This window comes from Lytechinus variegatus, chromosome 2 (genome assembly GCF_018143015.1).
Source record: "Lytechinus variegatus isolate NC3 chromosome 2, Lvar_3.0, whole genome shotgun sequence".
Taxonomy (NCBI): Eukaryota; Metazoa; Echinodermata; class Echinoidea; order Temnopleuroida; family Toxopneustidae; genus Lytechinus; species Lytechinus variegatus.
The window spans coordinates 63,046,083-63,190,261 of record NC_054741.1 but is presented as its reverse complement, the minus strand read 5'-3'; the positions used below and the strand labels follow the sequence as shown (position 1 = coordinate 63,190,261).

At 35.7% G+C, this 144,179-nt stretch overlaps 9 protein-coding genes across 9 annotated transcripts; 6 read left to right on the top strand and 3 right to left on the bottom strand.

Annotated features, from left to right (window-relative positions):
- The first annotated feature begins 23,035 nt into the window (after nt 1-23,035).
- On the top strand, nt 23,036-27,747 carry LOC121409565 (collagen alpha-1(IX) chain-like). The gene is made up of 4 exons (XM_041601476.1): nt 23,036-23,104; nt 23,579-23,645; nt 24,472-24,765; nt 26,152-27,747. The coding sequence occupies exons 1-4, from the start codon at nt 23,093-23,095 to the stop codon at nt 26,475-26,477; spliced, it is 699 nt and encodes a 232-aa protein (XP_041457410.1). The 5' UTR covers nt 23,036-23,092; the 3' UTR covers nt 26,478-27,747.
- Nucleotides 27,748-31,884: 4,137 nt separating this feature from the next.
- On the top strand, nt 31,885-44,613 carry LOC121409564 (retinoschisin-like). The gene is made up of 5 exons (XM_041601475.1): nt 31,885-31,947; nt 37,427-37,599; nt 38,166-38,321; nt 42,284-42,428; nt 43,450-44,613. Exons 2-5 carry the CDS (start codon nt 37,474-37,476, stop codon nt 43,671-43,673), a joined length of 651 nt encoding a protein of 216 aa, XP_041457409.1. The 5' UTR covers nt 31,885-31,947; nt 37,427-37,473; the 3' UTR covers nt 43,674-44,613.
- A 3,075-nt stretch (nt 44,614-47,688) lies between these two features.
- Nucleotides 47,689-51,023, top strand: LOC121409563. The gene is made up of 4 exons (XM_041601474.1): nt 47,689-47,767; nt 48,383-48,449; nt 49,271-49,564; nt 49,925-51,023. Exons 1-4 carry the CDS (start codon nt 47,756-47,758, stop codon nt 50,002-50,004), a joined length of 453 nt encoding a protein of 150 aa, XP_041457408.1. The 5' UTR covers nt 47,689-47,755; the 3' UTR covers nt 50,005-51,023.
- A 3,703-nt stretch (nt 51,024-54,726) lies between these two features.
- Nucleotides 54,727-55,986, top strand: LOC121409561. The gene is made up of 2 exons (XM_041601473.1): nt 54,727-55,023; nt 55,292-55,986. Exons 1-2 carry the CDS (start codon nt 54,747-54,749, stop codon nt 55,390-55,392), a joined length of 378 nt encoding a protein of 125 aa, XP_041457407.1. The 5' UTR covers nt 54,727-54,746; the 3' UTR covers nt 55,393-55,986.
- Nucleotides 55,987-58,726: 2,740 nt separating this feature from the next.
- On the bottom strand, nt 58,727-62,695 carry LOC121409560. Its single transcript, XM_041601472.1, has 5 exons — nt 62,613-62,695; nt 61,800-61,896; nt 61,688-61,696; nt 60,531-60,803; nt 58,727-59,519 (listed from the first exon to the last, which is right to left on the bottom strand). The coding sequence occupies exons 1-5, from the start codon at nt 62,661-62,663 to the stop codon at nt 59,431-59,433; spliced, it is 519 nt and encodes a 172-aa protein (XP_041457406.1). The 5' UTR covers nt 62,664-62,695; the 3' UTR covers nt 58,727-59,430.
- A 1,642-nt stretch (nt 62,696-64,337) lies between these two features.
- LOC121409559 lies at nt 64,338-68,539 on the top strand. Its single transcript, XM_041601471.1, has 4 exons — nt 64,338-64,417; nt 65,060-65,162; nt 66,471-66,767; nt 67,599-68,539. Exons 1-4 carry the CDS (start codon nt 64,406-64,408, stop codon nt 67,691-67,693), a joined length of 507 nt encoding a protein of 168 aa, XP_041457405.1. The 5' UTR covers nt 64,338-64,405; the 3' UTR covers nt 67,694-68,539.
- Nucleotides 68,540-73,615: 5,076 nt separating this feature from the next.
- On the top strand, nt 73,616-78,885 carry LOC121406910. The gene is made up of 4 exons (XM_041597784.1): nt 73,616-73,649; nt 75,299-75,349; nt 76,226-76,507; nt 78,678-78,885. The coding sequence occupies exons 1-4, from the start codon at nt 73,616-73,618 to the stop codon at nt 78,761-78,763; spliced, it is 453 nt and encodes a 150-aa protein (XP_041453718.1). The 3' UTR covers nt 78,764-78,885.
- Nucleotides 78,886-85,862: 6,977 nt separating this feature from the next.
- On the bottom strand, nt 85,863-106,322 carry LOC121408594 (solute carrier family 43 member 3-like). The gene is made up of 11 exons (XM_041600112.1): nt 106,066-106,322; nt 103,515-103,718; nt 102,007-102,214; nt 99,783-99,906; nt 96,285-96,377; nt 95,203-95,527; nt 93,957-94,400; nt 93,295-93,414; nt 92,698-92,887; nt 91,875-91,998; nt 85,863-86,188 (listed from the first exon to the last, which is right to left on the bottom strand). Exons 2-11 carry the CDS (start codon nt 103,693-103,695, stop codon nt 86,090-86,092), a joined length of 1,908 nt encoding a protein of 635 aa, XP_041456046.1. The 5' UTR covers nt 103,696-103,718; nt 106,066-106,322; the 3' UTR covers nt 85,863-86,089.
- Nucleotides 106,323-113,103: 6,781 nt separating this feature from the next.
- Nucleotides 113,104-124,403, bottom strand: LOC121406909. The gene is made up of 4 exons (XM_041597783.1): nt 124,204-124,403; nt 118,987-119,135; nt 117,742-118,068; nt 113,104-114,592 (listed from the first exon to the last, which is right to left on the bottom strand). Exons 1-4 carry the CDS (start codon nt 124,247-124,249, stop codon nt 114,341-114,343), a joined length of 774 nt encoding a protein of 257 aa, XP_041453717.1. The 5' UTR covers nt 124,250-124,403; the 3' UTR covers nt 113,104-114,340.
- Nucleotides 124,404-144,179: the final 19,776 nt, after the last annotated feature.

The window sequence follows — 144,179 nt, the reverse complement described above, 5'->3', positions numbered from 1 at the left end:
TTTACGGTAACTCTTGCCTGCGTAAGGCTTTACTTAATAGGTAAGGATATATTACATATATAGGAGGATGTGTCTAGACCTTAGCCTAGGACTTTATTTGTCCAGGGCTCTGTAACACAAAGATTAGCGATTAATCGCTAATTTGAAAGATTAATTCTGATTGGTTCCTATCAGTCTAGTGAGCAAAATGCGCATGCAACGATGATCTTGATAGGCCATTTCATTTAGCGATTAATCGCTAGCCTTTGTGTTACAAGGCCCTGGTTTCGACCATTACTGCATTAAATTGATGAAGTTTATAATAGACTTCATACACAATAATATCACTTATATGGCATACATTTTTCTTCCCGTTCTTTGTTTTTAATCCTCCGCAGACCGGTCTTGTTTTTAAGTCTGTTTTTTTTTTCTTGTCCCTTTTCTTCATTTTCAAATTTAGCTTTTGGCTCATTCCATTTAACCTTCGTTTCCGCTTTTTTTTGCCTCTTTCTTTTTCTTTCATGTTCAATTTGTCATTTATTTGACTTTTTTACCAAACATGGTCAGCCTAGTAGTATTTCACGATGATTTATTTTTTCTCATGAGTTTTTCTTTCCTTTTCCCAAATTTCATTTTGTTTTCCCTGTTTTATGTTCTTCTTTCCCTTTTCTCCCCTTCCTCTATTCCCCTTTTCTTTCACTTTCCCTCCCTTTTTTCTTCCGTTTCTTTTCTTTTCCCTTTTCTCTTCCTCCTTTTTTTTCTCCCAGTGAAATCCGCCGGGGGGGGGGGCAACCTGCTCCCATCTGCCCGGTTACGAGACTGGAGAAATTGCCTTGCTAACTACAAACAAATTAGGATGTGTGTGTGTGTGAGGGTGTGAATGTGTCAACAGTAACATTTTTAATGGTGTGTAATGCAATAACACAAGAAGGTTCATGGATTGCTGTTGGTTCTTTATCTTCATGCATTTTCATTCTGAAATCGACTGGACTATTTTTTTAGTTCATATAATCGTTTCATAATTGTATCATTTTCTTCATTACATTACTTACGATTTTATGTAAGTCATTTTTTTCTTTTTTTTCTGTTTTCAGCCAATTCTCTTATCTGATGTTGATACTGAATGTACAGTAGGACATAAAAAAGAGCTGAACCTCACAGGGGCCACGGAAACGGGGGGGGGGGGGGGCTTCAGCAAAAAACGTAAAAATGACCATATAATTGTGATTTTTAGCATGGTCAGCCCCTGTTACACCCACAAATGTAATAATCGCCCACAAATGTAATAACGCCCACAAATGTAATAACACTTTACCCACAAATGTAATAACGCCCACAAATGTAATAACACTTTACCCACAAATGTAATAATTTTTGATCGCCCACAAATGTAATAACACTTTACCCACAAATGTAATAACGCCCACAAATGTAATAACACTTTACCCACAAATGTAATAATGCACTTTACCCACAAATGTAATAATGACTTTACCTACAAATGTAATAAATTTGAAGTGATTTTTGGCGAATTCGTTCTAAACTAATATCCTATAGTAATGCGTTCATATAGCACAAAAGTTCAAAGTCTTTTTTCCAGACCCGGTTAATGAAATATTACAGTACAAGTCCAAGTCTTTTTCCAGACCCGGTTTTTCAAAATTATAATATACATCCAAAGTCTTTTTACCAGACCCGGTTGTTTCAAAATTATAATATACGTCCAAAGTCTTTTTTCCAGACCCGGTTAATTCAAAAATTATAATGCAAGTCCAAAGTCTTTTTTTTTCAGACCCGGTCGTTTCAAAAGTTATAATATACGTCGGTGAGGGGTAAAGACAACACTCTAAGCCCAAGCATTTTAAGTGGGTTTAATTTTGAAGATTGGTCTCAGCTGTCATTTTTTTTTCAATATTTCTTTATCTTTTAAATAACCGGGTCCAGACGAAAGACTAAGCATAATACTCGTGTTATTCCACAAGAATAAGAATATGAGTCTTTTGTTTTTAGGATTGTTTAAATCATTTTTAAATCACTGGGTCTGGAATAAAGACAACGCTCTAAACGTGTGCTTTTCTACATGCATGGTCTTAATTTGGAAGATTGTTGGTTCTTAGATTCGTTGTTTGGGGTTGAGTTTATTGATTTTTTATTCCTAAAATAACTGTGTCTGGAGGAAAGTCGATCTTCGACAATCGGTCTTCATGTTGTTCCACAGTAATTAGATTATTGGGTATTCGTTTTAGAATATTTGTAAAAACTACTTTATGTTTCAAATAGTAACCAAGTCTGCAGAAAGGATGTCTGCTTTACCCACGCGTTATTACAATGTTTTGTAGGGGTAGTAGTATTATTTAAAAAAAGACATATTTTTACTGGGTGAAAAGGCTTTGGAAATTTGGTCTTAGATTCGAACTTTTTTCAGTTACTTTTTTTTTAAATAGCCGGGTCTGGAGGAAAGAGTACGTTTAAAAACTCGTGTTATTCCAAGAGAATAAAAATATAAGGTCTTATGTTAGAAGATTTTTTTTCGTAACTGTTTAGGTCTGGAATAAAGACAACACTCTAAACCTCTTTTAAAACAGGTTCTTAGGTTGAAGGTTTGTTTGGTCTTAAACTTTGATTTTTTTAATTCTTACTATTAGCGTTTTTTTAAAGAAAAAAATGGTCGGGCTGAAAGATTACGCTATATATCCAGCATTGATAAGATTATGGGGTCTTTATACTGTTTTTAAACTGCTATTCATAATGTTTAAATATCAGGTAACTGGGTCTGGAGAAAAGACTACGCTTGATTCTCAATTTACTCTTAGTGCATATATTCACAATATCCACCGTATAAGTTGAAACAACAACAAAGACATTAATTCCACCAGTTTTAATTAACTGGGTCTGGAGAAAAGACTAAGCTCGATTCCCATTTTTTTCCACAGGAATATCATTATCGTATCTTAGTTTGGACTTATATTATAAATTTTGAAATAACTGGGTCAGGAAAAAGACTTTGGACTTATTAAAATTCTTGAAACAACCGGGTCTGGAAAAAAGACTATGGATTTATATTATAATTTTTTAAACAACCGGGTCTGGAAAAAAGACTTTGGATTTATATTATAATTTTTTAAACAACCGGGTCTGGAAAAAAAGACTTTGGACTTTTATTATATTTTTTAAACAACCGGGTCTGGAAAAAAGACTTTGGATCTATATTATAATTTTTGAAACAACCGGGTCTGGAAGAAAGACTTTGGACTTGTACTTTGATGTTTTATTAACCCGGTCTGGAAAAAAAGACTTTGGACTTACATAACATTTTTTTTAAACAACCGGGTCTGGAAAAAAAGACTTTGGACTTTTATTATATTTTTTAAACAACCGGGTCTGGAAAAAAGACTTTGGATCTATATTATAATTTTTGAAACATCTGGGACTGGAAGAAAAACTTTGGACTTGTACTTTGATGTTTTATTAACCCGGTCTGAAAAAAGACTCCACTTTTGTGCTATATGAACGCATTACTAAAGGATTTTAGTTTAGAACGGATTCGCCACAAATCCCTTCAAATTTATTACATTTGTGGGTAAAGTCATTATTACATTTGTGGGCGATCAAAAATTATTACATTTGTGGGTAAAGTGTTATTACATTTGTGGGCGTTATTACATTTGTGGGTAAAGTGTTATTACATTTGTGGGCGTTATTACATTTGTGGGCGTTATTACATTTGTGGGTGCAACAGCCCCCCCCCCCCCACACTTTTGGCTCAGCCCCCACTTTGAAAACCGTTCCGCGGCCCCTGCAGGCTCATCTACAACAAACATGTACCATACAATTTTGGTTTTGATCACCAATATGTTCGGGGCATTTAACAGAGAGAGAAAAAACCCCACTGGTGCCAATAATAACTATTAATGATAGCGAGTATACACCTGAAAAATTTGTAATCGTGGTAATATGATGATTCAAACTGCCACGGTATTCACAAGTTATCTGTAAATAATTTTTATTAACCCTAATGTTGCAGATTTATCACATTACTTCAACATTCTCAGGCAAAGTATTGTTGGAATTGAATTCTTTGTCTACCATATGAGGCTAACTAAAATTATTAGTTTTGTTTTTGTTGAATTTACATTGTCAGGATGTTCCACAATTAAAGTAAAATCCATGTCATTTTTACCTAACTTTACACAGAGATAATGTAACACCTGGATGTTCTAAACTTCAAACTTCACCCAAATGGATGTTTCTAAAAATTGCGCATTTAAAAAAATGGCCTTTTTCGACTTCACGCAATAAATACAATCAGTTTAAACCTCTATTACTCAGTCAAAATCTATGAAAATTTCATCAAATTTTGAAACATAGTTAATAATTGTATGCTCAAGATGTAGAATCTATTAATATTGGTATTTGTTTGCTCTTTGAAATCTAAACAGCACTGTCAGTTCTTTAAAATTAGATGAAAGATACCAAAACCCAGTCTGTGAGACTGAGATTTCAATAACAAACTTGAGAAATACAATAAATGCTGCACTTTATTCAAAACCATGTCATTTTCACCAAACTTTGAATTTATAGAGGAAATCATATACCTAAGAGGTGCACATTAAAAGATAGGGATTCATGTGCTTGTTTTCAAACTGTCAGCGCTTTTATCAGAGCAAAATTTAAAACTATAAAAATAGGCCAAATGCTTTGTATCTGTGTGAGTAAAAATTTGAAACCACTCTACCATTTATTCAAACTTGTGGTAATATTCATTATTCTTTCCAGCACTACAAAGTAAAGTTTTCTGAATTTGTAGAAGTATTTTTAGGAATTGGTCTATGGAGTAATTCCAGTTTATATTATTTATTAGCTGTATAAAATAAAACATTGGATTTGTTAGTTAGAGTGCATAGAAAATAAATCGGCTCATACCTGCAGCTGATTAATCACCTGTCCATCCATTGTGACATCAGTGCGCAGAGTGTAAAATATGCGCAAATCAAGATGCGCACAAACATAACTGGGGAACGTCCTTATAAATTGTATTTTCGTAGCTCAGAAAATTAGATATGTTCCTACTGTTTTCTAATGCAAGGCAATATGTTTTATCAAAAAAAATTAAATGTTTGACTTCCTACTTCTTCAAGGTAATGTTAAATTTCTGCTTTATTCCCATTCATTTTTGTTTGCATTGAAGCAATCAACACATGACTTTGGAGGTGTGAAGGTTATTTTCTATTATATTCTGGTTTTCTCTTATGTTCCGTTTCTCCTTTTCCATTCGTAATCTCTTTCTCATTTTCCCATTCCCTTCCTTTTCCTAGTCCTCTTTTAACTATCATATTTTATAAAAATTCTAATTCATACTCATTCATTGAATTATTAAGTTATGATACAATGAATACGTATTCATTCATTTTTCATAAAACATTTGAGCAAGTAGCATAAGTATCCTCGTATTTGATAGTGGAGATGAGTACACGATGGGAAACATGGCATGGATAAAACGAAATTGAAAAAAAGTAAAACATCAAATTCATCTTAATCTACTACCCCCAGCTCCTCTACAGCTGATGTAGAACATTTCCTAATTGGTTTCATGTTGTTAATAAACTTTCCAGCTGATCTAGCTCAATCTCAGTGGTGGTGGGGGGGGGGTGTCGGGATTTGGGGGCATCTCCCAGGCTCCCCACCACTCAAAATGTCAGTTGAAGGGATGCTCCGTGTTGAAAATATTTACATGAATAAAAATAATTCACAGAGTACAGTGCTGAAAATTTCAACAAAATCAGATAACAAATAACTAAGTTATAGAATTTTAAAGTTTAGCAATATTTTGTAAAAAAAAGTTATATGCACACCATCATGAATATTCATTAGGTGGGCTGATGATGTCACGTCCCCACTTTCCTTTTTCTTATGTTATTACATAATAATAATAGTGTATATTAAGTAGAGCGCACACACCGTCAGAAGACGCTCATGGCGTCTTCTGACATGATATATGTGTATATCTCCTTTATTATGAAATGAGTTGCAGAAATGAATATAAGATGCCTTAAATCAGTCGTCAATCCAACTTTTTCTCAGTTCTTGGTAGAAAAAATTAAATAAACCTAATTTCATATAATAACATATAATAGAACAAGGGGGATATTAAATCATCGATTTTATTAATTCAATATTCATGAACACATGCCTGAAACTGTTTCACCGGAATGCTAATCTTTAATATGCCATTCGTTGTTATTCCTTGTCAGATTTTTATCAAATTTTCAGTGTTTTGTTTGCTTGATTTTTCTTTATCAATAAATCATATTATTTTCAGCCTGGAGCATGTCATTCATGTAACTCTGAATCATGCCAAACATTTTCCTGTTGGTTCCATGTGGTTACCTTTCCAGCTAATCTAGCTCAACATGGGGGGGGGGGCATCTGCCGGGGGTGCATCACCACTTAAAGTATCAGTTATAGTGTCATTCATGTACAAGTGAACTATGCCAAACAGTTTCCAGTTGGTTTCAAGTGGTGACCTTTCCAGCTGATCTAGCTAAATTTGGGAGGGGGCGGGGTTTTAGGGGCGTCTGCCGGGGGCGCCCCACCACTTAAAGTGTCAGTTAAGTGTCATTCATGTACAAGTGAACTATGCCGAACATTTTCCTGTTGGTTTCAATTGGTTACCTTTCCAGCTGATCTAGCCCATTTTGGGGCCCCCAATTGGGGGCGTCTGCCGGGGGTGCCCCACCACTTAAAGTGTCAGTTAAAAGTCATTCATGTACAAGTGAACTGTTCCGAACATTTTCCTGTTGGTTTCAGGTGGTTACCTTGCCAGCTGATCTAGCTAAATTTGGGAGGGGCGGGGTTTTGGGGGCGTCTGCCGGGGGCACCCCACCACTTAAAGTGTCAGTTAAGTGTCATTCATGTACAAGTGAACTATGCCGAACATTTCCCTGTTGGTTTCAAGTGGTTACCTTTCCAGCTGATCTAGCTCAATTTGGGGCCCCCAATTGGGGGCGTCTGCCGGGGGTGCCCCACCACTTAAAGTGTCAGTTAAGTGTCATTCATGTACAAGTGAACTATGCCGAATATTTTCCTGTTGGTTTCAGGTGGTTACCTTTCCAGCTGAGCTAGCTCATTTTTTGGCCCTCTTTTAAGGGCCCCCACGGCAACACCCACCACTTAGGACACGGCAGACGCCCCATTCATTGCATTGTGTGATACAGGAAATCATGTCATTATCATGAAAATTGTCTACCTTTTCAGCTATGCTGACCCCTCGTGGCTCCTGCTCTACTCCCTCTCCCACACCCTTACCTTCACTAGTCTGCAGGCACAGACCCAGATTGAAACTTTGAAGAGGGAAAGGGGGACAAAACTCTCAACAATCATTACACATATTTCTATAGATCAAAGCCAATTAAAACCTCCTATAATTTTGAATAATGTTAAGAACCGACAGTATTAGCCTTGCATTATATGCAATATAAACAATGTACAGACGTACACTGAAACAGCTTATTTCCACCATAGATAAGCTTAATGTGGCGCTAATTAAGCCTTGATCTAAGTCAATGACCGAATTATGGAAAGCAAATGACGTCAGAAAATCTGTTTTCGCTGTTTATTTCTTAATGTGTTTATAAGGATCTTTTCTCATGCTTCATCTAGTCCAATCCAATAATCACCTAATATCCTTTCGGTTAAAATGCGCAGCACATACGCTTTTCCATGTTTGGACTACTAAAAATTGCGATTCAGTAATCAAACCCAGACAATTTTAAAGGAGAAAATAAAAACAGAAGTTAAAGATAGAAGAGTTGTATGGGATTATTTGAAAATGAAAATAATGTCTTTCACAAGAACTTTTTCGAAAAAACTGGCCAAGGAAAAAAAGAATAAAAAAGAATCTCTCGAAAAGGAATTGGAATGTTTAGAAAGTAGTTGCGTAAATTCAGTAGATGAAGAATTAATTAAAAAGATAGAAAAGAAAAGGAAAGAACTTGCAGACAGTTACGATTACATTAATGAAGGTATTAAAATTCGGTCTCGTGCGACATGGTACGAAAGTGGAGAAAGGGATACAAGGTACTTTAGTCAACTATTACAATCTAACAAAAAGAAAAGTACTATAACAAAATTAGTTAAATTACTGAAAATGAGAAGGAAGTTTTAAATGAAATTAAATCATTTTATACCCACCTTTATGCAAGGGAACACACGGAAGATTTTAGGGATTTATTTAAAAATGTACCAACGTTATCATCTGAAGATTCTGAAAGCTGTGAAGGGGATATACTAGAAGAGGAGTGTATTTCGGTACTGAAAGAAATGAAGCAAAATAAATCCCCTGGTAACGATGGGTTAACAGTTGAATTTTATTGTACATTTTGGGCTGAAATAAAGGATGTATTGATTGGGGCATTCAATGAAGCTTTTGTTCTTGGAGAACTTTCGGCATCACAAAAACAAGCAATTATTATTTTATTAGCTAAAGAAGGGAAAGACCCACATTACGTAAAGAATTATAGACCCATTTCGTTATTGAATACAGATTATAAGATCATATCCAAAGTTTTAGCAAAACGAATTAAAGAGGTTTTGGAGAGCGTGGTGTTAGCAGATCAAATAGGATTTATTAAAAACAGGAATATAGGAGAAGCTATTAGATTAATTGATGATATGCTTTTTCATACGTTATATAATAATATCCCTGGGTATATGATAGCAATTGATTTAGAAAAAGCCTTTGATTCGATATCCCACAAATTTTTACATCAAACATTAGGTTCATTCGGTCTTGGCCAGCAATTTCGCAAATGGGTCAAAATATTATATACAAATAGCCAAAGCTATTTTCATGTTGAAAGAGGGGTAAGGCAGGGAGATCCGCTTTCACCATATCTTTTCATTTTATGTATTGAAGTATTAGCGCATAATATAAGATATAATAATGATGTTAAAGGAATTTCCTTTGGAAAGGAAGAAGTAAAACAGGTTATGTATGCAGATGATATGTCTATATTTGTCCGAGATCTAGATTCAGTAAGAAAAGTAATAGAAATTTTAGAAAAATTCAGAAAAGTGTCAGGACTCAAAGTTAATAACGATAAGACGAAGGTTCTATTATTAGGTTCCTCCCAAGGAAAATCATATGATTTATCTTTTGGCCAAAAGGTGGATTTTATAAAGATTCTCGGTGTATTTTTTTCTTTAGATGTAGAAGTAAAAGAAAGATTGAATTATAAAGAAATATTAAGTAAAATAAAGAAGTTGTTAAACTGGTGGAAGCAAAGAGATTTAACTTTGATGGGCAAAATACAACTATTAAAGCAGTTTATCTTTTCAAAATTCATATATGTGGCATCTCTTACACCAATTCCAGAATGGGTTTATGTTGAGCTTGATCAGTTGACTTTTACTTTTTTGTGGGGTGGCAGAAATAAGATTAACAAAAAAACGATGTACTTAGATTACCATCAAGGTGGCTTAAAAATGATGAATTTTCAATGGTTAATAAAGGCACAGAGAGTTATGTGGATTAAAAGACTAAAAGAAAATAATACAATGAAATGGAAACAATATTTCAATTATGCCACAAAACATCTGGGAGGAAATTTTATATTTTCATGTGATTACTTGCTTGGATTGTTGGAGATAGCATTGCCGCAATTTTATATAGATTTGTTAGAAGTATGGATAGAGACGAAGGATTTTCGTTTAAAATCTGAAACATTTAAAGGAAATGAGATATTTTTTAACAATAAATTTGTACGAATTGAAGGGAAATGCATATTTAACCAAAAAATATATGAAAAAAATATTTACAGATTGAAACATATTATGGATTATGATGGAAACTTAAGGCCATTTTCGTACTTCCAAAGACAGGGTTTAAACATAAATGATTTTCATCTGATAGAGTCAATTTATAAAACTTTTCCAGTCAGCTGGAAACGAAATATGAAAATAGATAGCAAAGAGGCTTCTCTTAGGGAAGAAATATCATTTATATCTGGAAAAAGAATTTTGTCAATGGAGGAGTTAGTATCTAAAAACGTTTATGCAAATTTTATGAAATGCAATTTCTCAATACCTGATGTTTTCGAAAGGTTAAAAAACAAATATAGTTTCTCTTATGAAAAGATTGAACACATTTTTATGAGACCAAGACAATGTACTCTGAACAGTAGATTAAGAGAATTTCAGTTTAAAATGTTACACGGCATTGCTTACACAAATCATCACTTGTTCCGTTTTAAAATCTCACAAAATAACCTTTGTTGTTATTGTAAAAAAGAGGAGGAAACATATCGCCATCTTTTTTTGGAATGTGAATATGCTTGTCTGGTTTGGGATAATTGTAAGGAGATGTTTGGTTTTATTTCTACGGGTAATTTAAGCTGGGAGGAAATTCTTGTAGGGGTAGAATTAAAGGACGAAGGAAAAGAACGCTTAATCAATCACTTTTTAATCTTTGTTAAATTTTTAATCTTCAAAGGGAGGGAAAAGGGTGCACATATAACCATGGATGAAATTAAAAGGAAATTTAAAGAAGAAGAATGGGAAGAAAGAAGGCTGGCGCTAGGTAGAGGCAAGATGTCTCTTCATTTAAGGAAATGGGAAAATCTTAATTAAAAGAATAAATAGGGAGAGTGAGGCAAAGGTATACAAACGAGAGACAAAGCCACAAAACAAAATAAATAAAAACACAGAAAAAACCAATACGGAGAATTGCAGTCCCTTCCATGTAGAGTATAGGCATAAAGGGGAGAATGCTCCTAACCTGGGGACGGAGGGGAGGGGGGGTGGGGTGGAACAACATTTTTATCTTTTTTTCTCTCTGATCATGTCATATATTTTGTTAATATTTCATTTTGTAATTGCTGAAACGCATTATTATATTAATTTCTAGTATTTTTGAAGTTTGATGTATAATTTGTATAATTATATTGTAATGGATTTATTGTATAATTTATAATTATGTTTCAAATAGTTTGTACAAATTGTTTATAGAATCTGATTATGTATGTTGATTTGAGAGAATATAATAAAACATCCTTTAAAAAAAAAACATAATTGTATAATCGATTATAAGTTTGCAAAGAATCGTTTTGTTTTGAAAATAATACACATGTTCAATCATGGACATGGTTCAATTAAAATAAGAAAACACTGCATACAATATGTTTCAATTTTTTGTTACTTATTCATATTAGTTATATTTAAATTCAATTTCAGTTTTTCTACATCATAACACCTCACATGAATTTCAATTAAAATACACTAGATTAAAAAGAAAATTACAAAATATATATCTCCTCATTCATTCCAAGAATGTTTGTTGCATCTTAAATAGAAAATCTTTTTGATGGATCTGCTACTTTCTGCTGCTGGGGCGGCGAAATTATTTCAAAACTCAAAGGCAGTAGTTAGCAGGCAGATCTACAATTCACAAATCAATGTTGAGGGAGAGTGAAACCTTAGGAACAAGTAGGCCTGTGTCAAAACAGAAAAATCAAAGAATAGGAACAAAGAAAGTTTGAGAAAAATCAGACGAACAATGAGAAAGTTATGAGCATTTGAATATTACAATCACTTATGCCCACGGAGATCCTCCCTTTGGCAATGCGACAAGGATGTGTGATGTCACATGTGAACAACTTTACCTTTGATGACTATAAAATACCCCCAAAATGTCTCTTTTTGCTTTTTCTTCTGGTGATACAAACTCTTTATCCATGATGTATTCTTTAAAATGTGTATTACACGCCCTCCTATATAAAGAACACATGATCCACTGATAGATGTGATAAAAGAGGTAGTTTAAGTGAAATATACTAGTATACTAAAGTAATGGGGAGACTTGTTCACAAGTGACATCAAACATCTTTGTCGCATTACCAATTTGAGGATCTCCATAGCATTAGTGATCGCAATATTCAAATGGTCACAACTTTCTCATTACTTGTGTGACTTTTCTTAAATTTGTGTTGATCCATTTCTTTGTTTTTTCTGTTTTCACACAAGCTATCTTGTTCCAAAGGTTTCATTCTCCTCTGTTTCTTCAATCACCCCGCGGGATGTAGTATCACAACATTGGTGCACTTCTGCATAATTCTCACGTAAATTACATGTAGCTGTAGCGCGCTGGGCGTTGTGGCGTGCGCCTGTAATCCAAGCTACGTGGGGGGGGGGGGGGTTACAAATTGATGCAGAAGTTCGAGGTTCGAACCCTGGTCACGTCTTTCGGATGGTGACGTTAAAGGTCGGTCCCAGACGTAAATAATCATATTTGATTGATACACGTCTGAATAAAACTCAAATACACACACACGCGCGTCGTCTGCTTAATAATTTGAAAAGCGCAATTAATACGCAATGCAATTTCGTTACATAAACAGTTTAAACCAACTAGTTGTTAGAGTGACAGGATTAAACAGCGTGCTATTTTTATTACTGTGTAATATATTCCACTTTCCTAATTACCTTGTCATAACAGAAGATCGGTGTTAGATCAATGATTTATGCCTAGCAAGATCGTTCTTTTCGACGTCATTTCGCCGTCGACAAGGCATTTTTACGAAAAACGTACGAATTCTAGGGCATAAAATTACCGAAAATCATTTCGTTTCTCAAGAAGGTCTAAATATGTTCTTGGGAATTAAGCGGCGTTCGTACGGAATTCGTAAGAAGGCGGTAAGAACCTATGGCGCGTCTACGAAATAAAAATTCTACGAACTTCCGAATTCGCCAAGATTCGTACATACGCATCATTCATAAGAACAGTAGCTGTGACCACAGCTTACTTTTCCCCCTTTTTTTTACACGTGCAAACTTTGGTATTGATAATGCATGAAGCATTTCCATTATTTTATTTGATGCAAGGTAAAATAGCAATGTTTATTTAAAAAATAATAATAATACACAGTTCATGTATAGCGCATATATCAATTATGAATAATGTCTTTATGCGCTTCCAAAGGACTTGGATATTACTACCCCAGCTGTATAGCTTGGCAGCCGTAATTACTAAGATTACAGCGCACACGCATTACAAGGAATAAATTCCTGTCAGGTACCCATTCACCTCAACTGGGTTGAGTGCAGCACAATGTGGAAAAAATTCTTGCCGAAGAAAATCACGCCATGGCTGGGATTCGAACCCATGACTCTGTTTCAAACTCCATAGACTAATTCACTCAGCCACAACGCTGCACAAAATGCCATGGTCAAGGGTCGTCCCGGGATTCGAACCCCGGACTTTCCTGGCGTAGTCCGGCGCATAAAACCACCCGTAGCCGGTAATACACGGATTACTTTCAGTGTTCGAACCAGTGCTTCCACTTTTCAAAACGGAACTTCCTGAAATCTATTCTGAAAGTTCTTGGAATTTTACAAAATATCCTGGAATTTTCTGAACGGATCTTCAGTCTTCCATAAGTTATAATTATCTTCTATACACACACAAAAAATGAAATATAGGGCCAAGTGCCGTAATTTAGCCAAACATTTTGAGGGGGCAAAACATGACGTAACGGGCAAAGTTTATAAATAGTTCCGAGCGAGCAAAAATTTTGACATTTTAATCAAAAAGATCCAATTTTATAATATATTTTGACATACATTCAGATAATGTAATTTCATTCTCGAAAATGATATACTTCCTGGAAAACTTCCTGGTATTTCTCACTTCCCGGAAAACTTCCTTGAATTTCTCACTTCCTGGAATGATCCTGGGAAATAGCAAAATTTCCTGGATTCCAGGAAGAGTGGAAGTAATAATTCGAACTACCTTTCAAAAATTTGTTAGATCTGCTACTAAACTCAATGCTTATGAGCTTTGAAATTTTTTCGCCACTCCAGCACAAGTAAAGTTACAGATCGTGTAAAAAGTGCATATGTTTTCAGCTCCCCACCTTGGAATGAAACGTTATATATTGAATTTAAAAACATATGATTAACAGGTAGAGATTAATATCAAACATTATAGTATTATAAGCATTATAAAATACTTATTTATTTATTTAAACATAATATTCTTAGGTTATTATTCAAACTTTTAATATTTTTTTTTGTTTTTGATAGAATTAGAAATAATCTGGTCTGATTTTTCTCCTCTAAGTGATACAATAATTCTCGATCCCTTTCCTTTCAGTTATCTTTGGAATCGATTATGGATATTTTCGTTAACATTTCAAGTTTTATTTTTAGATTAGTGTCTGTTCCTACTACGAGTGACGTTATAGTGAGTGATTGTATTACCGACCGGCTTTTTTTAACCGAACGCGAGATAGAAAGGTGATATAAATTTGTAAAAAAAAACATTTTCAAACTCTTTGTATTTTCAAAATAATAAAATAAGCTCAAAATAGCTTATTAATGATTTTGTTGTTTTCTCAACTTTTCCGATAGAAAACAAACGAACAAGTGACCAAAATATTTCACATGCCAAGAGGGGTCCGAAAGGAAAAACGATTTCGGCAAAATTTTTACATATTTATATTTTGTAGGTAATTGTGTATTTATGGTTACAGTTTGGTGAATTTTATGAGAATACTTTGTTTGATATGATTGAATTCATGAAAAGTGCTCGGTCCACTGCCATACTATTTTTGAGAAAAAATATAATGTTTCCTCTATCAATTCTAGACTTAAATCTGCTAACGTTGTCTGTTCCGTTTAAGATCTAATGGTGTGGGGGGGCCTTTTCGTCGAATAAGGCTTCGAACAAAGGTGCCAACTTGCTACCAGTCAGACTGCAGGTTCCAAGGAAGTGGCTTCTTTCATCCAAGTGATATTCATGACGTGAGATGTTTTGCATATTTAATGAGCTTGATGCAGACCAAAACACCTCTTTTCATTCGGTCATTGCTGCTCTAATTGTGTATCGAATTTCATGAATTTGGTTCCATTGTAAAGAAAAAGAATCAGATCAAGATCACACTTTTCATTTGCCAAGTACATAAAACAGTATGAAAACAAGAATACTGCACTCTGATTGGTCAATGAGACCACACAATGGCAAAATCCAACGGTCCCAGTGCCTTGGTTCGCGGGAATGTCACACTTCCCATGTGGTAATCTCCTCAAATACCCCGCGCCTGTTGTTCTGTGAACCTTATCCAGCCAATCAGAACTCTGGATTTCATGCAAGTACAAAATTTCAGAAATCTCGTCTTGTACCTCGGTGGGAAAAGTGTGATCTTGACCCGATTAAAAGGTGCCGCATATCAAGAGTGGCATTGTGAGAAAGTACAGAAGTTCAGCTTTAAGGTGATAAAGATATCATTGAGGCTCAAAACAAAAAAGTTTTGCACAATTTGCAAAAGAAAACAGAAAGAAAATTCAGTTTTGAGGCACATTTTCAGGCCAGAAATTTACTTATTTAACAAAATATTGTAAACAAAATAAATGACCAATATAAAAGAGTAACTTTTACTCTATCTGATGGTGCAATAATATTTAATTTAACTTGAGGTTAAAACAAGATAATTCTTAGAGAAAGAAAATCTCACGAATCACGAGATTTTGCAAGGAGGAGGATTCCGCCACGAGATTATTTGGATGAATCTGGCCTTTTTGCTCATTAGCATAGGGACCTGCGGTGTGACTGCTACCGTGGTAGTTAACACTTTACCGTTTACTTTTGTTAATATTCTAAGTTAAACTTTTCTGTTATGTATAAGCGTTTTTAGTGTAGTGTTTTACTGAATGCATGGTATGTATATTACATGTACTGAGTATATGTAAATATTATATATATGTTGATATTTTGATGAATAAAATTATTGAAAGAAAAAAAATATATAATGGAGACTTTTTTGAGATCTAACGTTCGACTTCATATACTCCAGTTTCCTAATTCCCTTTTAATATTGGACAATCTATTTAGGAAAAAATACATTTTGAAATCAATAATAAGAGCGACGTTGTCTCAGTCGGTAACGCGTCTGCCTGTCGAACCAAAGATCGTGGATTCGAGTCCACCCCGGGCGGTTGACTGAAACCAGTGCGATGTGTGTAAACGTCTCTCCCCTGTTTCATAGATGCAGGCAATGTTACAAAACACTCCGTCCCTCGGACAGGACGTTAAATGGAGGCCCCGTGTAGAAGAGAGTCACCACCTTTAAGAACCCACAGCACTATTCGATTAAGAGTAGGGGGAAACCCCGGTGTAGTGGTCCACCTGCATTCCCTCCAATCAGTTATATCGGGAGGAGAGACACGCGGGTCAGTTCTGTGTGCGCGCCATCCAGATTGACTGGCTCCTCCAATGCGCCTTTGAATTTATTTGACAGATATATGGCGCTACGCAAATCATCATCATCATTTGCGCCTAGCAAGATCATTCACATGATTTAATTCGGTGTTTGACAATTTAGGGGGAAAGAATGAATTCAGTGATTTGCGCCTGTAAAGATCGTTCTTTTAGATACATTCCATAATAATATGAAAACAAAAAGTTTTTTTTTATTTCCCCTCAATACGTGGAATTGTTCCAATTCTAACATGTCATGTATTCTGTAAATGTTCACATCAGCTAATTAATTTGCTTATCACCGTGATACGAGGACAATAATTATATAATGCATGCAATGCAACCCAGATTCAGGACAAACAGATTAAGAGACAGTGCAATCCCATATCTTGTTAATCTATTGAATAATCTATAATCATTTTACACACCCAACTTAATGTTTCCACTATGTCCACTGGATGTTCCCGAATTTGTCTATTGCAACGTACATTTGATAGTCATATTTTGTCTATTGACACTTGCACGCATTGTGGTTCCCGCATAGTTTGCGCATGGGCACGCACTCATGCGGGCCAATGCGCGAGCTATGCGTGCCAGCTTGCGGATAGGTGCGTGAAATGCGTGCCAAAATTTTCAACATGTTGAAAATTGTGGCACGCATTACAAATTCGTGAACTGTTCGTGAACTATGCGCAACCTAGTCGTGCCACTGCGTACCACTTCGTGGCATCGAAATAGAAATTTCGTGGCGCAAAGAATAGTAGGCACACCCCCGGGTAGTGGCACGCAGTTCACGACAGGGTCGCGCATACTTTGCGCATAGGTCAAGCATACTTCACGCATAGTTCACGAATGATATGCGTAAAATTGTGAGTGCAGACCACGTGATCAGTATGAGTCGCCCTGATCAACGAACGTAGAGGGTGTTAACACAAGAACGTTGAATATTTAAATTTGCGCTAGATACGTCACAGAATAAGGTGTCGAGAATATTTGATGAAAGCACGTCGGGACAGTGCGTGAACACTGCGTGAACTATACGCGAACACTGGGTGAACTATGCGCGAACTATGCGCAAACAATGTCCAAACATGTCGTGAACTTGTCGGGACATTGCGTGAACTGATATAGCCAAGTCGTGCCATAAAGTGTCCCGCATTGGCACGCATCAATGCGGGGCAATGCGGGCACCACAACAACCGGGCATTAATACAAACACTTATTTTAAAGAACTCTGTTCTCTACATGTTTTTTAATTAAACTACTCTGGCACCTCTTTTTTAATCCAAATACCCCTTTATGGAAAAAACATCATTTCATTATGACAAATCATACCTACCTGGATAATTTCATACTTCAAGATGTTATTTTTCGTCATCGTTGAAATGTTCTGAATTACGTTAGTTGCACTGGCTTAAAAACACGTATCCCAATATAATTTGTTTCTTCCTCAGTTTTCCATTTGTTGCATTATAATTGCTATTACCGATGTTTTTTCCATGTTTTTTAAATACCCAACCTTTTTAACTTTGTTCTTGTCTCCCTGTCTTCCTTTTTTTCATTCCGTCTTTCATTCCGACATGTTTTCACATGTACTTTATTCTTTCTCTGTGGCTTTCTTCTCATATGCTGAGTATTTCAGTTATTTCATATATGTATAATTATTTTGTAGAACAATTTTGATATTTGCCTATTTTGTTCCGATTTGTATATTTTTAAAATGTCTGTATAATAAACCATATGTAAACTGAATGTAATTCAGCCTTTGCCTGCTATTTTCAGTGAATATTGAAATAAATAAACCATTCAATCAATCAATGAAATATTTTACTTAAAATGAGAGAAAAATTGAAAATTGTCGTTTTACCTCGGATTTTTGACGAAATTTCCAGTGTTGTTTGAATCTCCTCAATTTATTCCATTCCATTTTTTCTTGGATGGAAGGTCCATCCATACCCAGTTCGTTACGGTCCTGTCTTACAAACAGTTTGATTCAATCAATTACAAGTATGGAAAGCCAGCAATGTCAACATCATACACGTTTGTTCAAAATATTATACAGGTACGATGTACGCTGCGTGTTCATACATTCATGGTTAAAATGCTTCATACACCGTTCATACTAACAACAAATACCCCGCTTTAAATTGATGAGCAGAGCGCTGTCATTTTTGCTTACTTTCCAAAAATATCACGATCTTTTGTTTGTTCAAAATATTATATAAATACGATGTATTTTCATACAATCATGGTTTCCTTAGAATTTCCGTGCTCCACGCATGGACATGGAATTAAAACAGCAAATTTGTTGTTTTAATTCAGGCCTGCAGTACACAATGCATGAGTAGGCTGCACATTCAGACCCTTAACCCTATCTAGGCCGTGGGGGGGCTCGGAGCCCCCCCCCCCCCCCACAAGGAATCACGCGATATTTTCGCCGTGCGAAATTTTTGACCGCGCCGCTCGCTGACTTTTTACTTTCAAGTCTTGTGCAACTTTTGAGACCAATTTTGCGTCACCCGGGTACGTGGTTCCGAAATTACGCAACATTATGTAAGTGCATGTCAGACCGAAAATTGCTCAAAAACGTGATTTCGTGTACAAAGTCAATGCAAATTGTGTTTTCAACCAAAATTCATAAATGTATGATTAATTTTAGTTTTGCTTGTCTAAATGTATTCATTTTATGTTTTTTATGATCACAGAAGAGTCCCCAACAAATTTCATTGAAAAAACACTGAAAAACAAAAGGTAAAAAAACCAAAGCCAATACATAAGAAATTGCAAAAAACAATATAATACATAAGAAAATGATTTGATATCACAATTTTTTCATGTACACTTGCGAGGACACCACAAAGAGTTTCTATACCAAAAATTAGTACGTTTGGAGCTCTATTTAGGGAGTTAGAGGAAAAGGTATGATTTCGCGTACTAATTACGCATACATTAGCATAATCACTTAATAACGATTCGCACGAAATAAATTACTATACAATCTTGTAGATTATGTCCTAGGCAACCCGCGTTCCAATTTTCGGCGCGATTGCGCGATCGACGGCCGAGATCTTGGGGGGGGGGCCTAGATAGGGTTAACTCGAGTGAAGGGTTTGCAAAGCAGACTAACTTCAAAACTTTTCTAGATGATAGATCTGACATTCATTTTTTTATCTTTCCTCACAGTTTTCTTTTTATTGAAACACATCTACTTCTGATCTGTGAGACTCTGTTCACACTAACGGTGCTTTGATGTCGCTTAAAAACACAGAAAAAATAATAATGATGAAATATAATTATGTTACATTAAAAAGAAGACACCGTTCACTTAAACGCGATTTAAATCGTCGAACAAAGCGTCGTCATTTCTGTTCCTTCATCCAAAATATATCTTGATCTCCTAAGTTTGCTAAAAATATTATATAAATACGATGTATTTTCATTCATGGTTTTCTTAGAAATTTAGTGCGCTTTCCATTTGTTTACAACGGACCTTGTGCAAATATTATGCTGAAAATGTTATGACATTGATGGATTTCCATTATACTTGAGATTGATAGGATCAGTAACTCTTTTGAGTTTTAAGTCCAAGGTTACTGTTCATGTTTAATAAATTCAAGTCTCTGCAAAGTGACGCCGTTCCATCCTGTTCAGCTTGTTGTTGTTTTGTAGCGTAGTTGTAATCATAATAGATCTACCTCAGACTCTCTGCCTTTGGGATTTGAAAATATTTCGCCACCCCGGCAGAGTGAAGAGGAGATCTGACAAAAAGAAAGATATTTGGACTGTATTAATGATTATTTTGTCAAGCTTGCTGATTATTTGATAATATAATGGATTTTCTTTTAATTCTGGCAATTGAATTGTTCAACAACCAGGACCTGAAACTGGTCTGCCACCTTCAGTTGTCCCTCGCAGTTTGTAGTGCTTCTCAAAATATTAGAAAAGTTAAAAGGAATGCATCTACCGATAACATTGATCTACGTTCATTTCTGATGAATTCAATAGGGCTACTCGTTATTCTATGAAATATATTTATTTCATTTTAATAAGTCATTTAAAAAAAAGTACTGGAATAAACCAGAATATATACATGTATATATATATATATATATATATATATATATATATATATATATATATATATATATATATATATATATATATATCTCCCTCCCTACCTTTCTCACTCATTTTATTCTATTATTTTTGATTTTTAAGAAATCGTGTTTATTCAGGAAAATGTGGCACGGGGAATACGATACTACCCGTGGGAGAACCGAGTACATGCTTCATGCTTGTTAATTGAACTTGTTCGTGTGTCTTTTGTGCTTTGGGCCTCGAATGATCTTTGCTAGACCTAAAATGAATTTCAAGGAATGAATTAATACGGTTGAAATACAATTTACCTATTCTCGCTCGGATCGGAGACCCGCCCTTTCCCTTTCCAGCTTGATAATGAACTCCGGGTAAAGTTTGGATAGGTTTCTTTAACCATTTTAAGAAGATAGTAAATGCCAACCTATAATCTCGCCTGATATCGGACACGTTGCTTTGAATTTCGAACACTAATTCCTCCTGGCATACATATTAATTGATACGAAATCCTTTTTGACACGAAATGTTATTTGTGTCATGTCTCGAATGTTAATCTTTACATCTCGAATGATTGGGAAGGGCAATGTTTGTCCAGCTATTACGACCGAAGAATGATACACTGGACAGGATATCGGTTACATGCCTATATACAAATCTATCTTATTCAATCATATAATTACATGCAGGGGCGGATCCAGGAATTTCCAAAGGGGGGGGGGCACATTTTCCCGTGGGAAGTTTGACAAGCAAGCAAGCAAAAAAAAAGGTTTTCACCCAAAATTGAAAGTCATTTCGTCTACGAAAAAACTGACAAGCAAAAAGTAAATAAATAAACCAACCACAATGATGTAAAACTAAAAATAATTTTAGCCAGTTTTCCAATATTACGAAACACTTAAGCTGTATATTTCAGAACTTGGCAATATGTATACATAAACATGCATTTCAATTGAAATTAATTTAAAATCTTCTCAATATCATCCATGACGTGACATATGATACAGAACCAGTTTGCCCATCTTATTAAATTTCACTTTGTCATCCATCCATTCTTTTATTCCTTCCGACGTGATAAGAAACAACAATTCATCTTCTATTGAGTTAAAGACTTCTAATCATGAGATAGTGCTATGATAAAAGGCGATATGTGATTTTACTCTGCGATATGAAGCTATAATTTTCATGACACACACTTTTAACTTTTCCCGCGCAAAACTATGAATTGAATAAAATGTTATCTGTAATCAAATATGTCGGAGTCGGAAGTTGTTATCAGATTTAGTGTGCCAATTGATGCAAATTCGTTTTGTAATGGGCTTTTCTCGGGCAGAGTGGCACATTCAGAGGAAATGGCGTTCCCAGTGTGTAAATCTTTCTATTCTCATTTCTTTTATAAACATTATTTTCGTTTTGATAACCAGTAAAGAAAAATATTGATGACAAAAGAATAGTTTTCTCTTCGTTGAATCATTGCCATACATTTTTCTTCATTATAGATAAATAGTGTATTAAGTTGGACCTGCAGTTATCATTGATTTTTACAAAAGCTGCACAAGCCTTCATGAACTAATGTCATTTAAAGCATAATTATGGATTTTGTGGTTTGGTTTGGCGAAAAAAAAACGAACCTAGAACTTCATGTATAAGTAGATAAGATAAGTATAAGTAAATTGAATAAATATCATTAATATTGATCTTTATCCGAACCTACATAAATTGTTATACTAGATGATGATGATTATCAACAAATAATAATAATAAAGATGATCATTATTATTATGATGATTATGATAATAATAATAATAACAATAACAATAATGATGATAATAATAATCATAATAATGGTAATAATTATAACATTAATACTAATGAATTATGATCTCAGTGTTTAAACTTTCATGTATGCAAGTGCTCTATGAGCAGACCTGGTAAATCATCAATGTTTTATACTATCTAACATTTCTCCAATCTTTGCTAGCTATAAGGCAGGATGTCATTTTAATATATTGGTATAACTAAAGAGTAAAATTATGTTTCTCCAATCACTATCACACACTTAAAATGTTGGGCAACACACTGTCTACTTTGTTAGGTAATGTATGCTGGTTAAAAACATATATCTATTTCTGGGCAATTATTATCCAATTGAGCAAAAATTTTACCCAATTATTACTTTATATTATCCAATATGGACAGATTTTAAACAATAGTTGTGAGGACAGTATGTTGACCAGTGATCGTTAATAATTGGGCCTTTTTCACCCAACGTTTTTAAGAGTGCATCATCATCATCACCATCATCATCTCCATCATCTTCATCATCATCATCATCATCATTATCATCATCATCATCATCGTCATCACCATCACCATCATCATCATCATCATTACCATCATCGTCTTCATCATCATCATCATCACCACCATCACCAACATCATCGCCATTACAATATGGCTATTATTTCATGCTTAATTACCAGGATTCTCACAATATTTGAGTCATGCAATTTCGAATGAATCATAGTTTGACCAAAACAGTAATGAGTAATTGATAATGTTGGCATAGAAACATGTCGAATGAGAGTAAGAAGATACAGTAGTCTATCAGTTACATATTTCTCGATTTCATATTTTGCAACGGATTGCATTTCTGGCCTGTTGTGCGTGATATAAATTACGATATGAGACGGTGGAGTCATCATTTGAACTGAAGCAAAATCACCATCAACATCTTGAAGATTCATGCTTTGGCTTTAAAATCACTTCAAAATGACGACAACAGTAAGTTTCAAGCCTTCCTTTCTTAAGTTGTTATACATACACATGACTATGTGATTTGTTTGTTTGTTTGTTTGCTTTAGCTTGATACATGATCATGCATACCGACAAAAATGTTTTGTTGATGGTATGAGGAATGAATTATTGATTATTTACGTTGTTTCTGTCTATAACTGTTTGTTTATTGTTGCGTCCGTACGCCCTCTCTTTTGCTTGTTTCCATTACCAGAAAATTCTCTTATTTCTAATTTTCTGCAGTTTCAGTACTCCTTTTGCTGTGTAAACGCAGTAATTCCTGCAACGTACAAGAGGACTAATATTCCTATAAAACGATAAAAAAGGAGAAAAATATTTCATATCTCATGCATGACTAATAAAGGTAGGTTGGAAGCGATTGATTTTCATTAACTAAGAGTAGGCGAATTTATATGTATCTGTAAAATCAAAACATGTTACAATTTTCGTCTTTCATTTCAGAAGATGATGTTGACGTCGTTTTGTCTATTTTATATGATCTGTGCTTGCATTGCCCAAAGATGGTTAGGTAAGAGACGCTTTTCATATATATTTCCATTTAACACTCAAGACTAATAACTGTAGTGGAGATGATAAGGAGAATCTATATTGATGAGAGTGATCATTAATTTCCATAAGGAAATTTAGGAAATGCGTTTTGGTCTCACTTTCTTATCCAAACAAAATATTTTTGAAACTCCCAATTTTAAAATTAGGAAGCAAGCGACTGATAATTATATGAAAATAATTCCGAATATAATTAATTTCCAAAATATACTCAAAAAGTTCTTTTAAGACCCCCCCCCCGATCAAATCTGATAATAAATAACACTTATTCAAACTTATGTAAACATGAGATTGCTCCCAAACAAAATATTTTAAACTTTCAATTTTAAAATCAGGACTCAAATGACTGATATTTATATGAAAAAATTTCCGAATTTCCAAAATATACTCAAAAAGTTCTTTTAAGACCCACCCGGATCAAATCTGATAATAAATAACACTTATTCAAACTTATGTAAACATGAGATTGCTCCCATAAAAATATTTTTTTTAACTTTCAATTTTAAAATCAGGACACAAATGACTGATATTTATATGAAAAAAATTTCCGAATTTCCAAAATGTACTCAAAAAGTTCTTTTAAGTCCCACCCGGATCAAATCTGATAATAAATAACACTTATTCAAATTTATCATGTAAAAAAATGATATTGATACAGCATTGTGAATTCTGTTATTGAAGTTATATTTTTTAAAAAATATGCAAAAGGTGGTATATGTGTAAATTAACTTTAAATAACAAGAAAGAAAGCAACATACGTTGATCTCTTTTTTATCATTGCTTAACAGGACCAAGACCTAAACCTTACGACCGCCTTACAGAAGCATGTCCGATGTACGCAAGCGTGAAGTTACGCGAGAACATTGTCAGGTGCAATTGGAATTGTTTGGATAAACTTGCTGCAATGGACGAGGAGGTGAATATGTACCCGCGCCATTTTATGAAACGACTTTACAAATTGGGAACGGACGGGCATTTGTGTTACGCACAGAATGGCCAAGCGGTAGAGATCGCACATCCGTGTGAGGCTCTTGACCTAGCTTGCAGTAAAGGTAACCCTCAAAGGGTGGACTTCTGTTGGAGTAAGTAGTCCTTTATATATATTTAAGACATTTGATTTTTGTAATAGATTTCCGGTACAAAGTTTAATTATCAAAAGAAAGTTTTCAATTTCCTCGGTTCACTAATGGACTGCTATGTAGCCTAAGTGCGCAATTATAGTCGGCTCTCTTTTCAAAGTTATCCCATTAAGGTGGAGTCATGCAACACGAGACACTGCACATGCTTAAAACTGACTCACATTGCCTGTCATATCATCTGTTCGTGGAGTCGAATTCGGATTCCCCCAAATAAGATTCTTTATTTATGGATGCAGATTGTGTATGCCTGCAATGTAGAAGCTTGCACGTGCTCAATGCCCAAAAGATCATAATGTGATTATTATGAGTCCCCTTAATAGTGCTACAGTCACATTTCCCCTACGGCGGTCGTACGGCAAGTCGAAAGCAGCCATCGAAGGGGAAGTGTTACTGCAGCATAACGCAGACAAGTAGTGAACGTGAAAAACAGACGAAAAGAAACTCCCTTGTAAACTTTTTTTTTGGGGGGGGGGGGTGTCGTGATTTTTTTTCTCCATTATTTATTTAACTGGTCAATAGTTTGGAACTAAGGTGATGTACTCATTTAATTTTTCGTTGTCTATAACACTGTCTAAAAGATATTAACGTGTATGCCATGTATGCGACACAGAGTTGAATCTCTTTGGAAAGCTCAATACGAGAATATGATTTAATTCATGTCATTGACAGATAAGTGGTCAACTAAACGAACTTCCTTTTTTACACTTGAACCAACGGTACTTTTCTCTCTCCGTATTTTGCATTTTCATGGCGTTCAGACAAAACAGATGCACAAATCAAATCGTTCAATTTATTAATTGCCTGTAGGTGCATGCTCGACTGAACGTTCCCCTCTTTTACCGTAAGTACCTATTTTGCTAGACGAGGGCAAACAGAATGCCTATCGCTAAAACGGTGCATGGCAAAGCCATTGTATTGCTTGTAAAATAGACTGATGTTGATGCATTTTAGCCAATTACAATAAGACTTTCGAAGACAGAAGCTCGCCGAAACAATATTCAAGAAAACGAAAATGCATTATTCAAGAGTAGGGAGCAACAAAACATGTTCGAAACATACATTAGAACTATATCCTGAATATGCGCAAGATTTTTCATAATCTCCCGGACCCCGTCTTACAAAAAGACGCGATAAATTCAAATCGAACTGAAATATAGATCTATGTCGCTGAGAGATACAAACAGTAGATCTACATATACGTTACACTTTTAGTTTGATTTGAATATATCGCAACTCATTTGTAAAACGCGCCCAGGAATTGTCATAAGCATGCAAAGTCTTAATTATTGATTGCTCTTTCCTTTCCTTTTCATTACTTTTTTTGTTCAGGAATCGTCGCATCACTCATGGTTGAGAATCGCCCCCAAAGGCCTCACGGTCCCCAGAGGCCTCAGGGTCCGCAAGCTCCTCGACCAAATCCCCCTGGCCGTGCAGGTTGGGGTATGGCTCAGGATCCCCAAGCTCCTCAGGGTCCGCAAGGTCCTCGAACAAGCCCTCCTGGCCGTCCAGGTTGGGGTATGCCTCAACTTCCCCAAACTCCTCTACCAAATCCACCTGGCCGTGGTGGTTGGGACATGCCTCAGTCTCCCCAACCTCCTCAGGGCCCCGAAGCTCCTCGACGAAACTCCCCCGGCCGTGGTGTTTGGGGCATGTAAAAGTCTTTCAACTGAACAAATCCATTTTGGCTTCAGTGGTGCTGGATGATACGTGGGGCGAAAATGGAATTGGTGCTGTTTCTAAACAGAATATAAAGACAAAATAGGGAACACATTACGTCAATATATATAAATTCACTGTCAGCATATCATTCTTGACGATGATGCGACTGCCAGGTAAAACTTTAACGGCATGACTATTCTTTAAAAAGGAATTCAATCTTGGAAATGAATGGATGAAACAACAAGACAAAAAAATATTGGGGGAAATCAAGACTGGAATTGGACTAGGAATAAGATTTTTTCCGTAACTTTGATTACCAAGACAAGGTAATTCTCTAATTAGCAATTTAGTGAATAGTTCGTGCCGATTGGTCATGTTGGTAATGAACAACCTACCTTTTTATTTTGTGCTTGGTTTTTATGCATTTGAGTTTTTATTTGAATTACCTTTCGTATGAAACCCTCATTCATCAACCCCCTGAGAGACCATGGAACGTTCTCGGTATTTCAGTGGTCTTTCAATGGACTTTCATGGGTATCCGAGGACTTACAGAATTTTGAACCCGTCTTTTAATAGTCGTGGTGCGCATTGGCACCATAGCTCTTTGAAATGGTTCAAACAGTCTTTAAGCGATCTCTTGATGAACTTTCAAAGGTCTCGCTTAGTCTTTCCGTGAACTTGTGACAGTCTTTGAAAATCTTTGCCGCGATCACTGAAAGATTCATGAGAGATCTTTGAAAGATCAGTGAAAGTCCATGAAAAGATCAGTGAAAGATTTTCGAAAAGCATTCGTTTCATAAAAGATCTTCGAACGACCGATAAAAACTGTTGTGTGACCATTGAAAGATAACTGAAAGACAAGTCCTAGGTTTTTATTGGAAGGATTCCCCAGAGATCAGAATTTGAGTTCTCTTGGAGATTGCTGATAGACCTTGCAAATTTTCAGTGGTCTTTCAACTTTCTTCTATATTCTTAGTGCTCCTTATTGGCTAAAGATATCATTCCCTCAATTATTGGATGAAATGGAGGAGTCCTTATTACCCTATATCAGAATGACATCACCTTTGTGGCCAAATTGACATTCATTTCTTTTTCTCTCTACATTTCTTTTTAAACTTGATGGATGATGATCAGTCAAACTGTCATCATTATGAAACCATCTTCATATTTTAGTTGATATGAGGCAAACGCCGAGACGAAGAAAACAACAGTAATTGGAAAAAAATATATATGTACATGTATGTAAATAAAATCAATTAATGTTAACTTGTTTCTCACATTTTGTGTTATGTAAACCCACTTATTGTTTGGCGATTAGATAGATAATGAGATGAGGGGAAATGATGAAACAATATGTAGAGAGTAATGGTACAGTCACATTATTTTCCTATACGGTGAGTCGAAAACAGCCGTTTTAACACTTATGTACCAGTTACATAATAGGTGCTTTGAATAAAAAAATAAATAAAAACGACTGGTTTCGACTCGCCATGCGGGCACCGCAGGAGAATGTGACTGCAGAAGCAGGGTAAGCGTGAATAGCCGAGAGAGCAAATGTGATAGACACACACATACAACTATATTTGAAACTATTGATGGAATATTAAAGATGGAAAGATAAATAACCAACTCTTAGAGATGTTTATTTGGAGCATTCCGTGAAGTGATGAGGGAGAAACCAGACAAATGTGGAAGGGGACAAGAGAAGAGAGAAAGAGAGACAAATGAAACATTGTTCGAAAGAAGAAAGAGGAAGATCATGATGATAATTTTAGAGACAAGGGCAGAAATCGAACAATTTCACATCATTTTCCACCCTCTCTCTCAAAATCCTCACCTATATACTCTCACTCCAACGTACTCGCACACACACACAAACACACGCACGCTCACGCTCACGCACACATACTGTAACAAGCAGTAAGGTTTGAACCAGACCGAAGACAGAAATGTAAATATTGTTTGATGCCAGAATAAAAAAAATGAATTTTTAACTCCAAACATTTTGTTTAACTTTATGATTTACCTTAGACATATGTAAGGTTGTGATTTAAAATAATATGGTAGAAAAAAATAAATCAATAATAGATTTAAATTTCTGTCAACAAAACTTGTTATTGATATTATCATTATTATTAAAATTTATGTACTGCGCTTTTTTCCCACAAAGGCCGAATTGTCTGATATGTCTTCATTTTTATTAGAAAAAGTGATCAAAGGTCGCGTTTTCAAGCCTGAATAAAATTTTTGTTCATAAACGCGTTAATTTTTCGCTCGCATTATTTGATTAGTGAACATATCCTCTTCATGAGTCCCTGCAAAACAATCCTTACGAATTTCCCATTTTCAGGGTCCCGTCTTACAAAGAGTTACGATTGATCCAGTCAATCATAACAATATGGAAATCCATCAGTGTCATAACTTTTTTCTACAAGAAATTTGTAAAATGCCATTTGTAAATAAAGAAGAACATACCAAATAATCAAGACATTAATGAATTTATGGATATGAATTCATATCTAGAATTTTTCTTACAAACATGCATTTTATATGTTGACTTAGCTGGCTTTCCATAGTTGCGATTGATCGGATCCGGATCAATCGCAACTCTTTGTAAAGACGGGCCCCAGGTCAGTATATCGTCAGCCTTATGCCAAAAGGACCTTAGTCGTTTTGGGCATTCCGAGATAAATGCCTTTAAAGTTTTTCCTTTTCTAATATTTTTGTGCAGGAGTTTTTGCATTTTTTGTAAAGCAAATAAAATAACATAAACATAATAATATGACATGAAAGTACATGGCAATGTGACAGATTTATAACAGAGTCATAAAAGAATTAGACATGAATACAATTTAGGGATAAGACAAAGTAATGAAAAACAAATGCAGTGGCAAACTATAAGCAAAATAAATGCTTGAGTAATAGCAGCCAACAAAATGTTTGTGTGAGTTTCTTTGTTTCTGAATTCAATTTTAATACATGATTCTAATGACTATGATTTGCAAAATACTAAATGTATATCAACTATTTCAATGAAGTTCCTAATATTAGTCTCAAGTGAAAAAGAAGTGTTAAGGACTTTATGTTGTTCATGATTGTAGAATAGTGCTTAGAATAATCTTTTTTAAAAGAATGATAATGATGTCACGTGGGAGTGACACCAAATAATTGATTCTTAAAACTAATACAGTTATTAAAATATTTAATCAAATCTCTTCATTCCTTCTGTTCTAATATCTTGGTTTGTTACAATTGTATATGAAAATATACAGGAATATTATTAACAAATAAAATATAACAATAAAAGTTGACTCGAGCCCCCATCATCTCTTCTGGCCTGACATGCCCCACTCGGCCATGGTGGTCGGTCCAATTCCTGGCCTCCGCAGCTTTCGATGTCTCTTCCACTCGGCCTCCGCAGACAGTGTTGCCTCTTGATGAGTAGCCCCTAGATCAGAGAGATGTGGCTTCGAGGAATTAGTGGACGAGATCGAGCCCCCAATGATGACATGAATCTTGACCAATCATGATATGTCGGTGGATAACCGGCGGCAGCTGGGGTCGTTATCTCGTCACCGACGTAGTCCCATATTTTTAACTTCGACTGCCTACACTAGCATCTGTGGTCTATTCTAGCTTTAGGTAGTTCTCCCTGAATTACTGAAATTAACCTCCTAATATACTTCTATGAAGCAATTCAAAGAATTCCAATGCCAAATGAGTGCATAAATAAACACATACCTATTATAAGCGAGACTTCCTCTGCATCTGTACACCTACATTCATCAATGCTAAAGCACTGGAATAGCATGGGGCTACTACTGTGTTCGCTCCATGCTATTGATGACACCTGCATAAAAATGCTTCACCTAATAAAAATATTTCTAACACTTGTTTTTACCAAGGGGGGGGGGGTGAATAAACGTTTCCAAACCTAGTGCATATCTAATCTAGAATTAAAATTAATCCAAAGATATGTACATGTCCTAAACGGGACCAAGTAAATATTTGAATCACATGTTGAATTACATTCCTATAATTAATTAAATTTCTTTCCTGACACTGTACCTGGATTTACATAGCGCTTTTTTGCCTGGGAATACAAAGCGTTGATATTATTACACCGGCTTTAGTTGTGCTGCGCTGAAGTATCCGAAGAATTTTTTCCTAACAGGTACCCATTCACCTCGCCTGGGATTTTAGGTCTAAATAGATGAAATATGAAACAAAGTTCAGCTCGCGCTTCGCGCTTGCATTATGTATATGCCTTTAAGAGACTTACATGTATCTCGTTTATAAAGCTAAAATGCACTTAAACCCACTCTTCCTGACAAAAACAGCTTTAAGCTCTTCGATCGACTGATCGGTAAAACATATATTATTATTTTTTTTAATTAGGATCTCACACTACCCCTTTCAAAAATTTTCCCAACCAAACCAAAATTGTTCCGGTGCGCATGACTTAATTAAAAAAAAACAACATCGATCAAATTACTCTAAGTGGGTAAACCAGATAAACCTGCTCACTGTCCAATCAAATTTTCTCTGTGTTGGTTATATATAGGTTTGATTTGTCAGTATTGTGTACTTTAGATAGATATTTTCCTTCAATGCCTTGACTGAAAATTGAAGAGCACGACATGTACATCATAATTTATACTGGGAGGCACAACTCACATGACCAACGTGGTGAGAATATTTCCTTTCCTATATTTCTTGATACTTGACGTAGTGATCCCTTTGGCAGCTCATACAGAAGCTAGACTCATAATACTACAGAATAAAAAAACAAAATATACAAGGTTGAATATTTTCCACTAAGATTGCAGATGTTCGATAATGTTAATAAATGTTTTAAACGTTGCAAAGTCATTTTTGACATTTTGTTCTGTAAAGTGCGTTTTATCACTGAGGTATGCAATATCCTTTATGAAAACCCCCAAAATTTTACCTACTTTTAAAATGTGTTGCAACAATGTTCACAATTGAATTCTGCATTGTAATGCTTTTTTTGTCCTGGATAGATTGTGTAGACCTATAGCTTATGGAATTAAATGGAAGTAGAGTGTTTTGTATTGCTTTAAGCACTTCACTTCTCCTTCTTCCTCTTCTTCCTCTTCTTCTTCTTCGTCGTCGTCTTCTTTTTCTTCTTCAACTTCTTCTACCTCTTTTCCTTCTTCCAGTTTGTTCTCATTCGTATTGTCATCATTATAATCATTATCAATCATCATCATCGTCATCATTATATTCTTTTTTACTGTAATATCAATATTGATTAATATAACAATTAATTATTATGATTACAATATAATTACGATCATGATAATTATTATGATAATTGTCATCATCAAAATCATTATTTTGTTACATCGTATCTTTTCCAGATGGGTGAATCTATACTTTATGCACTTATACTATTTAGTCAACTGATACCTTCTTTGACTGAAGAGACGATATACGGTGGAGGTAAGAATCACTTATTTATCGGAGCATTTTGCCCCCTCCTACGCTCCTGACATGCCTGACATGCCTGACTGATCCCTATTCTTCAAAATTCTGGCAATTTACGTTGGTCAAGGGCAGTTGTCCAAAATGGATTTAAAAATTGTGTTTTTAACTTGGGAACAGCATGGCGCTTATAAATGAATTCCTTGTCGGCTGAAATAAGATGATTTCTTAAAGCAATCTTGAAGAGCTATGATACAAATATATTCAGCGTTTATTTGGTAAATTTGAACCAGAAATTACTGAAATAACGTCTCTCCTGACGACGACGTCATCAATTTGAGTTGAGTTCAATTAACATCATGCATGGTAAACACAATTGAAATTCCAGTTACTCATGTAAATAATTATACACAGCATGTCATTTTACTCTACAGAGGAGTAGAATAAAACATATCAATAGTATGCAGCGCTTTAATAGAAACATGTGTATTAAGCGCTATATAGGTATTGCATATCATTATCATTATTAAATATATTTCTGTGATATATTTGTACATAATGTAAAAAATATTTTATATTTTACGCTTTTCCTTTCTGTTTATCTTTTTAACTCCCGTTTTCCCCCTCTTCCGTCTTGATAAAGTAACTTTTTATGGAGGAGGAAGGGCATAGCCACAACGCACCCCCTCATCTATATATACGCAAGTGTTTTGGGCCGAGTATAATTATCAGCTAGAGAGCATCTGAGCTTATCATTGCCTAATTTGACTGTTGTACATAAATATTGCTTTCTTATTCAATAAAACACTAGATTCGCCGAAATGCATTGAAGGAATTAAACTCAATTTCATATCCTTCTTATGCATGCAAAGAAATTGACAAGACTTCAGAAAGATTTATTCGTCATAAAAATATGATTCGATCCCTTTGAGTTGGGCCCCTCTTCCATATCATCTTCGCTTATTCTACCACTGGGGTTGTTAATGATCACTTTCCATCCCGTTCACTCAGGATTTGATACACCCTTTTTCAACTTTGTCTAATCAGTTTATTTTCTCCCCGACCTTCCTCATGCTTTTATTTCAGGGTAGTCTTTCATCACGACCTTCTTATCATTATCAAAACACTATAATACCTTATTATTAATTAGACCACTCTACATCGGTACCATCATGGCAATGACAATAGAGACCACCGTAGATAATTAAGCCTATACTAGCTCAATTCAATAAATTCATTAGATGTCGTTTACAATGAAGTTAACGCGGAAGAGACGCGGGAGATAAAGAGGGAGAAAGAGAAAGGGAGAGAGAGAGAGGGGAAAGGGGGGGGGTGTTGCACCCACAAATGTAATAACGCCCACAAATGTAATAACACTTTACCCACAAATGTAATAACGCCCACAAATGTAATAACACTTTACCCACAAATGTAATAATTTTTGATCGCCCACAAATGTAATAATGACTTTACCCACAAATTAATTAGACCACTCTACATCGGTACCATCATGGCATGCAATGACAATAGAGACCACCGTAGATAATTAAGCCTATACTAGCTCAATTCAATTAATTCATTAGATGTCGTTTACAATGAAGTTAACGCGGAAGAGACGCGGGAGATAAAGAGGGAGAAAGAGAAAGGGAGAGAGAGAGAGAGGGAAGGGGGGGGGGGGTGTTGCACCCACAAATGTAATAACGCCCACAAATGTAATAACACTTTACCCACAAATGTAATAACGCCCACAAATGTAATAACACTTTACCCACAAATGTAATAATTTTTGATCGCCCACAAATGTAATAATGACTTTACCCACAAATGTAATAAATTTGAAGGGATTTTTGGCGAATCCGTTCTAAACTAAAATCCTATAGTAATGCGTTCATATAGCACAAAAGTGCAAAGTCTTTTTTTCAGACCGGGTTAATAAAACATCAAAGTACAAATATAAATCCAAAGTCTTTTTTCCAGACCCGGTTGTTTAAAAAAATATAATAAAAGTCCAAAGTCTTTTTTTCCAGACCCGGTTGTTTAAAAATTTGTGATATAAGTCCAAAGTCTTTTTTCCAGACCCGGTTGTTTCAAGAATTTTAATAAGTCCAAAGTCTTTTTCCTGACCCAGTTATTTCAAAATTTATAATATAAGTCCAAACTAAGATACGATAATGATATTCCTGTGGAAAAAATGGGAATCGAGCTTAGTCTTTTCTCCAGACCCAGTTAATTAAAACTGGTGGAATTAATGTCTTTGTTGTTGTTTCAACTTATACGGTGTATATTGTGAATATATGCACTAAGAGTAAATTGAGAATCAAGCTAGTTTTTTCTCCAGACCCGGTTACCTGTTATTTAAACATTATGAATAACAGTTTAAAAACAGTATAAAGACCCCATAATCTTATTAATGCTGGATATAGCGTAGTCTTTCAGCCCGACCATTTTTTTCTTAAAAAAAAAACGCTAATAGTAAGAATTAAAAAAAAATCAAATCTAAGACCAAACAAACCTTCAACCTAAGAACCTGTTTTAAAAGAGGTTTAGAGTGTTGTCTTTATTCCAGACCTAAAACAGTTACGAAAAAAAATCTTCTAACATAAGACCTTATATTCTTATTCTCGTGGAATAACACGAGTTTTAAAACGTACTCTTTCCTCCAGACCCGGCTATTAAAAAAAAGTAACTGAAAAACTTCGAATCTAAGACCAAATTTCCAAAGTTTCACCCAGTAAAAATATGTCTTTTTTTAAATAATACTACTACCCCTACAAAACATTGTAATAACACGTGGGTAAAGCAGACATCCTTTCTCCAGACTTGGTAACTATTTGAAAAATAAAATAGTTTTTACAAATATTCTAAAACGAATACCCAATAATCTAATTACTGTGGAACAACATGAAGACCGATTGTCGAAGATCGACTTTCCTCCAGACACAATTATTTCAGGAATAAAAAATCAATAAAACTCAACCCCCAACAACGAATCTAAGAACCAACAATCCTCCAAATTAAGACCATGCATGTAGAAAAGCACATGTTTAGAGCGTTGTCTTTATTCCAGACCCGATGATTTAAAAATGATTTAAACAATCCTAAAAACAAAAGACTCATATTCTTATTCTTGTGGAATAACACGAGTATTATGCTTAGTCTTTCGTCTGGACCCGGTTATTTAAAAGATAAAGAAATATTGAAAAAAATGACAGGTGAGACCAATCTTCAAAATTAAACCCACTTAAAATGCTTGGGCTTAGAGTGTTGTCTTTACCCCTCACCGACGTATATTATAACTTTTGAAACGACCGGGTCTGAAAAAAAGACTTTGGACTTGCATTATAATTTTTGAATTAACCGGGTCTGGAAAAAAGACTTGGACTTGTACTGTAATATTTCATTAACCGGGTCTGGAAAAAAGACTTTGAACTTTTGTGCTATATGAACGCATTACTATAGGATATTAGTTTAGAACGAATTCGCCAAAAATCACTTCAAATTTATTACATTTGTAGGTAAAGTCATTATTACATTTGTGGGTAAAGTGCATTATTACATTTGTGGGTAAAGTGTTATTACATTTGTGGGCGTTATTACATTTGTGGGTAAAGTGTTATTACATTTGTGGGCGATCAAAAATTATTACATTTGTGGGTAAAGTGTTATTACATTTGTGGGCGTTATTACATTTGTGGGTAAAGTGTTATTACATTTGTGGGCGTTATTACATTTGTGGGCGATTATTACATTTGTGGGTGTAACAGGGGGGGGGGGGGAGCGGACATGGCTGGTCAGCGCCAGTATGGGGTAATGACCTCAAAAGATTGAGGGGACACAGTCCGGTGCATGGGTCAAAATTTAATGAAAATATTATTTTAAAGTAGATTTCTACAAAATATTTTTATATTGTACACTGTTAAAAAAAACCCTGATTTACAGAAAAAAGAAGATTTTGCAGAAAGCAATAACAAAATCATTCTGTAAATTCATAAAACATGCTGCAATTTAACAGAACAGTTCTGTTTGAAAAGGGGAAAAGGGTGTTTTATTCAAGAAAATTTGTAAGATTACATACACCAAATAATTTCCTGTAAGATTGCAGGTGTTCTCGAGACTCTGCTGCAGGAACTTCCTTTGTTTTAAGGATTTCGTTTCGTTTCTCTTTGTCATTTTTTTTTCATTCTTTGGTGCGAGTCTTTTGAGGGCCAAGTTCCCCCATGCTCCCCCTCGATACAGCAGTAATGAGAGCAAGATTAGGATTCAATCAATGAATAAAGTAATAATACTTAAAAAATAAGAAAAATAATCTTAGATAACTTAATCGTGCCTGTACATGAATAGCATATAAGACTTAAATTAATTTGGATAGGTCTTCCGATAATTATAATGTAAAAGTGTTAATGATTCTAGTTCACTTGGAGTACTGCCTCGGCAGCGATTTTTTTGTCAGTACTTGTGCAACCGACACGAGAGGGCAGTGAAAATGAAGGTATAGCAGGCTGTATTGGAGGCTTTGAATCAGATAACCAATCTTGCACTTGTATGTTTTAGAGTTTTGCCTCAATTTTTTGTTTGTTTAAAGATATAACTGAAAATCGTTCTAGGCGAGACTCGAACCTGCATCCATGAACTCGACTGCAGGATTGACTTACTGATTAACTGATGGATGGGTCTGTTTTGTTCCATGAATATTCATGAGACGTGATCTGATTATTCAAACCTTATTTATATCGTCATTCACACTGCCCTCTCGCGTCGGGGGCACAAATACTGAGGAAAAAATCGCAACACGACATGAAGACATGAATAGAATTCTTTCACCAAAATAATGAAAATAAAACGTTGATGATTTTCTTGTAGTGTTTTTTTTTTTACTTTTTCAGTTCAAAATACAATTATTTTCAGCCTGTACCCTTTTCAAAAACATGAAAATCTTACTTTTAGGCCTGTCCACAACATTAATGCATTAAATTTATAGACGCTCTTTCGGATACATTAAAATGCGATAATTGTTAACATGGTTGGTATTACACTCTAACCATGTTCTTATTTTCTATTGATTCATATTTTAATTGGGATTTTTGATGTTTCATAATGATGATTTAATTAGCATTATCATAATTATTTTCATGACTATTATTATTGTTACTGTAATTCCTGTTATATTAATAATGATGATAATAGTAGTGTGATGATGGTGATAATGAATCTGACGTCAGAGGACAGGACAGTGCATTTTCGATGCCATAGTGCAATTCGCTGAATATCATGTGATCCGATTTGGACCAATCAGATTATGGAACATTCTTGGGAGTAGTATAACATCATCATCATCTTCATCATCATCATCATCATCATCATCATCATCATCGTCATCATCATCACCATTATCATCATCACCACCATCATCATCATCATCATCATCACCATCATCATCACCACCATCATCATCATCATCACCATCATCATTTCAGTTTTTAATCCTTCTTATCTTCAGATGTCCGTGCTTTGGGTCTTGAAAGTAGGGCGATTCCAGACTCTAGTATGACAGCATCTAGTGAATGGAGTTCTAATAATCCGCCAAGTACAGCAAGATTACACCTCTCAAGGGTTCATCTTTTAAGTGGAGGCTGGTCAGCAAAAGAAAATAAACTGGGCGAGTGGATACAGGTATCATAATAAAAGTAACTGCACTAATAGTGAGAGACATCCCCTCCCATGTGGTTTATTCTCAGAAGCTGAAATATGGAAGAAAAATAGGAGAAATGGAAGAAAATGGAAGAGAGAAGGAAAAAGAAGTATAAAGATGAGAGATCAGGGTCATGAAGATATAAAATACCTCTATAATTTAATCAAATTGAAGTAATAATAATTCGTTCTTCTCCCTTTAACTTAATAAACTTACTATCACAGGCCATATCAACTTTACCCAAATGCATGATACATTAACAATACCCGAAAAATGTGAATCACAACCGATCAGCTCATTTATACACCCCTCTCTTTCTCCCACACATACGAATGTAAATGATTGATAGGCATGTCATTATCATTTCCAATAACAACATAATGATAATCGAGAAAGGGGTGGAATTACATGATAGTTTGACAAGAATATAGACAAGAAATTCTCTCCTTAACCTGGAAATATCGATTTAGCTTGTAAGTCACAATCCCTCAATCATTTTAAGTAGGCGTAGTGCGATTATTCATTTTCTTATACATATTTCATTCAGGTTGATCTTTTAACTACATATCTCGTCGTTCGAGTAGCAACCCAGGGTCGGCATGACAAGAGCCAGTGGGTCACTAGCTTCGAGATTGCCTGCAGTCTCGATGGAGTTTCCTTTGATGCAGTTCAAGACCTCAACACCACCTCGGCCTCTGCGAAGGTAATTATTAATATGTTGACTACTAAATTCTGCCATTCGTATATAGGCTTTTTACAGCGGCAGCCCGGTTTCAGTAGGTAATGGGTTAAAGTTTTTCGATGTCTTTTCATCAGACTAATAGATAAAGAAAGAAGAAGAAAGCTTGGCGTGCGTAACAAAAGTCATTTACACTCTGAATTGAGGAAATGAAACTAGATATAGATAGGAATAATTCGTTTGAAAATATTAAAGCAAATAACATTAAATGCATTTTTTTTTAATTTGTCAGTTGCACCCTAACACGTCTTACCAATACTTACATGGGATCATTGAAAGAACTTATACAGCAACCGTCCAAAAAGTTCGAAAGAGCATTTGAATGAAATAATGTGTGTCAAACAAAGTGTATTCAAGTTTAAACACGATTTTTGTGTTGGTTTGAAGAAAATTATATATGATGAAACTTTAGGAGTAGCTCATCCATCCATCCAAATAAAAAGCAAGATGTGAGATAAGTGAAAAAGAAAATTCATGCATTTACAACAACATCCACTGCCTTATGGCAAGCCGTATTGATATATATTGTGATTTTGTGATATCACGAATTCGAATTACTGATATCACTAATTCGAATTACTGATATCACTAATTCGATTTAGTGATATCACTAATTCGATTTAGTGATATCACCAAATCGAATTAGTGATATCACTAATTCCCATATGTTTTTCACACAAATCCCTTTTTTGATATCAAGAAATAGAATTTGTGATATCACTAAATCGAATTAGTGATATCACTAAATCGAATTAGTGATATCACAAATTCGAATTTGTGATATCACTAAATGAATTTGTGATATCAAAAATTCGAATTAGTGATATCACAAAATGACAAAAGAAATTTAGCACTCATGTTGTGAAAGATATCGCTTTGATTTCGAGCTTTACCTCAGTGCTAGAATTCACGTGGTATTTTGAGCTTTACTTTAGTGCTAGAATTCACGTGGTATTTTGAGCTTTACTTTAGTGCTAGAATTCACGTGGTATTTTGAGCTTTACTTTAGTGCTAGAATTCACGTGGTATTTTGAGCTTTACTTTAGTGCTAGAATTCACGTGGTATTTTGAGCTTTACTTTAGTGCTAGAATTCACGTGGTATTTTGAGCTTTACTTTAGTGCTCAAATTCAGCTCTGTTTCTATCGCTAGTTTAGCGTTTTAATTCACTTGGTATTTATTACATTGATGCAAAAAATAACCTGTGATCTAAACCTTTACATTAGTGCAATAATTCAGTTCTGATTTTTTTTTGCACTTTATTCGTTTAAATCGATTGGCAACATATCAAGAATGAAATTAAGGATATGTTGCCAATTTCTATGTAATCATTCAGTATTCTCTTTTGACGTATGATATTTTGGGGTTTGTTTTTTTTATTACAAAAAATGAACAACTTATACTTTATTTGCATTTTTATGGTTGAAATTTAGTTTTGAGTGGCACATTAGACAAAAAAAATGAACGCTAATTGTGAAATAATTGGCAACATATCAGTAATTCATTTCGTGATATGTTGCCAATTTGTTGTTTTTAAATATTATTATTATTTTTTCGACATCGCGTCTACTACACACTCTCGCTAAACTACACTCACGTTGCCACAATCTTCATGTGCCAATCCATCATTAATTATCTCTTCATGTTTTATGGACAATTCCAAATTTGAGTAATATGGCGGCTAATGTCAATGATGATGTGGTACCAGACAGCGTACTCTCAAGAATGAGTAGAACTCTGCGAGAAGTGGAAACACTGATTTTGAACGATGAACGTGTATTGGCGAAGGTAAAGTTCCCGGGGGGGCACTCGACCAAAAAAGTGGTGGGGGTGTGCCGCGGGCGAGACAAAAAACGGGGGCCTTGGAGCGGGCTTATTGTAAAAAGGAGGGTCCTTGGAACGGGCTTCGGAACGACAAATGTTTGTGAAAACGGGGGTCCTTGGAACGGATCGCCAGCGTGTGAGCGCGTATGCATCCCTACGGAACGGTCATGCGTGCATGATGCAGCTAGCGCGGCCTCCGCCGGGGAGCTCTGCGGCCGCTTTTCACCAAAATTGCAGCTCATTCAACGCGATCGGAGCGGCGTAACGAAAAATATGCGAAGCTTTGGAGCGGATTTCTCTCTTCTTTTTTCTCGATAAGAAGAAAATGCTATGCCTTGGAGCGGCTTTCTTTGTTCTTTTTTCTCAACAAGGCAAAAATGCTATGCCTTGGAACGGAAATTTGAGTGTAAAAATGGGGGTCCCCTCCGCGGCACATACCCACTATGCGTTATATACTGAGTGCCCCCCCCCCCGGGTAAAGTTGGACGCAGTGAAAGTAAACCTCGAAAGAGTAGCCGCTGGTCTCGCTGTCGAAATGCATGGTTATCTCAAAGAATGTGTTAACAAATTGTTGGATATCTGCCAGCGCGAGGAAGGGGATGAACATGATGTTGATGATGACCATGAGGCAAGTAGTAACGGTAGTATGGCAAGCCGTATTGATATATATTGTGATTTTGTGATATCACGAATTCGAATTACTGATATCACTAATTCGAATTACTGATATCACTAATTCGATTTAGTGATATCACTAATTCGATTTAGTGATATCACCAAATCGAATTAGTGATATCACTAATTCCCATATGTTTTTCACACAAATCCCTTTTTTGATATCAAGAAATAGAATTTGTGATATCACTAAATCGAATTAGTGATATCACTAAATCGAATTAGTGATATCACTAAATCGAATTAGTGATATCACTAATTCGAATTAGTGATATCACTAATTCGAATTTTTGATATCACAAATTCATTTAGTGATATCACAAATTCGAATTAGTGATATCACTAATTCGATTTAGTGATATCACAAATTCTATTTCTTGATATCAAAAAAGGGATTTGTGTGAAAAACATATGGGAATTAGTGATATCACTAATTCGATTTGGTGATATCACTAAATCGAATTAGTGATATCACTAAATCGAATTAGTGATATCAGTAATTCGAATTAGTGATATCAGTAATTCGAATTCGTGATATCACAAAATCACAATATATATCAATACGGCTTGCCATATATGTGATTGTCGGCCAAAAGAAAGTAAAGTAAAAAATTACCAAGTGAATTCGAGCGCTAAATTAAGGCACAATTACAAAATGAATTTGAGCACAATACTAATGCTCGAAAACAAAAGTGAAATTCTGCGTAAAATCAATGTTTAAATGTTTGTACATTTTGTGATATCACAAATTCGATTTTGTGATATCACTAATTCGAATTAGTGATATCACTAAGTCGAATTAATGATATCACAAAATCGTATTAGTGATATCACTAAATGAATTTGTGATATCAAAAATTGGAATTAGTGATATCACATATTCGATTTAGTGATATCACTAATTCGATTTAGTGATATCACTAATTCGATTTAGTGATATCACAAATTCATTTTGTGATATCACAAATTCGAATTAGTGATATCACTAATTTCTATTCATTTACTACACAAACCCTTTTTTGATATCACGAAATAGAATTCGTGATATCACAAATTCAATTCCTGATATCACTAATTCGAATTTTTGATATCACAAATTCATTTAGTGATATCACAAATTCGAATTTGTGATATCACTAATTCGATTGAGTGATATCACTAATTCGATTTAGTGATATCACGAATTCCATTTCTTGATATCAAAAAAGGGATTTGTGTGAAAAACATATGGGAATTAGTGATATCACTAATTCGATTTGGTGATATCACTAAATCGAATTAGTGATATCCCTAAATCGAATTAGTGATATCAGTAATTCAAATTCGTGATATCACAAAATCACAATATATATCAATACGGCTTGCCATACTGCCTACAAATAATTAAACGTTCTTCTCTATCAATTCCCTACTACATGTAATATAAAGGTGTTCACAGGTAATAGCGACCGCAGGACAGTGGTAAACAACACCTTACCTGCTCCACAGGAGTGTCGCTATGTTCGTCTTCTTCCTCTGACCTGGCATCGCCATATCAGCCTCCGAATGGAAATATATGGTTTAGTTCCTGTTGGTGAGTATCATGAAAAAAAACTGAAATTACATGGCAAAAGAGGATTATTTCTTTTTTTTCAACATTGGTACTCTATAACCGTAGATTTAATTTGACATCTACTTGACCATATTGTCACTGTGTGAAATTAATAAGTAAAATAGCGTTATTATCTTGAAGATACATTATACTGGTGATATATTGATGATATTTTGAGGAATGACGATGTGTCATAAATAGACTTATAACACAGTAACATGTTGACTTGTTTCATATTTTCATTTTTCATTTGTTAACAGCCAGTGAACATGGTGGAAGACACAGTTCTATGCGTATATATCAAAGTTTTAATTTGATTATCTTATCCTTGTCGTTTACCCCCCCCCCCCTCCCTCCTTCCTGTTCCTCCCCGACAGATGTTGAGTAAATGTTGAGTGGAAACGAATATATATTTGTAAATGTATTTTTTTTCCATTTTAAAAACTTAATTGAACTTCAGATTCCTTAAACAAAATAATACCACGCCGACATTATGCGTCGATGGCATGTGACGTTACGCGTTAGAAATTCGCTCCGACGTTATGCATCAGGACATGTGAATTTTGCGTTAGAAGATAATGCGAAATTATGCGTTGGCTGTAATGCATTAAGGGTTTTCGCACCGCTATACATAATCTTTTCAATAAAAAGAAAATGTATTGTCAAATGCCCGTTATGACAAGTCTTTGCCGAAAATTTGTGAATCAAAGCTGTTGTTTCGTGCTGGACTCTGGACAAACGACATATTTGCAATTTTTCTTCAGCTCCAAAACTTCTGTTTCGATTCGCCAATTTTCGACAAAGACCTACCAGCTGTTCATTCTCATTTGACGGTATTTTGAATACATTTGAGGTTTTAACAGGGCTGCCCCCAAGTCAACAATTGGACGACTCGTGGAGTTGAGTTTATTCAGGTATAACTTTTAATTTTACTTATTAATTTGTGTAGGATAGCTGAGACTAAGTTATTCGAGCTTTCCTCTGAATTTTCTTTAATCCACAGGCTTTCAACGATCCACCGTTTTTAGACTTATTTCATATGAGCATGCTCTCACTAATACGCATACATCCTATCAATCCGTGACGTCAGTCATTGGGTGTGGTCGACTTTGTCTTCATCACGAATCTTGCAACTATTTCACATACATCCTCCACAAAAGGGCGTGTTTACTTGGACATCAATCGACCACTCATACACACCACGGGGCGGCTACTTACATCTACTAGATCTTATTTATACTGATCACAGAATATTTTGTATAATTGACCGATTTTTTTCTCAAGAGATAAGAAAGTATAATAAAGGTGTGCAAACGGTGGGGGCAATTTACTATTTGGACAAACCGGAAAAGGGAACCTTGGTTTTGCCCGCCGAAAAAGACAAAAATGCACTCTAAACGGGTTTGTTTCTTAACAGTCTTTTAAGGGTTCTATACTAAGCTTTTAATATACGCCTAGGTCTACATGCACATCATTTATTGAAAATAAAGGAAAATCATTTTCATAATTCACATGTTGATGTGCCATGGTGCAGTGGTTCTGTCAACTGTCCTGTCATTTAAGTGTTTAAAGGAGGCGCCGCCCCACGGTTGGAATATGGACCTGCCTCCTTTGATATGTCAGGCAGTAAATTCAAAACAAAGTAATTTACATCACCCATTTTTAGTGGTTTTTATCAGTTATATGGTTTTCTAGATTATTTGTATATATATTCCGTAACGAGTGCTTTGTTATACCTCTCAATGATTAAGAAGTTTTCACCCACAGCCTTTTTTCTAGTTAGAATGATGACAGCATGTAACTTTATTGTTTAGGCTATAAATCAGGTTACATATTCTAGTGAGTTTTATCAATTATACAATTTATATATAGTATATCATTTTCCGTTGTGATAACTAAGCTATCGTTTGAGTAAAAAAATTGTCTGCTTGTTTTACTGAGCATTGCCGAGGTATTTTTTTCAGTAAGGTTTTATTTACAATTGTAATGTAAATGTTCATCATTGTAACTGGATTTTTTCATCAGGTCATTATGGAAAAACAACAACAGCTGACCTTTTGTACCTGTAAAGATATATTCTAGTAATAGATGAATTAAACATATTTTTTTCGATTTGTATGTGTTGCACCACCGTACATAACACCACACCCTTGCCTGTCATTTGTGCTAAAGGCAAATCCAACCTAAAGGCGCTGTCACACCTTGGCGTTTTAGACAGCGTATGCCCGACGTATGAGGAATTTGGCGAATACGCTGGCGTACGTCGAATACGTTACGGGTAAGTTTTGCATACGTTAAGAGTACGCTAAAACACGCTGGTATACGTCGTCATACGGCGAGGTCGTCGAAAAATTTTGTGCAAGCACAAAATTTTTCGACGTATGCCAGCGTATGGCTCATACGTCCCGCATACGCGGGCCATAAGTTGTAGGCAAGTTACGCGATCGTTGATACACGTTGACACACGTTACTCGTAAGTTACTCATAAGTCGATGTACGTCGAGATAATGTCCAGCGTACCCTAAAACTTACTTCTAACCTATGAGTAACGTGCTTTGAACGTATGTGTAACTTAACTCCAACGTATATTGACGTATGAAGACGTGCTCCGGACAATCACAAAACTTACTGAACGTGTTTATAACTTACAGCTACCGTATAATGGCGTATTGACAACGTTTATCATGTTTATAGGAATTGGTATATAAAGGTGGGGTTCACAGGAGTTTTCTTCGGCATGGCGGTGGTGTTGATAGGTGATGTATCGTGCGGTTATGATTTGAATAGTCGAGCGGCAGCCTTTTTATAGGCTACGACACGTGTTCGTCAGCAATACGCTGCCGCGCGCTATGCGTAAGTTAGGCTATCGTAGGGCATAAGTTGTGTAAGCCAGCAATACGCTAAGCATTCGTTGGAATACGTTACTTATAAGTTAACGAAGCGTTCGATATAAGTTACTAATACGTTATGTATACGTCCAACTCGTTATGAATACGCTAAGTATACGCCCAGAGTTGAAAAAAAATCAAAGTTCAGCGTATGCCGACGTTTTAGAAAAATTTTGATACGTCGGGCATACGCTGTCTAAAACGCCAAGGTGTGACACCACCTTTAGCAAAGGTTCATAAGTAGGAATAGCAGAATGACTTTATGAATGATTGGCGAATACACTCTTGATAGCTTTACGATGTAGCATTGAATGCTTTGAAAAAAAAACAATTGAAAATGAATAAATAACAATAACATGGGGCTGTGTTTCTGAGTGCCAATAGAATCGAATGTAATGTGCTGCTGATGTCTGTTTCAAGAGGCAAGTTCCCCCCCCCAAAAAAAAAAAAAAATTGATTTACAAATTTCTGAATTTGACTTTTTGAATACCAAATTGCACATTTTGGCTATTTTTACAGAACCTTGCTGAGTGAATTGGTTTTGGAATGGGTGATCACAATCAAAATAATGTGGTATGAATGTTATTGCCAAGTGTAAAATGGACGGATATGTCATTTATCAATCGGGTATTATTTCAAGACTATTTACCGTCACGGTACATTTTAATTACATCATAAATAGAAAGCAGGATTTATAATTTAGAATACAAATGTATGCTATTGAATGTAGAACTGTCTGAAGTAGAACTCAACATTTATGGGCATACGGTATTAATATAATTTAAACTAAAAGAAAGTAAAAAATGTACAACGAATAAAAGAAATATTATAACATGAAAATACATTTCAGAAAATTATAAGATAAGAAATGCATTTAAGACTGTATTCATATGATTATATCATTTATTCTATACACTCTAAAAAAAGGGTTTACCCAGGATTGGGTAAAAATGGAACATGCATGTCGGTTGGGTAAAATTGTAATTTTGTAAATTTTACGCAATGCTGCGTTGGAATAGCCCAATATGGGGGTAAACAAAATATCCAGCAAACATGCATGTTCACTTTTCACCCAATATCGGGTAAAGTTTTACTCAGTGTTTTTAGAGTGTTTAAATGTATATGTATGATCCGTTTCATATTTATGGAGGCAGAGAAAGAGAATTATGCACTATCACAAGGTGCATGGATTAAGGGATAAAGAGAAGAAAACTCATAATGAAGAATGCAATGGAGGGAGATTGAAATGGGGAAGGAGAAATATAGAAAGATTGGGAGAAATAACAGGAAGGGAAAGAATGAGAGGGGATGGGGTGAGAATGGATTTGATTATGTGGGTGTGTGTGGGGGGTGTCTGTGGGTGTGTGCGTGTGGTAGTGAGAGAAAGAAAATTGAAAAATAAGGAAGATAAAAATCCGCAAAAATCTAAAGAAACGTTGAGTTAAACATAAGTGACATGGTTTGACTTCAAACCATGGTTTCATTTTAGGCAGATATTTAACACAGATCATGCCAAGTCTTTTTTTTCTAATTAACGTTAAACACAGGATGAAAATTTCTGCAAAACCAGATGATAATAAATTGACAGGTCATTGACCCAAACTTATGTCTTACCATTTTTTGTTTATATATTTCATTTCATAAAATTGCAAATACATGTATTTAAATCTTTTGAATATAAATTGTTAGATAAATATTTAAATTCGTTTGGGTTATCTAGAATTATCATTATTTTAAGACATTGTAAAAAATATAAAAAACGGGGAAAGGGATTTTGAGGAAATCTATACATGTATATATATATATATTCGTTATAAGCAATTAACCTATCTGAATCCATGTTTTACATAATCATTGATATATGTTCACTCATTCATAATTTCTTCTTTATCTAAATCTCACTGATTTTGTCTTATTTTTAATGTTAGGGATAAAACCAAATGAACAAAATTGTAGGGTGGGGCACCATTTTAAACAAATGGTTTGTCATTCATATAACACGTATAACATGTATAATGGGTATCTCGTCTCGGATCAAGCATTCTCCGGTTACAGTGAAATTGAAGTATACATTTCAACTGAAACTATGACACATTGTTAGTGGTTGCATTGCATTGTATTAAGCTTATTCGTCATATTATGTCCAAGAATTTTCCCCATGAATCATAATTTGGGGGACGTATACTCATGAGCTGGGAATCATATTCCGCATGCACGGTATGGTTAACAGAGACAACAATTTCTCAATTACATATTTCTCGATTTCATATTTTACAATGGATTGTATTTCTCTTCCTCCTTCTGATATAAATTAGCAAACCGAACAGGATAAATCATCACTTTTGTACGGGTGACAACACCGTCACTATCTAGAATATTTTCAAATTCACTCCCTCGTGTTAGCTGATCAAACATCACAAAATGGCTACAACAGTAAGTGTCTAAATTTTATTTTCTTTTAGTTTGTTGAGGTTTTGACGAGTGACGGAAAGATGATATTTTCAGTGGTATGACCTACTTTTCACTTCAATCCACCAAGTAATCAATGTTACCGGTGCAGTAAGCTGTTGAGTTAATGTTTTACATCATTAAGCTAGCTATGTACACGGCAGCTAAATATTTATTTTTTAATATCTTCAGATTCTTGATCTTTTGTAGATTATATGTTTAAATTTCATTGTATTGTGCGAAAGATTTACAAACAGATGTTTTATATTTCATTTAATTTCATTTATTACTTTTTTAAGAAAATACAAATCAGCGATTTACAATTTTGTCAAGTAAATTAAGTCAGTGCAATTATCAAGATTAAACCTATTAATTCACTTGAAAGAAATAGATAAATAGCGTATGTGATAAATGAAACTACTAACGACTATGACTCTAAGACAATAGTTATATTTTGTAAATATATCGTGTGCTTTCAATGTTGCTCTTGTGTAAAATAGGCACAATGAAGTTCCTTGGGGTGTATAGGAACAGTCTGTATCCCTTTAGCATATATCCATTAAAAATGTAAAAATGTCGATTTAATTTATCACTTTCCAGAGGATAATGCTGACATCACTCTGTCTATCTGTTATGGTCTGTGTGTGTGTGGGACAAAGGTGGAGAGGTGAGTAATCTTTTCAAATCCATTTTATTAACGAATCACGAGGTGGTAAAAATATTAAGGTGTTTATGGAACGCGAAATGGGGAAATGAAGGGTGCATAAAAGGCACAATTGAACTAAAATATAGAAAACATATAATGTAACAACAAAATGAGTCATGGGCAAATGTTGCAGGGTGCGGTTTCATAGCTTAACCCAACCCCCGAACCTGATAAGATTTTACAATCGTTGTGCTTACCTCGGGTGCTGGTTTTCTTAGATTTATCCAATCCATTTTTTTAAATTAAATTCAAATCAATTTGTAACATGACCGACGTTTCCTTAAAGATTATTCAATAAATCCAGGAAATATCCTGTACATAATTATGAAACGACATAAAAAACATTGTCAACATTTAAACAATGTTCTGTTTCAATTTCCGAAGGACACATTGTGAATGGATATATTTGGTCTAATACAAACAATGAAGGAGATAAAAAAAAAATCAAAACTTGTATTACAGGCTGATTTAGGAAATTGTAAGAAATATAATAAAGAAATAGAGTGAGAAGAGGCGTTTTCATTGATTTCCACCAATCTTAATTAATGTGTACGCTACTAGAGATTAGACAGAACGCAAACTGGATTTAAACTATAATTGATTGCCAAATATGAATACCCACATAATCTCCTTAATATCTTATTCATATTTCATTGGTATTGGTATTCATTGGTTTTTTTGCTTATAACACTGGTATCTTGTAACTATCACTATCGCCTCCATCATTTGTATACTAAACTCGAAAGTATTACCAATTCAGTTTTGTAATAATTAATTTACAGGCCCACGGCCGTCACCAAGCCACCGCTTGAATAAGACGTGCGACATGTACCGTACTGTGCAGCGAGTCGAGAAAATTTACGGGTGTAATCAAAATTTGTTGGATAAAGTCGCCGATCTTGATGAGAAGGTGAATATATTCCCATTCCGGTACATGAGGCGCCTTTATAGATGGTCACGTGACGGAAAGCTGTGCTACGAGGAAAACGGGAGGGCAGTTGAGGTGCTGAATGCTTGTGAGGCGCTAGACCTCACGTGCAGAAGAAATTCTCCCAAAACGATCGACCATTGCTGGAGTGAGTACGGCGCAAACCATCATAGGACCTTTTTATTGAAATAATTTATTATAGTTCATATTTGCCAGTGCTTTGATCTAAAGAGTGACCCACCCCGTGTAAAGGAGCACCTTGCTCGACAAGCGTAAGCTTCCTGAGGTGCTAACCGTTTAATCCTTTGTACAATTTATATTGCATGCAGCTATGAACATAAATTGGTGAATTTAATTGAATTAAAAAGAGGCGTATACGACAAAAAGGACATTTCTTCTTAAAATGTTTACAATATTTAAATAATTTTTTTTGTATTCACTGTTATATCAACTTAATAGAAGGTACATTAACCATTATTGTTCTTACACAATTCTCTTTTTACCATAGGAGTGATTGCAACACTAAAGCCAACTCACCCACAAGGTCCACAGGGTCCAAAACCTAAACCCCCTGGTAGGGGTATGTAAACGACGATACTCAACAAAATATGATACTCGACAAACGTCTTCTTTTTAGTAATGTTTGATGACACTTGAGAGATTTTCAATCTGTGATTTAAATATAACTTGATGATGTCACGGTATCCTACTTTCATCAGGGAGATGTCTCTGCACACGTGGGGTTTAAAGACAGCTTAAGTCATATTCTGCAGGATTACGCATTTTGATAAAGGATTCAAGTATCACGTCGTTGAAACTGTCAAACATCTTTACTTTCTTCAGTGATTGAGCAAGATTGTGATATGTTTTTCTTACATTAACATTTGGGGACATAAAACCACAAAGAATAGATTCGACATTATTTTAATCGGGCAAAAATTGATGTCCAAAACAATGAAAGAAGAAAAAGAATGATCTGTTCATGAAAAAATACGATGTGAACTGCCACCCCAAACAAAAATAAAAAAAAATAAGTGGTCAAAATGATTTTGGAGGATTTTCAAGCTTGTCTGGAAAAAAAGTTGTATGATAAAAAATGTTGTATATTATCATCTTTTATTAGATTTAACAACTCAACATTTTAACATTATAAAAAAGGTGGATTATTGTTTGAGATGATGATGTCGATGGTACTGATAATGATGATGACGATGATAATAATGATAATGAAAATAATAACGATAAGGTGGGGCATGAACCACTGGTTCAAAGTTCGGAGACTTATCTACTGAGCTATAACACCTCTAAGTATTTAAGTACGGTAAATTGATAATGTCAGATAAGGTTATATGTATTTTGCCAAATTACAGAGAAAGTTTCCTGGCAACTTATAGTTCTATGGTTACTGGTCACCTGTTAAAATTTTAACCTTAATCACATAAATATACCCCTAATATTAGTCTGTATTGTAAACATAATCTTGCACTCATCGTCATTTTGTATTAATAGACGTGAAGTAGTGTTTAAACTGCTGAAAAACAATGTTTGTAAATAGATAATTACAAGATATACTTGTTTGTATTCGTGTGAAATACACTCTATTGTATTAAGCTAAAGCAACGACTCTTGTCATTTTGTTATCGTATGATACATGAAATAAATATATTGGTTAAAAGGAAATTCGTTCGGGAAAAGAGGATGAAAGCAAAATAATGAGGAAAAATGTTTTTAATCATGAGTGAATAGGAAAGTCGCCCGGCGAGAAATAAAGGGTATCAAAAGTGTTTGAAACATGAGAGAGAGAGATCACATACGATGATGTGATAAATGATTAAATTTTTTTTTGAAGAGACCAAAACAGTTTAATGACTGTGAAAGAATGTAAGAGGTGAAATAATAACCAGAACAATGGTGAAGAAGTGTCAAAAGAGAGAGAGGGGGTAGAGGGAATGAGAGAGAATAAACTGATTCTGTGCGTGTAGGGGAAATAGGTATGATTGATCATGGTCCATGTATTGATAGAGTTTTTCTGCACTGTGTGTGCATGACGGTGTGCGTTTGGGTGTGGGTGTTGATGGCTGCGTGTGCATTTACGTGTATTGAGTGGGTGTGGGTGTGGGCCTGATATGGAGACACGATATTTTTTCCTGCAACAATTGCTTCTGGCTTTAGGGTTATAGAGTTAGAAGTTAGGGTTGCAGTAGGGTTTTATGTTAGGTTTAAAGTAGGGTATAATAGCGTGTGGAATTCATAGCGGACCAATTGTCGCCGGAGCAAATGTCATGGAACCGTCTGCATGCTCTTTTATCTCGATTTGTGTCTGGTCACAACTCGTGGTCTATCACTACTTGAGACTGCATTCAGGTCTATATGGATAACAAGTCGCGATATAAGCCTCAGAATAATGATGATCGTCATCATCACTGGAAATGAATGGGGGTAGCTTTTAAGAATTGTGCCTAAGAAAAATGCAGTGCAATATTATATTATCTTTGTAGATCACAAAAAGCATTTGATTTTATGTGAAAGATCATTATTATGGTTCAAATTTAGTGACACTGAAAAATATAATATAAAAAACATATAGTATTGCATCCCTTATGAAACAAAACATTAGAGTACCTCCGAACTAACAGAACTAACATAAAATGAAAACGTTTTGCAGATTACCTGTCAGACTTACCCAACACTCCGCTTTTGTGACGATCAGCCATACAATAGAGTGTTTGAAACACATTTGTTTAATGAAATTATGAAGATACAAAAAATGCAAGCATCATTTCAAACAGACAGAGCTTTGTTAATTAAAAATGAAAAAGCATAAGAACAAAGAAAGTTTGAGAAAAATCAGACAAATAGTGAGAAAGTTATGAGCATTTTAATATTGCAGTAACTATTGCTATGGTGATCTTCCCATTGACAATGCGACAAGGATATATGATGTCACATGTGAACAACTTTCCCTGTGATGGACTATAAAATACCCTCAAAATGTCTCTTTATGCTTTTTCTTGTGGTGATACAAAGTCTTTATCCATGATGTGTTTTTAAAATCTGTATTACATGCCCTCATATAGAAAGAACACATGATCTACTGTTAGATGTGATAAAAGAGGCAATTTAAGTGAAATACATACTAAAGTAATGGGAGAGTTGTTCACAAGTGACATCACACATCTCTGTCGCATTGCCAATTTGAGGATCTCCATAGCATTAGTGATTGCAATATTCAAATGCTCTTAACTTTCTCATTATTTGTCTAATTTTTCTCAAACTTTCGTTAATCTGTTTCTTTGATTTTTTCTGTTTTCACACAAGCTATCTTGTTCCAAAGGTTTCATTCTCCTTTAAATATCGTTTCCCCATTTACAATGTTATTTTCAAACTAAAATAACAAAGTATCAACTCAATTTATCACCCTCTACTCACTTACGCCTTCTGGGGGATCATTAAAGAGCAAGTCATGTACAAAATATAACATTACTTGCCGGTTGCTTTCACGTCTTAAAGCATGTCCGGAACATGAGAACACGAATAGTGTTCATACTTTATACGTGTATTATTCTTAAGATGCATTCTTATTTAAGAATCAAGATTTTCATTTTCCTTATACGTATTTCATGAGTAATTTGTTAATGATCATGTTATCAATTGATATTTGCAGAATCTATATCATCTGCGCATTAAAGTTATGTTGATCGAGGGACCTAGGTGGAGAGAGCGGTTTTCGATTACAGGTGCATAGGTCGTATTTCGATCTTTGAGAAGGAGTATAAGAGCCTCCATTTGGGCGGGGATAGTCATTCGAGTGAATGTAACGATTGTAATATAGACGTCCAGTAGATTCTGTTTATGTCTCTCTTTTCAGTATAAACCAACATAATCATTCGAAACTACAACATGACTGCAACGGTGAGTACAATAATTCAAAATGGTTAGTCGTATCATTCTATTGCCTTTAACAATAGAAACCACATACATACCTATATATGTCTTCATATTTGAAGAGGAGTTGGAAACTTTTATTTTAGTGTTTCGATTAAGTGCGAAACTATTGATTAATCTTTTGTTTACACAATAGAAGGCGAAACAGCGTTTTCTACTCTGCTTTGTATCACTCATGTATCGTGACATAAATATCATAAACATTTTGAAATTTATTTACAGTCGACTACGTACGTATTTTCTCTCTCTGTATATAAGTATATATATATATAATGGTCTGTAGTGATCCAAAATATGGAATAATAAGTTTATATTCATTCATATATTTAATTTTGTTTTATTACCATTTTCAGGATACAGTAATATCTCTCTGTTTATCTGTGATAATATGTACCTCGTTCTCTCAAGTATACGGAATGTACGGCATGTATGGTGGCTATTGGGGCAAGTATACTACAATTTATTACTCCATTTACTTTTATTCATTTGTGCTTAATATTGTTCACATCTTTGAACAAAAATTAGATTCCTGCAGACAATTTTAAGATTTATGTGGCTTAAAAATCATCTACTAGAGGAGACATGTAACACAAATAATTATATGAGGTGCATAATAATTATGGTGTTTCTTGTCACTCTATAGCCATATGTTTGATGCACTAAATAATGGTTTTGGGCGCAATTTTAGCTTTTCTTGTCTTCATTCTTATAAAATATCACAAGTGGAACCCTGCAGCTCAGATTTTTCAAATTCAATTAATGTAAATCTGTGCCTTTAAAGTATCAACATCCTTTAATATAAAAAAACAATTTCATGTGTATTGAGTTTTCTTGTCAAACGCAAAAAGAAAACAAACGTTTAAGTTCTAGGAGAATTTGATCGTTGCCAGTACAATAAGATTTGAAAAAAAGTTCAATCTCCTAAATGAAACTTTGATTTTTTTTCCAGATAAAAACTGCATGTGCATACGAAGTAACAAACTATTTTAACGACTTAAAATTCAAATTGTTGATTGTAAATTAAAGCTTCATCTCTAAAGTGATGGAACATTTCCTGCCATATATTTTAGAATGTATACTGATCTCCTGTTTTTCTTAATAATTTGATGTTGTTTCTTTAATGAAGGATAGTTGTCGAACCCGAATTGAGAAGGTGCAGAAATATTTTATAAACCCATCATGGTCATTTCAAGTTCGATGAAGAGTGTTGGAGTGTATAAACTCCGTCTAAGTCCCTTTAAAAGGTGCTCCCTGTCATGCCTGTAATGGTGCCATATCGTATGAATGGCAGATTGCATCCCATACTGCATGAGCGAGGAGAATTAAGTGTGACATATTTCTTCTACGAAAAAAATACAGGCCCAGGCTATAATCCGCACGGTCGAATGTCAGAGTACTGTGGCTTGTTTGGTTCGGAAATGTTCGACGAGGGTCGCTGCAACAGGGATGTTCTCGAGGAAGTCTACGACAAGGACAAGGATATCTATCACGATGGGTTCATGCGGCAGCTCTTTAGACGGGCAAGACGGGGAGTGCTTTGCTATGCCAACGGACCGCAAGTGATGAACATAAGAGGGGCCTGTGATGCTATGCAACTTGCCTGTCACCGCCCCCCTTTTGCCCAACAAAGTCCACCAAGGATTGATAGCTGCTGGAGTATAAGTATGATATTTTTTCAAACACTTAAGCTGATTGAAGTGCTTTATTAGGCTTACTTAACACCTTGAATCTTCGCAAGATAGAAAACGGACTATTCTGTAGATTTCTATTTTCAAATTGTGATGAGGTTTTTGCATTTGCAAAATTTACCAAAATGTAAAACAAAGAGTGCTCCTTTTTCGAGTATACGCATAACCATGAATCCTTCATAAGTTGACTGTTTTAACTTAAGCTTTACAACATTCTCTTACTATTTTCTCTCTCATTTTAGGGGCAGCTCAGCAGAATCCTCCACCAGCCGGTCCCGCAGTGACCAATCAACCAAATCCTTTTGTTCCAGGCCCACCGGGATGGTATGGCTGGGGAATGTAAACATGTTACAAAGATACTTTTACCAATACTTATCTACAGTCGTCATTTTGCCTTGTCATGTCACCCGACATGCCACCAAAGTGCGCAGTTCACTTTACAGAAGTTGGATTCCTTCAGTGAAATCACATCAATGATGTGATATGATATGCTACGGGCACACTAATGGAATCGATTGGAAGTCGATCGATGGTATGTCATTGAACATTGTGTAATAGAATCGGTCGGTTTAGAATCGGTTGACGGTGTAACTGTGTCGTGAAAACCTGGACAGATCATTGTCAGCTAAACGTCACACGGGTGTCCATTTACAAGTTTTCTTTAGGGGTTTTTCGCAACAGCTACACAGACGCTTTCTGGGAAGTATAAAATCTATTGTCAAATTCCCTTCATGACAATGCAGTCTTTGCCGAGGTTCGGGGAATCGAAACGGCATTTTCGTCCTGTTCCCAGGACAGACGACATGCTTGCAATTTTCGTCAGCTCAGAAACTTACGATGAAACTACTGTTCCGGTTCCCCCAATTTTAGACAAAGTCCCCGGCTATTCATTGTCATTTTGACGGGCATTTTCAATACTTTCTGTTCTCGAAGGGAAGCGTGGAAGCAAAAACTCTTTACTTTTATATGTTTTATGCACCATTTATTTGCTCCTATCAACCCAGCGATCTGAAGAAAACGCCAAATCAGTGAGATAATGAGTGCAGTGGGTTTCACGGTAACATCGTGTATCTTTCGTAGGCAATTGGTACATAGTGTACCGTGAAACCCGCTACACTCTTCTTCTTCGCCATGGAAACCTTCAGAAGTAGTGAGACAATATCTATATATTTCGCATTCACATTGTACATACGGTATTTTTAAACGGTAAGATCCAATGAGGGGATTGTGTTTACAGTGATAACACTACGTTAAGCATTGACATGATCTTATATAAAATTATGATGTTGTACAAACTATACATAATAATGATTGCCAAATATACTGTTTTGTAATGAATAATTCATATTTATTGAATCTTTGTTTATGAGTGTTGAAAAAAATAAATATAGTATAACGTAATTTCTTCTACAGCGTAATTCTGAAAAAAAATTTTTTCGTTGTTATACTGTACATCACTAGACACCTAAGTTCTTGCGTGGATGATAAAAAGTGGACGTAAAAGAAGGGAACTTTGTGATTGGTTTGTGTGAGTACAAGAGATTTGAAAATGTAAAGAAGTGGAAATTATAAATACGAAATGGTAGAGAGCGGAACACGGCTGTAACATGAGAAAATATAGAGAATAAAAGATTGAGGGAGAAGGACAGAGGAGGCGACAGAAAGAGTTTTAAAATAGATCTGTGAGAAATACTCTTGATTTTTATCACGAGTTAGAGGGGGATTGGTTTGCCATGCGATACAAAATATAGTAACAGAAAACCATCTTTCATCCATCAAAATAAGTCACTGGCGGAAGCGAATAATGTAAGAATTGTGCACAATTCCTTCTCATGTCCTTTCAGATCATTTTTAATTGATTCATTGTTAGCATATTGGCTTCTTATATTAGGGCTGAAATCGATTCACAAGGAAATATAGTATTTGAGTTATTCGGCAATTAATGCTTATTAAAACTTCCTACCGTAAGTACATAATAGACTCACAAAAAGAAACGTGGAATTTGTGGATAAGCTGACGTATGGGTGGGGGTGTATCTATGTGAGGGTTGGGTTTGTGTGTATGTGCATGTGGGAGGGTGTGTGTGAGAGAGAGTTTGAAATTACCTTATTCTGAGGATATTCTTACATTTTACACATTAACCGGGGACTTCCAACGTTCCCATTCTAGATTACCACACCAGTCAACTGCTCATATTTCAAACCGCTTCATAGTAAACACGTGATTTGTAACAAAGTTCCAGTAGTGCCAAGTGAATTTAAGTTGGGTTTTGGGGGGATAGGGAGCGTTCCGGGTTAGCGAACTGTTCTCTTATTATTTTTTAACTTTGTCCGTGTCTTAGATAAGATTTGATTTATTTAGTGTATGTAACAAGTCCCCACTTTTTAGATTGATGGTGCGTCCCCGATCTTTTAAAATGAAACTTAAAAATAATTTTCTGAAATCATACAGGTCATCATTACCTCAATTTTAAATAATCATTTCATTAAATTCACCACTTCATGCCTCTTTAACAAATATCATATACTGTATATGCCTCAATTTATTTTGTCTGTAAAAGTTCATTGTTACTATTTCGACCATATTACTTTGTTCTGTTAACATGGTTAAAAATGAAATAAAATAAATTGAATTGAAATAAAAGTTACATTCTAGTAACTGTGTGTGAAGTGTGAGACATCGTATGTATTTGTCTTCATTTTTTTCGTGTAACTTAGCAGAGTGGCCTCAAGAGCATGATACAATAAAGTTCGCGGTTCGATCACGGAATCTATGCATTTGAACGAGGCATTTTATCATAACATGTGCCCTTTTTTGCCAACTGAAAGGCCAAATTGGAACAATTTTTTGTAGCGTTATATTTGGCTTACATTTTTTATTTATTCCAAAAAATATCACACAATAAAAAGGAATAAAATCCTGTCCACCCCATTTTAATAGGTTGAAGTTGATGAAAAGTGAAACATTAAAGAAGCATATAAATTTCATCAAAATAAGAAACTAAGAAATTATTCCAAAGTTTTGCTCAATTTCACAAAGCAGTCGCATGTACATCCTGGTTAGTGTGCGGTTCGGCATGTGGTGAGTCCTTGATCATGATTGACTCGATATTTCGGGCAGGTTGTCTGTCTGTTTTTTAGATTCAACCTACCCGAAATGCCAACTGTTCTCTTTGCATTTTTTTCTGCTTCCTCAGTCCGTCCGTATTTCATCAAAAGTCTCTGCCACGCATTTTTTGCTGTTGTCTTCCACAGAATATTTTCCTCCTTTCTCCAAGAATAGGCAAAATGATGAGAATGTGGGATATCAGGTGTGAAACGCCAAACTTTACTGAAAGACGCAGCAGTTTTATTAAGAAGCCATGTTCTTCACACTCTCTAAGATGCTCTCTCCTTGTCCCTCACACTCTTGTTTTCTTTTTCTCTCAAACTGTTTCTCATCATAATTTCTACTCTTGCTTCGTTCCTGTTCGTTTGTTCGTTGTCCAAAATCGCTCCATCACCCATTCTATCATTTCTTCTCGACTAAAGTTGAGCATGTTTTCATACCATAGATGCCTGGTAGGTCTAAGCCTTTGTAGGATCTCATGAGATTACGAACTCGAAGTAAAAAAGAAATCAGTTTTTACGATTGAAAAGATTATAACTTACATAATTAATGTCACAAGACCAGTATTGATTATTACTTTTATTTTTCAAAATATTCACATTAAAAACAAATATTGTAAAAGGTTTTGTGTTTTACATCAACATCTAAACATAATAGCCTAATGGCCGACCTTGAAACTCAGCAGGAAACCTATACTGTTAATCTTAGCCTATCTGAGCCAAAACTATATTACTTCAACATAGGGGAGTACAAATGCTAACTAGAGAAGGGCGATTGGTATAAACGGCGTTCTTAGTCATAGGAATGGTAGCAGTCCTTTCAAAGCATCCCTATCGACGGTAAAGGTGCATCCATGAACACCCAGTAGTATAACCGTGATTCCCTGGATCACCTTCCACATGGGCCGCCATCGTAAAGATACAGGACCGCTTCAGTTTTGCTTTAGTCACACCAACGATACCGACTCAAGACAAAGATTTCATATCTTCTACAGTACCTTATTTCATATGGCATACTATACGTCGGTCTGTAGCCTTTCAGAGTTTTGTGGGTCGGACTGTAGCATTATCGGTGATTTTCGAAGCTCTGCTAGTATTTGCTGAACTCAAATTGTCCTCCTGATTCTTGTGATAATGTTTAGTTGAGGAAGCCATGACAGAAATTCAATGTTAGTTGAAAGCCACATCAAACTCTGTCGCCACTCTCCATCACAAACTGAGTCTCTGTGTCCAGCGCTTCTTTCCCGGATGCGTTTAAAGAAATCGATGGATGGTTAGATGCCTCGTCCACGTGGAGTTTCGGGGGCCTTGGGTGGATTAGGGCCAGGAGTGTCTGGTCGACGAGTTGGAGGCTGAGCCACTTCTGTTACGGAAAAATAACAACGACAGAAAAATGTTTGAAGTCATGCCTTGTATCTAGCACATGCATGTTAGCTTTGACAACGGCTGTGGTTGTGTCTTAATTGTACAAACTAAGAGAAACAGGTTGAATATTCTACCATGAATAGAAACCCGGAATTAAACGAAAAGAGTGAGAAAGAAAAATGCCAAAAATGCACACCTTTGTTCATAATAATAGTGCAGCTTTGCACCTCTTTATGGTGCATGCATTCGTTTCAATGCGTATAAATGTGCACCTTCGCTTACGAAATGCAATGCATCTGAAGAGTACAAAGTTACATTTTATCATTTTTTGTTGTGAAAGGGGGTTGCAATAAATAAAAGAAACTGCTATCATAAGGGTGAAAACTATACGTCGTGTATGTACAATATGTCATGCATTTAACCACATTAGTCATTGTAATTAGACAAGCTGTGTGGCAATGTATCATTTTCCTCTTTTTCACTTTGATAAATAGAGTAAAATAACTAAAAAATAAGTGTGATATCTACATCTCACACAAAATATATTTAAGGCAGACAATTTTATACTATATACATTCAGTGTCAGAGTAATATTCGTTAGGACGAAGGAAGCCACATCGATGCTGGAAAGGACATAGTACGGGCATGGACCTAAAGGTCCATGGTACGGATAACCAACGGACATCGGACCATTCCCAGACGGCCCCCTTCCGATTGTCAGTAAACGTGGTAAATGTTCATGAAAAATGATTGGAAATGCCGTACGGGTATCCTACGGTTCGCTCACAAACTCCTGATAGTAAGAAAAAATCTGAGTTTATAACCAACCGATAACACGTAAAAAAAAAATCGTCGTGTGTGTATTTAACGTATATTACGCGCTGTGCAGAAAAAAGAAAGAATAACGATTTCCAAATCGCAAGATGACTCTCACACGCACTCATCCAATAATCACGATTATGCTGAAGTACCCACTAGAAATTAAAAAAAACATAAAAAATGTACTTACTCCAACAGTTATCGACCAAACTACGGGAATATGGACGACAAGAAATTTCCATTGCATGACAAGGTGATCTAATAGTCACAACATGAGCTCCTTCCTTGTAACAAAATGCCCCTCTCCTCGCCAGTCTGAAGATCCTTAACATAGATTCATTTTGGTTAATATCCTTGTCTTTATCATAAACTTTCTTTAAGACCTGTCCATTGCAGCCCTTTCCTTGGTCGTGCTTCTCCTTGTTAAACAGATTACAGTAATTAGCCATGCGAGCACCGGGGGCTAGTTCTGGACCTAGAAATTGAATAGAAGCATAAAAACATACATTCAGTCTTCCCGTAAACAATAATTATACATAACGAACCCCCCCCCCCCCCTCCCCCCCAAAAAAAAAACACACCAAAAAACAATAATTATGGTAATAATGCGATATGCGGCGTAACGAAGCAAAACACAAACCCACACTGATCATTTTGATTGGTAATTCATTATACATGTTACATGTTTTCCCCTTTTATGAGGAGGGGGGGGGGGGGGGCAACCAAGCAGCAAAGGCATAGTGTTATTATCCCAGAATAAACGAAACCGAGATTTAGCGATCATTTATCATAAGTTAATCATAAATAGAATAAACAAATGACCTACCAATTTAAAGCTTAGAATCTCCTCTTTCATCTGATATTACTTAGGTTATTTCTTATTCACGCATGAGTGAGCAAAAACAATTTGAAGAAAGGATACCAAAAACTCATTTGGCGGGGGGTATCTGGGTTTCAAAAGGAAAACCACATTTCTGAAAAATTGATACACTTGACATTGACACTTTTACTAAATGTTTCAAGAATGCAACACTGACTGTCTCAACAATTGTTTCAAGAATACAATCCCAGACTAATACTGTATAAGTACATTTTTGTAAGCACCTAATTGCACAAACAGCTCTCCTAAAAAGTAGTGAATGAATATGACAAAAGTACAGACAAAGACTATATTCTGTTTCTGTTTGTGGTAACTCCCGTAGGAACTCGGCAGGACAGCAATATTCTGAAATTGTCGGCTCTTTCTTTCAGCTACTTGTCGTTTATGGAACTACATGTATAGGGATAAAGATTAAATAACATTTCCATACATTAATTTTCTGGAGAAACCATAAAGGATTCCCTCACTTACATTGCCTATATTTCCCTCGTCACGACTCGGGGAAATATTAAAATAGTTTGGGATAAATAAATGGTATATCCCTCAAGTCCAGTCAATATCATGTAATGATGTACTCACCAAATCCACCGAATCCATATTCACCGAACGTGTCCCAATTTTGTGAAACAGATGCAGAAACCAAAAGAGATAGACATAGAGCAAGGAGCGATAGCTTCTGAAATAATACCATACGATAATAATATCATATCATTCAGCATAATATTACTTCTGACAACATCCTTACAACGTAATTCTTTTGGCTTGTCATTATTTCATATTAAACCTCTACTGTTATTGTGTAAATCATTATGTTTTACTTTTTTATTAATCAGGTGGCGGGCTCTGCTATATTGCTTCCAGTATACTTTACTGGGAGTACAAAAATAAAATTTCAATTGTTTGAATTACAAACTGTGAGAAATTCTAAATTGGTGATACTAGACTTCAACAGAATAATAAAATAATCTTAGTCAAATGATCACTGTAGATTTGTGAATCGTCCGATTAAATCGGGTGATTATGTATGATCTAAAAGATTACCTGAATTTGTTTTCTCTTGTATTTTGTGACAAAATTTAATGTTTATGCAAAATCTTTTCTATCAAGTAGTTGATGAATACTATTACATCCTGCTTTACCACTCTCCATGGTATAGGGAATAATAAGGCATAGAAACAAATCACATAATCTATTCATAAATTTTACATTAAATGCATATCTCATTTTATTTTTTATTATTAAAATATATTTCATTCGTAAAAAAAATATTCATATTACCCTTGCCCCATGTCCCTACCCTCACCCCGATGCGTAAGGCAATGAGTTTAACCAATTGTGAAGACATGAGACACACACAATATCAATCGAATCGAGTGGGAAAAATATACTTACCGATGCTGTCATTCTGTTGCTGCTTTGAATCGACTGATATCCTGCAAGCATTGTTATAAAAGCTCCAGAGAGATGGTACACTTGTACCGCGACATCAATGTGGTGACCCCTTACTTATTCACTCTACTTATACCTTTCCAAAATGGGTAACCTCTAATCCATTCAGATTAGTAATTGAGATGTGATATATGCCTACGACCGCTGAATTATTTCTGAAAATAACCACTGGATTAATGCCAACTTGTATTGATGAATTATAATCACATTTGTAAAAATAGAAAGTCAGTGGAACATTATCTGATAAGGTCAACTCTGTGTGATTGGGTTTTATTAGTTTGGTCTACTAGCAGGTGGACCCATTAGAAGATCTTCTAACCAGTGGGAAAAGGAGCCTAAAGTTTTGATGGGGCACAAAATGGAGTATGTGGGGAAAAAATCCTTAAAGAAGTGATCGACCGATGCGAACGAAAGAAAATGTCGGCTTTTAAGATGACTATCAAATTTTATGATAGATATCATTAACGTATGATATCATATTTCACACTTTTCTTTTTCCCCTTTTCCCTTCGTCCGTTCTCTTGTTTCTGTTGGTCTTTAAACTTTTGGGTGCCAGGCCCCCGCCCCCTTCGACACATTAGTGTGTTTCTATCATCTTCTTGGCTACCTACAACTGTTTTACTATCAATTTGGTCTAATTGCCCCCTTTTTCCATACACCATTTGGTCTAATATTCATTTAGGCTAACGGTCACGTCTTCTATAAATGCCCAGATGTTCTAATTCTTATCTTTATTCAGTACACGTGAAGACCCCCCCCCCAATTAACATATCACAGTTCATTTTTTTTGCTACAATGTACATTTCATGTACTAGGGTCCAAGAGTTACAGGCATGGATATAAAAAAATATAGATGGGTCATCTGGAGCACTTCTGTGTCAGTATTTAGGGGAGCTAAAAATTCAAAATGGCCGCCGACCGGTAGTTTGTAAATATCCTGTTTGGTTGTAATTGTGCCTAGAAAGCTGCTCAAAATAGTTTTAAAAATCGAATCTGACGTCCAATAAATTATTTTATTTTAGTATTAATCTCTGATCAAATTGTCAAAAACAGCTTAGAGAGTCCAGCACTATTTGAAATACTTTTAACTGAATATTTTGGGATTTTTTTCATATGCACTATTCATGCGGTTTCTTTGAAAATAATGACGATAATGATAATTGTACTATTATATACTAAAATGCACTTTACAATACATAGCAGCTTAACAATAACCAATGATTAAAGACATAAGCAAAACAGGTATGAATAAGTGAAAATTAAAGGATAATGAAAGCCTGTGTCTCTACAAAATACATTACAAAAAGTAATCTAAAACTGTCTTTAAAATGGTAAGGTCTCAGTTTTTTGGTTTTGAACAGTGAAGAGCTGATGCATGACGTATGGGGGAGGGGAGTCTAGTATAGAATTTAAGTAGTTAAATTCAAAACTAATATTCGTCGAGACATTAGACAAAAGAACTTGCCATATCCTGTTCCTTTAAGACACAAACACGATATTGTGTGATAATCATATTTTGATCGTCACTTGGTGTTGAATTCCAAACTTTATTTTTGGAATATTCATGAACGAGTGTAAGTGGAGCTTGTTCCAAAGTGACACATGGACGGATTAAATTTGTACAATGAGAAAAGGAGTATAAATACTAATACGATGTGGGCGAATGTCATTTGGTTTCGAGAAAAATGTTCAACAGTAGTTTCTTCTTTGATTTTCCAGCCTTGTAAAACTACAAAATGACGACAATGGTAAGTGGGATGACATTTGTTTGATACGTGCTTCAAGCGCTTCATTTTCTTCTCCATTAAGGAGAAATTTGTGATATCCGGTAACTAATGATAATACTGATCTTGTTTCAGTCAATTACCCTTAGTTATTCATTACAAAATTATTATTTTCAAAAAAGGACTTTATCGGACTTTTGAATCTATCTCTTACGCCCTTCATACTAAAATACTATTATTGGAAGATTTCAATTCGTGTCTACTGTTGTAAGATCAAGAACAGATAACAAGTTCAAGTTGATACTACAACCGACCAAACGAATCAGTCTCCAAACCGTCCGGGAAGACGTCACTTTAAATAACATTTCAGGTCTAGCGTCACTCTACAGTCGCTCTTTAATAATGATAGTGAAAATGATGGTTACTTCTTATCAAACGCTTTTTCAAAGTTACAAAGGGCTATACAAATGACAAAATAAATACGATCGTTAAAAGCTTACAATAAAACTACACAAATTGTAGCCTTTGGTCTTTGGCATTCGTGTTGTCAAGAAAAGATAGGTTACCTTACTACTAATCGCCCTATTGGTTTTTTATGCTCGTTCATATTGTTTTCATATTGTTACATATTCTTTATTCTCATACAATTTTGTCATTTCATCACAGAAAGGACTTCTCCTCGGAGTCTCCTTGTCTGTTATGATAGGTTGCTGTGTTTCTCAAGGGTTTGGTGGATACAGAGGCTATGGCATGTATGGAGGGTTTGGAGGTAAGTAGTCTCTTTTCATCCAATAACTTGTCCTAGTGAACCTTATGCCAATTTAGAAACAATGCAATGTTTCATTAAAAAATACTTGTTATCAATTTCAAGTTAATGTTATTAGATAAGAACACCATGTTGAGAGCATACTCGTCAATTAATCGTACTTAAATGTTACATTTTCTGAAACAGGGTCCAAGATCGAACCATTAGTTTACTTGAATCCAAAAGGTGGAATTTCAAATCAAATTAGAATTAAGACATTTACGATAGCATTCAGTTTTTAACGCCTGCGATTATAAACGCAATTCTTACACCAAATATAGAATTAAATTGTTTGTTTTGTTAGTATTGTGGTTTCTCTTCTGAGTATGGAGTCATTTAACAATTACAATATATATTTCTCTTCACTTTATAAATTTCTTATGTTTTCATTATCATATTCATATTCAACTATGACATGGTAAAGTTGCCTTAAGTATTAAGCAGGTATAACATGACTAAACATTCAGTAGTTTTTTTCTCGGACGTTGCCTCTAATTGACTAAATAAAATCTATTGGTTTCCTCTGTTTTTCGGTAGTATTTCATGGAGAGATCTTATCACTTTCAATACCTTGAATTAAAACTGCATTTCCTTTTGCGCCATGCATTTGCGTTAGGATTCCGTGAGTTGCTTAACCTTACTTTCATATAGAGCTTTCCCAATACAACATAAAATGCACTATTCTATCAATGTCAAGAATTTCGATCGCATGAAAGTCATGAACCGTAGGCCTAATGATTGCACACACATCTTACGTAAGTTGTATTTATTTCTCTCATAAGTCTAATGCAATGTTCTTATTCTAAATTTGACAAATTAAGTGAGAACCTGATAACATAGCATTTCGAGATAACAAAAAATGTAGGTCTGTAATGTTTTGCACAGTTTAATTTTGTATTAAATTAACAAATTCGTGAATTTTATTAACATATTGATAGCGCTTTGACAATTAGTTTTCGAATACCCCAAAGAGCACACCATTCGGGAGATAAATAACAATACCCATAAATACACTTACAATTTAATACTAAATGACGTAAGCTTGACTTCAGTTGTCTTTAAATCAACCTCGAATTGATTTGATCTGGGCCTAAGTTGAAGTGACATAGATACCGACGGACTTTCACTCACATGGAATTTTCTTACATCTGATGAGCGTGGACAATCACCTTTTGTTAAATGCAAGAGTTCCATTATAACCTCATTCTTGCTGGTACTTTGATCACGTGATTACCATTCGATTACCATGTTTACCCTTTTGAAAAAAATCAGGAGCTGGATACAACCCAGGCGCCCGCTTCAGTCAGTACTGTTATATATATCAAAAAGAAAGGTGGGATGAAGGACATGGCAGATGCTATTGGAAGGTCCTGAAAGAGGTATTCGACAAGGTGAAAGATTTCAGCCGCCATGATCGACATGCATTTCGGGAACTCTACGGGATATCTCGAAGCGGCCTGTTGTGCTTCGTCGGAGGTCACATGGAGGCGAACCAAATAATTCCGATCCATGATCCTTGCCAGGGCTTTGATGCTGCCTGCAGTGGTCGAACAGTTGACTATTGTTCAAGTGAGTTTGGCATATATTCCATATAAAATCATCGAATTTTTCCATGAATCTTATAAGAGTGACCATATAGTGGATTTGCACTTCATTGTGCACGTGACAAACTTACTTAATACAGGCATTATATGGTCCAATATGAAAACATACACTTATTAGTTGGTCTGGTCACGTTTCAAAATTCATCTGACCTTGGTAAAACAATGCATCAATGAAAAGTAAGAAGAACGCGTACACAAATGAGACAAGTGAAAATATGGGAAGTACGATACTGAGCAGACAGAAATGAGGTTTCAAAATCCCAGAGAGAAGTAAAGGACATATAGAATCAGATGGATAAAAGTGGTAGGCGACAGCAAAATTTGAAATGTGGGGAAATGTGCTTTGGTTTATGCATGTCATTAGTCACAACTGGTGAGCTGAACTGAATTGAAAGAGATTAGTTTTCCAGTTACGGTCTAAGTTTTAGTTGACCCCTTCATTTCCATTTATGCTCAATATTGTACCTTTTTTTTGGTTTTGCGAAGTAAGAATGCTCGTCTGGAAAATTGTATTTATGTTTTGAATGGAAATGAAATAAAGAATTGAATTAAGTTTAAAGGCTATTCATTTCGCAAGGAAGAAGGGTTTCCCTCAAAATCGGTTTCAAAACCACAGCGTTTTAATTGGGGTACAAAAATTACGTTATTACAATTTGTGTACCAAACAAAATATAAATTGGAATTACGACTCTCTTTCATTAATCCGCGATGTTTTTTTTTTGTTGAATGGTATTTTGTTTATCTTAAGCCATGAATTAATCCTCCATCTGTTTCTTTCTGACATTGCTTACTTTAGCTCTACGAGCCCGAGCCAGGCCACGACCTCCAGCTGCTCCTGCACCCACCCCGCGACCACAACCTCCTGCAACACCTCGCGGCCGTGGTATATAAAACTCGTGTCGGAGATACACATACGTTCAACTTAATATCATGCATGTAGAAAATGTTGAAGTCCGATTCCCTGACATGCTTTAATGCAGTTGAAAAGGATCACAGAACAGTCAAGGTAGTTAATGCGGTCTTCACGAAAATGGAAGGGATTATTATGATGGGATTAAACGAAATAACACCTTGACATAGTGGCAAATTGTTCAGATGTAGCATTCCCTTACAAATAATAGGCAGTTTTCGTTTCCACAACGCACGACGTTTTCAAGAACATAAAAATTATTGCCAAATGCGTGTTATGACAATGAATGACCAAAAAGTCTTTGTCGAAAATGTGTATATCAAAACGGCAGTTTCGTCCTAGATTCTGGACAAACGACATATTTGCAATTTTTTGTCAGCTCCAAGACTTAGGACGAAACTGCTGTTCCGATTCACCAATATGGTCAACAAAGACTTCGCAGCTGTTCATTGTCATTTGACGGCCATTTCCAATACATTTACTATGTTCTTGAATCCGTCGTGTGTCGTGGAGGCGAAAGCATCCTATCATTGAATTTATGAACTATGGGATGTGTTCTACATCCCCAAGAAAACACATTCTTGCATGCCATTCATGCACATCGCTTTTTACTGGATTTTTAAATTTAAAACCCAGGTTAGATTATCGACATCGTAGTGTTTTAATGAAAGAGCTTTAACACTTTCCACAGCAAGCTTACTTATTTTCAATCTTGAGAGATTCTCCTTTGAGGGAAATGAGGGACAATTTACGTTTAGAATGATTTTATTCCTGTCTTAGTTTTTTATTTTTTGTTTATACAATAAATTGAAAAAGTGTGATGTAAATATTTTGGACAGTTTCTTTTCTTGTATAATGCGTTATCCACGAAGTGCTGTTAAAAGTCCCTACACTGTTGGACTGTACATGAATGGGCACAGGAGATCAGGGGAGATTTTGAAAGAAAGGAAGAGTGATGGGAGGGGGAGAGAGACAGTGGGAGAAAAGATGCGTGATGGACATGGGTGACGTAGCGAGAAAGAGGGAGCAAGAGAAAGAGAGAGAGAGAGAGAGAGCAATTACAGATATAATGATAAAATGATAGGTTACCAATAACAGAAATGGAGAAGTGAGTGGTTGTGAACATGGTACTCCTGTCTGTAAATAACATGATTTGAACAGAGAAAAAATCATACATACACATAAAACATTGAAAATTCATCAAAATCGATCAAGGAATAACGACATGACATTTTAAAGAATATGCCTGTCTTCATGAATATTCAATGTGCAATTTGATGATGTCATATCCCCCACTTTTATTCAAATTTGGAGAATATTATACACACATATATGGAGAGTGGCGTAACTACGGGGGCACGTCCCCCCCTCCCAGCGGCCGGCAAACAGAACGGGGGGGAGGGGAAAAGAAAGAGAAATGTAGTGGGCAGAATAAATTATATTGTATTACATCATATTATGTCATAGTATCGTTGTGGGGGCGTCGTGGTCTAGTGGTTAAGACTCTCGTCTTTCTGAAGGACGTAGGTTCGACTACAAGCCATGGCGGGTTTTTTTTCAGCAAGGTGAGGTAAATGGGTACCGGCAGGAAGTAATTCCTCAAAAATCTGTGTGCACCGGAATCGGTAGACTAGCTTAGCCAGATTCGCTTTACGAATCCTATATAATTCTGTATTTTATATAATATTACGTAAGATTTTTTTATAACTTTATGAATCATAATTTGCTTAGGGTATGTATGTGTTTATCATTCCTGGTACTCGCATTGTCTGTTTAATGAGATATACAATTATGTTGAACTAAAAAATCCCGTTTCATCCCAATATATACCAAATATATTTTCTCGCACTTCGGGTTATTATTGTTTTATGTAGTGACTGTTTAACTTTAAAGAGATTTGTAAAATACTAATGGTCAGTTCGCTTCGCGCTTGCATTATTTGGTCAGTGAGATACATATCCGTGAAGGATATTTGAAGGTTTTTAACCTCTGAATATAAAATATTTCCAGTCCGTGCATACGTTCGCATTATGTTCCTTTTCTGGTCTCGCGCTTCGTGGTCGTATCATTTGGTTTGTAAAATACTAATGGTCTCAGTATATTTCTACAAACAAGCCTTAGAATGCCTCTCTTCAGGTCTGAATTTCAAAAATTTTCAGCCCGCGCTTCACGCTCCCTATATTTGATAAGTGAGATATCATGCGTATCATGCTCATGATTACAATGACCACAAAAAGTGTTGTGTTTAGATGTATGGTGATATTCACTTCATGAATTCCTGCAAAATAGTCCTTAAAATGTCAGTTTGAGGTAGATATATACGAAAATTTCAGCTCGCGCTCGCCTTGTTTGTTTTGTGTGACAGGTAGGTATCATTATTTAAAAATAATCCTTAAGATGTCCTTTTTTTAGGTCTGAATATAAAAAAATCAGTTCGCGCTTCGCGCTTGCATTATTTGGTCAGTGAGATACATATCCGTTTAAATGCGCAGTCCTTAAAATGTCTCTATTAGGTCAGACCACCGGGCAATCGAACGCGCTTCGCGCGCCCTGTAAGTGACTCATTTGTTTTGCTGGTGCCCCCCCCCCCTAGTGCCGTGACTCTCTGTACGCCACTGTATATGGACAAACGAAATAATTATGACTCCTAATGGCTACTCAAGACTAGGTGCATATTCACAAAATATTGCTAAACATGGAAAATTCTATAACCTAGTTATTTGTCAACACATTTTGATATTCTCAGCATTTTCTCTATTAAATTGTAATTTTGTTCAGCCCGGAGTATCCCTTTAATGTAGAATGCGGGAAGAGGAGATTGGTGACTCGACATATTAATTAGGAAATCAAATTGGGGAGGGGGTGGTAAATTCTGATAAACCATGGTGAAATCAATGCTCATTCCATCGTTTCATACATCGTTACTCAATAGGTTTTCAAAGAGGACTTAATCCCCCTAAAACACACCATGATGACTAAGAATGAAGTCGTGAGTAACACAATCTTTAGAGAAATTTGTCTTAGGAAACGGGAAATCAGTCTATGGATATTATGTGCAAGTCTCATTTTCAATCCCGTGATGCCCTGCCAGACAATCAATATAAAAAAAAATTGAGAATGTTCACATACTACCTTCAACTCTTATACCATGCAATACTTACATCTCAAATCTAAACTTGTTTCTACAAACGTGTGAGCATTTTGACAGAAAAACATCCAGAAGCATCTTTAGACGGTCAAATATTAAGTAGAGTTGACCGAGTAGACTTTTAGAACGACTTCACAACCAAGTATCAAAATAAAAAAAATGGCAACACATTCCGATATGCATATGACCTCTGAATAAAAAAAACCCAAAAAGCACTGCGATTTAAACAGCGAGAGTAATTTAAATATTTCTTTCACCAAAGCAAACAATATTGATGGCTGACTTGCGATTCCAAATCGAGTTTGAATTTTCAGAATTTGAAACTGACCAAGATGTTTTACGCAAAAAGACAATTTGTTCGTTATTTCTTTTTGACACAGAAGTAAATATTAATATTTAGATTGTTTGTGAATGATGGCACATGAAAGTCTAGCGCATTTACATCACATCTTCCCATTTTTACGAAATTTGATTCTCTGTAATTTTACATGCAGAAGTTGAAGATTTAAAATATTCATGTATCTTTATAATCTACTTTTTCCATCTGACTTGTAATTCCAAACTTGAAGCTTATACAGTTAATACCAAACAGTGTAACTAACTATGTGTTTGAAAATCTACACAATATTCATGTAAGTTTGAGCAGTAAAAAAGGAGAAATAATGAGAATATGAACTAGATAAAGGTCAGCGTCATGAGACATGTCAATACTTTTTAGAAACAATAGTATCAATTGAATAAACGTACATAGATTTAGCTTTTCTCTTTAGCCAAAACAATTTCTTGGAATATTAAAAATGAAAATATTCACATTATACTTTCCCTTTTTTTTGTTTTCTGTACTATTTTGCTTTATTTTCTTTTTGTTTCCTTTTCTAAATAGAAAATACCCTTGCTAACATAGCAAGGTTGAAAATATAGCAAAAAATAGTATGCGCTTTGAAAACAAAATTGTACATTTGTGGTAATGTGGTCATATGAAAACGTAAATTTCCTCGTCGTTGATTGGTAAATAAATGTCATAATAACGTCATAATGTTGTCATATAAAAATGCACATTACTTGTCGCAGATTGGTCAGTGAATGACGTCGTAATCACGTCATAATCTGGTCATACAAAAATGTAAAATATAAAGTTGCCGTTCAAAGTCGTCAAAATGACGTCTTACATACGACTTATGACCAGTATAACCAGTTTACGACCAGTTTATGACGTCATTACGACAGTGTCTGCTATCAGGGGTATCTCGGAATGTATGGTAGGCATGGGAAGGGGTTATAGACAGTCTTTAAGTCAAATGGGTTGTAGATATTTAAACGCTATAATTATCTTAATTAACAGATTAAATTTCAAGGATACCACGATACCAAAGTATTACACTCTCTCTAGTCACTTCAAGTTAATGGTACTATTCAAGCGTTGGATGATTAAAAACACATGTTGATGTGTTGGTCGTTCCAGTTTTTTTGTGAGTGTAAGGCTCCAGTATTATTCGATGATGCTGTACAATCTGACCCTCTCCAAAAATTTAATGGCATCAAGAGCAGTGGCCATCATCAGTACTCACAGCGACTCCGCGGTGTCCTTGCAAAGTTTCAAATACACCTCTGATACGTTGCGGAGTCCACTAGGAGACCAGGGGAGCGTTTAATGAAAGAAAAAGTACTGTTTTATCCTACAGTTACTATGGTAACACTGCCTCTCGGCCAATCACAATCGAGGAAAGTTGTCAGACTTGACAACTTGTTGATGAAACGCTCCCCAGAGGCTGTTTGACATACTTTAAGTCCATATCTCGCCAAATGATTGGTATCTGCCACGTCTCAGAAACTACGGTTGCTGAGACGTCATGCGGGTTTTCAAAATTACAACGGGGAAGGATTCTACAACATAGTAAATCTATTTAAAATGCCCGTCAAATCACGATGATCAGCTAATAATGTAGTTATTTGTCAAATATTTGCGAACCGGGACTGCTGATGGTCATAAGATATGTCGTTTGTCCAGAGTAACGAACGACATTACAGTTTGATTCACCGAATTGGACAGAGACTGCTGGTTGCTGGCCACCTTGTCTGGGAACCTCGCGACGTTTCCAGACACGGTGTCAAGACTTTTCCCCGACAGTGGCGGGTTGTTGCAGCCAAGTCCACATTAGTTTTTGTTGCGTCGTTGCAGCGTTATAATCTAGAAATGAATTGCAATAATGACTTGCACTTTTGGGTGGATTTACCAAAACAAAAGATATGCTTTAAACTTAAATTTATAATTATTCGACCATCTTTAGCACCATCATACTGTATTGTCCAATATGACCATACAAATAAACATCAGGTATTTACAGCTTTTATTAATTAATGCTAATATGTACAATTTCTTCAAAGTTAAGTTTTAATTCAAATTTGTATGCGACCATTTGTTAAAGATTATTCCATTACAACATCGTGTGGTATAACCATAAAAGATAAACGTCAGGTGTCCCTGGTCGAAAGTAATCATGAACTCACAGCTACAAAAGCGGGTAAAGGTCGTGGTCCGATGTTCTTCCTTTGACCATTCCGCCAATGTATCCCCGTGTACTCCTTTGTTTTCTTGAAGTATGTCCCTTCTCTGTTTCTAATAAAAATCCGATTAATACATGCATTACAATATATGGATAGCATTCTACTTCCTTTTTGTTTCCGTTTCTTAACGGTCAATAGTTCATGAAATAAGTCTGGCGTGGGTGAGATATTGGGAATCATGTTAGCCGAAATGTTCAGATCAAGCACGGGTAGCAGGCGTTGTAGTAAGTGGAGAGGCTTTCTCAAATACAGGCCCAATGGATAATATTTCGCCCCTTGTGGAATGGTATACTGGTATAAATGCCATTGATCGGTGGGGATCACCATTCGACTCTGGGTAATAGTTGTATTAACGTCTTAAGGTTTTGGACTGGAAAGCTCTTTTTAATAATTGAATTCGTAGTGAATCTACATCTTGATACAATCACTGCTGCGGTAAGTTTTGATGATTTCCGAACCTTTTCGCTGATTTTCCAGTTTTTTCCCTGCCGGCCTTTTACAGCGCGTAAGCATTATGCCGCTGTCGCACCCAGAAACCGACTCAAGACCGACCAAAGACGTTAATTCAAATAGTATTTTATCACTCAGTTTCGATGATGCGACTGAACGCTTGTTCTTGTGACAAGACAATTTTCAGCAGTACACTTGCTTGATTTTCCTCTGTTTATCGAAAACCAGTTTTGTAGGGCTAGGCTTGCCCTTCAAGCTTTGACTCAAGATTATTCTTATTTGAACCACTCGAATCACAAACTTTCACCAACGTTCTTAGTCAAGACGTTCAGTTACATTTGCCAATTTCAAACCAGGGGAGGCTTGTCTGATGTGATCACTTTCCTAGATTTTGATTGGCTGAGAAGCACTGTTACTATAGTAACAGTCAGATGAAATGGGACTCCTGACAAGTCCTTTCATGAATCGCTTCGCAGGTCTAAATCCATACTAGGGAGCCTCGCACTGCGACGCACGGCGGATTCAAGATCACAGGAAATAAATTGAAAATACCAAATAACAAAGGACAGCCAAGAAGTCTTTGTGGAAAATTAATGATTCAATTCAATTCTTTTATTTCATTTCCATTCAAAACATAATACAAAGTAAAATAAAGCAATACAAATCAAGTACAATTTTATAGAAGGGCATTCTTACTTCGTAAAACAGAAAAAACAGTATAATATATAGCATAAATGGAAATGATCCGGAAGAACAGTTTCGTCCGAAGTTTCTGAGATGACAAAGAAATGCAAATATGTCGTTTATCCAGAGTCTGGGACGAAACTACTCTTTGGATTCACCAATTTTCGACAAAGACTTCTTGGTTGTTCATTGTCATGAAGGGTATTCGACAATACACTTGTCTACGTTCTCCGTTTTGTGTCGTGGAGGGAGAACTCTATACTAAAGAACAGGGTCGAAAAGCCCTTTATAGCATGCCTGCCGAATCGTGTGTTCAACAAAAACTAGACTTTGCAATAATCATAGTAATAGGGTAGGGTAAAATACTTCTGTCTCAAAAGCTGTTATATCAATTACGTATCAGTTTTATATTTCAATATTTTAACAAAACCCTCTCAAATCATTTCTATTCTCTTTAACAACAACAACAACAACAACAACAAAAAGAACACATTTATCACTGCTATATGCAAGCAAGATCTTGCCCAAATGTTATTAGATATGCCAATTTTCAAGACATTTGCTATATTTGAGATTTATATCTTTCTTGAAAATGTAAACTGTAAATAAATCCCATTTAGCAAAGAATTCTATAAAATAATCACTTTGGACCTGTTTCCGAAGTAGACAGAAATAAGATGATTATTGCTCTGTATAACCAATCTAAGTTAACTATTTCTACTTCTTTTTTCTATTTCAGAATATGAAGACTTTGACCTCGTGTCTTTTTATTGTGATCAGCTTTTCGCAAGTATATGGATTTTATGGCATATACGGGGGATACGGAGGTAGATACGGCGGTTATGTTCCAGGCAAGTCTAACTTGTCCCCATCCACACCCGTCTTGACTCACACCTATACATTATCTAATTTCTTGTGATTACGCATTCGTGACGGATCCTCCGAGTAATGCGTTATTGTTCCAAATCAACAAAATGAAAAAAAAATAACGCATAACAAGCTATTTCTACATGAGTAACCGTGAATTGTAACGTGAATCGCATTGATACAGATCTGTAAGTTTTGTAACAGAAGTCAAGTGTATAAGATTTTGACAAGACACACGTGAAGATTAATGGTGTTCGAGGGGCCGCCCTCCCCCCCCCCACGCCACAATAAAGCGAGAAGGGAGCGGAGAAAAATATGTATAAGATATAAAGAAAGAAAGGGGTAACTATCGATCATCTCGCTCAGTACTTGTCCCATATTTCATTTCGTTTATTTTCATTTTCAACAATTACAGTTTGTTTTGTACATTTTGACATATAAATAACAAAACATATTTCAAGTATACCTGTACAAAAATTATATTCAAGATTATAACATATCAGGTTGGAAATGGAGGAGGCTGCTAAAAAGCGGAGCTTGTAGAGTGCAGCCTCGTAATATTAACAAGGAATGCTTTGGCAGTGTCTCATTTTAATCAGTAGAGATCAGAATAATGCAATAATTTATCCCATATCCCCTAAACGCGGTAAATTCATATTAGCCTCGTCCATTAGGTTTTGTTTTTACATTTTCATTAACTTTTATGATATGGAGATTACGGACTTTGTATTTTAACACGTTTGATTCTAGAATTACTCGTTGCAATTGATGTTCATAACTTCTTATTGTAACCTTTCAGGACCGATGTACAATCCCATGGGCCGTCTGAAGCGGATTTGTCCATATTACAACTACGAGAAGATAGATGAGGGATATGGTTTCTGCAACTGGAAAGTCCTAAAGGAAGTCTATGAGAAGGACAGGGACTGGAACCGCGATAGATACATGCTAACACTGTTCAGGATGGCGAGGGACATGAGATTGTGTTCCTCAAGCGGCGCCGATGTCGTCCAATTACGTGACCCTTGCGCTGCCTTTGAGCATATATGCAATCTTGGAAGAACTGTTGACCTTTGCGAACGTAAGTGCCATAACTGCATTTCCTTTTTTTTGTTTAGGTGTTGCAACCAAACGGCAGCAGACATTGCATAATATATGCCATACAGTTTATGTGTGACAGGTATCATAGTTTTAGGCATAGGAAGCATTGTAGCAATATAAGTGTAAGGGTTTACACCCCTAGATATTTCATTCCAGTTTATTTTCTCACGTTGTTGTAACTTATTTAAAACCTTGGTTGTCATAATATAGCGAATAACATTTTGAAAATCATTATATGATAAGATGATCTGAAAAAATAGGGGTTTGTGCGATGAAGCCATAGAAAATTAAAGTCACCCTTGACCATTTGATGTCGATGAGTTAAAATCGGATATTATTGCACATATACGTCTCTATGCCAGAAGTCATGGTCATTTCCTATACAACCGAGGTTGCGAATAGAGGTCTAATCATTGGATGCTATTCTGATAATTAAACACTTCTATGGAATGTTGGGCTTCATAATATTCTTCTATATCCGTGGCAATTATAATGCAAGTCTCAATGATTTTGGACAGCTGTTTCCAGCAGGATAAGAATAATTTTGATTGGTAAATGAGTCGACAACTGGCACTCTATAAAAGTGTGGTCGAAGTTAACCCATTTTTCATGTTTTTAAGTACGAAATTCACGCTATAGTCCTCGTACCTAGGGCGTCCTCGGTTTGGTGTGTATGTGTCCTTGCTTCCAAACATCGGGAAGTACGTACACGCCCGATCCGACTGACGCACACACACATACAAATGCATATTCTTCTTTCGGCCTATATGTTTTCAACTTGACTTTAAATATTCTTATTGTTGTTCAACACCTGGGTTTCTTCAAAATTATTTCTCAAGATGACGGTCATCTAGCGAATGACAAAGAAAAGGCCAAAAAATGTACAATTTCAACGCGCTGGCTGTGCGCTCCTCGTGCAATACAGGGCAGCGTGCCGACACTGCAGGGCATTCAGAAGTACAACGTCATCATAAATAATAATAACACCATCTTTTATTAACTAGCTAGCATTTTCCCTTACGTATCTTACTATTATTTGTTTGCAATTCAAAACGGGAATTTCTAGGTTTTTAAAAGAAACTACATTATAGGTTTTTAAAAACCATGGCAAAAATCTCAAATAACTTTTTGTAGTTTGACTTCTATTTTGGGAAAAAACATCCTTCATACAAATTATCCTTTTTTTCTAACGTATACGTTTTAAGAAGGAATTTGTGATCTATTGCTTAAAGGGAAATGAAACTTCTGGAACAAGTAGGCTTATGTCGAAAAAGAAAAATCACAGAAAAAGAACAAAGAAAGTTTTAAAAAATCGGACAAATAATGAGAAAGTTATGAGCATTTGAATATTGCAATCACTAATGCTATGGAGATCCTCCTATTGGCAATGTGACAAGGATGTGTGATGTCACATGTGACCAACTTTCCCTTTGATGGACTATAAAATACCTTAAAAATTTCTATTTTTATTTTTTCTTACGGTGATACAAACTCTTTATCCATGATGTATTCTTTAAAAAATCTGTATTAAATGTCCTCCTATAGAAAGAACACATGATCTACTGATAGATGTGATAAAAGAGGCACTTAAAGTGAAATATGTACTAAAGTTTTGGGGAGAGTTGTTCACAAGTGACATCACACATCTTTGTCGCATTGCCAATAGGAGGATCTCCATAGCATTAGTGATCGCAATATTCAAATGCTCGTAACTATCTCATTATTTGTCCGATTTTTCTCAAACTTTCGTTGATCTGTTTCCTGGATTTTCACACAAGCTATCTTGTTCCAAATGTTTCATTCTCCTTTGAGTATTGTTTATTTTCATTCTCGTCAGTGTTGATATAACCTCGTGAATAAGGAATTTTAAATTCTGGCATTTCAAAATAATAATAATTTTCTCTGCCAGCGTAGACAACACGTGGATTAGAAATTCAGAAGAAGAAAAAGAAGTCGTCCGGTGTGATGACATGTCATTGATAATTCCGATTCTTTTTTATTTCACACGTACAGTAGTACCTTTTTGTACTTTACAAAAATGAGTCCATTTTGGGGGGCACTTTTCTGCAGAAATTAAGCAACCGTACAAATCAGCAAAACCCCTGTAAAGTTTTAATATTTTTGTACCTTTTGTTGATATTCGTACCCAGGAATACGTCAAGCCATGCCTCCATCTGGTCCGTCAAACACACCTAGACCAAACACACCTCCAGGCCCACCGGGCGGTGGAGTATAAACGCGTCAGGACTCGACTCAACAACCAAACCTATTCGGCTGAATGGTCAAGTCCACCCAAGGAATATCACTGCTTTCATAAGAGTCAAACAAGCATATCAGCGAGAAAGTAATCGTATAAATCGGATATAAAATAACAATGTTTTTATTTTCACTTATTTATTTTGATTTTTTTTTGTTTATTCTTCAAAACAGCCGCCAGCACACCGTAGTTGTGCAAATAAGAGATGATCATGATGTCATACACTCCTTTTACATTGCTAAAAACTCCGGTGTTGATTTAACACCAGCCCGGAATCTATATAATTTATGGCCACACCAGAGAAGTATTGAAACAACATCAGTTTGGAATCAAACCGACGCTGTTTTGATGTAATTGGTGTCGTATAAACAACTATCGTGTTAGACCAAAACGAAACTGGTGTTAACACTTCTCTGGTGTGGACACAGATTCCGGGCAGGTGTTAAATCAACACCAGAGTTTTTGAAGTGTGTATTCTCCGTTTATGATTTGAATTTTCAATTACGTAATTTTCCTTCAGTAGTGTAAAAGGTGGATTGATATCCTGCCTTTAGTATTTCATGACTCTGATAAAATAAAACAAAATTTTAAAAAATCCTCTCAATTTCACACCAACCAGGATATTGACGCCTTCTTATTTTATATCCGTCTTTGCTGATACATCTGCTGTATCACTTTATGTGTTGTCCTATTATTTCAATTTACTTGTCGTTGGGTTTGAACTTGAATTTGAAATCTTCTGTTAGTATGTTGCTATCAAGCCGCAATCCCAACGCTGCAGATCTATGAACTGGCGCTAAAAGAAAATCTAAACTGTAACGTTGTCCATGCACTGTTGCGCTTTGAGGCACATACAAACTTATCGTATATCCCTACGGCGTAAAGATAATAACTGAATCTTCGACGTTTGGATATACGGTAAATGAATTTATATTCGTATAATAGCAGAACTAATTTCATGCGAGCTTTTCGTAAAATGTTCGTTACGTTCGTTAAATGAATTTTTTTATCACATGTACTCAATATTATTAAAAATTTCATAAGATACTTATTTGTGTTAATACCCTATCATGTATTATGACTGTATATCTGCTTTTCATTTCAGTGGTTAATAAAAATACTTGAAAATTACTGGATATTGATACTGTGAGCTGAAGAGTAGTTTGGTGTTTCTGCCATTTCGGTTTATTTACCAGGATTACGTGCAAGCGGAAAGGAAATGTTTCCCATCAAAATGCAACGAACTGCTGCAAATTATAATTTGAAGGATAAATAGAGAAAAGTAAAAAAAAAATAAACACACTGAGACGTGATATTATAGGAAAAGAGATTCAATTCATATGCTATTAAAGCTCAACTATGATAATAACTAAAGAAATTGGGGCAAAGGTTATAAATAGGGCATTCCTTCGTATAAAGGATGATGGACAAGGTTAAGAAAATCCACTTGTTTTAATATGTTATATATTTTGTCCAAGCAAAGAACACATAATTAGTAATCTGAATTGACAATGATTTTAGGCCGATATAACAATTTTTTTATCTTTGATTGCTGCTTGCACATCCAACCCATGATGTATTCGTCTCTCTTTCTTACTCCTCCCCATCATCTCTCCCTCTCTTCTATCTTTCCTCTCTTCTTCTAATACCCCCTCCTTTTCGTAACCTTTTTCTGAACTCGATAACTACATCATTTGATTTAAAACTTAATTGCTTTATTAATAATAGAGGCAAAAAAATGTTAATATACGCGAAAATATTTCCTGTAATGTGAACTTAAGGATAAACACGAAATATAAAATTGTGTTACTCTACCTTTCAACATAAATCCTGCCATATCCGATTCGACTGGATCCGATAGGAGGGTCGTGAAATGCGCCTAATCTTATTTTCAATTCGTCATAATCATTTAACACCGTAGGACCGAGTCAGTGATAACGATCAGTGTAAAACTAGAAGCGCTAGTTGCAAACTTAAGAGACATTTCGTATCAACACCCTAATCTAAATAAATCCACCTGATTTCAAATGCCCCATTTTCTTTCCACATTGGGCTAATTAATGTACTCGTCGCATGAAGAAAGTCGTATTACCAACTAGTGATATCTGATAGTGATATAAGATTCGTCTCTTCTTTTTGAGCTTCCGCTCATAACATGTAAACACTCCCAGCAATGTAATTAACATATATATAAAATAATCAAACTAAATGAAGAATAGTCAAAGAATTAAAGACGAAACTAGTTAAAGTGGAATATTTGAGCATTCTTTGACTATTCTTCATTTAGTTTGATTATTATTTTCTTTCCGTGACGGGGGAATACTTCGTTATTTCATCGTGTATATATATATATATATATATATATATATATATATATATATATATATATATATAAAGAAAGAAGATTTTGCAAAAAGCAATAACAGAATCATTCTGCAAATTCATCAAACAGGAATTTTTCTGCAATTTAAAGAACAGGTCTGTTTAAATGTGTACGGTTCCATACACCAAATACCAATTTCCTGTAAGATTACGCAATCTGGTAAGATTACAGGTGTTCACGAGACTCTCTCTCTCTATATATAATATATGTACATATCATACATGAACTGGTCATTTTGATAATAAAATATCACGTGGACAGAATCGCGTGTCGTAAGTTCGTAAGTTTCATCGGCCATCAAATTGACTTGAACATATCTTAATCATATATTGGAAAAACTCATTCTTAATGTCATATATTCAAAACATCGTTTGTGTTGATTAAATTCTTACCACTAATTTGTGTTTTATTTGTATCAAATTGTTTATCTTTAAATGCAAATAATCAAACATCATAACTCAACTATTTAATCTCTTGTTTTTTATTTAATACTCCTGTAACATTATTTTATTCTTCCACGCATATCTTTCTGATCGATGACGCATTTTTGATGTATTTATCATTGATATATTTCATTTTATCTCTGTAATCACATCAGTGATGATACAATATGACACGAAGGTAATAAATATATAACAAAAGTACAAAACAATGATACGATGGTTTTAATATAAGCAGTTAAAGTAAATATGGAGAAAATGTATTATTACATTCATGATTATCTATTATTTGACAAAATTTGATTTGATTGATTTGATTTTATTGTTTACTTCTGCAATCACATCATTCGTATATAATACATTTTCCATAACATGACAAACATACTATATTGAGAACTTTTTTGGCATGAATCATAACTAAGTGTACTAAAATTATCATTGCAAACAAAACTGATCTCATACCAAATTAGTTAACATTTACAATTTGCAGGAGAAGGATCGTCATCATAAGCAGATTGTTTGAAAAAATGACAACCCCAGGTTGATAACTTAGAGCAATGCAGGAGACCAAACGATTAATGGGCTTGAATGTGATTCAAGCTGATGATTAAAATGTGCATCTGAGATACACATCTAAATTATATTGAAAATTATATTAATAAAACGAAAACATATGCATAATAAGGGTAGGTTTGGTACATATAGTGTTTTTCTGAAAAAAAAAAAGGTTGTCAAAACTTCCCACACATCCCATTCTGAACTTGAAAGGGTACTCGGATTGAAAACATTTATATAAGAAGAATAGATAATTACTTTCATTGAACAAAGTGTTGAACATTAGATCCAAATCTAATAACAAATAATAAACTCATTGAATTTTAAACTTTAGTGATATTTTGTGAAAACAGTTATATGTACGCCGCCATGAATACTCAATAAATGGGCTGATGGTGTCATGTCCCAACTTTCCTTTTTTTCTAATGTTATTAAATGAAATGATAATTATTCATACATCTGTGTATAATATGTTTCCTTTGTAACGATTTTCTTGAATATCAATAAGTTGTCTATCCTATAGTTTGGGTTATTCTTGGTGGAAAATGTAATACATCTAATTTCCTTTAATGATTTACAAAATAATTACTGGTGATCTGCAATCATCAACTTGCTCATAACATATTCATAAAGACTTCCACATAACTGTTTTACCGCAATCATGAAAAGAAAATATGTCATCACTATGTTATTCCTTGTCAGATTTTGATAAGAAACTCTTTTTGATTATCTGAATTTACTTTTAATTATTTGTTCAAATCATTTTCAGCCAATACCCCTTCAACAAATCAAGTTGTTCGTAACGTCATAATGTAACTTAACTAAAAGTTTCTGGGGACAAAAAGATAAATAAATATGTCCTAAATAGGAAACAAATGGTGGGTAAAGACGGGCAGTGATTTTATTTTCCCGTCAGTACTTTTTACCCGACGTGAGAGGGCAGTATACCGGAGCAGTAACTTTTTCACGAATAAGTATATGGAAAATACATTGACGAGTGGATACCATGCGCGACCAAAAAAACACGTAAAAAGGATGTCTTTTTCACGATAGGGCACGTTACGTACGTAACGTGATAAGGGTGTCAAAAACACAAAAATAATGAAAAAAGGGTATCTATTTCGCTAGGAAAATTACGTGTTTAGGGTCGAATTTGCGGGGATGATAAAACAAAATTAAATGTTTTATAAAGGATGTCCTTTTTGCCCCAACACTATGTGTTTAGAGTCCTATTTGCGCGAGGTGTAGAAGGTGGGGTCGTACTAAACCAAAAAAGGTAAAGCCGACGACCGAAGGACCCGTAACAATAAAACATTCCTGTACTTGTTTAGGGGTTCATTTCAGGGAATATTTGCCAAGAGTATCGTTTTGTTTCCAATACTTGTTAAGGGTAGGGTTTCACACGCCAATACTTGTTGAGGGGTGCATTTTCAGAATATGGAAATTACGTGTTTAGGGTGCTTTTCGAGACCCCATGGTCGCGCATGGTATCCACTCGTGAATGGAAGTGGCCCCCCGGGGGAAAAGACGATATAATTATTGGGTTGTTGAGTCGAACTATGCCTCTTAAATATTCGTTGCGACATAGATATCGCACAATCCGTCAGTTAGAGTCTCGCCTAGAACGATTTTGCAATTATTTTTTATCAAAAAAAAAATGAGGAAAGACGATGAAAAAGTTCCAAGATTAGTCTGATTCAAAGCCTCCAAAACAGCCCTCTCATGCCAGTGCAAAAGTGCTGACGGGGGAAAAAAGTCGCCGACGGGCATGGGCAAAATCCAATATATAAATAAGGATATTAAATATTAAAAATGAAAAAGGCATACATAGAAAATATTTTATTTATCTTAAACATTTCATTTCACAACGACATCCATTTATTTATCAACAATAAAAAAATAAAAAAATCCTCCTTTCTGTATGTAAGTGACGGTATGGGGTACATGAGGACGCTCTTCTTTTAAAATGTGCTCAACCAGTGTATCAAGATTAGGAACGGATGGATAAAATTAATATAGGTACACTGTATTTAAACGATAAACAACTAATGAAAAAACGTCATACTCATTGTTTTTGGTCCGCTATGAAACCTTGGTTATATAAGAATCTGAACTACCATGTAACATAATAATTTGGCAATAATAAGGTACTCGAGGTGCCTTGATTGAGTTGGTCAAAAGCACCTATACTCGTTAAAATTACGGGTTCGATTTCCGACATAGCACGTATGCCTTCTTATCTCTCATCTCATTTAAGAAAAAAACTACGGCCATTTTCATTCGCGTGTGTACACTGTAAAGAAGCTGTTCAAAGTTCGATGCACGTTGTTTAAGCCCGACAACTGAATTTGATATTTTTGTTTATAAACAACCTGGATATTCTTAGATTTAAGGAATGTACAGTTTTGTTCAAAAGTTAGTGAAACCCTTTCACAAAACGCACTCCTTCATGCTGTGTGTTAATTTAAAACAACATCGTTACCATGTCCTGCTGGCCAATAGAAACAAACTTGATTTAATGTTATATTTATCACTTGAAATCAAAATTAAATATCTACAACATGGCAGAAGTTGACTCTAAAATAATTATGTTCATTTTCGATTGGGGTTCACTAACTTTTGAGCATCGCTGTATATCCCGAATGATTAACCCATATTTGGGTCTGATAGCCTTTGAAATTGAAGCCGCATTCATCCAAGAATAAACACATTCCAAAGATGTTATCTCTGCTATCTTTTATTACAAAGGATTAAAGATAGTCTGAGAGAGGTTCCTGTAACAGTAATCAGATATGTGAACTGCATATTAAAATATTCATATTTGAATTACCTACGTGAATGTACGACAAACCAGAAACTTTTGCATTTATTCTCTAAAACTTTCTAGATCATCGGATGGTTGAACATTTTACCGTAAAATATGAGGCCTAATAGTGAACTGGTGTAGGTCCTTAGTCAGAAATTTTCAAATAATTTATACGCGATACATGATGTTTCGTAATTTGATATTTTGTGCATATTTCTTTTTACTTCAATTTGTACTTTAAATCAACTTTTACATCCACGTGACGCTCTAGGTCAAAAGAATCTATGTATTTGTGAATATCTGTCTGATCAGAAAAGTGGATAAAATCAACACAAAAATTTGGTAACATTTGATAAACAGGTAAAAAATCATTATCAAAATGATTGGTCGGACTCTATCATAAAATTTTGACCACTGTTGTCATTGAAAATGGCCGTTTTAATACCCTTTTTTCATATCGGCAGCTGTGACAGACGAGCTATCAGCTATGTCCCGTAGAGATGATAATGTATAACTTGTGAATATCAGTATCATTTTACATCGTCATTATAAAAGCGAACCCCCAAAAATGCCAATCGAACATATTTGAACAATTCGTGAGAAGCAACACAACTGACGTCACACGTTAAGAAAACGCATTTGAAAGTTTTGTTTTGTTCAAAGCAGGAATTAACAAACACATTCTGCTATATTGTCTAGCACAGTGGCGTACCTAGGATTTTCCACAAGGGGGGGGGGGGCAAAATCGTCCGCCCAAAAATTTGACAAGCAAAAAAAAAAGGCCTTCAACCACAAATGTAGGACTTCGTACCAGAAAATAATTGACAAAGCAAAAAAAAAAAAGAAAGGAAGGTCTTCAAGCTCGTCAGGGGGGCAGGGATACGTCCTTTGCATGGGTTGTGACTCGTCAGGGGGGCAGACTGCCCCCGCCCCCTGTAGGTACATTAGTGGTCTAGCAGTTTTGTTAGGTTGTAAAACAATAATTTGTACGACAGCAGCGTGATACAACTTTATGATGCAAGGTCAATATATAGGCAAGTTTATTTAATCTATTTTTATGAAGAAAACGTACAAATGAAGACGTTGTACATTTTTCTCGCATATGAGATGACGAGTGTATATTATCCCTTATGCTGAGCCATTCTGGTTTTCACGTGGTAAATGATGTAGATAGGATACGAAAAGGTTAGAACATTGGCCACAATAAATCCGATCAAGACCTGAAAAAAAAACAGAAGTAAATGTTATCAGATAATGATTAAATAAGGGGCTAAGGGCATATTTAGTCGAAGTGAAAAAATATTTGAACATAATGTGTAAGTGATCCCGGGTCGGGTATGCTTGATATTTCGATTGATCTAAAGTGAGATAGTGCCCTCAAGCGGGGTGAGCAAGATATTGTTCATCAGCAAATAGATTTATATTTAAGAAAACCATTTTCCGAATAATGAATTAAACAGTATTTCATTTCATTTCATTTCATTTCGTTTATTTCCACAATAACAGCAAAGATAATTATTTTACAACAGAAATGTGAGTATAGAATAAATTAACAATTAGAAATATTGAAATAGTTCACAAAGGTCCAGTACACAGATATAATGTATAATTGAATTTTAGAAAGTTCAGTTTTAACTTAAATGCTAGCTGTATATTGTGGGGGAAACCTTGGAAAGCGGAGCTTGTAATTCAGGTTCCCCAAAATAATATTACAGTATCATTAATTAATGAAAATGGTATAAAAAGATACAAACTAGACGGGACGATACAAGACTACACTAAACGGGACAAGTACATCAGAACAACTCAAGCACAAACATGGGACAATGAACAGCCTCCTGCAGGAAAATCATAGTGTAACATTATAGTTATTTATCAGTGTAGTCTTAAGCTTATGTTTGAACGAAAATAAGCTTGGTGTCAGTTTTAAAGATTCATCTAGAGAATTCCAAAAATGGGGACCAGTATAAACAATAGTCTTCTGTTTGTAAAAAGTTCTGAGCTTCGGAAGATGGAAAGATGACGATAATCTGGTGGGGTAGCTGTGCAAAATCTCGTTTCTTAAAAACAGTAAACTTAAGGAAGTTGGCAGCTCTCCTTGGTTTAACTGAAACATAAAGCAGCCCAGGCGAAGAGAGTACAAATCCTGTATTTTTAAAACTTTATTGGAGAAGAACAATTGATCTGAGTGAGCTAATCTGTGTTTATGACAAATGATTCTCATTATTCTTTTCTGTGTAAGTAGTAGTCTATCCAACTGATTTCTAGAGGAACTGCCCCAAGCTAATATCCCATAATTTAAGTAAGAAAGAATAAGGGTATTATACAAATTTGATAAAACGTTTGGAGGCAAAAAAGTTTTTAGTTTGTTTATGACGCCAACATTTCTAGATAAAAGTTTTGATAAATACGTAATGTGCGGCTTCCATGAAAATTTGTTATCTATATATAGACCAAGAAATTTCGTTGAATCGACAATATCGATTAAAATATTATTAAGAAAGACGTTCCTGGGTAGAGCTGTGATTGAATTACTAAAAAGCATGCACTGGGTCTTTGCAACATTTAAAGAAAGTTTGTTACAACAGATCCATTCATGAATACATCTGAGTTCAGTATTTACTATGTTTACAAGAGTATCAGGATTTTTATGTGAAAAGAAAACACTGGTGTCATCTGCATATAATATGAAAGACAAGGCCTTTGATGAATCCTGAAAATCGTTGATATATAGAATGAATAATAATGGCCCCAAAAGCGAACCCTGGGGTACTCCGCAAATCATGTCATTATAATCGGAATTAGAATTGTTTATGGAGACAAACTGTTTTCTTCCAGTAAGATAACTTCTGTACCACTCCAAGGCCTTCCCCCTAATTCCATAATGTGATAGTTTAGACAATAAGATTTCATGGTCAATGGTGTCAAAGGCCTTGGAGAGGTCCAGAAAGATACCAAGAGTGTGAAGGTGGTCGTCAACAGCAGTCGCTATATGATTAATGAAATATAAGATTGCATGTGTTGTTGAATGCTTTTGCCTAAAGCCAAATTGTGATTCTGATAAAAGACCAAAACTCCTCACAAATTTTATTGTACGATTGTATATAATTTTTTCTAAGACTTTGGAAATAGAAGATAAGAGAGATATAGGTCTATAATTACTTATATCGGACGGATCTCCCTTTTTGTAGATAGGAACTACCTTCGCAATTTTCATTCGGTCGGGAACTATACCATTAACAAGAGATAAATTCATGACGTGTTCTAAAGGAATAACAATTTCGTTAATGATATCTTTTAACAAGTCATTACTTATTTCATCATAGCCTGGACTTTTTTTACTTTTAAGTTCTTTTACTATCTTTATGATTTCATTAGCATCGGTTGGAATAAAAAATAGTGAATGTGGGTTTTGGTTCTTTAGAAAGCATTCAAAGGTTTTATCTGTGTGTGGTATTTCGTTGGCAAGATTTGGACCAATGCCTGAGAAATAATTATTAAAGTTCATAGCTATATCAAAATTATCATTAATAACTGAATTGTTGATCTTCACATGTTTTATAGTATTGCGATCTTTTTTCTTATTTAAGACATCATTGATTACTTTCCATGTATCTTTTATATTATTTGAACTCGCTGCAAATTTAGAACAATAAAATTTCTTTTTTTCAGATCTCAAAAGAGTTGTCAAGGTGTTTTTATATTTGACGTATTTTTCACGAGCAGCATCTGACGGGTTTGCACGATACTTGTAATAAAGGTTATTTTTTCTATTGATAGATCTTAAAAGTGATTTACTAACCCAGGGGTTTCGTGGTGTCCGTTTGTTGTTTGGTTTATATTTTACAAGAGGGATACATTCATTAAAAGAATCGAGAAGGATAGTCATGAAATTATCATATGATTCGTTAACATCGTTTGTAACTAATACTTCGTTCCATTTGAGTGAACTTAGCTTATCCTTGAGTTTGGCAATCTTTTCAGGGGTAATTTTCCTAACCATTTTTACATGAGAAGAGTACGAGTTGTTATCAAAGAGAGATGGTATCCTAGCGAAAATAAGAAAATGGTCAGAGATGTCAGACAGAATGACACCAGAATCAATTTCTCTCTCAACGTTTGAAAAAATATTGTCAATTAAAGTTCCTGAATGAGAAGAAAATCTAGTGGGTCTGGTAATCAACGGAATAAATGAAAATGATAATAAAGTGTTCAGAAAATCTTGAGAGAAATTATCCTCTCTGCATTTTAAGAGGTCAACATTAAAATCGCCCATCAAAAAGCAATGTTTATTTTGAAGCAAAGGATTAGAAAGCAGTTGTTGTAATTCATTTAGAAACGTATTATGATCGGAAGAAGGTGGACGATAAACTGTACCTATAACTACGTTTTTTCTTTTGGATAATGTTATTTCGATAAAAACCGTCTCCATCGTTTCATTCATCAGATTTAAGTCATGAAGTACAATGTAATGCAGGTGTATTGGAACGTACAGTGCTACTCCACCACCTCGCCTATTTACTCTATTATTAAATATAAGGTTATGCTGAGACAAGGAATGTATAGTGTGAGGAGCATCCGTAAACCAGGTTTCGGTCAGGCCAATAACAAAAGAATCTACTTTAGTATTATCTAATAATAAGCTCAGTTGTTCGAAATTTTTATTTGCACTGCGGATGTTAAGATGCAAAAGGTTCAAGTCATTCTTTCCAGCTGACTTTAAATTGTTGACAAATTGGTTCTGGGTGTAGTATTGAGATTTAACAAAGGATTTGTCATTGACATCAAAAGTATATTCAAATTCTTCTACGTTGTTGTTCATAGTGTCAGAAATATTTTGTTCATATTGTTCGTCAGAAATCGAAAAACTGCCAGCATTTTGCTGTAATTGAAAAAGAAGGTTCAAATCAAAGTCACTGACATCACTAAATGGAAAACTACTCATGCCAAGTAAAACAAGACTGAAAAATGAATATTTCCAGGTGAAGCAAGACTACATAATCAATTGAGGTTAAACAAATAAGGAGCACCAAAGAAACTTCAGGCAACAGCTGCAGAAGGCCACATAGAACGAATAAACAGAACATGAATTTGAACGGAAAATTTAAGCACATATAACTACAACGATAAGCATACGTGTAGATTTTCCTCTGTAGATGGCAGCTAAATCAGCTGTGGCTTTCAGCCTATGCCCTATACATGTATACAAAGATCAATATCATTTGCAATTAAATCTTGTAATAATCTTGACTGAATGAACTTAACAATTATGTTATACAGTACCATCACAGTGAGCATGATGAGAGAAAAAAAAAAATAGTGAGCACATTGTAGGTAAGCATTCCAATAAAAAATTCATACTTTTCATGGTGGAAAGGAAAAGAAGAAAGAAGTAAATTGAAAGAGAGAGAGAAAGAGAGAGAAAACCACGCATACGATCTGTTAAATAATTATATACAGCATTAAAGATATAATCTTTCGGTGTTGATGGAAATTCAAACGAGTGTTGTTAGCGGTATCATTCCCACCATGATACTAAAATTATTTTTCTTTTCTTACTCTTCTTCCTTTTCAAAGACAGCAACTAGAAAAAAAAAGCTCATTCCCAATACGGAAACACTCATTCTATATACTTAACATTAGCGCTTGACTAACCAAAATTGAGGAAAGCATTAGAAGAGGTTCTGTTATCAGATGCATTGCACACAAACTAGAGAAAAAGTCCTTTGGAATTGCAAAATGGTATTGGGCTTCAGAAACCTTACAAACTTTGGAGGTATATCCGTCAGAGGAAAAGATTTGCTAAGTGACTTCTATCAGAAGGTCATCATGGTCATTGTGGCAAAAATACCGTAATGCACATGCGCAGAACAACTACCTATTGTATTACGCATGCGCAAAAATAAATATATGTATACTAAAAACATAATGAATATTATGAAAGCACCCAGTTGACCTAATTGTTGAATCTATTTTGTGGCAGAGTTGCCGTTGTTTGCAAATTATTCAACTGGGCTAGAGGATACACATTTACATGAAGAAAGACTCCGGAAGGAAGAAGAAGTTATTAAGGAGTCAATTCAATCGTGTCAATGGCGTAATGATCAAAAAGTTTTCAGAAATGGAACATGACGTTCGCATTGGGCAAAATGTGTAAAAAGTCCCGAGCGAGTGAAAATCTTCAACATTTTCAAATGAAAATCCCTTTTTATGAGAGCTTTTGACAAGTTAAAGACAAATAAAATGAAAAGAACATAACATTTTAATAAACGGAACATATTTCGAAGGTTCACATCTCATCATCAGCCTGAAATCAAAATCAGACAGAGTCATGGGTGTTTATACATTTTGGATATCACGAAAATTGATGAGGTGTAAACCTTGAAACATGCATGTTTGAAATGTTATGTTCTTTTCGTTTTATTTGTCTTCAAGTTGACATTGTGTCGCTCTATTGGAAATATATAACTTGATATCATTTTTCAAACATTTCCATTATCCTTTTTTCAATTTCCACTTTCCTGATATTTATTGATTTATTGGATGTTGATCTTTCAAGTGCTCCTAAGCCCCCTCCCCTTCCTATACACTCTACAAACAAATCAGTCAACAATGACTAGTTAATGGGGTCAGATGGGTGCAACTATTATTCTAGTTATATTTGACTATTTTCTAGTCATATTTTACTAGAATAGAGTTATTTCTGACTAGAATATATGTCAGAAATATCAGTGATTGCCATATCAGTTGCTCCCAGCTGACTACTGGTGTAGTCAATTTGACTGATTTGTTTTAAGAGTGTACGCACAATGGTCGCCGTATATTGCACAAATAAATTCTTTGTCATTTAATCAAGTTTGTGAATAAGAAATACAGGTGTATTCAAGAAGCATATAGTTTACTTACATATTGAGGGTCGCCCATGAGCACGTTTTGGATCAGAATGAAAAGTGGATATTGAAGGAAGCCACAGACACCGATCAATAAGTAGGTCATACCATAAACGATCCCATAGAACTTCATCGGAAACCTGAAATCGACATGACAAAAATACATAATTATCGTTCAGTTGTTCCCCTCACCTTAACCATATTTTTAAGTGAATAGGCCTATATTATGAATATTCTAATAGGAAAATATTCAGGGTCCGTCAAAATGTATTTTGATTTTAATTGATGTCAACTCCTTTAACGAATCATTCTGAAGGAAATTAATTGTAACTGTAAATGTCTAAATAATTCGTCGCATCGTGATTAGATTTAAGAGGCACCGTAGCTCAGTGGGTTTGAGCATGGACCTACTACCATTACTACTATGTTCATGGTTCGAGCGTCTGTTTCAGATAAGATAATATGATCTCATGAGGGGCGCGAGTCCATGCCCATGCCGAAACACGTCTACCAAAAAACTGATGCTAGAGCTCAATGCTAAGTGCAGGTGTAATCGCAGTTTAAAAAAAATACTCCGTCCATCGGAAAGTCCTGTGTATTGTGCCTCGCAGTCCCGGCAAAAATCTTCAGAAGATCAAGTCAATCTTCAAGTTTAATCGCCATGAGAAATCAATGATTGTGGACATTAACGGTAAGACAACCACGGTAGTGCATCTTTTCAAGTGAGCTGAGGCAACTCGTCATTTTGTAGCCATTTTTATAGCCTTTCCACTGTATAAAAAAAACTACTGACGATGACACAAAAAATGAAAGGACATTGAAAACAATACAATACTCACGTGAGTGGAACCACACCTGCCGATACGCCATACAACATTGACCTACACAAGGTCAAGAGGGCAAAGGTCAAATACTGGAGAGGGAGGATTCGAACCAGCATGCATACCGAGTAGGCGATTGACATAAGAGTTGTGCAAGTCACTGCCAGCCAACTGTTTCGCAGATCAGTCAAGGGGCCATACGCAGGTTCTAAAGAATAAAAAATAGAATTTGTGAAAGTAACAAGTTGCAAGATGGATATGTTTAGGCCCTAGGGGAAAAGAGACGTTGCAAAAAAAATACAATTAATTGTAAATCAATCATTAGTCCCTAAATCAAGCTTAACTGTTGATCGAGTGTTAACTGAGTGCAAGTCAACTATAGATACATTAGGCATTTTAATAAAAAGGTATTGCGCTTGATTTTCGGGCTTACGATTCATTTATAATTGAATGTATATTTTTGACAGCACCCTAAACATCTTCGGTTCCCCGGTTTGTACCGATGATTGCGTAAATTATTTCAATTATTCTGTATGATGATAACATAAATCATAATTTGATTAATGAAGTTGATACGGACAGGAAGAGAAAGGGAGGTGGTGGGGGAGGGCTTACCCGATTCCAGCGGTGCTGCACACAAGGTGAGCTTTCTCCTATCTAATAGCAGACCTCCAAGGGGTCCTCCAATCATACTCACAAAACTCATCAACGCAAGCACATTAGTGTATTGACTCACTGCAACATAAAAACATAAGAAACGGCAATAAAGTTTGTACGTGTACAACATAGTTCATAGATAAATATTAAGAAATGTCCCGAGTATCTTTCTTAGATAGAAATTCCCATTGGGACTAAGATCACTTCATCTTATTCGTAAAAAAAGATATTGATGATTGTGATAGGTGATAAGAACGTGATTACATATGTTGATATAGATGGTGGTGATGGGGGGGGGGGGGGGGGGTGGGGAGAAGGAGGACACATAATAAGGAACTATAAAATCGTATTATATATTGTGATGGTACGTATGGTATCGATAATTATGATGAAGATGATGATAATGACGGAAAAGAAAAGGAAGAAGAAGATGATGATGGTGATGATTATGAAGATGATTTTGATGATGATCTTGTTGATGATGATGTTGATGACGATCATAATGATTAAGATGATGATGATAACGATGACGATGATTATGATGCCTGGGGATGAGGGTAGGAGGACAAAGAATAGGAGGGGGATGGATTGATTGATAAGAAGACAAAAGGGTCTATTACCGACATCAATATCACCGTCGGCTAGCCACGTAAGCCAAGGGTTCATAATCGCCAAAACGAAGAGCAGTTGGAGTTGGATGACGATGGCCCAAAACGACATGAAGAAAAACATTGGACTCTTCAAACAGGAAAAGAATGTTGGGTAGGCTTCATCCCTTTTCAGTTCTGAATTCTCTTCATGAATGCTCTCTTGTCTCTTGGCGAGCTCTTTCTGACTCATGCGGCTATCTAAGGAGTTCCGTGAGCTTCTTTTACTGTTCACGCTTTGCTTGGATAAACGTCGGTCCCCGGTGTCCCAACTTTGCTTGGATAAACGCCGTTCCCCGATGTTCCAACTTTGCTTGGATAAACGCCGTTCCCCGGTAATGCCGGTGCTCCAACTCTGTTTCGATGCACGGCGTTCATTGATGATATCCTCAACAGGTAAGGACACTCTCTTTTTTACTGTGGAAAAAAGGTAAATTATAATAAATTTGTTTAGGCCTACATGTATATTTGTAGTTTTTTCTTTATAATATAAAGTGGCGCTAGCCCAGCAACACTTCATTTAGATATATTATATCTAAATGAAGTGTTGCTGGCTAGCGCCATGAGCGTCTTCGGACGGTGTGTGCGCTTAATTAAGACATCAACATTTTTATTATTATTCTCATTATTATTATCAATGTTATCATATTATCATTGTTATTAGATTTGTTGTGGTTCAAATCCACCTGAATTGTAAAAAAACAAAGGCGATACCTGTAAAACAGTTTCATCACTTAAGCAAGATAAACACGCTGCCCCATTCACAAGTTTTTTTCCTCAAAATCGGACATTTTAGCCATGCGAAATGACGTATCTGCCCAATCATAAATCCCAGATCTTTGCACTCAGTAAGTGACTCATTTTTTTTGGCCCATGCCCCCCCCCCCCCCTATGCCGTGGCCCACGGTACGCTACTGGCTGCATTTACATTGAAATCCATTACAGGGCTGTTTATCAATTTAAGTGGGCTAAATCCGTGAGAGGGGGATACAAAATACAAATATCATCTGTTTCATATATGATCGTTAGTGGAATAGAGTGGTTTTCTTTTTTTTCTCCACGTCTTGAATTTAATACGACATGCGACAAAAAAGGCGTGAGGTCAAACAAAACCATGAAAAGTAGGAGAGATTTTCTCTCACACTTTCTAGTTTATATTACATCAATTCTACGAAAAGCAGCCATAATTTAAAATCATTTGCATAGATAATCGTCACACCTTTCGTCACCACCGGGTCCTCAAAACCGAGATTATCAAACTCGAACGTTTGCGTTCCTACGTCACAAAGTGTGCGACTCTGGGTGAGATCGCCTTCCGCAGAACAAAGCACCGTCCCCTTCCCGTTCTCGACGACCACCTCATCCACGCTGAACGTATCGAATTCGGGATCGGGTAAGCAGGGCACATGAAGGAAGTAGTCATCGGGGAGGGGCCAGGGAATGTGATGTCGGGGAAGAAGGCATATATTGACAAAAAAGAAGATGGTAGTACATGCCAGCGCAAGGGAGGAGACCTCCAATGAAATCCCGTTCTCGTAAGCGATCTATGATGATAGAAAATGAGTCGATTAATTTTCGACCAAGTTTAACAGTTAGATGAAAGAGTTGGCGCTCCACGACGCACTACGGATTCAAGAACCTACCAGACAACCAAGGAGTCTTTGTCGAAAATTGGCGAATCAAAACAGCAGTTTCGTCCTGGACTCTGAACAAACGACTTATTTTCGATTTTTTGTCAGCTCTTAAACTTAGGACGGAGCTACTGTTCCGGTTCACGATTGTTTTGCCAAAGACCTCCAAGTTGTTCATTGTCATTTATCTATTTATCTATTTATAATGATTTATCATCTATTAATTTACTGATTCTTAATCCGTCGTGCATTGAGGAGCGAAAACTCTTTACTCTGGAAGAATTTGTATTAGAAAGCACTATTGACGATTGGGGTATTGCTTTTAGGGAATCCCTTGTTCCATTTCCATACGCCCTACTATATACTGCCTTTTTTAATTGTCAATCCCTTAATTTGTATCCTAATTACATAATTGGTTTAGTATAATTGTGTTTTAATAGGATATGAAATAAAAGCATTGGATTTACTTAATTCAAATCAACAGGAAAGCACATTGGGCTACTTATATTTAAGCCGTTAATTGGCACGATGTGTTTTTTACCGTTCTTATCCGATTTTCGGCGTTTTTTTAAATTCAATTCACCCCCCTTGAAAGTGGCATCCAGAACACGTTACACCCCTCCTCATACGCTAGTTTTTAAGACATACATGTAAGCATGTAAATACTTACCTTTATTAGAAAGAAGATAAGAGTTGAAGTGTCATAACAACCATTCATCACCCCTATCACGGTCGACTTTTGAGTTGGAAATAGATTTGCTATCTGTATATAAGTATATAAAATGATATTAGTAACTATATTGTAAGATTTTTAAAGAGAATTCAGGTCATTGAAACGGTTGTGTGTGAGTAATAACAGGGGACTTCACAACTGGAAGGGCAATTACACAATAATATTATTGTAAGACCCCGTTTCAGGGGTTTCATGTTAGGCCATGCACAAGCGGGATCAGACAATGTACTTGACCGAATGTCGGCAGACTTGGATTTTCCAGGAGGGTGTTTCATGAAGCTGTTCGTAAGTTAAGAGCGACTTTAAGAACGACTGGTGATCCTTTCTTGTGGTAAATGGTATGGTCATTGGAGATGGTTTAGCGCGTAAGAAAGGGCTACCAGTCGTGCTTAAAGTCGCTCATAACTTACGAGGAACTTTATGAAACGTCCCCGATTGAATATGGCCCTTTGTTATGCAACAGAGGCTATCGTAAATCAGTAGTTATTGACGATTTTGTTTATCAAGGAATAAACACTGTCTTTCTTCAAACAAGAAAAAAGGTTGGAAGGTTAATCAGTACGTAGTTGGGACCGAGGCAATTATTGTATGGTATGGTATGTTTTCAAGCAATCGTCACGCTCTACACTCGGCGTGATAGAGGTCATTAAAACTGTCATTCCTGTGTCATTTAGTGTCGTCGAGGTGGTTGTGTGTCAGAAAACAGACGTGGTGCATTGTCAAACAGAGGAAACCGAAGTAAATTACGAATAGTGCAATTATGCAAATGACATGTCAGACAGCTAACGCGGATGTATTTTAGACCCTTGATGATGCAAACGATATCGTCATGCTATTGACTCAGTCATATGAGTGTCCTAGGTCCATGGACAGAAAGTTTGACACTGGATAAGAAGACTTGGCACATCCATTTTCCTCTAAATTCCTGAAACTTAGCTTGACTATAGATCTACATAAAGGCGCAAACAGTCTTTAAGACTGAACGCCAAACATTAAAGTAAATCATAAAAGGGCAACAGGACTTTTGCTCTTGCAGCAATTTCTCCGGTCTAAATGTCTCCGATGGCAAAGGGTTAACCGATAGAGTAAAACGGTTTTCACAATAGCTCGTGCGATCTTTTGCGATCACTTGGCCACAATGATGCACAGAATCGCAACGGCTGTAAGCAGTCGCATAACCAATTTAATTGTGAAATGGGCTAAAGGGTTGTATTGGAGTTTTTTGGTATCATAAAATATAAAGATTAGGGTTAATTTTGTTTCGGAGGTTAGGTTTAATTTTTTTCTTAGCTTGCAGATTTTCCATCGGAGCAGTTGTCACCAGAGCAAATGTCATGGAACCCATAAAAGACGGGGAAGGGCGTTATGGCACTGACGCGGCAGGTGACATATCAGGCAATTCACATGGTCTTTGACGCGGTCGCGGTCGGATATATAACTAAATTGGGCTTTCGCTTTGTCATGTTTACAAGACAGATTCTCCTCCGACGATTAAATTCGGCTTCATCGACTCTCATCAGTCCTCCGACTTACGACTGTTCCCTGTGTGAATCAGCAATATTGTTTTGAAAAAAATACAAAATGACAAAAGAGATCGCGTGATTCTCTTTCAGTACCTCCACACTAGTACGTCCAATCCGAAAAAATAAAATTTTTTTTTCGCAGGAGAAACATTAGCCTAACGCAAATGTCATGTCACCGTCGTACGACAGTTCAAGGAACTTTTGTATGCTACAACAACGGCTGCCAACTACTATATCTGTGCGGTGGTTACGGTATGGAGTTTATGCACCGAGACGCAGAACGAACTGGAGAACAGTGAATTTATTGAAAATGTACATTAAATGGCAATGAACAGCTGGACGGTCTTTGTCGAAAATTTCGTCCTAAGTTTTCGAGCTGAAGAAAAAGTGAAAATATGACTTTAGTCCAGAGTCGGGGACGAAACATCTTTCATTTGCCAAATTTCGACAATGGCTTGTTTGCCTTTGTTATGAGGGGCATTTAACAAAACCTTTTCTATGTTCTTGAAACCATTCTGAGTCATGGTGCGAAACTCCCTAATGATTTAATTTAGGAGATAGGGGGCTAATTTCAGAATCTTTGGTGGGGAAGGTTTGACAGGCTCATCCGGGGTAATTCTTTTTTTTTTGCTGCTTCCAAAAATGGTTTCGCAACGTGACAATGAGATGTTTCGTCCCCGACTCTGGTGGACAAACGACATATTTTCACTTTTTCTTCAGCTCGAAAACTTAGGACGAAATTTTCGACAAAGACCTTCCAGCTCTTCATTGTCATTTGAAGGGCATTTTCCTTATGTTCTCCAGTTCGTTCTGAGTCTCGGTGCAGAAACTCCATACCGTAACCACCGCACAGATATAGTCGTTGGCAACCGTTGTAGAAGCATATTTTACGTCGTCCAAAAGAAAAGCTCCTTGAGCTTTCGTACGACGGTTACATGACATTTGCTCCTGCGACAATTGCACTGGGCTTAATATCTTAGAGCATAGTGTTAGAGATCGAGGATTGTAATAGAGCTTTTAGTTGGAAATAATGTAAAGATTAAGATTAGGGTTCATTTAGTTTTAAAGGTTGGGTAAAGATGAGGATTATTATTATTATTTCGTCGCACGCACCACGAACCGTCCTCTCTGCGAACTTCGATGCGAAAGTAACTTTTGCAGAAAACGCATTTAAAGAAAAGTTTTTTTTAACCAGCAATAAGTGCACCTACAAGGAGAGCAAATAATTTACCAGTGTCTTCGTTAAAAGGTTCAGGTTTCTAAGTTTCATCCCGCATCTTTACATTTTCTTGAAGTTAATTATTTACGCCACAGTGGGCAACGCAACAGAGAGGACGGTTCGTGGAATAGATACAGTGCGCTTAACTTTCGCATCGAAGTGCGCAGAGAGGACGGTTCGTGCGACGATTTGTTTGGCGTCACCTGTGCCTGGGAGGCGAAAAGCGAACTGAATCACTATGACCCGCAAGTCTCTCCTCCCGATATAACTGACTGGGGGAAGGCAGGTGGACCACTACACCGGGGTTTCCCCCTACTCTTATACGAATAGTGCAGTGGGTTCTTAACGTTCAAAAGTGGTGACTCTCCTCTACACGGGGCATCCATTTAACGTCCTATCCGAGGGACGGAGTGTTTTCCATTGTGACATAGCCTGCATCTATGAAACATGGGAGAGGCGTTTACACACAACGCACTGGCTTCAGACTCGAACCCGCGATCTTTGGTTCGACGGGCAGACGCGTTACCGACTGAGCCAACACCGCTCTCTCTGATTAGGGTTTATTTGGTTTGAAAGGTTGGGATTTATGTTTGGCTTGACGTGTAGATTTTCAATCCGAGCAATTGTCGCCGGAGCAAATGTCGTGGAACCCGTACGGCAGACAGAGGACGATTCAACGTGTGGTATACTCACCTCAAAGCTTGCGAGGATAATGATGAGTCCTGCTGCTCCTAGTAAGATTGCTGCAGGATAGAGCAGGCTTGGTATTTCGGGGGAACTCATGGCCAAACATACGTATCCACATACCATCATTATACTGCAATAGAAATAACGGCATAAATTCAACTGAAAATGGGATTTCAACCTTTTGTAGATGGCCATCTTATGATTTTGGAAAAAGTCTTGTTATAATGCAATGTTGGAAAATGAGTATACTTGTATAAACTTTTCTAATTGAAATATGGAAATAAAATCATATTTCCATGTCAAATTAGTCAAATTAAAGGAATGGTCCGGACTGAAAATATATATATATATATCTTACTACATAGAATAGAATTCACTGAGCAAAATGCCGAAAATTTCATCAAAATCGGTTAACAAATAATAAAGTTATTGAAGTTAAAGTTTAGCAATATTTTGTGAAAACAGTCGTCATGAATATTCATTAGGTGGGCTGATGGTGTCACATCTCCACTTTCCGTTTTCTTATGATATTACATAAAATCATTTTTGTTTTCATTATTTCATACCTCTGTGAATAATATATCTCCCTTATAATGAAATAAGTTGCAGCAATAAATATCTCATGCACTAAATAAGTTGTCAATCCAATTTTTCTAGTTCTTGGAGGAAAAAATTGAATAAACCTAATTTCACGTAATAAAATACAAAAGAACAATTGGAGATGTGACATCATCAGCCCACCTAATGGATATTCATGACGAATGTTCTTACAAAATATTGCTAAACTTTAAAATTCAATAACTTTGTTATTTGTTATCTAATTTTGATGAAATTTTCGGCATTTTGCTCAGTGAATTCAACTCTATTTATAAAGCAAACAACATGAATGGGTGTTCTGAGAGCACCATACCCTCAAGTGTTACAAATGTACCCAGGGTCCTGTAACAAAAAAGATATCGATTGATCGTACGCTTGGTTTTTTTTACGATTGATTGTACATTGTGGTCAATCGAAAACAATGTCAATGAACTATGAATTTTCTTTTATCTCTATAATTTTTTATCGATTCACATCAAAGTCTTCATATAAAGACACTCGACTTGGGTTGCATTCCGTGCGAAATGGTACCAACAGTCAATAATAAATGTCATAATCAACAGATGAGTTATTATAATGTACACAATGTACAATTGTATTTCCAATGCTGCCAAACTCGTTCTGGCTATTACAGAAAACAGTACCTCGCGTTGTACATTTTCCGTTACGTAGCGTTTAAGTCTACGTGCAAATCTCTGATTATTCATGCCAAGTAAAACATCATTAAAATATTCAAATAGGTAAACCATTTGAAGAAATACAGAAAGATTGGTTTATATCATTTTTGTGGCAGTTGTTGTATTTATGTATTCTATGTTTTATAGATCGAGAAAAACGTCAACTGCTTTTGATTTCCAGAAGATGCTTTAATTTAAAAGGAGTGCATGGTTTTATATTGTTTATCTAAACGCAACGATAAAATTCCAGAGTTTGTATATCTTATTTGGAATACATGTATCTAGAGATTGTTTGCCGATTGGATTCTGACGTTCCAATACATTTATAATGTTTCATTTATATCATTGTTATTATCTATGTTAATCAAGTATTGATTTATCAATCAGATACAGAAACGACTGCAAAAATCCTATGGTAAAGAATTCCTAAATGACATTGATAGATTACCATATAGTTGAGGTTGACTGGATTGATAACTAATCTTTGTAAGACGAAGCTTAATCTGCCCCAGGCAAAGTGGGAAGTATTAATTGATTTTCAAAGGTTTAAGGTGGTCTTACAACTGTCAATTGGAAATAATGATTATTATAATTATTAAAACAATGATACTGATTTAACAATAATGAAAGTGATAATGTTTACAATGGGCATGATGATGAAATTAACATAACATTATTGGAAAGAATGATGATATGTAAACAGTAATGCTATTAATAAAGGTTCCTACTACTACTACTGCTATTAATAATAATAATAAGAAGAAGATGAAGAAGAAGAATGATAATAATAATGATAATGATAATAAACAATAATAACATCAATGATGATAATAACAATGATAATAATAATGTTAATGATGATAATGAAAAAGTTATTAAATGATAACCATTTATAATAGATTGGGATTTCATGATACACCCACCCTCTCCACCTAAAATAAACAAATTGAAAATACCTGAAGACAATCCTTGATATTCTGCTACCAACGATGAGAAGAAGATATCCTGCTGGTAACATACTAAGCGGGAGCATCACGGTGGCTACAGTATACACCAACACCAGGGCTGCATCCTGCTCCTCACAAAACACTTCATCTGTCGACGTCGTCGTCGTCATCATCGGCGAGATTGGCATGGTGATCGAACTCTGGGGTCGGCCTGCATCTGAAAGGTTTTGACGTGCACGTTCGAATGAATGAAAACTTAACCCCAAATATTATTTATTTCATAATTATGTACTAAGCAATCATGACAAAGGAGGTCATTTTCCCCGAAAATGATGATTATATATTTTTTTGTTTTATTGAGTACTATTCTTGATTGGTCTGTTTACCATTTATAAACATAATCAAGGGAATTTACAGTACTTAATCTCATGATGTATAACACGCCCGAATCATAGCCGAGGGCTTTGTGACTATGCCAAAGATAACGATGATTTAAAAATGATTTTTACACATATTGACAAAGTTATAGCTAGATACATAGTTTGAGGCACGAAACGAAAGAGAAAAGCACCTCGGCCAGCGGTCTATAATTATACTTATGTCCGAGCAAGTGTCGTGTATCGTTTGTTTTGTAAACAAGACAGTGTGTGGGTCGTTTTTTTTCGATGCACTATTCTCGTCACAAAAATATGACCGGTTAATAGAGCTAGCCATTAGTGGCCGTGATTTACAAATTTTCTATTAGCTAAAATACCGGTAATGACCGGTCTCAAGAAAAAGGTTTTAGCCAAATATTTTTATTAGGGTACATATCACCATTCATTTCATTGCTATTCACCCGTGATTTCACTTCTTGTTTTGACCAACTCCGGTTTTGTTTTACTTTGTCATTATTTTGGATTGATCTACAAGCGTTTGGACGACATAACACACATGGGCCAAACCCATTTTGGTTTAATTGCCCTTTCGTCAACACTTCACGTGGTCTTGACATTTTTTTCGTTCTGTTAGCCTATTTAAAAAAAATTACCTTATTTGATGAATATTTGGATAAAAACCCAGTTCATCAAGCCATTATAAACTAAGGGTGTTATACCAGGTAGATATCAGGTGAAATGTGTAAGTCTAACTGTGAAACACAATTCGACCAAAATATTAGACGAGCTTGTTGTAAAAAGTAGGCCAAAAATGCATTAGCCCATTGAGATTACAAGCTAGACACCATTCGGTAATTTTTTCAACTGCTTCAAAAACAAAATAAACAAATCATCAATTCCTGTACAATAATAATATGAGCACCAACTCAATAGGTAGACTAGACTATGTTTGTTCAATCTATCAGCAAATAAAAAAATAACGAGCCTTTCATTAAAATTCTAAGTGAGATCAAGCAGTCATTTTTTTCTGCACGTTGTAGTTTGCTCCATACTGCAGCTCAGAGCTCCACACGAAAATGAAAAGAACAAACAAATCAGAACTGATTTTAAGTCGTCTAAAGAGAAATAAGCAATCATTACCACTGGTTGTAGCGTTTCTTGTAGGAGCACCTGTTGGGGTCGGGTCAGCTGGGCACTTGTTGCCATAGTAACCAATATCCTTGAGGACGAATACGAGAGAGGGCCATCCGAAGATGATGCCAGCGTGGATGAGGTTCTCCAGGGCCCCGAAGACGACGGCGACTACGTTTCTTATTTGCATGATCAAGCACAGCAATGGCAATACTACAAATGGTTTGATAGAATTCGATATGATCGAATAAAAATATATTAGTACAAGAGTTCGTTCAAACAGACGATTATTTATCGTCATCCTTTCAATTTGAAGAAAGTGTATTTTTCACCGTGTAATGTATAGTTTCTTTATCAACAGTTGACTCAATACTGGGAGTATACTCCCAATAAAGTCTAATTCTTAAGGAATTGACTATACTTTCTGCATCTAATCTTTGGAAAAATATACTAGACGTTTACACTTTTTAAAATCAGAGTTGCAAATTGGTGATCACTGTGGGGGGGAGTAAATTTGGTGATTCTGGATGATTTTTTTTCTTCTGATTTTGCTTTAATTTTGTTCTGAAGAATTATTGTATCAAATACCATCATTGCACTATTTAATACTGTCTTCTGCCTACCCCTTTCCCGATCCATCATAAAATAATTCTTTTCCACAGGTAACTTTGGATTCTCCTTAGCTTTGCTCGCAGTCTTCCCTCAGTATCCCGAACGCGTGTTCCATTTTCTATCACGCAAATTTCAGATCTTTGTCTATGACTCTGAATGCAAGCTTTATATTCTAAGACTTTGAAATGTCCTCAAAATACGATCACAATTTCTATATTTAAGAAAAATGAGTTTTGAGGATGTGATTTTGACTAGCTATGTTTCCGACGACAGTCCATTTTCTACCTTTCTTTCCGATGTAAAGTATCGAGTGTAAGATTAAAGTGTTTCCGAATCACATCTACACAAAGAGTTGGGGAGAGATAATATGTTTTTAGCGATGAGATACCAACAACCATACATACATTATTACCCCAACCACTTCCCTCGGTTGAACAACAATTGTATGGAACATAATTATAGCATTAAACTAAATCTTGTTAAGGGGGAAGGAATAATTGGAACATATCTCTATTCATACATGACGGAGTTTTGATCATAATTTTTTCCAGTAATAAATCTAATAAAAAAACATAGAACCCATAATCATTGGTCAGACCTAAATGATGTGAAGAGGAGGAAAACATAGCCAGATGGACTGCACAGCTGGTTCATAGATCAAATTTAGCATGATTCATAAATCAAAATTTCACGATCTCCAACGCTATAGATTTTTTCTATGTTTTCCCTAGTTTGAGCCTTCACCAATCGTTGGCCTGATCATCATGACCATGGACCTCAAGATCGGGTGGATCTCTATTATTGTGATGAAATCACAATCCCGTAAAGCATTGTTTTTAGAGAGTGAAAGATTAAAGAGGGATTTAATGGATATTAGTCCTGCCATTCTCTCTCTGAAAAATCACGATATTGAAAGAAGGGGAATGATTACTCCAGGAATGGGCATAATATTTTGATTAACGACAAGTAAAAATGGTATCACTCAAAGAAAATGCTCATAGTATTTTTTTAGTTTTATTTCAATCTCCACTTTGTATGCTAAGGATTTGTTTTTTGTATATTTATTTTCCGATTATGACAAAAACAATACATTAATGTACATAACATTAATAAATAACATAAATGGCATCAAATGAAATAAGCAAAATGAATTGCAAATATGTTGAATAGATAAAATAATCGAAAGGTTTGCCCATTTCAGAGTCATTGACATAAGTTACACTGTTCTTCCATGGGGTCCAGAAGAGACTCCGAAAACCGTTTACTCTGAATAAATTCAAACCGAATTTCCAGTAGAAAGTTCTATTGGGGCAATGATGGGATTATATGACCGTGCTTCTACTCCATTTGGTCTAAAATTGGATGCCATTATGCGGTAATTAGCACCTAAGTTAAATTTTTGATTGCAAGTCAATGATATTTTTGGATTGCGAATGTTCGATTTGGGGAGCATTCGTCGCTGACAGTTAAAATAATTATGTAATCGCCACTTTTGATCAGGGGCCTTGGAATGATTTTTGAAGAGGGGTGCATGCTGGGTTAGAAGGAAAAATGACAAGCCCCCCCCAAAAAAAAAATAATAATAATAATAATTGTCCAAGGTGGAGGTAATTTTGGTCACAAAAATGACAAAAAAGGGTTGTCGCTCAAAATGAAGGATAACGTGGTAAAATTTCATCATTTTAGTATACAAACCGGATTTCCAGGGGTAAACACGCATCACCCGCAAACAATTTTTGCAGAGTGCTTCAGCACCCCCGGTTTCTGGGCCATGATTGAGCTAGAAATTGGATCGGGAATATGGGAACTTTATAAGAGCGAAAAAAGAAACGCACAGGCATGGTTTTTCGGGTATTTTGGCCCAGACATCTAGCGAAGAGAAATCTATGGATAAGTTGTCGAAAACATATATCTACTGAAGAAAATATACAATGAAAAGTATTCTTACCTCTATTCGGCACGTGTTCAAACTGAGACAACGGAGTTAGGATTTTCCGAAATCAGGTGGATAGGTTTAGGTTTTCGCATATCAATGAAACTATGCATATCTTGCTCGCTATTTGTAAGTATGGGCCTAGGCTGACGAAATGTGTTCAAAGTATTGCAAGAACCAGCGGCGCAGTTAAACTTGAACATCGACCTGAGAACTCATCATGAAAGCATGCCAATTTGAGCCGTTTGCAATCAGTGAGTCGAAGATGTCATTGGGACGTCATATCCTTTTGTGATTGAGTTTACTTTTTTGTTTTACGAGAACACGGTTATCACTGACAAATATTTGAAGAAAAAAAATATTGTCTCGTTTTGTTGTGTTTTGTGATCCTGTGGCCCGTTGCAGAAAAGAGTTGCAATCAAACGCATCTCTAAAAATCATGCTCAACTTCATTTTCAACCAAGCAATCAACAGCGCGCATTTTGGACTTGCAATTGATTTTTTGACTTGCGTTTAAACGTAACTCTTTCTACAACGGGCTCCTGGTTGATTACTGACGACATACCTCTATCATGCTCCCTCATCTTTCTCTTTATCTCCCCCCCCTCTGTAATAATTTTTTTTCTATATTTCCTTTTTCTTCTGAAGTGTCGATCAGAAAAATTCTGCTTTATTGTTTTGATCACAAGGGAGACATTCGTGCCCATGAGGGCATTCCTCCACCGCTGAGCTTGATATAAATTGATATTTATCAAAATAAATGTCTGTCAGTTAGTAAAATAATGTTTATTGATATATGTACCTCGGGGCGAAAGTATCCGGTTCAGCTCAAGAATCCACACCTTGTAGAACGTGAGAGAAATACTTTTATAAAGATTTTTCTTTTTTTCTGATTCATATTATCAACATCGCCAAGCATCCGTTTTTATTTCTTTATTAGAGATGCAAATATTTGTGTTAAAGTAATAAAGTCCCAATAGAAGATTACACATCACCAAATAAAATGCATTTTATAGGTATGACAAGAAGACATTTATCGCAATACACGTGAATTTACACGTGAATTTGTAGATTCTCTTCGGGGGTCATAAAAGAAAACAAATGGAACATCTCAGATAAGAGGAAAAGATTTACATGTTTTTCCAATTAAAAAAAAGAGATTTGTTTCCTTCCATTTTGTATGTGTATGCATGCACATGGTCAATGATCACTTGGCCCACGTTAATGTCAGATGTAACATGTTTCTGGAATTAGTAAATAATGGAGGTCAACGTATAAATGTAATCACGACTGGTGACTTATTCCTATAATGCATCCCCCATCCCCCTCCGATATTTAATAATAATAATAATAATAATCCGCTTTTATATAGCGCTTAATCCATCGGAACGACGTTTCTAAGCGCTTTACAGATATATTATTACCCCGGTCATCGGATTCAATCAGTCATTCCTGCACACAATGTCTGCACATCCTCCACTTCCTGGGGAGTCCTGCAAAGGTCCTGCAAAGGTCGTGGAGACTAACTGACCATTGGCTGATTTGACCATGGATCTGCGTAACTTGCTAATTACGCATTCAATTAGCTGAGTTCGTTGATTCCTGTTTGGGAAGAAAGTTATCATCGAATACAGGGGCCGATCTTGAATTTTCCCAAAAAGGGGGAGGGCAAATTTTTCCGAGAAAATTTTGACAAGCAAACAAAAAGAGTCCTCGCTTTTAAGGGGGGACACTTCTGTTTTAATGGCATTTTTACATTACAAATTTAAAAAAAAATCAAAGGGAGAGGGGCATGGGTCGACTCTAATAATTTAGACCTCTAAACTACAATTTCTTAATTTACAAACTTTTGTAGGATTCTAATCAATTGCAAGCCCCCCAAAAATCAATATTGTTTTAAATGTATTTTTTAGATGTATTTCTCTGTCAAGTTTTCGACATTTTACTTTTTAATGTTTTTTTGCGATGGAAATCGTTAGCGACTTTATTTTCTTATCATAAACAAGATAAAGTATATCAACTTTAGTCAGTAAAAAAAATTAAGAATTTTGGCTAAAATAATAAATTATACCAGATTTGTACATCGATTCACATTTAAAAAAATTTAGGGTGTGAAGTGCGGTTACGCAATGTTGCCTAATTTCAGCTTCAGTCGCACCGTATACAGCCAATTCAGGAGCTGTTGACCGAGGGGGGGGGGCACGTTGATGTCAGCGCTCGATATTTCATTCTTGACATCTTACTTCACTGCCAAGAAAGAGGGTAACACATTTTGATGGACAACGTCAGACACTGTTTTTATATGGAATACGGTAAAATCAATTTCAAAATATTTTACGTTTGATAGTTCATGGTTGAAAATGTTTTTATGTTTGTCTGTTTGTTTCCTTTGGGTTTTTTTGTATCTCTTGTCAGGGCCCTGGGAACGATTTTTAATAGGAGTGTTTTTTCGGAAGAAAATTTTGACAAGCAAAAAAAAATAATACTTCACAATGAAGGTGGTTTGGGTCAGACAAAATTTGGCTATAAAAAAGTTTTACTACAAAATGGAGGTGATTTTGGTTAAATTTCTATTTGTAGCATATACCTACATGATTTCCAGGGGGTGCTGCCTTTGTGGTGTATAACTTTGTGTATAACACACGCAGTACCCCCCCCCCCCGGGTAAATCTTGGGGGCGCTTCGACACCCCCGGCTTCCCAGGGCCATCATGAATCGTGTTATAAAGCGTTTGATGATATTGCCTGTTAAACCCTTTTATCTTCTGAGCAAATAGCATTTTATGGGATTGTATTTATGTTGCAACCATGGTGGAGCTACTCGCATGTGACTTCACGTGAACAATAACTGTTATTCGTTTATGATTTTTTTTCTAAACCTTCGTATAATCACCCACCTATGTACAAGATAATAAATAATTCTCCAAATAAAGAATCATCAATGATAAAAAAATACATACTTACAGTATTCTACCCACTTCCACTTCCTTACCAAACCAAATGGTAGTTAGCATCCTTTTTTTTCTCTCTACCTCTGTTTGATGGGGCGACCTCAACTGTTCGCATAATAAAGGTCTTTATTGATTGTTACATTGAAACATCCCGCCTCGGGCCAATGGATGGATTACAACTGCTTTTTCAATGTCATGGTAAATCAATAAGTAAGTAATAAATAAGTAAATGAATCTGCGAATAAGCAAAATATAGGTGATTTAAATTGTTGAAGAATAAGTGAATAAAGCATACTTATTAACATACTTGGTGGTAATTTGTACCTGTCGAGTGCTACTTTTTTTTCTAAATTTCAATTACAAAATATAAAAAAATATCATTTTTCTCATCAAATTACACTCCGGTGAAATATAGAATCCATAAAACATGCATGCAACTTAAGACTGGTTAGAAACACAACCAAGTTATGAACGCTCATTTGCTTTTAATCGATTGACAGCTCAATCACAGAATTCGAACGTGTTTTTGTTTCAGAAAACAACAAATGGATGAATGAAAAACTATCAACTTCGAAGAATACTGAAATCATAAACTGTGACGTATTGGTATGATTCCACGTTAATTACCCCACCCCCATCTCTCTGCCTCTCTCTCTACCATTTCCTCTTCTCCTCCTCATGTCTTTCCCAACCTTTCTCCCATTTTTTCTCTTTATTTCGCTCTCGTTCTCCCTATCCCTCCCTCGTCTTTCTCTCTCCCTCTCGTTTTCACTTTCTCTTCATTTCTATCTCTCTCCGTCTCACTTCCTCAGCTCCATTCTCTCTAACTCTTGTAGAGATCTTTCCCTCAATACAGTCTTGTTGGCAACATCCTTACAATCGAAAAAAAATGAACATCGGCAGGGTCGCGGATTCATAGGACAGAGGCGGGGGCAAGATGGCCCGAAAAGGAGTAATTTATTTTATTCCTTTTTTACCATTGAACAAACTGTCTTTTTTCGATCCCTTTACTCTCTCTCTATCCCTTTTCTCTTTCTGATACATTTTTTCATTATTTTGTTATCGTTTCTTTTAATTATAAGAAAATTATCACTGAAGACATGAAGTGCTTGTATTATGACTGCACTTCGGAGTGCCGACTAGTAAGTTATAAATTAGCACTTCATTTTGTTAATAATGTCACATCGTTTTCAATGGTACATCGCCGTCAAAAAGAAGAACGACTGTTACTTTCAAACTAATCTCTCTTTCCCTAACGACATTTTTATCACAAATGAATGATACATTCAAATACTAATGGGTCAAAATGTGACTGAATTATTTAATTTCATTAACACATTATAAGTCATACTGACGCATTACATCAATAGAAATAGTCACACAAAGTGCACATTATAAGAAAAAAATATAATTTGCCTCTTATATCAGGCTCTGTGTATTTCTATAGCAAAACACTTTATAGACAAACCACCTTAAATCTATATTTTCCCCAGGACATAGCATTTGATGTACACAATGATGTAAAAAGAAATCAAAACAATAGATTTTAAAAGAGAGTACAATCACACAAAGATTATTACATGATTTTAATGCAAATGTCATTTACATTATGTGAATCAAACACTGAGCAAATATAAAAAAATCTAAAACATTCTATTTAAATCTGAATAAATAACTTTTGAAATCATTAACTTTTAGTTTTCAAAAAAATATCATGGATTTCGTCATATTTGTCTACGGTAAATATCCTGATAAAAAAAATCCCCGGTCAGGTTGAACGGAATCTCAGATTAACCGGAAATCGGACAGTTGCAACCAGTTGAAAAAAAAACTCTGTTCAGGGTAAAAATGACCTGGAAGAAGTATGTGACCGAACAAAAGTCAGATATATTTTGTCGAAAACTTTGATTCTACTCAGACAAATTTCAAAATGCATGATAAATGGTAAACAAAAATATTCCTTCCTAAAATCATTTCTATTTACATATACCAGAATTTTTTAATTTACATGAATGAAGTTAATACCATCTTTTAATTATTCAAGCACATGTACACTGTATGCGTCTTGGTTAAAGGCGGCGCCGGGATATTTTTCATCGGGGCAAGACAAACTAAAATTACCGTAATTTTTTTCATCGATTGAATAATCGGGAAGTAGAAACTCGCTTGAATAACAGAGCTATACACTCTGAGTAAAATTCTACCCAGTATTTTTTCACCTCATATACGGCTATTTCAACTCAAAATTACGTAAGATTTTACCCAACCAAAATGCATGTTCCCATTTTACCTAGTATTGGGTAAACCTTCTTTTTTCTAGAGTGTATTGTAGTTGGTATACACAGGGAATTTGATATTCCTACTTTTCACACTCTTCTCTTTTCTTTCTTTTTATTTTTATTCTTCCCTCTTTTAGCCTTTGTTTCTCTTCCATGTTTTTTTAATCTAAAAAAATCAATTCGCGGTCGCCTCTTGCTCCGTACCAGTAAAGAAAGAATTTCTATACTAATCACACGTTGTAACACTGCAAATCTTTCGTAAATGAAAGTTTTGGCCGATTTACATCGTCCTTAACATAATTGTGATTCTAAATTTAGGGTTGAGAAAACAACATAGACCAAATAAGACTGAATTATTTTTGGTGCGAAATGTGCAAGTATCGAGACAAGTATTGTTTTTGGATATGAACGTCCAATCATAAATATTTTATCAGTCACGTTAAATCACATTTTATTATAATGTGATTCCTGAAATGTTTGAGCGTGTTCTGATACACAGCAAAAACTATGGTGTTAACCGATGTACATAGAGGACCACACCAGTTATCTTACCCCGGTGTTAAATTGGTGGTGTTAGATTTACACACATAGGTGTTATTACAACACCTTTGGTTGTTACATTTACACTCTTTGGTGTTATGTTCAATCTTTACGGTGTAATTTGAACACATCAGGGTGTGGTCCTCTATTAACACCAATTGGTGTCAGTTTTAACACCACAGTTTTTACAGTGTACCTTGAACATTTCTATCGATTTCGTCAACTCCTTGACTTCACTATGTTCTCCATTACATAACTGTTTTGCTAAGAGACGATATGTGTAGTACAGCCCACTATTTTGGTCATTTGTATTGTCATTTTTTTATGAAGATCAAAATGGTCACTGCAGTTCATATCGAAGTTAAAAATACATTTTACTTTTTTTTATCAAAATGGATATATATATCAGGACTCTAGATTACAACACAGATGTCTATTTGATGCCTTTTTAAAAACACACACACACACATATAAAAATATCACCAGAGTCATGTCAACTGAAATCTATACAAAACATGAAACACACGAAACCTGCCAATTCTATACGATTAGATGTATTGTTTAAGAATCATATCCAAGTTCGACCGATATTTTAGCCAAGAAGGTTGAAATAAATTCCAAAGAATTCACAAGAACAGACATTTTATGTAATTTCTTATCTAGTTCGATTTGATATTTTCATATTTAGAATTTGCATTTTACTTCAAAAAGTCATCCGTGCTGGAATAACACTGTTTCAAGGTCAAGTCCACCCCAGAAAAATGTTGATTTTAATCAATAGAGAAAAGTCAGACAAGCATAATGCTGGAAATTTCATCAAAATATGATGTAAAATAAGAAACTTATGACATTTTAAAGTTTCGCCTATTAACAGGGATATGCACAACTTGGTGAGTCAGTCGATGAAGTCCATCACTTACTATTTCCTTTGTTTTTATTGTTTGAATTGTACAATATTTCGTTCTTATAGATTTGACAACAAGGACCAACTTGACTGAGCCATATAGTATTAACCAATGTTAATTTCACATGTTCAGGGAGGCATTAATCGTTGTATCACTTGACAATGAGGAGAAAATTAGAATATTTCATATTTCACATAATAAAATACAAAAGAAATAGTGAGTGAATGACGTCATAGTCTCCACATTTGCATACCATCCAGGATGTGCATATAACTGTTAGTGTAATTAAGCGGAACTTTAAAACGTCATAACTTTCTTATTTTACATCCGATTTCGATGAAATTTTCGTTGTTATGCTTGTTGGGTTTTTCTCTTTTTATTTAAATCAACTTTTTTTGGAGTGGACTTGTCCTTTAAAGATGTCTGCATGTGAACACATCATACAGTGTAAGTCTTAGTAGTGTGTTCACACGGTGAATTAGTCTGAAGGTGAGTTCACATTGTTTTCCACACTGTGAACACATCGTGGGAAACACTGGGTGACACATCATTTTTTCCAGCAAGGATTTTCGGTCATCATACAGGATTTCGTTAAAAATTGGCAGGTCTTTGCTAGCCTACTCGGGTTATAAAATTGAAACTAGAATAATTGTATTAATTCCAACCGCAAATTACGACTACGAAACACTATTTTATCTTGTCAGCAACTCGATCGTTCGCGACTGAATTCCCTAAACACGTTTCCCATGAGTCAATTTACTGGTGGATTCTAAAAAAAGGATCACAAAGATATTGTTTTCCAAGATTTTAATTCTTAATTTGAATTGCCCCTTTTCGTAGAATACTCTTTTAAGGTATAATCACCTTTTTCTTTTTAAATCTCATTTACCCCAGTTCTTCAATTTACGATAAAGATTTGAGAGGTGTCCTCTGTCATGCGGCCCTTATATACAGTACGCCGTTACGTCAGTAAATAAAAATTATCGATTTCAAGTCAATTTAACAGGGAAGTTGTCTGACAAATGTAATGCCACCTCACATTTTACGACTGGTCAGCAACTCGATTCAAGAGTAAAACGTAGTCTAATTTGATGCAAATATATAGAGATATAGAACATCTTACTGTGTATTTTTTTAAATCATCGAACGAACACTTGTGTTCAAATATTAGACTATGCTGCCATCATTATTATAATAAAAGCAAATTGTATATCTAGTCGTAATAATATCGTTGCAATTGTTCGATTAGCTATGATTTGAAACCAATTTGGCCTTTGGTCCCAAACAAAGGCTTGTAATCATCCAAATCAATTTGAACCTCAAATTAAAAGATACTTTTAATTCTCATTTTCTGAAAATAAGTAAAAAGCAATTTTTTTCCAAAATCGTAAGATGTCCAGAGGCACTGAGACACACAAAGTTAATGTACGGGTGAATTATATTGAGTCGAACATTATTTGCAAGCTATGAAAATGTAAGAGGAATTAACAAAAAGTGACATCCTCTCGAAATCAAGTTTACTAATCTACGCTGATGAATATCTCATTGTACGAGACCCCCCCCCCCCAGATACCCCACCCTCCAAGGACTTGCTTATACATCCTACGACGGCGACATTAGATGACAAACACGCCGAGGGTAGCTGAGAAAAGGATTGTCATTAATCCAACGGAGAGGGCAGTAGCAGTATTACAATTGTCGTCAACACAACATGAGAGCTCGTATTGGTGTTGAGCATTATAATTACTATCACCGAATTCATTCGCAGGTACGCCGTTGACTGCTTGTCTGTCATAGGTACAATAACTCCCATGGTACTGGCAACCTCGAATTATTTCAACCGCATGCTCGTATTTGGCTCTTGCAATCTTTGAAATGAATAAAGGAAAAGAAAGAAAACAACAGCAATACATATTCATTAGACAAGATGAACACCAACAACTCTCGAAATCGGGATGGTTTTTTTTTCCACAAGAAATGTCATCAACGATTCCTTTTCCAATGTTTAGAGCACCGAAAAAGAAAGATGAACAAAATTTTAAATAATACATTAACTTGTCTGAGTCAGATGTCTATTCTTTGCGCATTTGAATACTATTCACTTCGTTGAAAGCTACGGGGGGGGGGGGCTGAGTCGGGGTACATATCCCATCCTCCTAGTAGGCATGTAAGCAGGACGCGCGTTTCCGTTTTACACCCTGGCGAAGGCATTTTCCGGAAAAGTAGCCAAAAAGCGACTAGTGAAGAGTCTACGTCTACATTTGTTTACATTATCAGCTGGGCGCGCGATCCAATGTCCGCACCGAAGTTATCCGCAGATGCAGCTGAGCTTATACTTTCCAGGTTCAATACGAATGTTTGCCTTGATCATTTGCCTCAGTTGCCGATTTGCTGATGTCTGTCTTTCTCTCTATCTGTCTATATATCTATCTCTCAAATTCTATCTCTATCTATCTATGTAACTGCAGTATCTATCTTTCTAATAATCTTCTCTGTCTCTCTCATTCTTTATCTAACATCTATCTATCTCAAATTCTCTGTGTCTCTCTATCCATCCATCTGTCTGTCTTTCTCTATTTCTCTCTCTCTACCTACCTATACAGTATCTATCTGTTAATTTGTCGCTCTTCTCTCTCATTCTTGATCTATCTGACATCTATCTATCTCTCAAATTCTCTATCTATCTCTCTATCCATCTATCTATCTATCCATCTGTCTGTCTCTATTTCTCTCTATCTATTTATCTATTTTTTAACTAGAGTATCTATCTATTTGTTAATAATCTTCTCTATCTCTCTCATTCTTTAATTATCTATTTAATATCTCTCTCTATCTATTTATCCATCTGTCTATCTTTCTCTTATTCTCTCTATCTATTTATCTATCTATTTTTTAACTTATCTATCTGTTAATTTGTTAATATTCTTTGTCTCTCTCCCTCTTTATCTATCTAACATCTATCTATCTCTATCCATCTGTCTGTCTTTCTCTGTTTCTCTCTATCTATATCTATCTATCTGTTAATTTGTCTATCTTCTCTGTCTCTCTCATTCTTTATCTTTCTATCTATCTAACATCTATCTATCTGTCTCTCAAATTCTCTATCTCTCTCCTTCTCTATAGCATCTGTCTGTCTTTTTTCTCTCTTTCTCTTTGTCCGTCCATATTTCTATCTACAACATCTCTCTCTCTCTCTCTATCTATCTATCCTTCTCTCTCTCCCCCTCACCCTCTATATATCGACCTCTCTGTCTCTCCCCCTCTCTCTATTTATCTATCTATCCATCCATCTCTCCCTCTTTCTCTCTCTTTCTATCTATCTATCTATCCACCTCTCTCTCTCTATTTCTATCTATCTGTCTATGTTGTCTCTATCTATTTATCAGTCTTCTATATATCTATCTTTCGGCAGCTTCTAAGTGTATCAATCCATCAAACTTCTTTGTCTTTCCATTATAAGTATCTGTTTATTTTTATTTTGTCTGTCATTCTATTCATTTAGTTAATAATTTATTTTTAGAAAAAAACTATCATAAACAACGCGACTGCAAAAGCATGTTCGGATTTCACTCCTGACTGCCGCTCTCTCTGTAGATGTGCCGAGGAACTCTGTGATCTGATCAGTAACTGTGCAAATTGCATGCGGTGGTGGACTCGCCTGTGTCGCACGCTGCATGCAACCAGCGACGTGTGTAGACTCTTCAGTAGTCGCTTTTTGGCTACTTTTCCGGAAAATGCCTTCGCCAGGGTGTAAAACGGAAACGCGCAAACAGCTCGGGGTTGGTGGGGGTATATATCTATAGCGCCTCCCCCTGCAACTTGTGAGTTATAATGAGGATGAGAGGCGATATGATCGCAAGAAATGATACACTCTTTGTTTGTTATCAATTTTCTTTTATTTACTTTGTTTAATCTTATGCGAATTCAAAGGTAATAAATCACTTCGAACAAAATTAAACATCTTGACAAGAAGTACTATAACGCCACACAATATATATTTTAGCCATTGATGGAAGTCAAACAAGTAGAACTTGTAGCCGCAATACCATAGGAAGCGAACAAAATATGTGAATTGAACACTATATTTTCACATTAGAATGAGGGGCGTCTATTAGGGGCGTCTAAATGAGGGGCGTCTATACATGAGACGTTTTCTTTTCTTTTAACACATTTAGTCAGATTATGTATCGAATGCAAGGTATCAATCGTTTCAGGAGAACCCACTCTTTCTTTTGAAACAAAAAAATTAAACTTTTCTTCAATTAACCCTCAGTATTACGCGACTACACTTCTACACTGTCGTTGCTATGACTGAGCGTCGTCTGCTAGAAATCATTGGTGAGAATGCTTCAAACAGTTTTACACAAAGTGATATGTTATGTTCAACATAACTCGACATTTAGAGCATTGTTTTCTTACTATGCTGAAAGGACACTTTTAAGTGCATATTCAATGCTTATGAAAATACCACATTTGAGCAAAAAACAAAGACTTTCCAGAGGAACAAAAAGTCTCTTAATTACGAAATCAACAGACGTTATTGTCATGTACTCCCCATTAAAAGCCCCCCCCCCCCCCGTGTTGACACGTTGGTAATGTTCCTTGATCGCAAGTGGTGATTGATCACGACTTGCAAGCTGTAACTATTGGCAGATTGGTATTCCATGACCACCGGCAACATGATAAAGAACAGCTAGGTGCCTTGGGAAAGTATCTGGAAGGTTTGTTGGCTAGCAAGTAGTGTTTTGGGCATATCCGTCAACATTTATGCTACACACACTGACGTCACAATCACTAAACAGTATTACGGATCAGCTGATACTATGAGGTCTGTATTTTACAACCAAAACTGTTAGAACGTCAAGCTATATATCGGAGAAAACGACTGCATATTGTGCATCCTCTGAGCTGATACCAACACGGACTCCATTGTTTAATCTAATATCTCTTTTGTGTGTTTTCCTCTTCAATTAGATCTTTAAAAATATCATTTTAAAAAGCAACTTCTTATACTCACGTAGCATAGACCAGGACAGTCAACACTGTACACTTGCGAGTCCGAGGCATCTGCATCAAAGTCACTTGGTCCGCAACGAGCATCACTCCGGGTCCCTCGTATGTCCGAATATTGGCAACGGTAACAAGGTCGGGTTAGCATATTATCTACAAGGTGGGTATTTAAAGAGGCAGTGTTGCAAAAGTCACCATTGCAGCAACTAATGCAATCTCTAGGGGTTTTCCGACAGTCGTTTGCTTGGCAAGCGTCATCTTCCATGCATCCACGAGAGTATCTGATACGACCTCCGCCAAACAAACCTAAACTTGAAGTTATCTCACTTTGCACCTGTTTAGAGAGAGATACAAACGATTTTAGGGGAAAGTGTAACATACTAGTTTAGAGACCTATTCGTAATGAATGATTGTAACTTTTTTGCTGCGGACTTCCACCTGGGTGTGCGTATTTGTATTATTGATTGAATCATTATGTTTTACACCCAAGGTATGATTTTAGAAGGTCAATAGGGGTCAATAGAAAATAATTATATTCAATAACTGCATTTTATGGAGAATAATTTGCATTGTTATGATCCTCGAGACGGGCATTGAAATCTTGTCATTGGCCTTTAATTATCAAAGTAAAAATAAAAATTACAAATTAAAAAAAAAATACAAATTTTCGTCGCATGTGATGAGCGTACCCCCTGTGCCATTGAGAGATGCTAGTTCAGGCTTCTGGAAACACTTCTATCCGGGGGGGGGGGCTAGTCGAATTATAACACGATACCTATGTGCCACACCAAAGTCGAAAAGGGGGGCTCTGGAACTAAATGGTATAAAAATAGGGGTATCCAAAACAGCTCTAGGATCAACGATTGCTAAAATAGCAATGCTCTGGAACTGACGCATCAGAAATGCTGGGCGCGCACTGAAACAAGGAACCACAAATTTGAGGGTCTCTGGAACAGAAAAACTTGGAATTTCAGTCTCACTCGATAATACAGGTTGCAAGCTGGTTAAAGAAGAGAATCGAAATTAGAGATCTGGGTCTGGAAATTCGATGGTAATTCAACTGAAAAATATGACGTCACCCTTAGCTCGACACCCCCCCCCCCATCCAAGAAAAAGCAAAAGTATCTCGATAACGCCCCTGTATTATTTGTGATCTTATTTGAGTACATTTCAGTTTAAGCCTAAAATTATTTATTTTGAAAATTATGTCATTTCTTATCAGGATGATGAGAGAATTGATTTGGTGACTTACGTAGCATTTCATAGTCGCTCCACATGTCGCGTTCATCGTTGAGGATGACGGCGTTTTGCAGTCGTTTGGATCACTCTCTGTCTCGCCATCATTATAATCATAATTGCAATCGTAGCATTCAACTTGAGCAGACACCACAGACAGAGAACCTGCATGATTAGAATGGTTTAATTATCTTTTGTTTTTTTATCTTTTCGATGAAACAGAATAGTATTTGATAGTGCGTTTGTCATTTTACAACTCGGGTACGATTTCTTGCAGCTAGACGGGATAGATACGAGATACTTTCTATCTCTTCCCCATAGGTAGTCAATCATTATATCCGCTCTTTTGATAGCTGTAACATGTACATGTTATCCTCGTGCTTCCTTTCTTTATTTCGGCATATTAAGTACTCAAATTAATTGATTTCCCATAAGTTATCTAGATGAGTGTATTGATAAGAAATGAAGCTTAAGGGCTGGTCCCACTGGCTGACGGACACAAAACGTATTCATAACGGATACAGCGGACAAGCAAAGTTTAGGGGTGGCTCCATCCGTTTTCATCCGCTTCAGACAATGGCCATAATGGGCGAATAATGAAATCAACAGTGGACGGATGCTAGATGGATATAGAGCGTATGAAGCACGTATGCAAAGAGTACACAACGGATTTATAACGTTTTCTAACAGATGGCAAGATCCTTTTCCGCTTTACATCTTCTCTGCAGACCTGGTCTCACTAGCTGACGGACGTAAAACGTATTCATAAAGGATACAGCGGACGAGCAAAATTTCCATCCGTTTTCATCCGCTCAAGAAATTTGCGAATACATCACGGAAAATAACAAACGTGGGTAGTATGTAGCGCAGATGTTAAACGGTTGTTTATCGGAAACCTTGCGGTTGAAAACGGATGGAAGTGGATGGCAGCTCCGAAGGGGTTACCGGGGTTTCGAATACTTTATTTACGAGATGCATACGCTTAAGGCCTGGTCACACCGCCCCCACAGTGGGCCAGGAGAGAGCAAAAGTGCACCAAAACTGGTTTTTGGTCATGAAACAAATTTTGTTTTTTTCATGTTCTAAGCTAAGATAAGAACCTGTAGGATGTCTCCATACAGTATTTCTCCATGAAATTAATTACTAGTTGCCCATTTTATTCAATATTACCGGAAAATGACCCTTTACCCCTACCGCATGTGAAAATGACACGTTTTTAGATATTTCACTGTTTTAACAAAACGGATTGCTTAATTTATTTCTAATTCACGGTACTCTTTGATGAATGATTGTTTTAAGTGATCAAAAATTTTCAAGATAAAATGATAATCCCTTCAGAGGTAAATTTGGACGAAACCATTTGACAATGGGGGGTTTTAGCAATTTTTTTTCATGAGTATTTCTTTTACAAATTGCTGCCGATTGCTGCGTTGTAAATACCATGACGGTCTTTGTTATAGTCCATGCTTTACAATGATACCAAATTTAGCTGCATATACGTGCATTTTCTGGAGATATAACCAATTTTCCAACCACATGTTCGCCGTATTTATCACAAAAATCGTTCCAAGTTAGTGTCCCATTATGCGCGTGCCGAACGTTGCGGGACCGTATAAGACCGTATCTCTTGCCCTTTTTACACAGGATTTTCTTAACCCCGGACTATCGCTAACCCCGTACTATCCTTAACCCGTACTATTTTTTTTCCTTTTCACACATGCCAAATTGTTATTGCTAATCCCGGATAAGGAATGCTTGCTTTTCACACACGAAACTCGCTAACCCCGGACTAGTGGTTTTTGTCGATCATTCGTAGTACAAGTGCTTCACTCGTACACTTTTTACACACGCTACAATTTCCTTAAAGGTATTGTTTAACTTTGTGAGCAGCCAATTTAAAAAATTCTCAAACCAAGATGAAACATGTGTACAAGTGCATGTATTAGAACTAATAAACCCTGAAAACAACCATTATTGAGAATGAAAAGCTAAATCTACAAGGCAAACCCCGATTTTGTAAATAGGCGTCTTATAGACACCTAACTAGTACACATAAGTGTATGAGATGAAATTAAGATGGTCACTTTTTATTTCAATTTTTGAAGCACTAAATAATTATTTTTGAACGCAATTTTTTCTGGGCTTCATTTTTGTAACATATCACAGACACAGGTGACAAGTGTGACCTTCTAGCTCAGATTTTTTAAAAGTCAAACCAATGTTAACCAATCACTTTAACCCCGTATTATAGGTGGGGCCAAATTGCCATTTAGCCCCACCTATAGTACGGGGTTAAGCTTAGCCCACTTTCGTTTTACACATGCGATCTTAACCCCGTACTATTGCTCTTAGCACCGCAATTGGTGGGATAACCCTGCTTTTTTGCAAGGCCAAATAATCCCGTACTATAGGTGGGGTTAGCCGACTTTGCAAAAATGCTGTGTAAAAAGAAAGTGGGCTAAGCTTAACCCCGTACTATACATGCAAAAGGTGGAGCTAAATTGCCATTTAGCCCCACCTATAGTACGGGGTTAAGGAATTTTAGCCTGTGTAAAAAGGGTATTAGTGAAACTCACAGTCGCGTGGTGGGAGAGAGAGAGAGAGGGGGGGGGGATGTCTAGCTCAAGTGTCTGATTCTTTTGACTGGTATCTTCCTTAAATATTTTCGTTAAACATACGTAAAGACAAGCTTTCACTTCCACTTCCACTAACTATATAATAATACAAACATGTAAAACGACTTCATTTTGATGTCAAACTGTTCCATCCCGTGTTGCATATCTGATATGCTGTCATTCTTAGAAGATTAATTCTTCAGGTAAGATTCCCGGGTAACATTATTAATTTGTTTTGTTCATAAACCAAGTCCATATCGCTATCATAAACCAAGTCCTAATGTATATCGCTATAACACACATGACTAGGGATGTGATTGGTCACTCAGTTTTCTGCTAAAATATGAAAATGTGTAAAGGACAGATACGTGGGATCTATACATGTATAAGTTGCATTATCATTATTGGTATTTATCCCCCCCCCCCAAAAAAAAAAAAAGAGAAAAAAAATGAATGGTTTGTAACTTGGCTCATTCAAAATTTGCTATAAATTAAAAATCAATCAAGAAGGAAGTGCATATTATCATTTCAAGGATTGATGTTTGGTTTATGACTCTTATTAACTTTATATGTATTCCACAGACTAATGGTAACAAGTAACATTGTGATTAGTAGCAACGAGTACAACAAGCACATCCTCTTCCTTCTGATGTTCAAAGTATGATAAAATCCTCTCACCAAAGACATAATGATTGGTGAGATAGCAGAGAGAGACTCTGTTTCAGAATTAATTTTGTATACGCTGTTCTTGGTGAAATAGGTAGGCCTTGTACCGATTAACCTGCAGAGGACCCGGCCTCTATTATTTATCATTGGGATAATCATTTTAAAGATTTCACTGTCCACTTTTGGTATCAATCCATTTTAATTCATGTAGGTGTGGTTAATCATTGTACCCAGGGAATGAAAATACTCCTTTGCATTTTTTTTTACAATTTCACTTTGAATTTTACAATTCCGGATTCATGGTAGGGCGCCCTCTTTAAGCGATACTCAAGTCACAAATTGAATTGTTTGTACCCCGAGCACAGACTTTTTTTGTTTGTTTGCCTGTTTATGTGTTTGCTGTTTGCTAATATGCTTCCTTATTGCTGAAATTTCTCTAAAACTAGTTTCTGAAAATTTGAAACTTATTGTAGAATATAGGTAATATAGGAGCACCTCGAGCACCTAACAAGGTGGATATGTGCGCATTATAAACATGATAAATACCCTATATTATTAGAATTAGAAACATGTAATTTCTTCTCAAATGTTAATAGCCAATCAGAAAACAGTATTTTAACGACGTCATAAATATTTGAAAATACTTTTATTGAATTCTACGGGTGAAATTACCCCTATCTACAAAATTTAACCGTACAAATATGTCAATAAAGGGTTTTGGCGCACTTTCGGTTCATTCTGGCCCACTGTGCGCCCGAGCGTTGTTGGAGCGGTCGTGGAGCGGTAGGGAGAGGGGGTCGAATTTCGCTCACAAAATTGGGGGAAAATAAAAAACAAAAATCGAAAAAAAAAACAATCGAAATCGAAAATGGTGAACGGTAGCGAGCAGTGATGGGTTTTTTTTCTCTCCGCTCCACGACCGCTCCAACAATGCTCGGGCGGTGTGACCAAGGCCTTTACATCCTTTCTATTTCTGCGATCCGATTTCAGAATAAAATGTAGTAGAATTTGATGCCAATATTGAAACTAGGAATATCTTACTGTGTAATGTTCTAAATCATCGTACGAACATTTATGTTCAAATTTGTGACTATGCTATCATCTTTCTTAATATAAAATTGAATTTAATATCTAGTCGTAATGACGTCATAGCAGTCGTACGATTGGCTACGATTTGAAACTAATTTGGCCTTTACTACAAAATAAAGGCTTTCAATCTTTCAAAATGGTCATATTATAATTCTTTCAATTAATCTTATACTCAAATAAAATGATATGTTCCATTTACATTTTCAGAAATTAAGCAAAATGCCATTAGTTCAAAAATTGTATCGCGAACAGTCGTAAGGTGTGCGGTGGCATTAAGGCGCATGAAGCACAATTATGAATTCACTTGAGCAAGCCATTAATGATTTTATAAACAATGCTCTTTTATTCTACATTCAAATAAATGAAAATGCTCTGTGCATTCTTTGTAATTATGTATGCACTATTTTCTTATTGAAAATATATCACAAAAACAATAAATAAATGAATAAATTACAGCACAAATTTGGTCTTATGTACACCCACATCATCACCATTGTTGCAATCAACCTCAACTTTATTATTGAAATCTGCTTATGACAACAATCTTTCTCCTGAAAATTATGAATGTTATAATATTTAGGTAGTAGGACACATTTTGTAACAGTTTTTCTCAATGATACATGCTAAAAATAATAAATTATCTTTGTTACTTAATGAAAATAGTGTTATACGAATGCAGAAGGAAAAACCCAAATAAAATCAATTGTAACCTATGAAACTACGAATAATTATGAATGGCGGAATGCATTTACAAAGAAAGAAACTTCCCCCAGAATAGCATTTTCCTTGTGAGTAGAAATCACTTATAAATTCATAAAATCTTATGTTTTGCATTTTTTGATTTTATTTAAGGAATGTCTTACCTAACACTACGAAAGCGAAGAAACACAATTTCATCCTTGAATCCATTCTGCTGTTTAGATGTAAAATTAATGCTTTGGAGATTCAGATTTGTTTTATCGATCAGTTTGTTAGAGTCGATCATAAACACGTCTGATTGGCAGAAATACATCGAACAAAGTGACAGATAAGTAAACATCAAGTCATTTTACTGAATTACCCACGTGATGAGTTAAGTGCTGGTAGCGTAGTGATTTATCCCGTGGTGTAAACACAAGAGTAGTCATAGCAACCAAACACAGAAGGATGATAATAAACTATTATACACATATTCTATTCATAAAAAAAGAAAGCAATGTAATATACTTTTCTATGGTTGAACTCGATAATGAGTATTGATCTGTACATAACTTATTCTCCCCCACGAAGATGATCTTCAGAAATTCATTTTGAAAACACCCGGGCTTTTCAAGGGACATGCAGTCCCGTATTTATCCCGCGTCCCGTATGACCATGTCCGGCCAACGCCGCTTTGTCCCGTTTTTAACGATTTTGCACACATTCTTTGAGAATATTCATGCATTCCACTTATTCTTATAGGCGTAGAAAATAATGAAAAATGAAAATAAACTCACGATTAACAATTCTGTAAATCTTTTTTTTTTCTTTTTGATTTGTTTTTCGTGACACCTATACTATGTAGAGTAAGGTTCCTTATCAGCAGTAGTTATGAACTCAGTATGTATGTGCATGATCCTCGATGTTCGTTATAACAACAGACTATTCATAATCTTTGTATCTGTTATTGGTACATATAGGCCTATATATTGCTATATCATTTCATCTTGATTAGTGGCGTAATGAGTCACTTAGGGTCAAAATATTATTATGTGGGACGAATTTAAAAAGTCACGAGCGAGCTAAAAAAATTTCCTTTCTGATATATATATTTTTTTACATAATATCGAACAAATAAAATCAAATTATATCATGTACATTTTCTGCTCCATTCCTAATTTTTTTGTGGGACAAGTTAAAAAAATGAAATCTGCCACAGATGGCATTTACCTTTTGGATGAAGAATATCATATAAGCTATTGTCAGTTTAGTGAAAAACCTTATCGTGAATCTTTAATTATTTTATATGTCAATGAAGAATGCCTCGTCAAAAATAAATTTGAAAATTTTATGTGCATATGTTTGCACTCGAATAATCGGGAAGTATTCTTTGCAGTGATGTAAAATCCGATTTTTGAAAAAGTAAGGAATGACTCGATGATATTCATCCAGAATTCAGAAGTAAAATGAAGTCATTGTTCTCTATACAAGCGCTTCAGTATATTTTCTTTATTTTTTATTTGATTCATTATATCACATTCCATAAAACATCTTAAGTAAATTAAAACATAGTGACAATAATTACATTCGCTGTCTTATAATGTATATGAAAAGCGTGAAATATGAGGAACCTATTAAAAAGCATAGTTTGTAAGCATAGGTTTCCATAAAAAACTGTAATTGATTTTGTTAAAAATGCCCCTTTTTTATTTAGACCAACATAAAAGTTAATATTATTCACAAGAACATGAATACTGACTTTCTTTTAAAGATTTCGTGGGTATTCTGTTTATTTGATTTTATATGTTTTTTCCTTAAATGATAACACGGGTACTCAAAATTCAGCGCGGTACTAGAGCCCTAAACCCTCTCCCCCCCCCCCAATAAAAACACGGGGATTTTATGAAGAAAAAAACTTTAGTCATCAGTGAGGCAAAAAGAAAAATCCTATATTGTACATGCCACGTATACCCCCCACTCTCCGAAAAGTGTGGGGGTATATCCCCAATCCCCTCGGGGTTTATGCTTTTGGTGTAAACATAACAGCAGTCATAGCAACCAAACACAGAAGGATGAAGATAACTCCTATTATGCACATTAATACAAATTCTATTCATAAAAAGAAAACAATTATTTTCTATGTGTTTGTAATCAATAAACAAGTATTGATCTGTACATAATTAATTCACCTCCTCGAAGATGATCTTCAGAGATTCATTTTGATAACACCCGGGGGATTTCAAGGGACAGTCCCGTATTTGTCCCGCATCCCGTATGACCCAACGCCGTTTTGTCCCGTATTTCACGATTTGAACACATTCTATGAAAATATTTAAACAATACACTTATTCTTATTGGCATAGAAAATAATGAAAAAGGTAAACCAACGCCAGCGATTCAGATTTTTGAAACTTTAATGTGATGATTGTGGAATGCATGTTGGCCACTAATTTTTAAATTTGCTGCTTTCCCCCATCCCCCACCCCAAAGAAATAATAGTAATCACGGCCAAAAAAATAAAGAGAGAATGGTGATATATGATAGTATTTCCAAAATATTAGGTCAGAATCAATCACTAAATTGTATTCTCCAAATGAAAGTGTCAAACTTTCTAGCTCACTTCGCTCGCTCACAACTTTTTATTTTCCTCGAAACGCTATATCTGGACCCCTCTTTTTCTCCTAATTACACATCTGAAACGGGCTGTGTGGCCGAAGAGACAGGAAAGAGGTTTCTTTTTTTTTCTAAAACCAAACAAAGCAAATTTTGTATTCAAATTAAACATTTAACATAGCCAACATAAATTATCATAGAATGGATAATGTATATTATACACAGCGTAGATTCTTAATGATGTTAATGTATTCATTTGCTTCTTTTGAATATCCGGTTGGTTTTCATTAAACAAAATAATGACAAAGCATTTTGAGTGCATTTTATAGAATGTGTATTCAATTTTAAACACTACCATTGATATTTTTAAAATAATATATGTATGTATTGTAGTTAATACATGTATGTTAGAATGTCTGACCAAGCATAATTCTCATCACTGACAAGTTAAGACTTTGAATTGAATTACTTTATTTCTTGGGGGAAGGGGCTGGGGTATTATGTGCCAGCGCAATGTCTTTGTATGTTGAATATACCTCACGTGGGTACATTGTGCGTGCTGGAGGCGTTATCCTTTTATTTACAAGTTGTATGTAGGGGGTTACAGTCATGTTTGTCACCAACGTAACGCTCATTCATCGTTTGATTTGCTCTGATTAAAAAAAATTCGCCGTGGCTTTAAAATGGTGTTATAAAGATTTTAAAAGTACATTAAGGTACGTATTATCTTCTTTTGTGTTGATCCAGCTATTCAGTCGAACCCTAGATCTCGCGAATTTCGAAGCCTGGATGATGACACAATAACTCAATATGCAGGTGCGGCATTAGCATGTTACCAAAATTGTGACGTCGTATTTTTTTCTCAGTAGAATAACACAGAGTGATACAGTTACACGACTCAGACTTTTTACTCTTTTGCTTCTTTCCTCCTCTTTTATTTTTTCCTGTATCTCTTTTTACCTCTTTCATTTCACTCCTTGCAAAATCATAGGGGAGTCGTCTCCCTACCGTCCCTGGCTTTATGCGGGTCTGGTTTCCCCTTCTATTTTACTCTTATTATTAAGCTGACAGTTTCATTGTCAATTTTGAAGGCAGGTTCTGAGGGGTTCTGAGAGGCATGCAGATTCAAGCTTATACCTGATCTTGTGCACTTGAATGGTGGTTTTTATCTCGTCATGTTCTCATTTTTTAAAATTGCTAATCAATAAATTGTTTCCTTGCCTGCATGGCCTAAACCGAAAGTCATATTGGGCGGCAATGGTTACCCCCAACATAGTTGACCCCACGCATCAGTTTCAATTTTACCGCTAAAACAGATTCCAATTTCCTCCTCAACAAACATACTCCGTTTTTTGTTTGTTTGCTTGTTTGTATCTTAATAATTTAGCGTGTAGAATTTGATACTATGCATGCTGGGATTCTGTCCAGTTGCACATGACCCTAATTCCTCTCCAGGGAGATCCAAAGGGCCCTAAAATGCTAAAACTTAATTTTTTATAAAGATTTATAGTAAATTCATTTTGATTGGTTGCTGAGTTTTTTGTTTCATGAAGATTTATGGTAGCTTAATTGCGATTTGTTGCTTTAGTTCTGTATAACAGCTACCATCATGACATACTTATCGCATTCGTATGCCCTTTGTATAACCGCCCCCAGCCTACACGACATATCATTTTAGGGGATTTTTTTCGCTTGACAGAAAGGGGAAACTTCTTGATATAATTGGGCCACACGTGTTTAGGTTGTTCATTTAAGTAATCTCTGGATAATCTTATTCCTGTAAATATGGATAATGTTTGTTTTTTTCTTCTGCATTTTATTGGAACTCTGCTTTTTTTACTGAAAATTTCTGCATTATGTGCACGATGTCAATCTTTGAAGCTATCATTCTAGGTAATGCATATTGATTTTTATGTTTTGATGGAAAAGATATAACCATTGTGAAACTGAAACTGAAAGTATACAAAAGTGTAACAATCGAGATGGGTTTCCCTTGTTGCCTGGGAGACAAAATCGGCAGCTCCACGGGGTAATAATCCTCGACGATGATTAACCTTGGTCATTAAGGGGTAGTTATCCTAGTCCACATGTATTACAAAATTTTTGCACCGGGACGCAGAACGCTTAGAAATAGAGCATGGAAATTATTAAAAGCGCACGTCAAATGACAATTAACAACCGGGAGGTCTTTGTCGAAAGTTATTGGTGAGCCGAAACAACTGTACAGTTTGATCCTAGAATGGTTAGACCTTTGGCCAGACGTTGTATAGTTCAATTCACCGATTCGTGTAAAGAAAATGCTATTCAACTGTTGGTCATGCAACTCTGACCAATGTTGTGGTCACGTTGTTTGGCTAAATATATCTCTACATTATTTTGTTAAATCATTTTTAGAGTTTCTTAATATAACATGTTCACTAGGTGCTAATGAAATCCAACATAACGTTGGGCAATTTCGATTACCAAAGTAACATAATTCTAGCGATCGCTGTCCACTGCCATTGGACAGTGAATAGCATCTGCGGAAAAACGCAGGGGGATTTATGCATGCAACGTGAATAGAGTGTAAAAACGCCCGAAATGAGAGAAACAAACCCCCTAAATCACGATAGCCCAACTCGAATTAGAGTATGTGATTTGCACATTTTGTTACATATGCACAAAGTCCGGGAGTGTACAAATCTGCTGGCTAATCTGGGACATCTGCTGCCCTTGAATCCTCGTTTAGGGTGTCTTTTTTGGCCACGATTCTCGCTGATGCTGCCCAGTCAAATATTCAGTGGCAGAGGGGGCGGTAAATGCACGCGAAGCGTGCCAACACTTACAGAGCGCGCGAAGCGCGCTCCCTAGGGGGTGGGTGCAAAGCGCGAAGCTTTTGGTGTTTCATGAATTAAAATGAAAATGAGCCGTCTCCTTTGTCCCTAGTACCTATATTAGCTCCAATTCAGTTAACTACATTGTGATTTTGAACCTTGTTTTCAAAAGTTGATTGTGAACGCACAAAAAGGAATACAATAAAGGAAATTAAAATAATAATAACTCCGCTCAAAGCGCGGAAGCTAACGCGTTTTATCAATTATTTTGAGATATATATTTTGAGATATATTGAATACTTCCCTTGGAAAGATCAGATTTGATTACAAACAATTTAGCGACACAGTGCATATCTTTAACTCGCAAAACAGAGAAGAATTGTATGTGCCAGGAGGAAGTTTCATCAAATGTAGATATCTCTAATACCCAATCGTCTCTAATTCAATTGATTTCTAAGATTGTTTAACTTCATTACAAGGAAAATAGTACGCAAAAGTTGAAACTTCTGCATGTGATTCATTGAAATTATATATAAAAAAAGATGCCTAATTTCTTTGACTTATCCTGAAGCGCTTCATTTTGAATTATAAGAAAACCTAAGTGTCATTCAAAATTTCAAACTGAGGGCGCAAAACAGGACAGGAGATTCAAGTGCAGGGAGATGACATGAAGTTTAATAGAATTTGATAAAAAAAATATTGTACTTATTTTTTATTTAATACGACACGAAGTTTACACCTTCCTCTTTTTTTTAATTTGGAACCTGTTTGTCCCAAAATCATGGTTGTTTAGTGTTGAGCTGAAAAGCGGGAGAAGTTGCCTTTATGGAGGTGACGCCAGAAATTGATATAAAGATTATATATATATATATATATATATATATATATATATATATATATATATATATATATATATATATATATATATATATATATATATATATATATATATATATATATATATATATATATATATATATATATATATATATATTACCCGCTCGGAGCCGACCCGACCAGAAATTGCGCGATCAATCAAAAAAAAAACGTAACTTCATATAATTCGGCCTAAACTTAATCTAATTCCATTCCCTAATATATACATTTGAAAATTTAAAACTGCCAAGAAACACAATAGCTGAGGTAGAAAAACAGGGTTAGAAAAAGGGTTGGGGAAACAATGGAGAACTTCAATATTGTCAGTTAACCGCGCGCAGCGCGGAAGCAAAATTCATTTATAAATTTAAAGCAAGAGTGAAGGAGTTTCTCTTTTGAGAAAAAAAATAAAGAATGAAAAGAAAAAACACAAAGCTACATTTCTTCCCTTTCCTTCCTTCCCTTTTCCTTTCCTCCTCTCTTTTTTCCCTTCTTTTTTTCTGTTTGGGGACGTTTTTTTTTTTTTTTTTGGGGGGGGGCGACCACCCCCCTGGCTACGCGCCTGCAGAACCCCCCCCCCCCTTCTGGCATGCCTGGGCAACAAGGTTCAGGCAACAACCTTTCCGGATAGGTCAATGCCATTGAAGAATGGACAGCATCTGCCAGAATTTTCCTGATAAAAGCAACCTGTATAGTTACGAGGATTGAAAAGCAGGCCACAAGGATACATTAAACGCTGATTTTGTGCAGATGTCCCCTGAGATGTCCAGTCTTTTTTATGCAGATGTGCCAGATGAGCAAATTACGTACCCCATTCACGTTTTAGGTAATTAAGGGGATGTTGTTCTCGGATTTGTTCTCATTTTATGCGTTTTTGCACTCTATTCGCGGTCTAGCTGCGCATTCCGCGCCAAAATCAGGAGGAAAACACCCCCTTTTCCGCGTTTTAATGTGGTATACTGTGGCATGTCTATCAAAGCAGTGAAGAGTAAAGAGCAAACATTGGAACTGGGAAATGGATATTGTGGGTACTTTTCATCTGTATTTATACACCTTTCTATTTTTTACTTTTTAGACATCATTATGAGGACGCAGTCTTCGAGATCCAATGATCAAAGGCGGCGATCTTAGGGGGCCGGCTTGGGGAACAGTGCCCCCAACACTTTTTGAAGCACTGAAAAAACACCTTCTTTATGCAACTAAAATGCCCCTCACGAACGTGTTCTGTGCCCCTTTTTTTGCCTGAGAAGGACCCGACTTATGTGTAAGCAAGTGCACCCTTGCCTTTTTTTTAAGTTCCCTTTCTCGAATCAGTGCCCCAAATACTTAAGAAAAGTGACCATCGCGAACGTGTTCTGTGCCCCTTTCATACCTAAGAAGGACCCGTTTTATGCCGTTAGCAAGTGCCCCTTTGCCGTCATAGGTACCCTTTCTCGTACCCTTACTTCGTTCCGCCACCCCTGACAATGATCCACTAAAACTAAGCATATTTAGCATGTTTAGTGTCTTTGCGTGCAGGGGGATTAGGGATCTTCCGAGTATACCACCCTCCCCCATATTCCTATCCAAGCTCTCACAAGCAGTTCTTATGTTTGTCGTGTTACGTGATAATTTGCACAAAATGTGGACTTTAGTCGTTTATTAAATAGCCTAGCAATCAAGTTTAGTTTGTATAACCAAGATCTTTGTAAAGTGCCTGAATCATAACCTGACCTATAAATGCACAAAGAAGAGGATAACACAATGTCTGAACTACATGTAAGATTAATTCGTCTCACCGGTAATAAAGATTGCTCATTCCCTCATGTGAGAGGAAAAAGGTATTGAAGAGTAAAATTCAACTCTTTTACGAAGATTATGATTGGATACTTGAACATTGGCGAGTTGGGAGTAAAAAAATCTACTTCATCTGGTTGAATGACGAGTATAATCGGTGATTATACGAGACCGAGGATCTGAAGGAGGTTTACGACACACGGGTAACATATATAAACTTAATGTATTTTCGTCTTATGAAAAAAAATGTGTTAATTTTCCATGTATGCTCTTAACATTAGTCAGTCGACTGGATTGTTAAAAAGATACACTGTTAGAAAAATTATCCTTAAAATAAAAGAAGTTCCTGCAGCATGAGTCTCGAGAACATCTGTAATCTTACATAAATTGGTATTTGGTGTATGGAATCTTACAAATTTCCTTGAATAAAACACCCTTTTCTCCCTTTTGAACAGACCTGTTCTGTTAAATTGCAGAAAAATTCCTGTTTTTTTAATTTACAGAATGATTCTGTTATTGCTTTCTGCAAAATCTTTTCTTTTTTCTGTAAAATCACGGGTTTTTTTTAACAGTGTAGACTAATATCGCATGGTTGATACTATAGTGAAATCTGCATGTTGTTCCTCTGATAAAGAGATTAAAATATAAATATTTAATCATATATTAAACACGAATAACTAATGAGATTACACAAATCAACCGAGTCATACAATCATACAATATTTAACCTTGTTCTGTATATTTTTAAAAGAAATTATCACAATTTACATTTTCCTTAATGTCTATATCAATCCCTAAAGGATTGGGCTCACTTAATAAGATAGTTGTATTAATGATATTGTTCTGCCTCTTCCTGATAATTACCAAATATGAATTTCGGTTTCTGTATCTGTTTTTGACTCAAATATACAGCAATAATCATATCGGTAGAATTCGTAAAAAATGGTTCCATATTTTGATGCATTTACCCTACAGTGCGTATCAAAAAGAAAAAAATCCTGTTAAAATATATATTTGTAATATCCTGAAGATTTTTCCAAATCTTAGCATTGGTACAGATCCAATTATGCATATGACGATATAGCTGTCGAAAAATATTTCCGCTTGAGTGAGCACCACTTACTTTTGAAAAGTTCGTGAAAAATCATTTGCGCAGAACTTTGAAATAGTTATGCGAATAAAAGTAGACCTTAATCTTGAAGAACACGTGGGATTTAGCTAACAAAATTGATTTGAAGATATCTTTTACCCTTTTTAATTTGTTTCCTTGCCCAAAACATTTCGAAGAGAGCATTGCGCCCCACCCCACTCCCCTACACACCGAGGCCATCTCGACGATATTTGCTTCACACTGAACTGTCATTTACATGAAATTGCTTAGGCTTGATTTTCATTTTGTTAATCATTGTCATGCTTGGAAAAACTGTGGAGAAACAAGTATTAAAGGGAAAAAATGAAGTGTAAACACACTTTAAATGATAAGAACTTAGTGAAACAATGCTGGAGATGTCTGATATAAACCTTTATTCAGATTTAGTTATGTCCTCACAAAAAGGGTAAAGGTTGTGCTTACTAAGTGTTGAAATTTCAATTTGGGTGGCAAAATTGTTACAAAATGCTTGAATGTATCCATTTTATTCATATTGACTGAAAGTGCAAGGGAAATGTATGACAAATATTTGGCAATAACAAGCATTTCTGCGCAAACAGATTTCTGCGAGTTTTACAAAAATGGACGGTGCTCACTCAAGTGTAACATCCTGTCAAAACTTTTACTTTTATTGGATAGATGAGACCCAAACCCAACATAATACATGTATGTGAAAAAAATACCCACATCTCGTATATTTTTTTAATTTCTAGGGCTTTTTCAAAGAGTAAACTTCTTTTAATACACACTGTATATTCTCGCTTAAAGATCTGTACTATATTACAAGGGAATACTATTAGATAATACTATCAGAATACTTTCAGATATTTCAGGAACTTTGTGAATCTTATTGAGGTTTATAACTTATTATATCTTTCCAATACTTGTTACCCACGAGTCAAAACCTACACCATTGCGACATTGTAAAGTGAGTAAATATATCCGACATTAGGTCTGATATAGTTACTTTCGATTCAAGCCACCTATCATTTAATTGTACAAAAAATGTTAAAACGGCTGTTTTCGACTCGCCGTACGGCCGCCGTAGAGTAAATGTGACCAAGTTATAAGCAACAGCTTCACTCATTTAACTTCCCTTGGCTATATCATGGGCTATATGTACGTGTCATTAGTATTCAGACAATGTCCCCGGTGACTCTCTGAATTTTCAACGAAGGTAACTTAACAGATATTCTTGGACAGCTTCACCTAGGACACATGGGAATCCAAAGTACCAGACGAATTGCTCGTGAGACAGTGTTCTTGTCAAACTTCGGTACGATGACTTGACTTCCCGTGAAGAGTACTCCATGTGATAATCCGATGTTATCTCTTTACGACCAATACTGCCTAAAGGATTTCGATAACTCTTGGATTGTTTCAGGCCAACTCTGAGAAACTATCTGCCATAATGATCTGGGAATTGGATCATTGGCCGTTTCTCTCTGAAGTTCTGTCCTCTTGAGTTGTCCGAAGAGTAAAAAGTCGATCGCATATGCGAATCTTTTTCCTCAGAGCAGATGGATTTAACTCTAACACCTAATGGTACATCGCATGCTTCCTTGGGATTAGGAAGTCGACTCAACGTATCGGAAAGAATCGTGTCGTTTCCAGGTCGGTAATTGACTTGACACCTGTTTCCTTGGACTTTGATAAGCGATCCCTGTAGATGTAGATTCCCGAACAGGTATTATAAACAGTTTTGATACCAAAAATTAGGACTAAGATTTCCCTCTATGTTTGAATAGCTGGATTGTGCAGTGGAAAGACTTTGGATGCAAACGCAGCAGGTTACCTTCCCGAAGCAGGCATGCTCCTAAATCTTTCATTGATGCATCTATCTCCACAGTTCTCTCCCTCTCTCTCTGGGTCACAGAACTGTAGGCATGCACCTGATGATCGATACTGAACATTTCTGGCTGCACAAGGAATGTTCATGATCATCGTCCCAGATGAACGGTACTTCCTTGTCAAGAAGTTATCGAAGTGGTGCTGACTTTTTGCCGCTAGGTATTTGAACAATATTAGGCATTTCTGAAAATGTTGGCTTCTACCTTGCGAGGGTCTGGGTAGATATCTGATTTAGTGCACTTTGAGCCAAAGAAATCTTTCTTGATTGTGCACTTTGAGCTGTTGAACACCAAGCCTTCTTACTTTGCTGTCTCCATGTACAAGTACAGATTCTTGTCGTGTTCCTCCACGTTGATCTTAATCTTGTCCTTCAATTTAATGTGCTGCACTTGCGTGGTGCGTCTATGATAGGTGTAGCAATGTCCTTGACAAGTAGCATCGCTTTTCCTTTGAAACTACCAATAGCATCGAAGTGCTCTGGAAATGCTTGTTCGAGATCCTTATCACTTTGATAGGTGTTTGTTGGGTTTAGGGTTAGGTGTAGGTGTGTCATAATTGTACATTGAGTGAATTGTGATAATTCCATAAGGTCATCGCAACCTACAACCCAAGGATAGCTGAAACCTTGACATCTGGTACATAGAATGTCTGTGTTGACCATTTTGGACTGTAACATTTTATGTCAAGTGTACCTTTATATTTAATTGGAATCTCACCATAAGCTTCAAGCTTTACTGGTGTATGTTTCACGAATGATTCCCACTTTGAACTTTATATTTCCTTGGCGTGCGCACTATGATTTTGTTAGTACTTGCACTTGAGTCAACTCTTAGGTAGAGCTTATGTTGACAGACTATGTGGACATTTGTCAATGTTAGCAAATGCTACTGTACCTTCTGAATTTACAACTGTATGTGGCCCATTGGTGTGTATTGTGTCAAATTATGTAAAGTTGGATAGACTGCCTTTTGACTGATAATGATCATGATCTGTGATAGTATCGTGTGCTGTGTCTATTTCGCTGATTGGTTAGTTCTTTCAACCTTTTGATTTTGATCGTGATTTCTTTTGTTTTGTTAAACGATCAGCAGATACCATGTCAGATCTTCGGTCACCTAAACTATGTAATTGGCGACAGAATTACCCCCACATGACTTTTCACTGTGGAGAACCGATTCAATAAATATTGACCTCCAAATAGTTCATAGTTATCTGAGAATAATAATTGAGGGGTTTTCCTTCATTATGAAAGCAAAAGGAACAGAGTTGTAAACATAAGAGAAATACAATAAACAGAATTTTCAAATTGTGGCTCTTCATAAATTTAGAAAAGAGTTAGAGCGTGTTGGAAAATAAACATGATTTTGGAATACAATCCATAGATTCAAAATACAGATAAGGTGACATGTTCCTTTCAGTTGTGTATTGATGTGTCAGAACTTCATCTCTATTACCTGCAGTGCTAGTATATCTTATAACTGTTTCCAAGAGACATCATTAAATAAATTTCTTTATGATGCAACAGAAACACCTTTTTTGCCTTTACATCCTTCTGAATCAGATATACATTTCTATCACCATGCACATTACTGTACATTACGGTGTGTTAGTCATACCAACACAATCGACGCGAGAGGCTGATCCAAGCAATTGTATATTTGAATGACATACCATTCATCACTTTGCAATCGTTTTCATGGGTGTGACTGCCACACTGAGGTTGCTTTTTGGCCTCACTTTAGCGCAAAATCGCTTAATACATTCAGCATATTTTCCTTCTATCTGAAGCAAATGAAGATACTTATGGTGGCATGATTGTGTATTTATTACTGATATTCATAATAAATCTGATCAATAACAGTGCAATTGCACTTTTTTTACCAAAAACATACAAATTTTGGCAAAAAGTCTTAATTCTGTCAAAAATTATTATCAACCGACTTTAAATCGAAGAATAAAGGGATTGCAGTAAATTTTACCAACAAAAGTAATAGATAATTTCGCATTTTATTAAGGCCTTTTCCATTTTCTGGGTTGAAAATGTGACAATATACATAAGTATATCCAAGTCTCCGATATGCAGTAAAAAAGCTACATTTCTGAAAATTGAATTTTCAAGTTTGAGACGTTATAAGTTTGTGACTAAAAATGATATCAATTTGGAATTTCGTCCACTTAATAATTGTATATTAGGTAAGTTTTCTAGAAAAATTCGAGGCGATTCCGCTATTTTCTTTAGATTTATTGTAAATTATGTATTTCATAAATTTTCAATTTTTTGGAAAAAAATCTCAAAATTGCACTTTTCTTATTAAAATCTCAGCCAAATTACCTTTTCATCACCCATGAATAGTATCAACTTGTAGAAAATTTATTTATCTTTCATATGACACTAATTTTGTGGCAAATGGATGTTTGTGTCGGAATCTATGTATGAAAATCCAAATCCCATGAATATGGCGGCCATTTTGGACGCCATCTTGAATTTGAACCCCATGGGACAATATTTCGTTTTGGGAACATCAAAATTCATTCACTATACATCTTACGGATTACAAAAATGTAGGTTTAAAAAATATATCATTCGGGTGCATGGGAACCCTATCTCCCTACCAGACTAAAAGGGCATACGAATGCGATAAGTATATCATGATGGTAGCTGTTATACAGAACTAAAGCAACAAATCGCAATTAAGCTACCATAAATCTTCATGAAACTCAGCAACCAATCACAATGAATTTACTATAAATCTTTATGAAACATTAAATTTTAGCATTTTATGGCCCTTTGGATCTCCTTGGAGAGGAATTACGGTCATGTGCAACTGGACAGAATCCCAGCATGCATAGTATCAAATTCTACACGCTAAATTATTAAGATACAAACAAGCAAACAAACAAAACACAAAAAACGGAGTATGTTTGTTAAGGAGGAAATTGGAATCTGTTTTAGCGGTAAAATTGAAACTGATGCGAGGGGTCAACTATGTTGGGGGTAACCATTGCCGCCCAATATGACTTTCGGTTTAGGACATTCAGGCAAGGAAACAATTTATTGATTATTAATTTTAAAAATGAGAGCATGATGAGAGAAAAACCACCATTCAAGTGCACAAGATCAGGTATAAGCTTGAATCTGCATGCCTCTCAGAACCCCTCAGAACCTGCCTTCAAAATTGACAATGAAACTGTCAGCTTAATAATAAGAGTAAAATAGAAGGGGAAACCAGACCATCATAAAGCCAGGGACGGCAGGGAGACGACTCCCCTATGATTTTGCAAGGAGTGAAATGAAAGAGGTAAAAAGAGATACAGGAAAAAATAAAAGAGGAGGAAAGAAGCAAAAGAGTAAAAAGTCTGAGTCGTGTAACTGTATCACTCTGTGTTATTCTACTGAGAAAAAAAATACGAAGTCACAATTTTGGTAACATGCTAATGCCGCACCTGCATATTGAGTTATTGTGTCATCATCCAGGCTTCGAAATTCGCGAGATCTAGGGTTCGACTGTAATAGCTGGATCAACACAAAAGAAGATAATACGTACCTTAATGTACTTTTAAAATCTTTATAACACCATTTTAAAGCCACGGCGAATTTTTTTTAATCAGAGCAAATCAAACGATGAATGAGCGTTACGTTGGTGACAAACATGACTGTAACCCCCTACATACAACTTGTAAATAAAAGGATAACGCCTCCAGCACGCACAATGTACCCACGTGAGGTATATTCAACATGCAAAGACATTGCGCTGGCACATAATACCCCAGCCCCTTCCCCCAAGAAATAAAGTAATTCAATTCAAAGTCTTAACTTGTCAGTGATGAGAATTATGCTTGGTCAGACATTCTAACATGATTAACTACAATACATACATATATTATTTTTGAAATATCAATAATAGTGCTTAAAATTGAATACACATTCTATAAAAATGCACTCAAAATGCTTTGTTATTATTTTGTTTAATAACAACCAACTGGATATTCAAAAGAAGCAAATTAATGCATTAAAACGATTAAGAATCTACGCTGTGTATAAAATACATTATCCATTCCAAGATAATTTATATTGGCAATGTTAAATGTTTAATTTGGATACAAAATTTGCTTTGTTTGGTTTTAGAATAAAAGAAAAGAAACCTCTTTCATGTCTCTTCCGCCGCACAGCCCGTTTCAGAGGTGTAATTAGGAGAAAAAGAGGGGTCCAGATAATAGCGTGTCGAGAAAAAGAAAAAAAGTTGTGAGCGAGCGAAGCAAGCTAGCAAAAATGTTGACACTTTCATTTCGAAAATCCGATTTTGTGATTGATTCTGACCCAATATTTTGGAAATAATATCATATCTCACCATTCTCTTTTTATTTTTTTTTCTTTGCCGTGATTACCATTATTTCTTTGTGGTGGGGGATGGGGGAAAACGGCAACTTTAAAAAAATTAGTGGCCATCATGCATTCCATAATCATCATATTAAAGCTTCAAAAATCTGAATCGCTGGTGTGAGTTTACCTTTTTCATTATTTTCTATGTCAATAAGAATAAGTGTATTATTTAAATATGTTCATAGAATGTGTTCAAAATCGTGAGAAACGGCGTCGGCCGGACAGGGTCATACGGGATGCGGGACAAATACGGGACTGTCCCTTGAAATTCCCCGGGTGTTTTCAAAATGAATCTGTGAAGAGCATCTTCGAGGAGGTGAATTAATTATGTACAGATCAATACTTGTTTATTGATTACAAACAGAAAAGAATTGCCTTATTTTTATGAATAGAATACATGTATGTATTAATGTGTATTGTAGTTTATCATCATCCTTATGTGTTTGGTTGCTATGACCGCTCTTATTTTACACCAAAAGCGTAAAACCCCGGAGGATGTTTGGGGAGAGGAGGGGGGGGGGGGGGGTACGTGGCATGTACAATATCGCATTGATCTTTTTGCCTCACTGATGACCAATATTTTTTTTTCGTCATAAAATCCCCGTGTTTTTTTTGGGGGGGAGGGTTGAGGGCTCTAGTACCGCGTTGAATTTTGAGTACCCGTGTTATCAGAAAAGTAAATTTAGACTGTCAAATTTTGGCTCGCTCGTGACTTTTTAAATTCGTCCCACATGATAATATTTTGACCCTAAGTGGCTCATTACGCCACTAATCCAGATGAAATGATATAGCATCATATAGGCCTATATGTACCAATAAAGATACAAAGATTATGAATAGTCTATTGTTATAACGAACATTGAGGATCATTACACACTGAGTTCATAACTACTGCTGATAACGAACCTTACTCTACACAGTATAGGTGTCACGAAAAAAAAAAAAGAATTACAGAATTTTTAATCGTGAGTTTACCTTTTTCATTATTTTCTACGCGAATGTATGAATAATCTCAAAGAATGTGTTCAAAATCGTGAAATACGGGACAAAACGGCGTTGGCCGGACAGGGTCATAAGGGACGCGGGACAAATACGGGACTGTCCCTTGAAATGCCCGGGTGCTGTTTTCAAAATGAATTTCTGAAGATCATCTTTGTGGGGGAGGATTGGTTATGTACAGATCAATGCTCATTATCGAGTTCAAACATAGAAAAGTATATTACATTGCTTTCTTTTTTTATGAATAGAATATGTGTATAATAGTTTATTATCACTACGCTACCAGCACTTAACTCATCACGTGGGTAATTCAGTAAAATGACTTGATGTTTATCTGTCACTTTGTTCGATGTATTTCTGCCAATCAGACGTGTTTATGATCGACTCTAACAAACTGATCGATAAAAAAATCTGACTTTCCAAAGCATTAATTTTACATCTAAACAACAGAATGGATTCAAGGATGAAATTGTGTTTCTTCGCTTTCGTAGTGTTAGGTAAGACATTCCTTAAATCAATTTGAAAAATGCAAAACATAAGATTTTATGAATTTATAAGTGATTTCTACTCACAAGGAAAATGCTATTCTGGGGGAAGTTTCTTTCTTTGTAAATGCATTCCGCCATTCATAATTATTCGTAGTTTCATAGGTTACAATTGATTTTATTTGGGTTTTTTCTTCTGCATTCGTATAACACTATTTTCATTAAGTAACAAAGATAATTTATTATGTATCATTGAGAAAAACTGTTACAAAATGTGTCCTACTACCTAAATATTATAACATTCATAATTTGCAGGAGAAAGATTGTCGTCATAAGCAGATTGCTTGAAGAATAACAACCCCCAAATTAGAACTCATTGAATTGAATGTTCATAATTTCAATAATAAAGTTGAGGTTGATTGCAACAATGGTGATGATGTGGGTGTATATAAGACCAAATTTGTGCTGTAATTTATTCATTTATTTATTGTTTTTGTGATATATTTTCAATAAGAAAATAGTGCATACATAATTACAAAGAATGCACAGAGCATTTTCATTTATTTGAATGTAGAATAAAAGAGCATTGTTTATAAAATCATTAATGGCTTGCTCAAGTGAATTCATAATTGTGCTTCATGCGCCTTAATGCCACCGCACACCTTACAACTGTTCGCGATCCAATTTTTGAACTAATGGCATTTTGCTCAATTTCTGAAAATGTGAATGGAACATATCATTTTATTTGAGTATAAGATTAATTGAAAGAATTCTAATATAACAATTTTGAAAGATTGAAAGCCTTTATTTTGTAGTAAAGGCCAAATAAGTTTCAAATCGTACGACTGCTATGACGTCATTACGACTAGATATTAAATTCGATTTTATATTAAGAAAGATGATAGCATAGTCACAAATTTGAACATAAATGTTCTACTACATTTTATTCTGAAATCGGATCGCAGACCAATCGTAAGGAGTGCGGTCGCCTTAAGACTACACGGCCACGGCATCTCCACTGTTTATATCATTATGTGAGCTATCACACAATGATATAAAGTTTGAGATCATTTTGTCTTATGTGTCTATCAACAACTTTATTATGTTGCAAAAAAATTGTGAGATTTTTTTTCTTTCTTTGATTATCATCTTAACTAATCAATATGTACACATTTTGTTACCTCTTTCTTGATGTACGCCATGGAAGAGATTTAAGGCTTGGTCCCACTCCCACTGCACTTACGGATGCAGAGAGGATGTATAAGGCGGAGGAAATCTTTCCATCCGTTGGAATACGCTATGCATCCGCTGTGTACCCATTGCATACGTGTTTCATATACGCTCTTCCCTTTTACCATCCGTCCACTGTGATTCCATCCGCGCAAAAAAGTTTGAAGTTGCACAGAACTTTCCGAACGGAGGAACTTTCGACCGTGTACGGTGTATATGAACGCGACTTACACGAACAAAAAACGTTCTGTCCGTTTTCATCCGTTAAACGTCCGCTGTATCCCCTCTGCATCCTCTGGGCATCGTCGCAACTCATATCCACTGAAGTCGAACAGCGGAAAGAGGGAGGAAATATAAGGTACATGGAACGTCTATGTCGTTAGTAACACTGAAATAGAAAGGATGTAAAGGCCTGGTCACACCGCCCGATCGTTGTTGGAGCGGTCGTGGAGCGGAGAGAACAAAAAAAATCATCACCGCTCGCTACCGTTCACCATTTTCGATTTCGATTTTTTTTTTCAAATTTTAGTTTTCGATTTTTTTTTTTATTTTAGTTTTCGATTTTTTTCCCCAATTTTGTGAGCGAAATTCGACCCCCTTTCCCTACCGCTCCACGACTGATCCAACAACGCTCGGGCGGTGTGACCAGGCCTTATGCGTATGCATCTCGTAAATAAAGTATTCGAAACCCCGGTAACCCCTTCGGAGCTGCCATCCACTTCCATCCGTTTTCATCCGCAAGGTTTCCGATAAACAACCGTTTAACATCTGCGCTACATACTACCCACGTCCCTTATTTTCCGTTATGTATTCGCACATCTCTGGAGCGGATGAAAACGGATGGAAATTTTGCTCTTCCGCTGTGTACTTTATGAATACGTTTTGCGTCCGTCAGCTAGTGAGACCAGGTCTTAAAGGCTTGGCTCCACTGCACTTATAGGGATGCAGAGAGGATGTAAAGGCGCTGTCACACCTTGGCGTTTTAGACAGCGTATGCCCGACGTATGAGGAATTTGGCGAATACGCTAGCGTACGTCGAATACGTTACGGACAAGTTTTGCACACGTTAAGAGTACGCTCAAACACGCTGGTATACGTCGTCATACGGCGAGGTCGTCGAAAAATTTTGTGCAAGCACAAAATTTTTCGACGTATGCCAGCGTATGGCTCATACGTCCCGCATACGCGGGTCATAAGTTGTAGGCAAGTTACGCGATCGTTGATACACGTTGACACACGTTACTCGTAAGTTACTCATAGTCGATGTACGTCGAGATAATGTCCAGCGTACCCTAAAACTTACTTCTAACCTATGAGTAACGTGCTTTGAACGTATGTGTAACTTAACTCCTACGTATATGGACGTATGAACGGACGACCACAAAACTTTCTGAACGTGTTTATAACTTACAGCTACCGTATAATGGCGTATTGACAACGTTTATAGGAATTGGTATATAAAGGTGGGGTTTACAGGAGTTTTCTTCGACATGGCGGTGGTGTTGATACGGTGATGTATCGTGCGGTTATGATTTGAATAGTCGAGCGGCAGCCTTTTTATAGGCTACGACACGTGTTCGTCAGCGATACGCTGCCGCGCTATGCGTAAGTTAGGCTATCGTAGGGCATAAGTTGTGTACGCCAGCAATACGCTAAGCATTCGTTGGAATACGTTACTTATAAGTTAACGAAGCGTTCGATATAAGTTACTAATACGTTGTATATACGTCTAACTCGTTATGAATACGCTAAGTATACGCCCAGAGTTGAAAAAAAAAACAAAGTTCAGCGTATGCCGACGTTTTAGAGAAATTTGGATACGTCGGGCATACGCTGTCTAAAACGCCAAGGTGTGACAGCGCCTTTAAGCGGAAAAGGATCTTGCCATCTAATAGAAAACGTTATGAATCCGTTGTGTACTCTTTGCATACGTGTTTCATACGCTCTATATCCATCGGACATCCGTCTACTGTTGATTTCATTATTC

Excerpts from the sequence above, each read along its gene's own strand:
- LOC121409565 (XM_041601476.1), top strand. Across the intron at positions 23,646-24,471 it reads CATTGCCCAAAGATGGTTAG|GACCAAGACCTAAACCTTAC; the intron begins GTAAGAGACGCT and ends ATTGCTTAACAG. Across the intron at positions 24,766-26,151 it reads AAGGGTGGACTTCTGTTGGA|GAATCGTCGCATCACTCATG; the intron begins GTAAGTAGTCCT and ends TTTTTTGTTCAG.
- LOC121409564 (XM_041601475.1), top strand. The coding sequence starts at position 37,474 with ATGACAGCATCTAGTGAATGGAGTTCTAATAATCCGCCAAGTACAGCA. Across the intron at positions 37,600-38,165 it reads AACTGGGCGAGTGGATACAG|GTTGATCTTTTAACTACATA; the intron begins GTATCATAATAA and ends TATTTCATTCAG. Across the intron at positions 42,429-43,449 it reads ATATGGTTTAGTTCCTGTTG|GCTTTCAACGATCCACCGTT; the intron begins GTGAGTATCATG and ends TTTAATCCACAG.
- LOC121409563 (XM_041601474.1), top strand. Across the intron at positions 48,450-49,270 it reads TGTGGGACAAAGGTGGAGAG|GCCCACGGCCGTCACCAAGC; the intron begins GTGAGTAATCTT and ends ATTAATTTACAG. Across the intron at positions 49,565-49,924 it reads AACGATCGACCATTGCTGGA|GAGTGATTGCAACACTAAAG; the intron begins GTGAGTACGGCG and ends TTTTTACCATAG.
- LOC121409561 (XM_041601473.1), top strand. The coding sequence starts at position 54,747 with ATGTCAGAGTACTGTGGCTTGTTTGGTTCGGAAATGTTCGACGAGGGT. Across the intron at positions 55,024-55,291 it reads TGATAGCTGCTGGAGTATAA|GGGCAGCTCAGCAGAATCCT; the intron begins GTATGATATTTT and ends CTCTCATTTTAG.
- LOC121409560 (XM_041601472.1), bottom strand. The coding sequence starts at position 62,663 with ATGCTTGCAGGATATCAGTCGATTCAAAGCAGCAACAGAATGACAGCA. Across the intron at positions 61,897-62,612 it reads GCAACAGAATGACAGCATCG|AAGCTATCGCTCCTTGCTCT; the intron begins GTAAGTATATTT and ends GTATTATTTCAG. Across the intron at positions 59,520-60,530 it reads TTTGGTCGATAACTGTTGGA|AAGTGGCTCAGCCTCCAACT; the intron begins GTAAGTACATTT and ends TTTCCGTAACAG.
- LOC121409559 (XM_041601471.1), top strand. Across the intron at positions 65,163-66,470 it reads CATGTATGGAGGGTTTGGAG|GAGCTGGATACAACCCAGGC; the intron begins GTAAGTAGTCTC and ends GAAAAAAATCAG. Across the intron at positions 66,768-67,598 it reads AACAGTTGACTATTGTTCAA|CTCTACGAGCCCGAGCCAGG; the intron begins GTGAGTTTGGCA and ends TGCTTACTTTAG.
- LOC121406910 (XM_041597784.1), top strand. The coding sequence starts at position 73,616 with ATGTTCAGATCAAGCACGGGTAGCAGGCGTTGTA. Across the intron at positions 75,350-76,225 it reads TTGTGATCAGCTTTTCGCAA|GACCGATGTACAATCCCATG; the intron begins GTATATGGATTT and ends GTAACCTTTCAG. Across the intron at positions 76,508-78,677 it reads AACTGTTGACCTTTGCGAAC|GAATACGTCAAGCCATGCCT; the intron begins GTAAGTGCCATA and ends ATTCGTACCCAG.
- LOC121408594 (XM_041600112.1), bottom strand. The coding sequence starts at position 103,695 with ATGCAAATAAGAAACGTAGTCGCCGTCGTCTTCGGGGCCCTGGAGAAC. Across the intron at positions 94,401-95,202 it reads GGACCCGGTGGTGACGAAAG|TAAAAAAGAGAGTGTCCTTA; the intron begins GTGTGACGATTA and ends TTTTTTCCACAG. Across the intron at positions 86,189-91,874 it reads TCATGGGCGACCCTCAATAT|GTCTTGATCGGATTTATTGT; the intron begins GTAAGTAAACTA and ends TTTTTTTTTCAG.
- LOC121406909 (XM_041597783.1), bottom strand. The coding sequence starts at position 124,249 with ATGGATTCAAGGATGAAATTGTGTTTCTTCGCTTTCGTAGTGTTAG. Across the intron at positions 118,069-118,986 it reads GAGCGACTATGAAATGCTAC|GTGCAAAGTGAGATAACTTC; the intron begins GTAAGTCACCAA and ends CTCTCTAAACAG. Across the intron at positions 114,593-117,741 it reads ACTGTCCTGGTCTATGCTAC|ATTGCAAGAGCCAAATACGA; the intron begins GTGAGTATAAGA and ends TTCATTTCAAAG.